The sequence below is a fragment of the Glycine max genome, chromosome 2 (assembly GCF_000004515.6).
Source record: "Glycine max cultivar Williams 82 chromosome 2, Glycine_max_v4.0, whole genome shotgun sequence".
In the NCBI taxonomy this organism is placed as follows: domain Eukaryota; kingdom Viridiplantae; phylum Streptophyta; class Magnoliopsida; order Fabales; family Fabaceae; genus Glycine; species Glycine max.
The window spans coordinates 38948914-39093092 of record NC_016089.4 but is presented as its reverse complement, the minus strand read 5'-3'; the positions used below and the strand labels follow the sequence as shown (position 1 = coordinate 39093092).

Here is a 144179-nt window from a genome sequence, read left to right as displayed (position 1 = left end):
AATGAGATTCAATTACATGTCAATCTGATAATTCTAAATTATATAATAATTTTTCATTTTTTATTATTTGATTAAAATTTATTGAAATTACAAAATTGTTAGTGGGATTCATTAAATAAGTAAAACTCATGAAAATTTTATGTTTTTGAATAAATTTCAACTAATAATAAAAAATATATTCAAAAGAATATATTAGACAATATTGTTAACATTTTTAGTTTCACTAAAGCATGAGGAATGTTAGCAAGTAATTCTCTCATCCTATGTAATACACTCTTAATTCATTATTGTCAGAATTCTATTAAAACTTGTTTGCATTCCTGGTTATAACATGGATCATGCAAACAATGAATATTGGTAATGGAACAGGTTTCAAATTGGTTCATAAATGCTCGAGTTCGGCTTTGGAAGCCAATGGTGGAGGAAATGTACTTGGAGGAGATGAAAGATCATGAACTAAATGGTTCTGAGGAGAAATCAAGCAAGAATGGTGAAGATCCTGCTACAAAAACATCAACTCCACAAGAGAAACGTGCTGCCTCTGAAATTGAATCCAAAAGTTTCAATTCCAAACAAGATGTTTCCAAAAACCAGAACACTCCTATAGTTTCAACTTCTCCACCATCAACATCACCTGTAGGGGGAAGTGTTAAGAACCAATCAGGATTCAGTTTCATGGGGTCATCAGAACTTGATGGAATCACACAAGGAAGTCCTAAAAAGCCAAGGAACCATGAAATTCTACGCTCTCCAAACCGTGTCCCTTCAATCAACATGGATGTGAAAGCCAATGAGGCAAACAATGAGCAACAACTCTCTATGGATCTTGAGAGGCAGAATAGGGATGGCTACACTTTCATGGGGAACCAAACAAACTTCATTAGTGGTTTTGGACAATACCCTATGGAGGAAATTGGTAGGTTTGATGCTGAGCAATTCACACCAAGGTTTTCAGGTAATAATGGAGTTTCCCTCACTCTTGGTCTTCCTCATTGTGACACATTGTCAGGAACACACCAAAGTTTTCTCCCAAACCAAAACATTCAATTAGGAAGAGGGTTGGACATTGGTGAACCAAACCAGTTTGGTGCATTGAATAATTCCACTTCTCACTCTTCAGCAGCATTTGAGAGCATCAACATGCAGAACCCAAAGAGGTTTGCTGCACAATTGCTACCAGACTTTGTGGCCTAAATAAGACATTGAAGAGGGGATAAGATCATAGTTGGTGACATTGGTTATATGGGTCTCTCATATTTTCTTCTAATCCATGTGCTTGTTTCTTGGGGAGTAGTGATAAATCTTAGTGTAAAGAAAGAAGGAATTTTACTCTAGTATAGGTTTATACCTTGCATAGAACCATTTGAGTTCTTAGATAGCTTAGCGATTTGAAAGTATATGGTTATTTGAGGTTGTATATTATTTTTGTAATTTTTTGAAAATGGGATAGATGGGTTGGTGTCATAAAATTTCAATTGGTAAAGATTATAATATATCTTCGATTGAGAGCATATGCCATATGCATGTAATAATTTGCAATCCACCAATCTCCATAGAAGAAAGTGGAACCAATTACCTTTCCTTTTTAGAGTAAGTTACCTGCTTAAGCTTATGCTTAGGTGGCTTTCATAAATAGTCAAACAATGGAATATTGAAATATGAAATTATATGTACCAAAAAGATGCCTTGTTTGTGGGTCTGTGCATTCTCTGCATTAGTGGTTTCTGCCTTCGTGTGGTGAAACTAAATGGTGTTGTCGTGTTGGTTCATAAGGAGTTCTTAGCAAAGGCACAAGTGGAGCAATGTGGTAGGAATGCTTGGCTACCTAAAGAAGATCCTCCTCTTTTTGCAAATGGTAGATTGCGTTAAAAGGGTTAAGATTATAAAATAGTCTTAAGATAAAATTACCACTTAAAGAGATCTCAAATGATCAATTCTAGAACACTTGAGTAGTTGAGTTTATAAAATACTCTTTAACGAAACAACTTGTAAACACATAGAACTGTACTCCAATTAAATTAAAAGATCAATTAGGGAGAGAAGTACTCGAAAAATTTATCTTACCATAAAATAAAAGTCTTGTGTCTAATTCTTGATCGATCATAAAGATTTTACAATAGGGCTTCATTATGAAATATATATTTTATCTGGCTAGTGAAATTTTAGGCTTATTTACAGTTTTTGTCCCTCCAACGTTTTACAATGTCGCAAATTTTGTTTTTCCAAATTATTTTTACGAATTTGGACCTCGATTTACTAACATCGTGAACTTATTCCTCATGTAGAAAAATTATCACAATTAAGATATTTTCTAGGAGTTCTTTTTTCTTTAAACCACCTCAATTAAGATAATATTATGACGGTTTCATTAATTGTCGCCTGTTTTTTTACGTAGGGGCAAAATTTGTGATGTTTTGTAAATTGGGAAGCAAAATTCCCAGGAAAAAATTGGGTACAAAATATTATATATATATATATATATTCATTTCTTTTATCATTTTATTTATGTCTTATGGTAATTTTTATTTTATACGTATCTCTTTTCATTTTATGGGTTACAATTACAATTTTAACTGATTTTAGATTTTAAACCAGTGCGTTATACAGATTTGTTTAAATTATATATTTGATATTTATATTTGGTATATTTTAAAAATATTTATACATAGATAAAATTAATAGTTTTTTAAAATTAACATATTAAACATAATTACAATAAAATTGAGCAAGATGATGAATTGTATTTTAATTAATTAGATATTGTCTTTAAAATATTAAGTATATTTAAATTTATTATTATTTATTCTTTCTCCAACTAATATTAATAATAATGATGTAATATTTATGTAAAATGTTAAATATAATATAAATATATAATATTTATTAATTCAGTTATAAAAATATTTTCTAAAACATATTTAGATGGTCAAATATTAGATTTATATTATAACAGTTGAGCAACATAACATTTTGTCTTCGTACTTTCAGACTTAAATAACTCAAAATTAAGGGGAAAAAATAGAGCCTTATTTATCTTAAGAGAATAAGGACTGTGTTTTCTTTTAAAAAAAAAATAACAATGACCTCGTCTTCAACTTATGTAATTGTAGGACTAAAATAAAATAGTCAAATTATAACATATAAGAAAGTCATTGATGTCAAAAAATAAGTAAAATGAGAACCACTTTTTGGAAAAACATTAAGTCTAAAATAGGACCTTTGCGAACTTTAAGGGAACACAAACTCAAATTATTTACTCTAAAGACTCAAATCATAGCTGCAAACAAGTAGTCATTTTTCTTTTAAAGAAAAATACTATACTCATATTGCAGAAGTAAAGTAAAATACTCAAAATTTAGCACATGTGGAGGTTGTTGACATTGAAAAATTCATTACCAACAAGTCGTTAGTACAAGTGGTATTGAATTTGATTTCCTTAAATAATGTTTAAAATATATAAAAAAATCACACTATACAAAGGGTTGAATAGTGTGTTAATCAAAGATAATATATTTTTCACAAATGAAAACTTTTTATCAAACATATTTGAAAAACACCGAACTGATTATGTCATTCAGTAATTGTAAACGAGTATTAGTGAAAACAAAAAGTTATCATCCAATAATAAATAAGTAAAGTTTTCAAAAAACACTTGATGAGCAAGTGTGTTAAGATGAACTTAAAAGAATACTTAAACAAATAGCTTACAAGAGAAGTAGAAACACTTGATTTATACTTATTTATTCAAACAAAGCTAGATTCAGTTCTATTTTACAAAACTGCAAAGGGTTCCACTAATTAGAATTTGATTACATACAAGTATTCTATCCTATCACTCCTAGCTACATAAGTATTCTCTAAATAACTATTGGGACACCCTTAGACTCCCCCTGAATCTTAGAACACCTAAGTTATTCCTAACTTTTACAAACAAAAGTTTGAATGAATACAACGATTTAATAACACTCAGAGAGTGAATACACAATAAAGCTCAAATACAAATAAACTTCACTTAGCAAAGGATGAACAAATTAAGTGCAAGTGTAATCCATTGATTTTAACAAAGTTTCGCTTCATTGAACTTTTGCTTGTTTTCACTTGATGTTTCTTTGTTATTGATTCTTGAACATGAGACTCCTTTTATAGAATTCATTATTGAAATGACTATTGTCTCAAAGCTGGAGGCAATGCAACGTGGCACACTTTGATTAGAGAGGAAACAAATAAAAGTACAAACAACTAGATGTGCTCCTTTTTTGCGACAAAAAGTGACCTTTGAGGGGATATTTTGCAAAATCCTTCTATTCCCTTCTATTCTGTTATTTCCTTAAATTCAAATGTTAGCAATTAAAAGAGTGAATAGGCAATTTAGTCCCTGAGATTGTAACCACTTTGCATATTAGTCCCTGACTTAAATTTTAATTCATAATAGTCCCTAACTTTACCTCCGTTATGCAAATAAGTCCCTGCTGTTAAAATCTAATTTCCTCCGTTAGTCAAATGTCTATTTGGCAAACGTAAGCATCCCAATGTGGCAGGTTTGAGTCCAAGTCAACAATATTATGTGGCAAGGCAAGGACTGAATTGAAAAATTAGGTTAAAAAGAAATCAAAAATGAAGTAAACCCATTTTCCCTTTCACTGTCTTACTGCTTGTAGGGTTTTTTTAACTGTTTGTGGTTTGCTCTTCCCTCCCCTGCATTCTCGTGATTGAGGGTTCGCGCTTTTTGTCAGGTTGGTGGTTTCATTCATTTCGTTTGCATTGTTTTGGTGGTTTGATTTGGGGTTTTATATGTTCGAGGGGTTTCATTTGCATTGTCTTCGCGCTTCGTAGGGAGGTTTATGATCCTTTATTATTTTCGTTTATGATGCTCTGTTTTTATAGATGACAATGTTTTTGGTTTCTGATTGTGTCTTCGCGCTTTTTGACAATGTCAATGTCTTCGCGCTTTTTGAGGTAGGTTTTTTTATTTCCTAATATATGACAATGTTTGCGGTTTCTGATTGTGTAGAATGAATGACAATATAACTTTAGTATTGCACCATGGAGGAAGATTCACTCCACGTGCCAGTGATGGAAAGGTTGAATATATAGGCGGAGAATTTGACGTTTGGGAGGATATATCTACAGATTGCCAGAATGCATTTATCTTATATGATCTGGTGAAAGCTTGTAAGAAGTATAGCAATATAGGAGAATGTTTTTGGTTGATTGATAAGGACTTAGATTTTAATCATGGGTTAAGGAGTTGTACGACTGATGGAGATATATTACACTTAGTTAGGGATGCTTTTGAAAATGAGAATGAGATAAATGTTTATTTTCATCATGAAGTAGATCCAATTTTAGAAGAAGTCCCACAGATGTTGTACTTGGAATGTGATCCAATTCGAAAAGATGTTGAGAATGAGGATGATTTAGATGATGTACCTGTTGCTGGCCATGAGAAAGATAAGTTTTAATTCATCAGTACTTGGTCCGACATGGTTACCATAATTAATTAATATAATTAATTTTTACTTGATCACCATTGATGCAGATGTTGGTGTTGGAGAGCAGAGAGATGCTGGTGAGCAGATGGATGCTGGTGAGCAGAGGGATGGTGGTGAGCAGAGGGATACTGACGCTGGTGAGCAAAGAGATGGTAGTGAGCAGAGGGATGCTGAAGCTGGTGAGGAGAGAGATGCTGGTGGTGAAGAGAGAGATGTTGCTGATAGTGAGGAGGAAAAGGAAGTCGACAGTGATGAGACAGATGTTGAGTGGTTTATAAATTTCTCTTGTATGTTGAATGAAGTTGAAGCTGAAGTTGAGACAGATGGTTATCATTCAGAGGAGCTTAATATCCCCATTAGTAGTGATGATGAAGATGAGGATGTTGAAGTTTATCCTCAATATAGTCAAAGTAGTGGAGTTGGTGAACAGAAGTTGGAATTAGGGATGGAGTTTGGTACTCTAGATGAATTTAAATCTGCCTTGAGGGAGTATAGCATATTGATGGGCAGGGAGTTCAAGTGGAAAAAGAATGATAAACAAAGGGCTAGAGCAAAATGCAAGAAGGCATTTTGTGATTGGGAAATCTACTGTGCAAAGAATGAAGTTAGAAACTCTTTTCAGATAAAGACATTTAAGCTTAACCATAATTATTGCAGAGAAGTGAACAACAAACAAGCAAATAGACAATGGTGGGTGGTCAGTGCATTTGGAGGAAACTTGCTCTCTGCTGTTGGGCTTGATGGCAATAACCACATCTATGTTATTGCTTATGCTGTTGTGGACATTGAGAACAAAGACAATTGGAAATGATTTTTAACTTTGCTGCATGAAGATCTTGGGGATTACACACAGAATGGGTGGAATTTCATGTCAGACATGCAAAAGGTATGACATGGTGTGATTTGCAATTGTTATCATAAGTTAGGTATTTAATTGAAGTTAATGACATAAGTTAGGGACTAGTCCAGAAGTATTTACTACTTTGCTGCAATTTTTCAGGGACTTATTCCAGCTTTACAGGAAGTCATGCCTGGTGCACCTCATAGATTTTGTGTCTTGCATCTTTGGAAAAATTTTACAAAGCAATGGAAAAGCAAGGAACTTAAAGGAATTGTGTGGCAATGTGCAAAATCCACTACTGTTGCTGAGTTTGAAGGCCATATGGCCCATTTGAAGACAATCAACTGCCAGGCTTGGGAGTATTTGAATAAATGGCCCAAACAAGCATGGACAAAAGCCCACTTCAGTACAATACCCAAGGTGGACAATATATGCAACAACACTTGTGAGGTATTCAATTCCAGAATTCTGCAGTATAGATGCAAGCCTATTATCACAATGCTTGAAGAAATTAGAAGTTATATCATGAGAACCATGGCTACCCGCAAGGTTAACTTTCTGGAAAGCCTGGACCATTATGTCCAGTGCAGTATAAAAGACTAGAAAAAGAATTTCATTTTGCTAATCAATGGACTCCCATTTGGTGTGGTGATAACATGGGCCTGAGATATGAGGTCCACATGTGGGGGAATAAGGTTGAGGTCAATTTAGGTGAATGGACATGCACTTGTGGAGTATGGCAACTAACAAGTTGTGTTCTTTATAGTTTTTTTTTTTCATTCCTAACCTACATGTGTGCTGATTTTACAACTTTGATGTAGGGATGCCATGCCGACATGCCATTGCAACAATAACTCACAAAGGAGGGAAGCCTGAGGACATGTGTCATGAGTGGCTATCAATAGAAACTTATAATAAGACATACCAGCATTTTATTGAACCAGTCCAAGGACCACAATATTGGGCCCAGACACAGTATACACACCCTGTTCCACCACATAAAAGGGTCCAAAGAGGAAGGCCAAAGAAAAATAGAAGGAGATCTGTAGATGAGGACAATGTCACAGGACATAAGCTAAATAGGAAATTGGCTGAGTTTACATGTGGAAGGTGTGGCCAAACCAATCATAACGTTAGAAGCTGTAAAAATATTGGAGTTCCTGTTAGGCCAAAGAAATATGTTGCACCATCAACTTCAAATGAGGATGACCACCTATTATCTCAAGATGAACAAGCTTTGAATGAGGCTGAAGAAGCTGTTGCTCATGTTCAACAAGATCCGGTGGAGATTAATTTATCTCAGCCTCATTTGTCACAAGATAGTGACATGGAGTTGATGGTAAATATTTGTCACAACAAAGTAGTTTTATCTCAACCTAATTTGTTGCAACACTCCATTTTTATATATTACAATTATTTATGTTTGGCATTTGCATGTAGGTCCCTGCAACTATTGTTCCACCAATAGCAAGGAATAAGCTAACCATAACAAGAGCCAAACAAAGGAAGGTTGCTGATAAAGATGATGCAGAAAACTGAAGAAGCATTTTTTGTTGCATTTTGAAGGTTACTGAAGGTTGCTGAAGACCCATTTTTTGTTGCATTTTGAAGGTTGCTAAGTTTGAAGGTTGCTGATGAAGAAAACTGAAGAAGCATTTTTTGTTGCATTTTGATATTAGGATGTGTAGTTGTATATTTTGAAAGCTTCACTGGCATGTGAAATGATGTAAACATTATGGCCTACTGAACAATTGCTTCTAACTACCATGCTTTGGGATGTCAAATATTATGTGAAATTGATTTAATGTCATGTTTCTTCTCTTTCTTTTATAAATTATACACTGTGTTGGATTTGGAGTTGGAGTAGGACCACCTAGTTTAGTGCTACTTCAATAACTTCAAAAAGTTATATAACAACAAATTATATTTAATAAACTTCTCTTTCTTGTGTCATCACCTAATTCTCTTTCTTTTATTTCAAGCTGTCCCTTCGAAATGATATCATGTTTCTTCTCTTTCTTTTATAAATTATACATTGTGTTGGATTTGGAGTTGGAGTAGTACAATCCATCCCAACATACATTATGAGCTGCTTCTTATTACCTAATTCTCTTTCTTTTATTAAATTATATTTAATAAACTGCAAATTTCAACAACATATTTCACCAACAAATTATATTTAATTGAAATGGGTAATTGACAGTAGCAACAAAAGCTGCTATTACACTACAAAAGCTACTTCCTACTACAAATTCTTCAGCAAAACAACAATTGACAGCAGCAACAAAAGCTGTATTACACTACAAAAGCTACTTCCTACTACAAATTCTTCAGCAAAACAACAATTACAATATCAAAAGCTGCTATTACACATTTTACCTAAAATACATTCCCCCTAAAACTAACATTACAATTAAAAATGAAAAACCTAACAACACAATGTTTGTTAAATTTCTCATTTTCTTCTGCAAAGCTTCAATTTGTAGCCTCAAATCAGCCACTACCATTGTTTCTCTTGAGACAGAAGACGAATTAGAAAGTTGGTTTTCTTCTTCAACCCATTGAAAAAATTGACAGTTATCTGGGTCTATTTGGGGGTAATGCACAAGTATAGAATAACCTTCCTGGGTTTCTCCTTGTTCTTGCAGTTCGAATAGCTGCACGTCTTCCATGGTGGCATTGCCGAATGAAACTACCAGAAAATGCACAACAACTGCCACTTGCAGACATGGACAAATCAAGTGAACAAGCAGCAGCGACTGAGCCTCAGAGTAGAAGAAGAAGAAGCAACTTAGCGTGGGAAGAAGAAGAAGAAGCAACCGGCAGCTTCGTAAACCCTAATTTTTTTGGGGAAGAAGAAGCAACCTTGCGTGTGAGAGAGAATTTATAGATGCAGACCTCAGTGCCACGTTGGACAATCTACGTGGCACTGAATTGCCACCTATACACCTCACTAACGCCGTCACCTAAGAATTTAACGACATGAACTATTTTGCAAAACTTATGTAAAGTTAGGGACTATTATGAATTAAAATTTAAGTCAGGGACTAATATGCAAAGTGGTTACAATCTCAGGGACTAAATTGCCTATTCACTTGCAATTAAAATAAAGATAGGAAAATAGGAAATTCTGTTAGCAATTTTAGGTCATATATATATATATATATATATATATATATATATATATATATCACATAATTGAATGAGTTAGGATCATTATTTTATTAGCCAAAATATTAAAGTGGTCTAATCAATATAAAATTATGGCTAAGGGCATATATGTCATGAAAGGCTAATTGTGTAGATACCATTAGTGATATTATAATTTGATGAGGGGCCAAATTATAATTATCAAATTTGGGGTAACTAATGACAGTTACCAATATAAGAGGTTATGGTCCCCATTTGTAGAGAGGAGCGACAGACGCACAGTTTCGTTTTTCTTTTCTCTTTATCCCCATCAAAAGAGAAAAATTCAGAGAAGAAAAAGGGCTCTCTACATTTGGAAGATCATAAAAAACTAATCTTCTCATCAACCCTTTATCATTTCATTATGGCTAATCTAGGTACGCTTCGACATTTAGTTTTTATCATATTTATGAGTGTGGGAACACAACGGGGTTTTATTCATCTTTATGCAGTAATTTCTCTCTACATGGATAAAAAACATGTGGTTAGGATTGATGATTGTCTGTTAGAATCAAATTAGGTTGATTGATTGAATTTCAACATTTGGTATCAAAGCCACCCATACTTGATTCATGTATAATTTTGGAAATTTTATTTAATCAAGCTGCTGCTGGCATATTCTATATTTTAAATGAACTTAGATATTTTACATATTGTTGGTAAGATATACACATAATTCTTACTTTTAGAGGTCGTTGTAGTAAATTAAAATAACAATCACGGGCTTCTAAAATTTAAAATAAATAAATAAAGTTAAAATAATTTACTCTAGAAATGTTTTAATTTTGGATTTGGTGCATCAATGTTCAAAATTTAGCTATGGTATATCATTTTAATTGTTTAGCATTTAAATGAGCTAATTGAATCAAGACATCACCAAAGTGACCTCTCTTGTGTAGATTGTTCATGAGAAATGTTAACGTGTGTGATTATTTATATGAATGGTGATTGCCTCAAAGGAAAGTTACCATTTAACTAATTTACATACACACCTGTGATGTTAAACGTGTGATAATTATGAGGTTTTGCATGTGAATGATAAGTCACACAAAAGATGGGTTTGTTATTTGATATGCTTTTATTATCAATGTTTGAACATTACAACAAGGATATCACTAGCAATTAATACCACTGTCCAAATACTTGATATTAATGGGTCACTTTGGTGATGTCTTATCGTGATCTAGCAGACTCCTCCCAGGCATCTCCTGCCTATCTCACTTTCCTAAGACTAGCTAACAGGTAATTCATATTAATTCTTTAATTCTTCATTTATATAGGGTTCATAAGCTAAGTGACGGTAGATTGTTAATTCAATTCCCTTCCTTTTTTCTTATATTCCCTTCGCGAGTAGGAGTTAGAAGTGGAAGAAGCATCTTTAGCTAATTCATCAATAGGAAGAGTTAGCTGACGTCAGAATTATATCAATGCAATGTCAGAAAGGAAGAACAGATACCAAAGAATGCTAATACCTATAGAAGAATAGGAAAAAAGTCTCCATTCGACTATTTCATTCAACTCTATTTATTATGATTCTTCTTATCGTTCGTGACCAATTCCTTATTAATAAAGCTTGGTGCACTAGATATCTTGAGATGGGATATACATTTGTGGGCCATTTCATACACCTTCATGGAATGGTCAACAATATTTTATATCATTTATAGACGATTACTCCAGATATGCATACTTGTTTGTTATACATGAAAAGTCACAATCTCTGGATGTGTTCAAAACATTTAAAGTTGAAGTTGAAAATCAACTCAACAAAAGAATCAAGAGTGTCAGATTTGACAGTAGTGGTGAATACTATGGCAGATATGACGGTTCAGGTGAACAACTTCCGAGGCCTTTCGCCAGGTACCTAGAGGAATGTGAAATTGTCCCATAGTACACCATGTTGGAGTCACCTAGCATGAGTGATGTAGCTGAAAGATGAAATAGAACTCTTAAGGATATGGTAAGAAGCATGATTTGTCCTTCTAACTTACCAGAGTCACTCTGGGGAGAGGCACTGAAGATTGCAGCTTACATTCTAAATAGAGTGCTAACCAAGGCAACTGCCTAAACACCTTATGAGCTTTGGGTTGGGCAAAATCCTAGTCTGAAACATTTTCATGTATGGGGATGTCCAGCTGAGGCAAGGCCTTATAAGCCAAATGAAAGGAAATTGGACCCTGAACAGTGAGCAACTACTTTATTGGTTATTCTGAAAGATCCAAGGGCTATAAATTTTATGATCCTAAATTAAAGACAATTTTTGAGACAGGAACTGCCACATTCTTTGAGGATATTGAGTTTGGGGGGGAAGAATAAGGTCAGAGACTTTGTCTTAGAGGAAGAATCAGTAACAATTCCAGAACCGATTCATACAGTTGCTTTTGATAAAGCAAATTCAGAACCTGTACAAGATATTGTTATTGAATCTCCCACTCAAGATAATTTGGTCGTTCATGAAGAACAAACTCAAGATCCTCAAGAACCTATGCTTCATGAGCCAGTACCTTTGCGGAGATCTACAAGAGAAAGAAGAAGTGCTATTCCAGATGATTATGTGGTATTTCTTCAGGAACATGAGGAAAATAATGGTATATCAAGCCATGCAAGATTCCAACTCAGAAAAGTGGATTGAAGCAATGAATGAGGAGTATAAGTCCATGCAAGACAACAAGATTTAGGAACTTGTCCTATTACCAGAAGGTGTGAAACCCATTAGTTGCAAATGGATATTTAAGATCAAGCAGGATTCCAAAGGTAATATGGAGAGGTATAAGGCTCGTCTTGTGGTGAAGGGCTATACCCAAAAGGAAGGGATTGACTTTAAAGAGACTTTCTCTCTAGTTTTATCGAAAAACTCTTTTAGGACAATCATGGCTCTTGTTGCACATTATGATTTGGAGCTTCATCAAATGGATGTCAAGACGGAATTTCTCAATGGCAACATTGATGAGACAAGTTATATGGTGCAACCAGAAAACTTTGTGTCAAGAGACCCAAAGAATATGGTTTGCAAACTGACAAAATCCATTTACGGGCTAAAATAGGCATCTTGTCAATGGTACCACAAATTTCATCAAGTAATTCTCTCATTTGGTTTCGAGATGAATCTTGTTGATGATTGTGTGTATCACAAATTCAGTGGGAGCAAGTACATTTTCCTGGTCTTATATGTTGATGACATACTGCTTGCCACTAATGATATAGGCATGTTGCATAAAACCAAGAGATTTCTATCAAGAAACTTCGAAATGAAAGATCTTGGTGACGTCTCTTTTGTATTAGGAATTTAGATACACCGAGATCGATCTTGGGGTATTCTAGGATTATCACAAAGGAGCTATATCGAAAAGGTACCTAAAAGGTTTGGCATGCAGGAATGTAAATCAGGGGATACTCTAGTTGCTAAGGGAGACAAGTTCATTCTCAAACAATGCCCAAAAGGAAATTTGAGAATTCAGGAAATGCAGAAGATTCCCTATGCATCAGTTGTAAGGAGTTTGATGTATGCCCAAGTATGTATACGTCCGGATATAGCATACATAGTTGAGGTATTAGGCAGATATTTAAGCAATCCAAGAATGGATCATTGGAAAACAGCCAAAAAGAGTTATGAGGTAATCGAAGAGAGCAAAGTATTATATTCTCACATACAAGAGGTCAGATCAATTGGAGATCACTGGGTATTCTGACTCGGATTTTGCAAGATGCCTAGATACTTTAAGATCCACTTCGGGTTACATTTTCATGTTAGTTGGCGGTGCGGTTTCTTGGCGCAGTGCCAAGCAAACCCTTACTACTTCATCCACCATGGCGGAAGAATTTGTGGCATGCTATGAGGCATCAAATAATGGAATATGGCTGAGAAATTTTGTCACGAGGCTGAAAATTGTGGAAGGAAGTGAAATCTCACTTAAGTTATATTGTGACAATAAATCACTTGTATTGTATTCTAACAACAATAGGAGCTCGACCAAGTCGAAGCATATTGACATCAAGTTCCTAGTTGTTAAGGAAAGGGTACAAAGTGGACAAATTTCCATAGAACACTTAGGGACAAACTCCATGATAGCAGATCCTCTTACTAAGGGACTTCCACCCAAAGTCTTTCATGAGCATGTTGCTCACATGGGTGTTTTACAGTTCGAGGAATCTTTGGTTTAATGGGAGTTAGTCACTTTTATGTATGCATACATTGACTTTTGGATATATATATATATATATATATATATATATATATATATATATATATATATATATATATATATATATATATATATATATATATATATATATATGTTTTATTATTCAGTTATTACACATTGTACATCAAGGTTATTAAATGATCTCATTGAGGTAAAGTAGGACCAGTTGAAAATAGGCGTGTACAGGCCACCTTCACGTAATTTTCATGCTACACATTTCATGATGAGTCTATGTCATTTGATTCTGTCAGCATTAGTGATCATTGATGGGTTTAGTTGTGAACAAGATTTTTGGAATATGCTCAAGGCAGGTAATGGCAAATTTTGAGCTCATAAAGTCTAACACATTCATAAGGATTGTAAGGATATATATTTGTGACTAGTGCGAGATTGTTTGGGTCATGCATATATATATATATATATATATATATATATATATATATCACATAATTGAATGAGTTAGAGCCATTATTTTATTAACCAAAATATTAAAGTGATCTAATCAATATAAAATTATGACTAAGGGCATATATGTCATGAAAGGCTAATTGTGTATATACCATTAGTGATATTATAATTTGATGAGAGGTCAAATTATAATTATCAAATTCGGGGTAACTGATGGCAATTACCAATATAAGAGGTTATGGTCCCCATTTGTAGAGAGGAGCTTCGCTTTTCTTTTCTCTTTATCCCCATTAGAAGAGAAAAAAATCAGAGAAAAAAAAGGGCTCTCTACATTTGGAAGATCATAAAACCAATCTTTTCATCAACCTTTCATCATTTCATTATGGCTAATCTAGGCACGCTTCCGCATTTAGTTTTTATCATGATTATGAGTATGGGAACACAATGGGGTTTTATTAATCTTTATGCAGTAATTTCTCTCTACATGGATAGAAAGCATGTGGTTAGGATTGATGATTGTCTGTTAGAATCAAATTAGGTTGATTGATTGAATCCCAACAAATTCAAAAAGCAACTTCGTGTACGTACCTTTGTGGCTAACATTGTCCTTTTGTACTTCGTTGGACATCACTTATAAAGATATAAAATGAAGTGTATAAGTGATTTAAGTATAATGGGCATGAATAAAAACAACTCAATACACAAACATTGGTTTTTGCAAAAGTGGATGTGATTATTTTAACAGTGTGTTGGACACTGAATATATCTTAATGAAATTATTTTCCACTTATGGGTGGACACATACTTACTAGAGCTATAAAGAATGATTTAATAGCATGTTAGCTCATTTATGTAGTAGGTCATGTTCACTTAATAATAACTCATTAGTTCATCAATAATTCATACCTTTGTAATCATCAAAATTTATACATGATTATCAGTACATGATAATCATGTACATGATAATTTATACCTAACAATCTCCCCTATTTTTTATGATGACAAATCATATAAATTTTGACTTAGATTAAACATAATCATGATAAGAAAGAATGGGTAATAAATGATTATGGAACCTTTTACTCAAGGAGAACTATACGTAGCTCAAGTTGAGTGAACTAGTATAAATTAAGTGTTTCTACTTCTTTCCATAACGGTTTATTGAGCATTCTTAGAGCACTTTCTATCACCCTTTTAACACCTAGTGTGTATTTGATCAATTGTTTTAAAAACTCTCTCTTTTATTAAGTCAGTGGACGACCACATTGATCTTCATTAAATATTTGTTTTATCGTCAGTGGACGACTTGCCACACACACACACATATCACTATCAATATTCGTATTAATATAGTAAAAGTTTATATCTTTGATATGCACACTATTCAACCCCCCCCCTTGTAGTGTGTTTATTCCTATTTCAGTTGGCATTAGAGCCATCCCTTAAGGGTTGAGTATCTGACAATACTAAGGAAAAGATCTAATATATCAAAGCGCATATGATAGCCCACTTCAAATCGATTCATATAGATCTATGGGACGTAGTGGAAAATGGAGATTATATTCCATATGATGATCAACTAAATGAAATTCCTAGTAGCCAATGGACGGAACAACAAAGACTTAAATTTTTGCTAAACTCCAAGGCTTGGAATGTGATGCTATGTGCTATTTCAGAAGAAGAATACACCAAGGTACACAATTTCAGAAGTCCCAAATAAATGTAGGACACTCTGGCTGTAACATTCGAAGGAACGTCATAGGTAAAGAGGAACAAACTTAGTCTCCTCACCCGTAAGTATGAACTCTTTTCTATGGAAGAAAACAAAGACATATAATTTATGTTCAAATGTTTTCAAACCATTCTTAATGAAATAAGATCCTTAGGTAGAACTTATGATAATTATGTTCATATCGACAAAATTTTGAGATGTATGTCTAAGAAGTGGAGACCGCAAGTAACAGTTTTGAGAGCATTAAAAAATCTTGAGTCTGTGTCCCTTGAGGAACTTGTCAATACCTTCAAGGTTCATGAACAAGAACTTCATCAGGATGAAGGACTCAAATAGAGAAAAGTCTCTGGCTCTCAGTAGTCAGAAGAATAAGAAGGCATCATCGTCTAGAGAACAAGTCTTGAGAAATTCGTCCAAAGCTCTTAAAGTCGATGAGTCATCTGATGATGAATCTGAGGAAGACTCGGATGAAGATGAACTCGCCTTTATTTCTCAAAAGATCCAAAAGATGTGGAGAAAAAAAGGAGCGTACAAGTGGAAAAACTCCTCAAGAAGAATGCCAAGAGAAAAGAATGATAAAGATACAAGCTCCATAATTTTCTATAAGTCCTAAAGGCCTGAACATTTCAAGTCTGAATGTCCAGATCTGAAGAAGAGTCAAGATAAGAAAAAATTCTTGAAGACTAAAGAAAAGAAGGGTCTTACGAACACCTGAGAGGACTTGGACGACACCTCGTCTGATGAAGATGATGAAGAAGCCAACATATGCCTGATGGCAGATACAACCTCTGAGGAGTCTGAATCAGACTAGAAATATGTGGTAAATTTTTATGACTTTGAATCTCTTAGAAAAGCTTATCATGAGCTTTTATCTGAATCGTCTATTTTTCAAAAGCTTACAAAAACCTACAAAAAGATTTCAAGAAACTATCTAAAGATCATTTAAAACTTGAGAAACCCTTCAAGATTAAGTAGATGTTTCACTAGACGAGTCCACTCAGACATGTGAAGCTTCTATAACTCTTAAAGAAAAAAAGTCCAAGCTATGTCTTGAGATTGAGATAAGTGCCAGGGAAATAACTACTCTTCTCTGAAACTTTTAGGAGTTAGAAAACAAACTGAATGATCTTCAAAAGGATCTGAACGAGCTGAATGAACTTCATGATTATAAAAAAGAAGAAAGATATGATCTATGGAGAGAATGTGCACAAGCACACAAAGATTATGAAGACGTCAAAATGAGTAAACATAATCTTTGGGTGGAATGTGAAAAACACAAGAAATCTGTGAAATTCTTGAATGAAAAACATTTGAAGAATCAAGAATTTAAGGGTCAACCTTAAGATATTGTTAAACTTCGTGAGGAAATAAGAACCTTAAAAATTACACTATCCAAATTTGTCAATGGAACATATAATCTCAACAAATTGTTAGGATATTGTAGAAGTTCTTTAGACAAATCTAGAAATGGATATGATTGGGAGGTATATGTTCATGATGAGGACACCGTTTTCTGTTATTTCTATGGAAAAATTGGACACATGACGTCCAGATGCAGGGATCATCCTAAGAAGTGTTCAACCAATCCCTCATGGCTAACATAAAAGGACCCAAAAAGATTTGGGTACCTAAGAAAAATATTATTTCTGTTGCAGATGTCCTTGATAGCACGAAGCAAATGCCTATCATGGTACTTGGACAGTGGTTGCTCATGGCACATGACGGGAGAAAAATGTATGTTCCAATGACTGGCTCCCTATCATGGTGGAATAGTGACTTTCGGAGGGAATCAAAAAGGCAGAATAACTAGCGTAGGTAGGACGGGTATTCACCTTTATCCCTCTATTGATAATGTTTTGTTTGTTGAAGGTCATAAGCATAATCTATTGAGCATAAGCCAAATATGTGACAGTGGATATGGTGTCTCCTTCAACAAGGATGAGTGTGCTGTTCTATGTCATGATGGGTCTCCTTTATTCTATGCTAAGAGAAAAGACAATCTCTACAAAATTAGATTGGGATAACTCTCATATCAAAAGGTGTTATGCTTATTGTTTGTCATGGAAAATCACTTGTTATGGCATAAAAAACTTGGCCATGCAGGTTGGAGGTTAATATCCAAATTGTAGAAAAACAATCTTGTAAGAGGTCTACCAAGTATGTCATATAAGGATGATTTACTTTGTGAGACATGTCAAAAGAGGAAACAGATTAGAAACTCTTTTACTAGCAAAAACATTGTTTCCACCTCTAGACCTCTACAACTACTATACCTTGATCTGTTTGGTCCAACTACAACTACGTTCACTAGTGGAAAGAGATATAGACTTGTCGTTGTGGATGACTACTCTAGATGGACATAGGTTATGTTTTTAAACCACAAAATGAGTCTTTTGATATATTCTTTAAATTCGGTAAACGTGTTCAAAATGAAAAAAAGAGTATGCATTACTTCAATCAGAAGTGATCATGGGGAAGAATTTGAAAATGACAAGTTTCAACTTTTCTGTGAAGAAAATGGAATCCTTCACAATTTTTCAACACTAAGCACACCTCAACAAAATGGGGTAGTTGAAAAAAAGAATAGATCTCTACAAGAAATGGCTAGAACCATGCTTAATGATAATTTAGCCCCTAAGCACTTTTGGGTTGAAACGGTGAATACTGCGTGCCATCTTCAAAATAGAATTTGCATAAGACCTATTCTTAAAAAGAATCCTTATGAATTGTGGAAGGGGAAAAAACCCAACATATCATATTTTCATCCATTTGGATGCAAATATTTTATTCTAAACACATGATAACTTGGGAAAATTTGATTCAAAAGGTGATTATGGGATATTTCTTGGATACCTTGAAACTTCAGCAGAATTCAGAGTGTATAATTCAAGAACCTTAGTTGAAGAAGCTATTCATATAAGATTTGATGAAAACAAGTATGATAAAGATTTATTAGAGCTAGACGAGTCTTTTGTGGATCTAGGACCGGACGACAACTCTATAGCAACTAGCTCGTCCAAATAGAATCCAGAGAAAAAAGCATCCACTCAATAAGAAGTTCAAGAAGATGTAAGAGAACCCACTAAACCCATCATGAGAAGAAATCATGAGAAGAAATCATTCAAACAAGATCATCACTCAGACCACAAGAGCATACAACACTGATTTTTGAAATGGATCCCAAACACATTGGTGATGCAATGCAAGATGACCATTGGGTTAAAGCAATGCAAGAAGAGCTTGATCAGTTTCAGAAGAATGATGTTTGGAAGTTAGTCAAACTACCAAAAGGAAAGAAAGATATAAGAGTGAAATGGGTCTTTCTCAACAAACTAGATGAAAATAGTCAGGTTGTGAGAAACAAAGCCAGGTTAGTTGATAAAGGATACTCATAACAATAAGGTATAGACTACAAAGAAAATTTTGCCATGATTGAACTCAGGGGGAGTTTAACTACATTCTTGTCACTCTCTTAAAACTATGATTATATTTATAAATCAAAATATATATTGTTTGTCATAAAAAAAAAGGGAGATTGCTAGGTCTGGATGACCATTCATCTCATCCACCTAGGATTTTGATGTATAATATTAAGTATAAAGTATAGATGTTCTAATGAGTTTTTGACAAGTGGACAAAATCAATATGTTAAAGGACTTAACAATATTCAGTATCTTTCACAACTCAAGAGAGAATACTCTGTATTATCTAGCGTCTAACACACAAAAACCAAAGAGCATCCACCTTAGTGAAAGTTAGTATTATACATGTCCTTTAGTTAACTTGGGCGTTCAGTCTCAAAGAAACTCATAAATACTTAGAATGATGAAAAAGGGAAATGCACATATTCTATTTAATACGAATTCAATTTGCCTTACTTTATTTTGAATTGCTAACGTTTAAATTTAAGAAAAGAACAATATAGAAGAGTATAAAAGGTTTTCACAAAATTTTCTCCTAAAGGTCACTTTCGCTACGAGTAAGAAGCCAATGGTGATGTTTGTACCATGGTTCATTCCTCTCCTATTAGAGCATGACACGTCGCCTTATCCTTCAGTGCAAGACAACAGTCTTTTCAAGGAATCGATGTTGATCCCATAATGGATCCTTCACTGAAGTCTATAAAAGGCCATCGTCATTTAGAAAGCTTTTGACGAAAAATCTTACAAGAAAGAAAGAAAATATTCAAAGCAAAACTCTATTGAAATCACTAGATGCCGCTGATAATACAGTTTTCATTAGTTTACTCTTTACAAAGCAAAGTTATTTTGTATTTGTGCTTAATTGTTTATTCGATTGTTGAGTGTCAAGAATACTTGTATTCATCCAAAAAATTTTTGTGAAAACCAGGAATGGCTTAGTGTTATACAATACTTGGGTTTCTTAGATTTAGGGGGAGTCTAAGAAGGTACCAGAAGTGGTATTAAGAATACTTATAAAGCCAGGAATGATGAGTTAGAATACTTATTTTGTAATCAAGTTTTTATTAGTGGAACCTTTTACTAGTGAGTAAAGGAGAACTGGGCATAACTCAAGTTGAGTGAACTAGTATAAACCAAGTGTTTCTACTTCTCTCCATAGCGTTTTATTGAGCATTCTTAGAGCACTTTCTATCACCCTTTTAACACTAAGTGTGTATTTGAAAAACTATTTTAAGAACTCTCTTTTATTAAGTCATTGGATAACCATATTGATCTTCGTTAAATATCTACTTTATATATATATATATATATATATATATATATATATCACTATCGATATTCATATTAATATTGCAAACCTTTGTATCTTTGATATACACACTATTGAACCGCCTCTTTTTAGTGTGTTTATTGTTATTTCACAGTTTCTTGGAATGGTCACCACTTTTACCTTCATCTACCTACTAGGCATCTTAGCATAATGATAGAGTTTGAAGTCTTTCTTCTTTGCTACATCCCATGTGGGCAAACGAGGGCAGACTCTATCTACAACAATCTTAATCTCAATGGCCTTAGAGATGTGCAAACCAGGTGAATATGCAATGACCCAGTTGCGAGTATACATCAGAGCATGTAGACCACCTAGCATGGAGTACTTAGAGTTAGTGAGATCTAGATTAGTTGGATTTATTGGTAAAAGCTTTGTAGGGGGCGTCCAGATGTTGATCTTTTTCTGTCACTCAACCTTTGGAGGTTGTACTTCTTGAGAAGGATCCATCTTGTGTTTTACAAACAGGTCCAAAGGAATTCCATTTTGAGTACTTTTATGCTCCTTTGACCTTATTAAGTTTCTCCAAGCCACTTCTGGTCCTCCATTGATGGACAAACACATTGTTATGTTCCAGGAGCCAACTAATGTGGTTGCATCTATAATAAGTTGGAGTGAGCCTGACACGTCCATTTAGGAGTCTTAATATGAACCATGGCATCTGAAGATAGAGCTTCGTAGGCCTCTACAGGTGTATGCACATATTCATATCTCATCCACTCAGGAGATGAAGTAGGAATGGATTCTCTGTGAATAGGATATCATTGCATTACTTTAGAATAATTACTTATGCTTTGAAGGTTTTAAGGATTACCTAAAATGAATGCCAAAGGAAACCTTTGATCATCCGTTAGAGGTACCTTCATCTTCTGGGTGGATTTGAACTTCTTTAGATTGATAATTGATAAAGGTGGATGTTGCTCTATAGATAATAGATGCATTCGTTGTGGTGAGATAGGAGCATCATGTGTGGTTTTACTACTTGATGATGAAGGAGGAAAGGGAGGAGTCCATTCCTTGTCAACTGCCTTTGAAGGAGCCTATTCCTTATCATCAATCTTTGGATTAGCCTTATTTGCTCTATTTTTTATTCTTCTTGGAATCTTAGAAGGTATAATTTGTTTCTTGGCCATAGGTGTTGTTTTGGTTACTTTGACTTTCTTAGGAGCCGGTGATGCTTGCTTCTGAGCATTTGACTTCCTCTTCCTTAGAACAAGTTAAACATTATCATCATCATCATCATCCTCAGTTTCACTAAAGTCTTTCAACTTCAGAGTTATTATTTTCTCCTCGGATTGCTTCTTGGGAGTAGTGGTTACTGGATGAGTAGTAGTGGACGCACCATCTTACTCATGCCTTCTCTTTGTTGTTCTCTCTTTTTCTATAAGTTCTTCCTCCTCTTCTTCATTTTGTGTCTACTTCTTGTCTTTCTTTTTCTTTGGTCGCTTACTCATAATCTTCTAAACCTTTTCGGCAATACCAAAATTGTTCAAACCTTTATCTTCATCAGCAATGGCTTTGGCCAGTCTTTTTCTACTTCTTTCTGTTAATAGCTTCCTTATCCATCTGAGGAACTTCTTTCTTAGCAACATCAATCATAACCTTTATAACCTTCAGATTGGATTTGTTAAACTTCTACTACATTACAACAATAAAACCCTTGATTATAATGGTGTGCTTGGAGTTCTCGTCCATTTTATCAAACACATGATAGACTCCTTGATCCCACAGAATCTTGTTCATTAATGTTGCATAGTACATGTCGTCCAGTCCTCCCAAACCCCTTAGATTACAAAGAGTATTAATATAGATAGTATATGGTAAATCAAAAGGAGGATTTTCCATAAGATGGAAGACTACAAACTTATGCAAGTCTGAGAGAGTAGTTTTCAAACTGGCCTTGTTGAGGACATTTTTGTTAAGAATATTTGCCCAAATCTTGGCCCTTTCACACATCTAGTTGTACACAATCTTCTTCTGGTCATTAATTTTCTGTGTAGACAGCTTTGGTCACATGGGAGTCATAGGCCATTTCCTAACCTTCATGGTATGTGTTGCCCTCACAAAGACACCTAGTAGCCTTGGCAATGGAGTCACTTGAAAAAGTTACCTTCATCCTAAGAACTTTGGACACAATAGCTTTGTTGTTCAAGAACTCAGAGTTTCTCCAGAACATCCTTATGAGCTTTAGGTAGATGAGTTGGGGCTAATTGAAATATAGCCTAACATCACAGAATAACAATGTCTCATTGAGTGTGAGATCAAATTTTTCTAACTTGATGATATCGAAGAAGTGTTTGACATGGATGGTTGGTTCATTGTCAATGTGGATGGTGGTAATCCCCATGGTAGGAATGCTCTCTTTTTCTAGTGTATTTTTAGAGGACATGAAAGAGGTTTTGGGTTAGGGTTTGAGATATAGAGAGTTTAAAGGTAAAGAGTTTTTTAAAAAAGGGAAAATGTTTTTTGAAGGTTTCTATTTAGGGTTTTGTATGGGCTTTTAGAAAGACAATCATTAGGCTCACCATCCAAGAAGTGACTCAACAAAAAGCACTACAACATTCACTAACCAAAATGTTGCATTTTGTGACATCCCAATTTTCCAGATTGGGAAGTTTGGTGTAGAAATAACTTGTGTTTGTTCTTGTATGCAATGTAGTAGCATTATCCCAATGAGATAATTCCTATAAGAGAAGATAGAGTCATCATTAGACAGTCAAGTGACCTAGATTTAAGTGTTGAGTCTTGAAATAATTGGTTTAGAGGTAGAAAACCCTCAGTCAACTAAAGTCAATTACAGTCTAGAAAGTCAAAGTAAGGGAATCTCTCATTAATGGCAGTTTAGTAATTAAGGACTTTTAGGCTAATATGAGAGATTTAGACAAATTAATGAAAGTTTAGAGCATTAGTTTGTCTAAATGTGAGAAATTATTAGTTTAATTAATTAAGGAAGAGGAGAATTAATTTCTCACTCACTTTAATTATTTTTAGCTAAGTCTAATGAAAGGAATTAATAAATGAATCAATTACTCTATAATCAATTTAAAAGTTAGAGTTTAATTAGGCACTAAATAAGATCTTAATTCATTAAGAGTAGTTACGAGAAAAAAGGGGGGGGGGGGACCTAGGGGACCCATATGTGGGCCCCCCTCATGACCTAAGCCCTCTATATGAAGTAGAGGACCTTACCCCCCACCCCCCTTGGAGTGTGCCGCCAGTTTTAAGAGAGACGTGTGTGTCTTATCTTTCTTTTTCTTCCCTCTTTCTCCATTGTTGTGGTTGTGAAGAATTTTGAAGGGATTTTAGGTGAGTTTCCTAGTCATTTTCCATGCTCTTCTTCATTCTTTTCTCATGAACTCACTAGGATTCTCATCTTCCCCTCTTGCTTCATTTTCATGTCTATGCTCTAAGAGGTGCTCAAAGTTTTAACTTACCCCCACACTCTTTTCATTGCTTCTTTGTGTCAACCAAGAGGTAAGGGAAAAGTACTTCATCTCTTAGGACCAATGCTTTGATGTTATGAAGTTAAACTTCATTTATGTTGTGATTTTGTATGTTTTTGTGCGAATTTTGTATTCTATACCTGTGCAACTATGAATGATGCGTGTTGTATTTATGAATTCTGGGCATAAAAAATAGTTGCTTGACCCCTAAAACCTAGGAAAACATATATGATATGTCTCATTTGGAATTAAATTTTTAAGTTAGGGCAAGTTATATATGCATATGGCTCTATTTTGGAAATCTTTAAATTTGGAGCTGGAATATGTGGTTACGGACCTCAAAATTGAACTTACTAGGTCCAAAAACCTTTGGTTAGACATAAAATTCACCCCATTTGAGTTAGTATAGCTTATGCAATCACTATTTCAAGTTTTTCTCTTTTTTGATAAATCTTACTCTGTTTTGCACAAACTGAACCTATGGGCTTGGTTTCTGTAGATTTTGGCCATGGAAACGAGTTCTTTATGTTAGAAGTAAAATCTTGAAAGTTAGAAAACAAGTTTTGTGAACTTTAGGAATTATGTGCAAGGCAGTTTGGTATTAGGGTCAAATGGGAGTGGATTTAGGGAATTTTGAGTCCTAAACTGAGTTTGTTTCATTTGAAAACCTTTAGAAGCAAATATGATTTGTCCTAAATGGATTTCTACATCAATGGGAAAATTGATTTCAAAGTGGACAATTATGCACATTCCAAGTGAGATTGTGTCATGAATATGTAGAAATGCATGGAATAAATGATGTGAATTATGGAATGAGTTGTTTACTTTGATTGAGACTTTATTGTGTAAAATTATGGGAATTTTTATGTCAAATGTTGTAAGACCAAGTGATTGTGACCACTTGGCAAAGCATGCTACATATTATGAATCTGATTTTATTAATGATGTTCATTATAAACTGTCGTGCTTTGGGATTGGATTTGGGGGTGTTCGACTCTCAGCAAAAATTTACTTTGAATGTCTTGCAATGATTTTAGTGATTGGATATGAGGTGAAGTGTGATTTTGTAAAGTGGACTATTCCACTTAAAGAGACATATTGTTGATAATGATCCTAGAGGGGGAAGAAGGTTAATTTCTTTCCTCTCTTGATATGTTTGTGTGTATGGGCACGATGTAAAATATTTGCAATCAGGAGCTTCATTAGGATTGACACACATTACAAGGAAGGAACAAACGAATGAGGTAGCAAGATTGTGTTAGAATTAGAGAGATTGTTGTGTAGGGAGTAAGGGCATGACCCTATACTCAATGAGAATACACTCTCTTATATCTATTCATAAGTACCAATGCAACTGTCATTTATCCTTCTCATCATGAAGGATGACTGAGGATTCCTTAAGTGAAGGTGGATGACATACAATAGGTACACTTGGGGACGGTCCAAATGGTTCAAAGCAACTTGGGGGATTTGGGGGTGTTCGACTCTCAGCAAAAATTTACTTTGAATGTCTTGCAATGATTTTAGTGATTAGATATGAGGTGAAGTGTGATTTTGTAAAATGCACTATTCCACTTAAAGAGGCATGTTGTTGATAATGATCCTAGAGGGGGAAGAAGGTTAATTTTTTTCCTCTCTTGATATGTTTGTGTGTGTGGGCACGATGTTGGATATTTGCAATCAGGAGCTTCATTAGGATTGACACACTTTACAAGGAAGGAACAAACGAATGAGGTAGCAAGATTGTGTTAGAATTAGAGAGATTGTTGTGTAGGGAGTAGGGGCATGACCCTATACTCAATGAGAATACACTCTCTTATATCTATTCATAAGTACCAATGCAACCTTCATTCATCCTTCTCATCATGAAGGATGACTGAGGATTCCTTAAGTGAAGGTGGATGACATACGATAGGTAAACTTGGGGACGGTCCAAATGGTTCAAAGGAACTTAGGGGAATGTTGAGTGGTGTAACCCTACTAAGGACATTTTCGGTTAGTTTAGGGGACCCCCGGGCCTTACTTAACATTCCTGACTAAAGTGGAGTTGTATCTATGGTTGGTAAAATCACTATGTCTTGTACCGACATGTGACATGTCCTCCCAATCGTCATCCATATGTTGCGTAAAACCATGAAGGCTTAAGGGGCTTAGTGGCAGTGTTGGGCCCAAGAATAAGGATTGTGGAAGAGTAGAATTACAGATTAGGATGTCATGAGCAATGTATGTTAGAATACCACATGTGTTTGTCTAGGTTATGTGTAGGACTTGTATGTGTTGATTTCAAAGGGATGGAGTACTCACTCCTTTATTACCATTTTTAGGATATGATGTCAAGCATGCCATCGAATCCCTCATTCTTCATTGATGCCATCAAGACACGATGGGAACATGATGATATGCTCTATGTGGATTATTTTTATGGGTTCCTCTGTTGCCACCATGCGCCAAATCCTGATATAGTTCACTTCTACGTTTGGTGGACCCAACCCACATTGTCTTACCACCGACCGCTTCGTTGTGCCTATGCCAAAGATTGTTATTCCTTCCAAGTCGTATTCACTATCTGCGGATGATGTGATGTCCTCTACTGGATCTTATTCTTCATCTAAAGATACTAAGGCCATTTCCCCTACTCTGACTTCTCCCCGATGGGTGTTGCCTGAGTCTCAGGTCCCACCTAGGGTAGACTTGGTGGATCTCGTGTCAAAGGACGAGGGTGAGGATTTAGAAGAGGACACATCTTTTGAGAAGGATCCATCAATGGATAAGGAGGATCTCGTCATGGATCCAAAGTTCATGGAGGAGGATTCTTTGTAGGGTTCCTCTAAGGAGTTTTGCTAGGAGGCCTCTTATATCTAACTATATTTCATTTTATGGATATGGTTGACTTTGGTCTTAGGTATAGGTGACTGCCCAGAGTCTTAGGTTTTGACCTGGGATGGCAAAAAATTTCCTCTATCTTTAAAGTTAACTTTAAGGGGTTATTTGGAAAGATAACATTTAAGGGTGTTACACATTTTACTTGGTTAATAAAAATACCATATATGTGTCCATATGTTGGACGCTGGTGCATATGTGGCTACTTAGAGTCATTGGACAATAAGTCCTTTGAACCCTAAGTGACAGTGGACAACATATAGATATTAAGTTAATCTTTTATAAAGTCCACACTAAGTTGACTTCTTAACCAAATTAACTATTCTTCAGTAAGGGGTTTTGTGAATATGTCAGTAATTTATCATCAATGGGTACAAACTATAAATTCACTATCCTTTTTTTATCATGGTCTCTTATAAAATAGTGCTTAATTTCTATATGTTTTGCTCTTGAATGCAATGTATGGTTTTTCAAAAGACTAATAGCAGCTTTATGATCACAAAAGATAGAAATTTTACTCTCATAGATGTTATAATCCTCAAGCTAATTCTTTATCCAAAGCAGTTGAGCACAATAACTTGTTGTTGATATGTATTTTGCTTTAGTAGCGGACAACACAGATGAACCTTGCTTCTTACATATCCAAGTTACGAGGTTTCCACCAATGAAGTGAAAACTTTCACTTGTGTTCTTCCTTTCAAGCTTATCTCCAACATAGTCAGCATCATAGTAACTTGTGAGTTTTAAAGTATAGACCAAGGTCAGAAGTTCCAATAAGATATCTAAAAACTGTGTTTGACAACAGATAATGGACTTCCCTTGGTTCTTTTGGTAACCTTACACATAAGCAAACACTGAACATTATATCAGGTCTAGACGTTGTAAGGTATAGAAGTGATCAATCATTGCTTTGTATTGAGTCTCATCCACCTTTTTAGATTTTTCGTCTAGTTCAAGGTATGTGGTTGGATGCATAGGTGTTTTCATCACTTTTGCATCGTCCATGTTGAACTTCTTTAGAAGTTCTTTCATATACAAGGTTTGATGGCTGTAAATTCCATTTCTTGTTTGCTTTATTTGCAGTCCAAGGAAAAATTTCAGCTCTCCCATCATACTCATTTCAAATTCTATTTGCATCAACTTAGAAAAATCTTCACACAGCATTTCATTAGTAGCCCTAAATATAATGTCATCAGCATAAACTAGTACTAATATAAACTATGAGTCTTAGTTCTTATGAAACAAGGTCATGTTCACTTTTCCTCTTTCAAAGCCATTTTCAAAAAGGAAATTACTCATTTTTTCATACCAAGCTCGAGGAGTATTCTTGAGCCCATACAAAGCTTTGTTAAGTTTGAAAACATGTGACAAAAAGTGTCACTCTCAAACCCAAGAGGTTGTTCAACATAAACTTCCTCTAGGATGAGTCCATTGAGGAATGCACTTTGTATGTCCATTTGATATAGCTTCATATTACTATGAGCAACAAATGAAAGTAAAATTAGTATTGCCTTTGACGAGCCATAGAAGCATAGGTTTCTTATAATTTATATCTTCCTATTATGAGTAACCTTTGGCCACTAACCGTGCCTTGTTCCCCATAACCTTACCATTCTCATCCAGCTTGTTATGGAAGATCCACTTGGCTCCAACAACTTTCTTGTCTTTGGGTAGCTCTACTAACTTTCAAACATCATTCTTTTGGAATTAGACGAGCTCATCTTGCATAGCCTTCACCCAGTTCTTGTCTTGCATTGCCTCGTCTATATGTTTGGGTTCCACTTCTAATATCAATGTAGTATGACCTTGTGATCTGAGTGTTGACCTTGTTTGAACACGTTTTGTTGGGTCGCCAATGATTTGGCTTTCTAGATGATTTCTTCTCATTTTGTGTCCAATGGGCTCCTTTAGATCTTCTTAAGGATCGTCCATATGTTGAGTGGACATTGCAGCTTCTGAACTTTGTCTAGATGACACCTTATCTTTAATACCATCGTCCAGTCTCAGATCTGCAAAGGACTCATCCAGCTCTGATAAATCTTTATCAGGCTCAGTGTCATTAAACTTCACATGAATGGTTTCCTCAACTACCAAGGTTCTAGAGTTGTAAACTCTGAATGCCTTAGATGTTTTAGAGTATCCAAGAAATGTTCAACCATCACTTTTTAAATCAAACCTTCCCAAGTTATCTTTAGTGTTAAGAATGAAACATTTACACCCAAATGGATGGAAGTATGATATGTTGGGTTTTCGTCCCTTCCACAACTCATAGGGAGTCTTTTTGAGAATGGGTCTTATGTAAATTTTGTTTTGTGAATAATAGGGAGTATTCATTGCTTTAGCCCAAAAGTGTTTAGGGTTGAGTTATCATTGAGCATGGTCTTCGCCATTTCTTGTAGAGATCTGTTCTTCCTTTCAACTACCACATTCTGCGGAGGTGTTCTTGGTGTTGAAAAGTTATGGAGAATACCATTTTCTTCACAAAATAGTTGAAAATTATCACTTCTTATTGAAGTAATGCATATTTCTTTTTCATTTTGAACTTTTCTACAAAATTTAAAAAAGACACTAAAAGACTCATTCTTTTGGGCTAGGAATATAACTCATGCCCATCTAGAGTAGTCATCCACTATGATGAGTCCATACCTTTTTCCACTAATAGATGTTGTTCTGGTTGAACCAAACAAATCAAGATGTAATAGTTCTAAACGTCTTGAGGATGAAATAATGTTTCTACTTGAAAAATAATTTTTAATTTGTTTTCCCTTTTGGCATGCCTCACAAAGTAAATCATCTTTGTATGACTTACTTGGTAATCCTCTTGCAAGATTGTGTGTCTACAGCTTTGAGATTAACCTCAAGATTGCATCACCAAGTTTATTATGCCACAACCAATGATTTTCTTTAAAAAAAACAACAAGCATGATACATTTTGATTTGATAGTTCACCCAACTTGATCTTATAAAGATTACCTTTCCTCTTAGTAGAAAAAAGTAGAGACTCATCCTTGTTCTCTCTGAAAGTGATGGTTCCACCATGACATGGAGTCAGGCATTGGAACATACACCTTTCTCTTGTCATGTTTCGTGAACAACCACTATCCAAGTACTATGATAGGCATTTGCTTCCTATTGTCAAGGACATCTGCAACATGAATTATCTTTTCCTTAAGTACCTAAATCTTTTTAGGTCCTCTCTTGCTAGTTTTAAATGCATTGGACGCGCCCTTTCTAGGTTGATCCTTGCATTTGGATGTCATATGTCCAACTTTGCCACAAAAGTAGCAAACAATAGTATCCTCTTCATGAACATATATCTCTCCCTCATATCCATTTCCAGATCTATCTGTGGGACATCTTCATTATTTTAACAATTTGTCAAGACTTTATGTTCCACCAACAAATTTGGCCAGTGTAGACTTTAAGGTTCCAATTTCCTCATGAAATTTTACAACATCTTAAGGTTGACCCTTAAATTCTTTATTCTTTAAAAAGCTTTTCATTTAAAACTTTCATAGATCTTTTGTGTTCATGCATCAACAAAAAATGGTCGAGACTTGAGACAGTTGTTTACAAAGGCGTAGGCCATGCATTCCAAGTGTTGTATAATCATCAACTTTCCCATTCCCAAACCTTTTATGCACCTTTCACCTTTTGAAAAAAAAAAAATACCCACTTCGCCAAAAATATATGTGAACCATGCCTTTTGCATTTCAAGAATGCGTCAACAAAGGAGAAAGGACCAAAAATGTAAAAAGGAAGTTGTAATAAGAGAAGGACAATTTGGAGATATTTAAAATTATGGGGCTGCAAGAAGAAATTTCCCAAATTCACATAATATAATACATAATGCAGCTTAGTTTGGAAAATTTTACCTTCATTGCTCATGTTGTAATCATGACTATAATAATAATAATAATAATAAATATAAAGGAATCATCTTTCCTATTCTTTCCCTGGATCTCACTATTAAGAGAGATGTTCATTTCTTATCATATATACGTAGGCAGGAACAGGGGAAGGGGTTAGATTTATCTTGATGAGATCAAGAGCAATAATAATGTGTATAATGCTACATCAGCAGATATGGTAAAAAAAATCATAAGAAAAGAAAAAAGGAGATACGAAATAACTATAGCGAATGCATTGGATGAGTGTGAAGTGATTGATACTATACCTCCAGACCAGAACTTCTTGTTTGAGAAGGTGAATCTATCAAACTTGAACAGCCATTAACAAGTAATCCAAATGTAGGTGGATTTGGTATGGGGGATGCAGAAGTAGTACTTCACAATCCATTACGTGTCCAAGATCTATTATTCTTTTTGGCATCTATTATTTTAGCGCAAATCTTATTATTATTATTATTATTATTTGAGTACACCAAGCTCAACATGTTTCGGCCATGGAAAGAGAGGAAAAGTCCTTAAGAATTGAATACGGGTTAAAAAAATTTGCACCTCCAATTATTGCTTCTTGCACCTCATTGCAGTCTGAAAAGTTCAATTTGGAACTACAGTATGGATTAAATTTTCCAGGGATGCAAGAAACAATATTGAAGGTACAGGAAGTAACAACCATAATATATGGTACTCTAACGTAGTCCAAGAGTGTGTGTGCGTATGATCTTTTGGGCTTTATTATAGTACACCAATCAATGCACAAAATATGAGAAACCCAAACAAAGAAAGTCCCAAGATATCCTCCAATAAAAATATCTAAAAGAACCCAAAGAAAGTCAAGAAAACATGGCACACACCGTATGGCAATTGTTTCCTGCATCTCCCAAGTTGCTTCCTACACCTCCTTTATGGCTTCGGGAAAGGTCAATCCGGAATCTAAAATTACATTACGGAATGCACCCATAGAAATGTTGGTGTCTTGGTGGCTATTGGATGATACCACCTAATGGTGCATGACTTTTGGGCTCAAAGCCAACAGTCTAACAGAGCAAAAGAAATGAGGAAAAATGAAGGTTCCCAAAAAAAAATTGACAACACCTTTCATTAGAGGTGTGCATAGGGTTGAGTAGTCGAGTTTAGGTGCAGAAGTCCAGTCCGCCATAACTCAACGAATTATAGTATTCAGGTTAGGTGATTTATGGGTCAGGCGAGTGTGGGTTAGACGGTTGGGTTGATTTGGTTTCCAACCCTCCAACCTCATATGTCTGCAACGCTTCCTTTGACGCACGTTGGCGACATCTGTTGTGAGACTTGCGATGGCTATTTCATGAACTATGACAACCCTGACATGGCGACCATGCTCAAGAAATGTCGGTCCTCTATCGGGAAAAACCTTGAAGCCATTGGCAGCTCCGACAGCATACGCGGGTGATGCAGAGCACCGACAACATAGGAGCAACAGATCTAATTAATGGTGTGAATTGATGGAAGAAGAGGCGCCATTTCAATCGACGATGACAGAGGTAAGGAGAATAAGCCAATAACGGCGCCATAGAGGCCAAAGCTCTTTAAAAGGTTTCTATTCTCTAACTTTTAAAGGTTCATGCCTGTGTTTTGTGTTTGTGAGTTGATTTTAGAATTATATATGAGTGGCATGTGTTGGGTAGTGGATATGGGCCGTTGTAGTCAGTATTGTGAGGTAAGTGAATGAATGAGTGTGAGTATGTGTTAATTGTTATGACTTGAGATGGACTTCCTGGAATGGACCTAGCCTAAAATAAGCCTAACATATATCGGTTTGGGTTGGGTACCAACGGGTCATAAAAGCATCACCAAAATTGATCTGTCAACCCTTTTTGTTGACCCACTCAAACCAGGGAGTTGCTTGGGCAACCAGCAACTTTTCAAAATATCAAAAATACCCTGAAAATACCTTTACAAATAGCAGCTGCTTTTTCTCATTTTTGTAGTGTCATTTTTTTTCGCAAATTTTCCGTAATTTAGTGTAAGTTGCTTCCATTAAGGGCGGTTTGAAAGCGTATTTGGTCTTCGATGGTGTACGTGAATTTTTTAAGAGTATACGGTGATTTTTGGTCGGTTGGAAAAGGAGAGGTAAGCAAAAAAACAATAGTATGCACATACGGATCAGCAATCCGTATGACCCATACAGATTGGCAATCCGTATGGTCATACAGATCGTTGATCCGTAGGCCCAATACGGATCCGTATGACCATACGAATTGCCAATCCGTATTGGGCCTACGGATTGTCAATCCGTACGTAGCCCATAAGATTTTTATTTTTCAAAAATATACTTGTGTCACCTACATTTTTAATAAAACATTCAAGTCAACTGAACTAATAGACACATTATGTTATAAATAAATAATGTCGTTATATATAACACTAAAATTTCCAATTTATATTTAATGTATATATAAATTTACATAATAAATTTTGTGATGATTATTTTTTATATAATAATTAATTTGTTTACATATATAAATTATAAATAAAAATGATAGGTTTAATAAGTATTTACATATGTAAAAAGAATATCAAATTTATTTAATTATCAATTGCTATAAAAATATCTAAATACATCATTCAATTAAATATCATATTTTTTTAATTATCAAATTTTGTAAATAAATTAAATGAATAAAAAATTTTCTTAAAAAAATAATTTTTAAAAGATTAAAACATATATGGATTCATAAATAAATTTTAAATCTTAAATTTTGGTTTCAATATTTTTTCTAACTACCAAATTTAATATATTTTTAAATTTGATTTCAATCATTATCTTAAACTAACAATCTTATCATATTTCTAATTTTAAATTTTGGTTTCAATATTTTCTATAACTACAAAATCAAATATATTTTTAAATTTGATTTCAATCATTATCTTAAACTAAAAATCTTATCATATTTTAAATTTTAAATTTTGGTTTCAATATTTTTTATAACTACAAAATCAAATATATTTTTAAATTTAATTTTAATTATTACCTTAAACTAATAATCTTATCATATTTTAAATTTTTTTCCATATTTCTTATAACTAAAAAATTTAATATATTTTTAAATTTGATTTCAATCATTATCTTAAACTAAAAATCTTATTATATTTTAAATTTTAAATTTTGGTTTCAATATTTTTTATAACTACTAAATCAAATATATTTTTAAATTTGATTTCAATCATTATCTTAAACTAAAAATATTATCATATTTTAAATTTTAAATTTTAGTTTCATAATTTGTATAACTAACAGATTTATTGTACAATTAAAAATTATGTTTTAATATTTTTATAACAAATTTTAATTATTACAAATTTTCATTTAAATATTTATTGTAACTAAAAAATTTAAATCATTTTTAATATTATTTCAATATTTTCATAAGTAACAAATTCAATATCTTTTAAATATTTGTTTCGATTTTTTTAAAAGTTAGACAAATATAATATAAAAATATTGAAAATTAATTGTTTCATCAATCTAATCTTAATTTTAGCAATTTAATCTAATCTTAGTAATAACTAATATATTTTTTGTAAATAAAATCAATACTTAACATATATATCAGAAAAAATTATAAAATTTAACTAACATTACAAAAAAATTAGAAGAAGAAAAATTGGAAAAAAATTATTCAACAAAAAAAACCATACGGATTGCTGATCCGTATGAACCATACGGATTGATGATCCGTGTGGGGTTTTTCCAGAAAAATTTAATTTTTTTGTTGGAGACGAATAAGAAAAATCACAGCAGCACGAGAAGCGGAGGAAGAAGAAGAACTGCCAGGAATAACCATGAACACGAATGGTGACAAGAAGAAAAAGCACCGTAGGAAGAGAAAGACGAACAAGAAGCGGAAGAAGGCCATAGGAAGAGGAAGAAGAAGATGAATGGGCCAGCGGTGACAGTAGGAACAGGAACAGGAAGAAGAAAGATGCGTGCGCGGTGGTGGTGGCCATAGGTACATGGACAGGAGGAAGAAAAAGGTCGTATGGGCACTGTAGCTTTATTTATATTATTAGGGTGAAGAGCATTTTTACCATTTCACCCTACGTGTTGGGTGCCCCAGCAAAAATGTTGAGTGCACCAAGTAACTCCCCCCAAACAACTCAAAATGTAATTTTTTTCTAGTTAGCACAATTTGGAAACTACTTGGGGCACCCAACAGTTTTCATAAATTCCAAAAATACCCTTGGTTATAAATAGCAACAACAATTTTTCATTTTTGCAGAGTCATTTTTTTCTATGAAATCTCGGTCACTTAGTGTAAGTTGCTTTCGTTAAGGTTGTTTTTGAAGCTATTTAGTCTTCAGTGGTGTACGAGCGTTGTTTAGGAGTATACGGTCAAGTTTGGTCAGTTTTCATCACCGGAGAAGAAGAGGTACGCGAAAAAAATTTAAGAACCTACGGATTGGCAATCCGTAGATTTCTATTTTTTTTTTTTAAAATTATGAATAAAATTATATGAATTATAATTTAAGCAATTTTAAAATATTGATTTTATGATATTATTTTATAGTGGTATAAAAAAATGTATTTAGTAATTAGATTGTTAAAAAAATTCTAACATATATAAACTTTTAAAAAATTACCAAAACTAACATCAGATTGCTTAAAAATTAATTTAGTGATTAATTAAAAATAATTTAATTCATAAACATGGACAAATTAATTACTAAAAGATATTATTTGTCGCAAAATGTTACTTCAATATTGCAAAAAATTTATGATCAACACATAGTAAAACAACTATTATATAAGAAATGAGTAACTAACAAAGGGATAATATTAGACAAATTATTTGTAGCAAAAGCATAGTTAGGGAATTCCTAATAATTAAAAGGAATAATGTTCCAAGTCCTAATAATATTCAAAGTCCTAATAATGTTCTAAGTCCTAATAATGTTGAATTTAATTCATAAACATGACCAGGATAAAACATGGTTAACTGTTGGATCAAGGAATTTGAAGACAATTTTCATGTCAGCTTTGAAGGACTGAGTTTCATAAAAATATTTTCATCCAGCTCCAATTTTAGCTATCTTTTTCTAGTGATTAAACACAATCCGACATTCTGCAATGTCCTCCAAATTCAAATGAGTCCAGCCTTTGTCTTTAAGAAAATAATACATGGTACTTGGAACGTTCTCATATTAAGAATAATGTTATGTCAGCAATTTATGGAATTTAAAACTTGGAAGATAAAGAATTGCTGGTAACTAAATTGGAAAGTTACTTACCAGGCTGCTGCAGGTTATTTTGTGTGGAGTGAGATACACCTTGAAAGTGACAAAATTGGGCACTTGATGGTATAATGAGTGTCATCTTGAGAATGATTTTGGAAGGCTACTGCTCTTGAATATGGTAAGAAAGAATACACTCTTACCATAATGAGTTAACGACACTTGATGATCTCCGGTCAGGTGATAAAAATCTCTTAGTGTTGTCTACCCTGCTACAATGACTGATTTGTCCAAATCTTGGTTGTAGACAATAGTATGAAGTATATTTTGATTTCATTTGGAGCAGAGCTTGGATGTCCTGCTTCTTGCTTCATCAATTTTGAAGTATATTTTAAATTTTGGTCAGCAATTCGTATGATGTCTACACTAAAAATTTTGTACCAATTAACTATTCTTTTTTTACAAAATAACCAACACTAAAAAAATTATAAAAAATAACTAACAAAAATTTTACGAAACATAGTTACACAAAAAATTTTAAAAAATATTTTGGAGTTTATTATTTTCAATTAAAAATAAATTTTAAAAAAATCATTCGGATCAGCAATCTGTATGGTGTCTACACTATTTTTTTTTACCAATTAACTAATTTTTTTTACAAAATAACCAACACTACAAAAATTATAAAAAATAACTAACAAAAATTTTACGAAACATAATTAGACAAAAAAAAATTAAAAAAATAATTTCAAGTTTATTGTTTTCAATTTAATTTTTTTTTAAAAAAAAACATACAGATCAACAATCTGTATGGTATCTACACTAAAAAAATATACAAAATAATTAAAATAGTTTTTTTGAAAATAAAAACAAAAAATTATTAAAAAATAACTAAAATAAAAGTTTTATGAAACATAAAAATGCAAAAAAAATTTAAAAAAATAATTTCAAGTTTATTATTTTCAATTAAAAAAAATACCTTATGGATTAGTGATCTATACGAACCATATCGATCAACAATCTGTATAAATCGTACGGATCATTCATATGGATTGCTAATCTGTATGGTTCATATGGATCACTGATATGTATGAACCTTAATCCGTATGGGTCATACGGATTACCAATCCATATGGGTTTTTTCCTACAAAACTCCATTTTTTCCGGCAACACTTCATATGAACAACAACAACAAACAACACCAAATACAGTCACTCAACAACATCAACAATAACGACTAGAGAGGGAACCAACCACTTACCTCAAAGAAGATGACCACCAAGAAGACGAAACGAAAGGACCACTGGAAAGAGGAAGAAGCGATGCCTGGGCTAAGACAAAGACAAAAGAAGAAGAAGCGGTGTTAGAGAAAAATGAATAGTGACTCATACGGATGAGTCATTTTAGCTTTTTATATCAAAATGGTGAAGGGCATTTTAGCCCTTTCACCAATGTTGCTGGGTGCCCAAAGCAACACTCACACAATTTTGGGTTGGGTTGGGTCCCCTTGCACACCCCTATCTTTTATTATGAAAAAGGATAATCCATAATGTATTTTTACGTGTTTAGATTACTTTTTCTATGATAAAAGGGGATGTCGATAGAATTTTTTTGGGGATAGGAAGAAATTCTCAAAAATGAAATTAATACAAGGCTTGGGTTTCACAACAGAAAAGGTTGCTATTCTTCAAGGCTTGTGTAAAACATTAAAATTTTGGTTTGATTCACCCGTACTAATTGCTATAGAATTTAGATGCAATAAGGTGTACTAACAAATCCCTTTTAGGATACAATGGAATTCCTTGAAATGGTTTACACACTCACATCAAGTGTATCATCAAAATAATAGTTTCAATAATCCTTTGTGCATAAGGGAAAAAAAGAAGTTATTTTAATGAAAAGGATTTGGTGAAGTCTATCGATTTTTGTAATTCTGAATGTAAATTGATTCTATTTATATACCATCCCGTGTCTTTTAGCAAAGAGATTTAACCTTTTCAAAGAGACAGATCCAATGCCCCTTAGTGAAGAGTCATGGTGAAGAGTCACATATTTCATACTTACACCTTTATATGAATAGACACATAATTTTATAAAAGGATACAATCTTTCATTAATTTTGAAAATCTCTCACAACCCCCCACCATTTCCAAAACATATACAAATCTCATTATTTCAAAAATCACATAGTTTCATTTATATGTATCTCACAATTTGAACCTTTATTAAGTCATGGGTTTTAGTCATCCCAAATATTATGGTAGACAAGCTTTGAACTAAATAATCATTAGAACAAGCGTGCATAATTTACACATGCAATCTTGATACCATTGAATGAATTATTAAAATGATACATTTGATAAGGTCTTGTATCATTTGCATGAGAGCTTTAGGAGTCAATCTCTTAACTAAGAGTCCCCACTTCACTCTCTAATAGGTAGATTTTATAAGAAGTGTGTCATAATAAACTCTTTAGTACATGCATGCTATAAGTCCATTAAGAACAAATGTTTAGCCTTCCACTTTTATTTACTTTATGGTCTAAATACTTTTAAACCCTTGGGATGCATATTTATTGTTAAGTGCTTACAATAATTTTGAAAAATTTCTTTCGTATAGATCACATCTACAAAATTTTATAAAATATAAAATCATTTCATATTCCATTCATGTATACCAAAATTAGTTTGATACTCCCTTCGGTCCTTATTATAAAGTCCAAATTAAAAGTACGGTCTAATCCTTATTGTAAGGTCTTAATCTAAAATGTCTACTGCATTAAATATTTTTTCACTAAAATGTCCTTAATTGAAGTCGATTCTAGAATGATGTGGCATTGAAAGAAATATAATCCATTAATGTTTGTTAGTTTTATTCAAAGTGTAGTTTTGAAAAGAAAAAAAAAATACTCCCTCTATTTCAAAATAAGTGTTGTCCTAAGGTTATTTTATATTGATCACGAAAATATAATAAATAAATGAAATGGAGTAGTGATTTTAAAAATACTAACCTTAATATTAATATTACATTGAAAAATTAAAATGACACTTATTAGGGTATTAGTAGGAAAAGCAATTAATATTACATTGAAAAGTCAAATACAATACTAATTTTAGGATGAAATAGAGTACTAATTTAGGATGAATTTAATGTTCTCAAAAGAAATGAACCAATTTCCTTAATCTTGGTAAAATAGTTCATTGGACCTTATAATAAAGACTGAGGGGAGTATATACTTATAAAACATATTAAAATACAAATAATTTATAGTACAATTCAATGTCTCGATTAATATCATTAAATGTTGAGCAATTTGATACAAACAATCAATATAATTTATAGTACAATTCAATGTTTGGATTAATAAAATTCACATTTTACATAAAGTTTTTAATGATGTAATAGTTTATGTATGTTACACTAGTCAATAACTTTTAATTGACTAATTTTATGTCAAAACTCACTTATAGATGAAAGTATTTTTCACATAGATTATATGTAGAAAAGATTATATTAATCTAAAACCATTTTTTTATGGATCACATGTATTTTTCACATGAAGCAATTGTGTTCGAGTTAAATATGATTACCAGCAACAAAATTTTTTATCTCAGTATATACTTCAATTGTATATTTAAGACTCGAACTCATAACTATTGATTAAATTTAAACAATTTCATGTCAGTTAATTCATGTAATTATTGTTTGACCTAACTTTTTTTCTCCTTAAAAGTAAAAGTTAGGCCAACCACTCTTGTAAAAATCCTTAAAACTATTAGTAGCTTTTTCCTTAAGGGTAAAAGATGAAAATAAGGAGCTTATGAAAAGACTCCTTGGAGTAGCTTTTCTACAGCTTGTGCGGGGTTTTCTCTAAAAACACTCCTTCGAATTCCAAATAACCCTTTTTTTTTATTTGATGTATTTCCTTCTCTAAAATGATTTTTGCCCTTTTTTTCTGATGTGAGCTTGCGCATGCAACTTTGCTATGCAATATTAATGCTGCTTTTGTTATTCTTTCCGTGATGTTGGAATCCATAACATTTTTTTATTGTTGAGAAAGTTTTCATAATAACTAGATGTACTTTCATTTGCAAATTATCATTGAAACAAAATTGCATCAATCAAAGTAATTTTTATTTTTATTTTAAAAAATTAAAAATATTTATATTTAATATTTTAGTTTACTTTTATTACATAAAAATAGTTAGCACAAAAAATATAGTTTAATGTGAATTAAATTAATTTAACAATATTTTTTAATTTTAAATAAAATTCAAACTTAAAAAAACATCATACAACTTTTAACTTAAAAGGAGCTTTTAAGTTAAAAGAAATGAAAGCTTCCAAACAACCTTTTTCTTTTTCTTTTTAGTCCTTATTTTTTGCTTTAACTTAAAAGTAACTTTGTAAAAGAAAAAAGTTGGATCAAATATATCTTTAGTCGTAATGGGAAACTATTTAATACCTCATCCACATAACATTATAACTGACATATTTTAAAATAGACAAGAATATTTGTGAACCATTCGACAAATTTCATTTTGATAAATATTAATACAAACAATAAAAGTAATATATAATTATAATTCTACAGATCGATATAAATCGAGTCTTTTGTAAGAACAATGGATTGTTGTTAGAAATGAGCTGAGAGCTATAATTTTTTTTTTTATAAAACTGAGAGATATAAATTTAAACTATACAATTTTATATTGATGGTAATACTTTATTTTAATCTCGATCATTTATATACGATTCTACTATCTATATTTATAATTTTCATTTCTCACAATATCAATTACCAAGTATTCTCTTATGATGAATCACTATTTCTATATAATCAACGGTTAGTATTTAGTTATGTATCTAATTGATTAAGGATATAAAATGTTAACCTGGTGAATTTCATATTTTAATCAGTATATATAGGTGCAGTAAAGGCTAAATATTTGATGTTAATTAATTAATTGCATAGCTAAATTTCATTAGCATTTTCTAAAAAGCTAAAATATCAAATAACTCAAATTAATATTAAAAATAGGGGTAAACTCAGGATTAATAAAATTGTATTAGGGACAAAATTAGAATTGAAAAGTGAAATTGCACTCTCATTAAGCAAAGAAGAAGAAGAATATTTCAGAGTGTTGAAAAGGAGATAAAGTTCAACGGAGTATAACAAGCGAAGGATAGATGCTGTCTGAACTCTGAAGTCGCAACAGTGTCGCAAACAGACAAGAAGGTGGACTTGGATTTGGAATCAACGCGAGGAATATGATTTATTCAAACAGCTAGCCGGCATTTATTCAAACAGCCATCCATCCATTTAGCACGGCATTTCTACTTTATAATTAGTCAAGTATGAAACCTCAGTCTATTGATCATGACGTGCAACTATAACTACACAACAGTTAAGTTTTCTAAATGAATACATAGACAGAGGACTTTGTTAACGTACTCTCGTATCTTTTTTTAATTAGAGTATATCAGTAATTTATGCTAAAATTATTAGACAAAAAAAACCAACATTACACCCGGTATTACTTTTCGTTTTTTATTTATATATTAACCTCTTTAATTGTTTGAAAAACATCATATACTTTTGTATATGCGGTTGTTGTAAACATTAAAAAGTTTTAAAAAATTATTTACAATTTCTTTAAAAAAAGAAAAGATTATGCACAATCTCATAAAAGCTTATGGGATATCAATATAATTTACTATGGTCCTGAAGAGTTATTCTATATTTTAATCATTTATTTTCTTAAAATCTAATGAATATAATAAATAATTAATCTTAATCATTAGATTTTAAGAAAATAAAGGATTAGGATAAGAAATAACTCTTTTAGAATTACTTTTATACTAACTTGATTCCTCTTAATTCATTCTCTCTTTCTATGGAGGCATTTATTTCACCGATTTAATTATATTTTTGGAAATAATATTCCTGAGAATGCTATTACTGGAAATGTTATTTCCATTAAAGATGTTTCATAATTTAAATTTAAAAATAAAAATATTAAATAAATAAATGAGATAGGATAGAAGAAAAGTGATAAATTATTTTAAATATTTTCATGGGAATGTAAGATTCTCACCTCTTACATGAGAATATATAGGAAGATGAAGAAACATGTGTATTATGGATTCCTAAGAATGAATTATGCTTAGATTTTTTTTTATTACCTTCTAACAAACATGAAAATATATATTCACATCTTCACACTGGGAATCCAATACGATTTCGTGAACAAACATCTCCTATATTATTTTGATTTTGCAAAATTAATAAAAAAAAAATGTTCTTTTATTTGACTACATTATTGAAGATTGGATAGTTCAATTCAATGTTGCAAGAAATGTTTGATTTCCAGAAATTGTATGACTATTGGACAGACCCGATCATGAATTAACCTAGAAAAACACGCAAACCTTTTCAAGGCCTGGGAGGCCAACAAATTGTATTATAGCAAGCAGTATGAACTTTCCCTCTTGGGGGCATCTTCGACTAATATGGATACTAAGGAAAGGAAATTTGTTGGAAAATTTTTGGAGCCACTTTTTATTACCAATGTTTTATACCGAGTACTAATGGACATGTATGTATTCAATTATTATATGTCAAATTCATTTCTGCACTAAAATACTATGTGTTAAGTAAGGTTAAAAATGGTTTTTACTAGGCTAATATTTACTAGTATAAAGACTTAGGTTTGTCTAATTTGTTTGCAGTTTAGACCTATTTATTTGATAAAGTCTAATTTAGTCTCTTTAAAAGTCAAAACATGACCTAAAAGCTTGCTATTTCTATATATATATATATATATATATATATATATTTGAATAGGATAATTAATGGCCTAAATAAGAAGACTTAAGCCTTTAAATAGATAAAGTGTATACTAATAATAAAATATTATAGCAAATATAAATTAATACTATCATTATAATAACCCAATTATTATTTGTTAGTATTATTATAGCAAATTGACTGGTTGGGTTTAATTAATTTTTTTTAATTATTTAATCTTTACCTTTTCGACTAGCTTACTTTTTTGAAAGGTATTGACCTAACTTATTTAATAAATAACCTTATTTAACCTAAATCAAATATGAGCTAGTATATACAGACGTATTAGACGACTAAGAAATGTTAGTCACACTCAGTCTATTTTCATTGTAATATGTTAAGTAGGAGTGGTGAGGTTTGACTCAAATTTTTTTATTAAAAAGTCATTAAACCAAACATTAAAATTATATGTGGTTCAGTTGGGTTTGATTGGTTTGAATTTAATATCAAATCCAAATCCAAATGAAATCAAACTAATTTTTTATGATTTGACATAGATCAATTTGCAGTTTTTACTAAAATAATTATTCCATTAAAATTTCTCTACTTTCATCTTTTAAATCAAATTATAATAAAGAAATAAAAAGTTTATCAATATCATGCCTGGTATTTTCAAGTACCCAATCTTAATTAAAGTTAATTAATTAAGATATTTTTTTGTTACAGAGATTTATTTTGGTTTGGATATTAAATATTTTTTGTTTTTGTTTTATTTTTTAAAATAATTATAAAAGCATCACTATAAAAATATGTCATCAAATAGATAAACAAAAAGTTAGATGATTGTCACTTGTGATACAGTCTTTTTTTAAACAAATATTAAATTAATAGTATCAATATTTAGGATGCATATTAATACTATGATGTAAAATTTTAAAATTTAATTATTGATAAATAAAATCTTAGTGGGTATACATCTTTATTCCAGCTTTTATTATTTGAATAAAGAAATGAAAATATAAATATTATATATTATTATATGTAACTAACAAATATTATAATATAAATAAATAATTGTGGTTTTGTTTGGTTCTGTAGACACCAGTACTACTGCAAATCAAATTGAACCGTGTAGTTTAATCATAAAACAATTTAATTGAATCCAAAAAATTTCAGTTTAATTCGATTTTCAGTTTTTTTTAATATTTTTTTTTTATATTTTGGATTGGTTTTGATTTGATAACCTCTAATGTTAAGAGAGAAACATAACTCTTTGACAGCATGAAGTCAGGGAGTATTATTTTTAAAAAAATTTTAATTTTCTTTAATTTTGAATCATTTTAATTGATTACATTATGTTGTAATAGATTAAAATGAGTTACAGGGGTTGATTGTTGGGTTTTGGGCTTGTTGTAATCGATTAATTCGAGTCCAATGATTGTTTTGTTGAATTGAACTGAGTTGTAATCGATTACATTGATTTTTTGTAATTTGTTACATTGACTTGTAATCGATTACATCAATTTTGTAATTTGTTACATCAGCCAAAATTCAATTACTTTTAAAGTGAGAATTTGGAAAAACATTCTAAGGGAAGGTTGTATATAATCTTTTAAGTTTCAAATGATAACTTGAGATGATCATAAATGCTTTGAAAGCAAAATTTTATACTTCTTATGGATATTTTCTAAAATGAATAATAGTATGACTTAATGCTTGATATTTAGCTTTTCAAAAAGAAAGATGAGATTGATATAGTTCTTATTTCAGATATTCAAGTGATCTTTTAAAGATGTGAAATGATTCTTTATTGTTGAGAATATTACATTGACGATGAGATAATTATGTTAATTGATGAAGGCTTTGGGTTGTGTTGATTGATTTCTTGATGATGATATGAAATGTGGCTGAGATTATGTTGTTTTATGATTAGAATTGACTTTATGTTAAGATCATGAGATTCACATTCATATAAGTTTTTGGTGAGTTGTTTGCAAGAATTCAAGGTGTTTGAATGTCTTGCTATGCTTATTGAACTATAGGTGGGTTCATGAGTGTGATGAGTATATGAATAGTAAATCTATGATATTATAACCTCTTATGGTGTTGAGATTGACAAATGGATTTGTAATGACGTATGATTGTTGAGGACAGTAATCTTGTTTTGAGAACCATCCACATGTATAAAAAAAAAAGTTAACTATATATCCTTTGGGAAGATTTTGTTGTTGTTGGAAAATGGTATACTTGGGAGGGTGAGTCCCATGCCAAAACTTTGTCTTAGTAAAGTGACCAAGGGGTTTCACCTAGTGGAGTATCTTCTTGAGTATCACCCCTACATTTTGACTTCAAATGAGATGTTGGGCTGTTGAGAACTAATTTATAAAGGAATTAGTAACCCTTTTAGTGCATATGGATGAATTGTTGTTGATGGTGAAACTTAGGTCCTTGAGATCTCAAAACCTCAAAGAATCTAAGTTTAGTTGTTTGTTGTGAGTAAACATGTAAGTTGGGAATGCTAAGAAGGCCTTCAACCTAGTACTGGAGGTTATCAGTGGTGGCTAATGGTGAAAGGACCTATAGAATGAATGGGTTGGCGAAACCCTAAATAGGTTATGGTCTTTGCAAGCCTTTCCGAGGTAAACCACTACCCACGCTCATCCATTTTCTATAAAACAAACTTCCTCTGCAGGATTAATCTAGATCTCTGTGAAAGTGTGCAACTATGTTAAGGGATTCACTTGGGTTAATGACTCGTGTGTAAATCTCAATGGAGTTGAGTTTGTCTTTGATGTTGATGATTGATGGACTGATGATGATGGTGTTTGATGGTTAAATCATGGTGATGATGATTGATTGGTTGATGATGATGATGATGGTCTATGATGATTGAATCTTTATGTGATGGTTGATGATTTTACGAGATGTCCTGTTTTGAGAATTCTAAGACTTATGACTTATGTATGATTTCTAAATATTATGTTCTATTTATGATGGTGTTATCTTTGTTTGAGAAAATTTCAAGTTACAAGTTAAAGTTAATTAAAATTTCAATGACTAAGATTTCGACAAGATTAAAGTGACATGGTTTCTGTCAAAACATTGCCTTTTAATAAAAGATGGTTTCTCCACAAAATTATTATGCACATGAAAGAACATGAAAAAATGGAGTGCTCGAACGAGGAGTTTGAATTCAAAATAGAAGTTACAATAGTTAGCGAAAAGGGGTTATTTGAAGACATTAGATACCATTAGATCTAAGTAATTAGGAACTTGTTGCACACGTGTCGAAAATCTATTATTCGATCGTTAGTAGTAGAAGTTTATAAATAAAGACCTCCAACAACCATTTTTGTTGGATTGAATCAATACCACTCAAATACTCAAACACCAACAACGCCATACTTAAAAATGGATCTCGGTTTAAGGTCGCAGTGTATGTATTCATCCCACTTTTAATGAATTTCTGTTTCATTTACTTTTTTGCATTTCTATAAACATTTATCTCTTTTGAATCTCCATTTCTTCTCTAAACTCTACTTTTATCCAATTCTTTTTGCTTGTTATTATCAAATTCATTAGAGATTGCATGATTAGAATTATTATCGAAAACTATTACTTTCAAAAAACACTATTAATGAAAACTATGACTATAAGAATTGTTATAAAAAATGTTTATATAAAAACCTTTACTATGGATATCACTATTGAGATTATTATCACTATTTTCATTAATACTTAGACAATCCTATTAAGTTGAAAATATAACTGTTTGTTCGACTAAAAAGAATTTACAATCAAAAATAGATTCTATGTCTCACTCTTAAAGATTTATTTATTAATAGAATCACTAGTGAAAATTGACTTTTTAGAAATATAAAATATTTTCAAAAACCTATTTACAATTTTCATGATTAACATATGGTAATGGGAGTATTTTAATTGTTAAGTTTTATTCCATTTTAGTATGATTGATTTTGGTAAGTTTATTCTTGTGTTGTTGCACATATGGTTTATGCTTGTGATTATTCCGTAATTGATGTACATAGGGAGCAAATGGCTAGGAGGTGGCCTCATGTCTTTGGAGACTTCATGGATAAGCGTACCTGAACGTGAAGACATGATTTTCATCTTTTATTTCCTTTTTAGCGTCATGTATAGTGTTGACCAACTTAGAGTCTAGATAGTTATCTTTGTGTGTTTGTGTGTGTGTGTGTGTGTGTGTGTGTGTGTGTGTGTGTCAATTTGATAATAATCAAATCAGATCATCAAATTTATTATTTAAATAAAAAAATAAAAAAATGGAAAGTGATTCTAATATTATGCAATTTAATACACTTAACTAAAAAAAACTATTTTTTAACTAGTAGTCTAATATAAAACATGTTCCATATTAAGTTAAAAATAAAGCCAATTCTTTCTAAAATAAAATAAAAAAATCCAAATTTTACAATATGAATCAATTCTAATTCACTTGGTTGTCAAATTGATCCAAATCCATGGCCAAAAGATGCTTAAGTAAAACAAGTTGAATAGTGTTTGGTAGTTCAAAACTGCCAATAATTACTGCTTTTTATTTACCACGAAATGTGAACTCCTTTCAAATCAAAACACAACATCCAATCAATTTTGATCAATATCAATATTAAAAGGCTTACATATGTTTTTTCATACATGTAATATATTCTTTTTTTGTTTACTACCTAAAAAATATTTTTATTTTATTTTATTTTATTACTTGACATTTTTAAACTTTTACTATTGGTATTTACTGTTAGTCTAAGTCTGTTAAGTGATGATGTGACACTTTATTAGCTTGTCACATCATCACTTAACGGATCAGACTAATGGCTTGTACTAGAAGTAAAAGTTTGAAAATGATAGGTAGTAAAATAAAAAAATAGGTAGTAAACTAGAAAAGAAATATATTACAAGTATGAAAAATATATTTAAGCCAAATTAAACCTAAAATTTCCATTCAACATACACCTTCCAAAAGCCAAGACTATGTTTACTAAAGAAACACAACATCCTATTGCAGTTGTGTACCAATGCCTAACCCCTGATGTCATGTTCCCCTTAAAGAGGTCATTTCTTTCGTACGCTGCCACAACAAGTCCTAGACCACCTCACTCTCCATGCCTTCAATTCAAGGCCCTTGACCTCTACCTCTTCGTCTCCCTCAATTGTGCCTATCTCTAGCCAGACCTTGCACTAAGTGGCTACATTGAAGTAAATGTGGACCACCTTAAGAGCAATGGTACGTCATTGTTGTGGTTGTTGATGTGGAGATTTTCAATGTCAACTTTACATCTAGATCTAGCAAAATCAATCTTGAGCCCTCCTCTCTAAATTTAGATCTAGATCATGTCAATGGCTTTGTCATGATGACCGACATCTTTGTAGTAACAACGATGGATATGCTCCACCTGAGGACTCATCTTCAAGTTGGAGGTCATAGCTAGCTACACCATGAATCACATGGAAGAGAAAGAGAAAGAGAAAAGGAAAGGGAAAGAGAAAGAGAAAGAGAGAACAAAGATACAAGACACATATTCAATATGTAGTAGGCAGACATCAAATAGTAGATTTGAATATAATTGAACCTTGCTCCAGGCCAAAATTTGATATGTTTGTTAGAAATATTTAATCCTTAGTTCAATATTCTTTATTCTTCACGCGGAAGCCAAAAAACACAAGTCTTGAAATCTACAATATGTTTGATTGTTAAGGATTGGAATAAAATACTTGGGTCTGTTGATGGTTCTTGATCTAAGCGTTTTTGAACAATTGTTGTGGAATTACAAACAACCAACTTTATTATAGTAGTCGATGGTCTTATGGTTCTTCCTCACAAGAGCCTCTTTATTTCTCAATGGACATTCGTAACTTTTTAGATGAGGAGAAGAGAAACTATGTTGGCACAATATATTGGGGATCATAGTCTTCTTATAGTGTGTCAACACTCACATTTGTTCATTTTAACCCATATCATCTTATTTAGTAGTCTACCAGGCTCATTTAATTTGACCACATAAAATAAAGTTCACTAATGATAAATAGCTTATATAATTGTCTTATAATATTGGCCCACATTAATTATTAAAATAGAAAATTCTAACAATCTCCCACTTAGGATACATATTATAACAATTATATCAAAATTTCTTAGGCACGCATCGGTACACTATTTATCTTTAGACTTCTAATTTAACAATTTGGTCCATCTTATGTATCGTCACTATAGCATATGTGACTAGACCCCAATGAATACCACATCAATATACTCAATGATAGTTCAATATGGATTAGTAGCATGAAAATTACATGTAATGTGATCTCAATCATCCTTATTTCTAATCGGTCAAACTTAAGTCTTTGGCGAGATCAATCTGAAGTCCTTAAATGCAATTTAAGTATTACACACAAATAAGCAAGTTTAACTACAAACCTATAAATCGTACTATTTATTTTTGCAAAAAATCAAATATACGAAAACCAAATCCAAATCCAAATCCAGATATAAAACATAAAGACTCCCACTAAACCAAGGCAACAACTAAAATAACATCATACGAGCAACATGCTCATGCTTAAAGTGCCACCCATTAGTTAGTGGGTCAGCTAGCATGCTATCTTTCACTATATGTTCTATAAATATCTTTATTTTTTGAATTCTTTATTTAAAAATCAAATACTTTATGTAAATAACCTTTGACCTGTTTGAAATCTTGTTGTTGGAGTATAACACAATTGAGTTATTGTCATAATAAATACTTAATGGTCCCTTTCTTAATGTTTGTCACAACAGGCAAGCCAATGACAAACTTTAGCAACAATATCATATGGTTCAATGCCTCAAAGCAAGATATTAACTCCACTATCATGACAAAATTTAGTATTTCTCTTTTCTTTAGTGGATCTTCTTTATGACACTTTTTGATGTTGTTGAGTTTGAACTATAAGTGGTGCTTGGGAAGGAATTTCAGTGTTGTCTTATCCTTGAATGATGTCAGGAATAACATCATTATCAATTAATGGGTCTGTTTCTTGAACAATGATAAGTACAAAGAGTTATCTATTGTCAATAATAAGTTATTCTTTAAAGACAACACTCCTTATATTTCCTTCCTCTACAAACTCAACTTTCTTAATAAATCTTGTATTCTTGTCTCAAAGAAGAATCTTATAGTGGGATTGTAAAACTTATACCCACAAGAGCGTTCAATGTAACCAACAAAATAGTAACTAATTGTTTTTAAGTTTAGCTTACCTTCATGCGTCCTATAAGGCTTTGCTTTAGTTGCACATCCCTAAATGTGCATGTGCCTAATGTTGGGCCTTTTCCCAGTTCGTAGCTCGTTATGGATCTTAGTAATTACTTTACTTGGTACCCTATTGAGGATATAAACCAAGATCTTTAATATCTCTCCCTAAAGTGACTATGATAAAGAAGAGTGACTAATCATACTTCTTATTATATCCTTGAGAGTCTAGTTTCGTCATGTTGCAACTCCATTCATGTTGGCTTTTACCAACATTGTATATTGCAAAAAAATTTCACACTTATTGAAGAAAAAAAACTTGAAATGCTCTAGACATTATTCACTTTATCTGTCATATCTACCATAGTATTTACCACCACAATCAGATTTGACAACCTTAATTTTTTTTCCTAATTGAAATTCAACTTCAGCTTCAAAAGACTTGAAGACGTCTAGAGACTAAGACTTCTCATAAATTAAATAAAGAGTAATTAACTATGAACATAATAAAATACCTTTGTCCATTCTATGAATCCATAGGGAAAGTACCACAAATATCCATATGTATTAGTTTTAAGACATCCTTAGCTCTTTCACCACTTAAATTCCTTTTTTTTTTTGTTTATTTTCCCTTAATATACTCAATGTATATTTTAACGTCTAACCAATCTAAGGGATCAAGAATTTCATCCGGCACAAGCTTTTGAATTCTCTGTATAAAGATATGGCCTAAACACTTTATGTCATAAAGTGATGCAATTCCCCTTTAATTTATATTTCATACCACATGAATCTGTTTGCAATAGGAACTCTCAATATTAAGTAAAGACCTCTAACAAAGAACATTTGAATCATAAGAGATACTAACTTTATTATTTCTAAATGAACTAAAATAACTGAATTTGTCCAAAATAGAAATGGAAATTGAATTTCGTGTAATAGATTGTGTAACATATGTCTCAACCAAATCCAAATAATAAGTCTTTAAAGTCAACCTAAAAGTTTCTATAACTTCAACGACAACTTTATTATTATTGTCCCATATAGAGTATTCTTTCAGCATCACTTGACAAAGGACTCCACATGCAGCTTTGTGAAAACATACTTATGTGAGTAATAACACCAAAATCTGCCCACCAAATGTCCTTGGGTATAAAATTTAAATTAACTTTAGAACAAACAAAAAATGAAAAGTTTATCGTTCTTTATACACCAAATAGTATACATGGGACACTTTTACTTCATATGTCCTACCTTCTTACAAAGCAACAAGTAATTCCTTATATTGTTCGTTTGTTTCTACTCTAATTGGGAAAAACTTTGTGTAGTATCCTCAACTCTCTTCCTTATCTTGTTCTAAGAAAACCTAGTTTGATCCAACATCATGATAAATAAAGTCCCATTAGAGTTTTTCGTAGTTAGAGTTTATCAATTTATCCAATTTCATGCAATTGAAAAAAAATTCTCAACTGACTCCTCTTAAACTTTAAAATTTGTATCATGGAATTTGGGATTCTAATAACCTGAGTAGTGAAAAAGGAAGGGGTAGCAATAACAACTAAAGAGAGAACAATAAACTTTCAGTGCACAATTAATATTTATGGTAAATTTAAAGACACAAACAAGATACTTAGTGTACCATTAATCCTCAATCTTTGAATTATAAAGACTAATTACAAGTGATACTCTTAACGTAATAATGAAACATTGACGATAAGTCCTGCCAAACAATGGTTGTTTTTGGAAAATCCATTGTTCACACGAAAAATCAATTTGGTGATAACTTATGTCAAATAATAATTGTCTTTAAACACTTCATTATTCTAAGGAAAAATTAAACCTTATGATCACCACACATTTACCATTGCATATATACAATTATCCAACCAAATTATGTCTTCTAATGGGTCAAAGGTAGAAGCAAGCTTCATGATGTTGATTCAAGATTAATTCAAGTTGTTTTGATGATAACAAAGATGATGACAAAAATCCCAAGAGAATGATTTCAAGATTGAGTCAAGAACAATTCAAGAATCAAGAGAAGTTTGATTTCAAGATTCAAGAAAAGATGAATTCAAGTTTCAAGAGAAGAAATCAAAAGACTTCACAAGGGAAGTATTGAAAAGATTTTTCAAAAAACAAACATAGCACGATTTTGTTTTTCAAAAGAGTTTTTCTAAAAAAAATTCTAAGTTACCATAGTTTTTACTCTCTGGTAATCGACTACCAGTTTCCTGTAATCGATTACCAGTGGCAAAATTTTGTTTTCAAAAGCTTTCAACTGAATTTACAACGTTCTAATTAATTTCAAAATGGTGTAATCGATTACAATATATTGGTAATCGATTACCAGTGTGTTTGAACATTGAAATTCAAATTCAGTTGTGAAGAGTCACATCCTTTCACAAAAATGATTTGTGTAAACGATTACAATGATTTGGTAATCGATTACCAGTAATAAGTTTTGAACAAAAATCAAAAGATGTAACTCTTCCAATGGTTTTCAAGTTTTTTTAAAGGTTATAACTCTTCTAATGGTTTTCTTGACCAGACATGAATAGTTTATAAAAGCAAGTCCTTAACTTGCATTTTTAAGAAGAACAATCATTACAATCCTTTACAATCTTTGAATCTCTTTGACATCTTCTTCTTCTTCTTCCTTTGCCAAAAGATTTCTAAAGTTTTTTGGTTTTCTAAACCTTGAAAACAAAAGTGTGTTATTCATCTTTTTCATTCCCTTCTCCCTTTGCCAAAAAGAATTCGCCAAAGACTAACCTCCTGAATTCTTTTGTGTCTCCCTTCTCCCTTGTCAAAGAATTCAAAACGACACAGTCTGATAATTCTTTTGATTCTTCCCCTTTCCTTATACAAAATATTTCAAAGGACTAACCGCCTGAGATATCTTTTGTATCCCCCTTCACAAAGTTTCAAAGGACCAACCGCCTGAGAATTTTGTCTTAACAAATTGGAGGGTACATCCTTTGTGGTACAAGTAAAGGGTACATCTACTTGGGTTGTTGTGACTGAGAACAAGAGAGGGTACATCTCTTGTGGATCAGTTCTAGTGGAGGGTACATTCACTAGGTTGTTCAAAGAGAACAAGGGAGGGTACATCCCTTGTGGATCTTTGCTTGTAAAGGAATTTACAAGGTTGAAAAGAAATCTCAAGGACCGCAGGTCGCTTGGGGACTAGATGTAGGCACGGGTTGTTGCCGAACCAGTATAAAACTCTTGTGTGTTTGTCTTCTTCTTCCCTACTCTTTTAATTTCCGCTGTGCACTTTAATTATCGCTTTTACTTTTGGTTACGTTTTTATTTCTATTCTTTATTTTCTTAACAACATAGTAAGAGCCTAAGAAGGGTAGTTTTTTTAATTAGAAAAGGTTCAGTAATAATTAATTCAACCCCCCTTCTTAATTATTCTGAGGCCACTTGATCCAACAAGTGGTATCAGAGCATGTATCTTGTAGAAAGTTTAACCACTTTAAGATTCATGGCCTCTTCAAATCTTTTGTTTCCTGAAGGAAATTCCATTCATAGACAACCCATTTTCAATGGTGAGGGTTACCATTATTGGAAAACCCGTATGCAGATTTTCATTGAAGCCATAGATTTAAACATTTTGGAAGCAATAGAAATAGGACCTTACATACCCACAATAGTAGATGCAAATACTAGCACCACAACACAAAAACCTAGAGACAAGTGGATAGAAGAAGATATGAGAAGAATCCAGTATGATCTTAAAGCCAAAAACATTATTACTTCAGCCCTAAGAATAGATGAGTATTTTAGAGTGTCAAACTGCACAAATGCCAAGGAGATGTGGGATACTCTCCAACTAACACATGAAGGAACCACAGATGTAAAAAAATTTGGAGTCAATACCCTTACACATGAATATGAATTATTTAGGATGAACCCTAATGAAAACATCCATAGCATGCAGAAAAGATTTACACATATAGTAAACCATCTTGCCTCTTTAGGAAAAATCTTCCCTAATGAGGATTTAATCAATAAAGTTTTGAGATGTTTAAGTAGGGAATGGCAGCCCAAGGTAACTGCTATTTCTGAAAGTAAAGATCTTTCTTCTATGTCTCTTGCTACTTTATTTGGAAAATTGCAGGAACATGAGATGGAACTCGAACGTCTTAATCAAAATGAAGAAACAGACAAAAAGAAGAGAAGTATAGCCCTTAAAGCCTCATCATCAATGCAAGAAGAAAATGAAGAAGAAGATTCAGATGATGAAGAAGACTTCTCACTCTTTGTGAAGAAGTTTCAAAAATTTGTCAAGAAGAGAAGAATCGAAAGGCTTCAGAACTTCAACAATGGGAGAAGATCACAAGAAGACTCTCAAGTTCTTAGATGCTACAAATGCAACCAACTTGGCCACATCAAAGCAAATTGTCCTTCAAATGAAGAACGACCTGAGAAAAGTGATAAGAAAAGGTATGATGAAAGAAGGATCAAGAAAGCCTACATTGCATGGGATGACAATGACTCATCCGATGGTTCAGAGAAGGAGATCAACCTTCTGACCAAGGACTATGAGAGTGATGAGAATATCTCTCAAGAAGATTAAACAAAAAGTAAAAGTATGACTTCCATCTTTGAAGATTTAGACATTTTTATCATGAAAAAAGGTAACATCAAAACCATTCTCTTTTTAAAATTTATTTTGGTTGAAATTTTTCCTTTCAATTAATTTGATTATGGTGACTAACAAATTTTTATTTGTTTGTCTTGATTGATTGAAATTGTGAGTGGTTAAATGTTCTTGATTGAGTTATTTTCTTTCTCAAAGCATGAAGTCTCCTTTTAAATATTTTGATAATATTTATGATCTTTATTCTTCAATATTTGTGTTGATTATTGTGATAAAATTGAATATATATATATATATATATATATATATATATATGTGTGTGTGTGTGTGTGTGTGTGTGTGTGTGTGTGTGTGTGTGTGTGTGTGTGTGTGTGTGTGTGTGTGTGTGTGTGTGTGTGTGTTCCCTTTAAATAATTATGCATGATTTTGAATATGATATGTGAATTACTTGATTAAGATTCATTCATAAAGTATTTTTTAATGTATATTTTCTCTAAGAAAGTATTTTGACATTCATTCAAATCCTTTTTTCCTTAAAAGTCAATCAGCCTTTATTTTTTTGGCTAAAATGCTTTCTGGTAATCGATTACCATATTAGTGTAATCGATTACAGGCAGTTAAAGTAAGGTGTAATCGATTACCAAATTCTGTAATCGATTACAACACGTCCCTGCTCCTATATATTCAAAATTCAAAACCAGAAATCTACATCTTCTCTCTTTTTCAAAAACCCTCGTTCCCAATTCTCCCTTCTGTCATATCTCACTCATTTCTTGCCCAAATTACTCCCCACAAAGCCCAAACTTCATCTTTTTTCATTCTCTTTCATTTGAATCGATTGAAATTTCAAATAACCTCTTCAAATGGCGAAACCATCAAAGAAGCGAAAGGGTTCTTCAAGTCGAAGCCAACGACATTCTGAGACTCAAGAAACTCATATTCCTTCCTCCATTTCCTCTTCCTCATTATTCTCATCCGAAGAACAACGGATACGGTACACAAATCTTTTCTCTTCTCGTTCCATTATTGATCCAAAATTCATTGATATGGATTTCTTTTCAAATGAGAGTTTTGAATGCATTCAAGCATTTGAAAACTCCAATCTTATTCCCTTCATGTCTTTAAAATTGTTTGTTTACTCTGATTTAGTTAAAGCCTTCTATTCAAACCTAGAAATCCAAGAAGGCACCTTAATTTCTGAAGTTTATGGGATTAAAATGGTTATTGACCAATCTCTATTCTATGATTTAACCCAATTATCCAGTGAAGGTGTACCATTTGAAGGTACACTGATTGATGATTGGAAATTTGACTTCTCTGTGCATGATGCCCGCCGGTTGGTTTGCACCAACCAAGCGGATATGACTAGAAGGCTTCTTGCCGGTTCATTGGCTTTTGAGAGCCGCATCCTTCATTATCTCATTGTTTGTATCTTGCTTCCAAGATCTTCAAACCTTGCACAGGTTTCTGAAGAAGATCTTATTGTTATGTGGGCTTTTCATAAAGGCCTACAAATTGATTGGGCACACTTAGTTCGATATCGCATGCATAAGGCTTTGCGATTAAATGCTCCATTGCCATATCCACACCTAATCACCCTCTTCCTTCAACACTTCAACATCCCTCTTGATTCTGAACCTTATGTTCCAATCAAGAGATCCTTTCTAATAGGCGTTGTTGTGATTGCATCCTTTGGTTATCAAAAAGAGCATGATGGCTCTTGGGTGAAAAAGGGTGCTCGACCCGTTGATGAAGAAGGACATTTACATGGTGGAGAAGATTCCTCTCTTCTTCAAAAGATTTTGGATAGGTTCGATGGTCTTCAATCCTTTGTTGGTGAAAGGTTTGATACTTTGGAGTTACAAGTGGACATGTGATTCAATGAGATGGAGTCAAGAATCACCAAGGTCGAAGAAGATGTTTCTTACATTCGTACAAGCTTTGATCTACCACCACCACCGCCACCATCATCTTAGTTTTCTATTATTTTTAATATTATTAGTACTTTGATTTCTAGCCGTGTATTTGGCTATATTATTATGACATTTGAACAAATTAGTATTTCCTTTATTTGCATGGTATGATTGAACAATTATGAATTATGTTATATGACTATGTATTTTTTATATATTTGATCTATTCATGTTTCTTGCTTCATGATTGGTTTAGATTTCTCAATGAATGTCTTGTGAATAATTAGTAATTTATGTATGTTTTATATTTGTTACGCACTTTGGCTTTTTGTTGATGCCAAAGGGGGAGAGAAATATGGATTAAGTCAAAAACTCACATAAGTAATTAACTTAATTTCAAGTGAAGCTTAAACTCAAAAACAAAGGGGGAGAATATGGAAAATTAAGTGAGTGATTGACTAGGAAAAAATGTGTGTATGTGTTTCTTGATTTCAGGGTTGTCATCATCAAAAAGGGGGAGATTGTAGAAGCAAGCTTCATGATGCTGAATCAAGATTGATTCAAGTTGTTTTGATGATAACAAAGATGATGACAAAATGCCCAAGAGAATGATTTCAAGATTGAGTCAAGAACAATTCAAGAATCAAGAGAAGTTTGATTTCATGATTCAAGAAAAGATGAATTCAAGTTTCAAGAGAAGAAATCAAGAAGACTTCACAAGGGAAGTATTGAAAAGATTTTTCAAAAAACAAACTTAGCACGATTTTGTTTTTCAAAAGAGTTTTTCTAAAAAAATTTCTAAGTTACCATAGTTTTTACTCTCTAGTAATCGATTACCAGTGGCAAAATTTTGTTTTCAAAAGCTTTCAACTGAATTTACAACGTTCTAATTAATTTCAAAATGGTGTAATCGATTACAATATATTGGTAATCGATTACCAGTGTGTTTGAACGTTGAAATTCAAATTCAATTGTGAAGAGTCACATCCTTTCACAAAAATGTTTTGTGTAAACGATTACAATGATTTGGTAATCGATTACCAGTGATAAGTTTTGAACAAAAATCAAAAGATGTAACTCTTCCAATGGTTTTCAAGTTTTTCTAAAGGTTATAACTCTTCTAATGGTTTTCTTGACCAGACATGAAGAGTTTATAAAAGCAAGTCCTTAACTTGCATTTTTAAGAAGAACAATCATTACAATCCTTTACAATCTTTGAATCTCTTTGAACATCTTCTTCTTCTTCCTTTGCCAAAAGCTTTCTAAAGTTTTTTGGTTTTCTAAACCTTGAAAACAAAAGTGTGCTATTCATCTTTTTCATTCCTTTCTCCCTTTGTCAAAAAGAATTCGCCAAGGACTAACCGCCTAAATTCTTTTGTGTCTCCCTTCTCCCATGTCAAAGAATTCAAAACGACACAGTCTGAGAATTCTTTTGATTCTTCCCTTTCCCTTATACAAAAGATTTCAAAGGACTAACTACCTGAGATATCTTTTGTATCCCCCTTCACAAAGTTTCAAAAGACTAACCGCCTGAGAACTTTGTCTTAACACATTGGAGGGTACATCCTTTGTGGTACAAGTAGAGGGTACATCTACTTGGGTTGTTGTGACTGAGAACAAGAGAGGGTACATCTCTTGTGGATCAGTTCTAGTAGAAGGTACATCTACTAGGTTGTTCAAAGAGAACAAGGGAGAGTACATCTCTTGTGGATCTTTGGTTGTAAAATAATTTACAAGGTTGAAAAGAAATCTCAAGGACCGCAATTCGCTTGGGGACTGAATGTAGACACGAGTTGTTGCCGAACCAGTATAAAACTCTTGTGTGTTTGTCTTCTTCTTCCCTACTCTTTTAATTTCCGTTGTGCACTTTAATTATCGCTTTTACTTTTGGTTAAGTTTTTATTTTTATTCTTTACTTTCTTAACAACATAGTACAAGGCTAAGAAGGGTAATTTTTTTTAATTAGTAAAAGTTCAGTAATAATTAATTCAACCCCCCTTCTTAATTATTTCGAGGCCACTTGATCCAACAAAACACAATTTGTATAAATAATTTCATACAACATTTATGTAAATTCAATCAAATTAACCTACCCAACAAAAGTTACTTTAACAATATATTATTTCAATTAGTCCAACTAAAAATACCTAACAATTTAATCAAAATAAAAAGTCTTAAATTTACAAAAGTTTCACGCTACAAAACCAAAAAAACTGTATATCTATATCACTTAGCAATCACGTTCATGACCGCCGAGTCTTCCTTGAGTGAGAAAAAATGATCTTGGAGAGTATCCTTTTAATTTCAACCCTCAAAACTGTATATACTGGTTGATTAAAAATAAATTTAAATCTCAATCATATCAATGCACCGGTAAGCTTTATAAAACATTGGCAGCGATTATAAAAAAAAAAGGCTCAGTGTAATTCGTAAATACGTGATGGGCCCAAAGTAAAATTAATATACTGTTTTGGAAATTATCAACGATTTTCATCAACCATTCTCTGAATCATAAATCCAAAAAAAAAAAAAAAAACTTTAATTTCTCACCTTTCAGCAATTTCTAATTCTTACTTCCAAGAATATAAGGTTATTAGCCACAAGACATTCATGGATTTCTTAATTTCAAACAAAAATTATTTATTTTTTATGTATAAAGCATTCCCTCATTCATGAATAATCATATATTGGATATTATTTCATATATCATTCACGGAAATCAAATTCACAGATTCATAAATATATACACAAAAATATATACTTACCAGTTCTAAATCAATATAAATAAAAATTTGATACCAAATGGTTATGCCAAAAATATATATACTAAAATGAAATCAATATTAAAAAAACTTTAAATATTAATTCCTAATAATCAAACAATCTTCTATGTTTCTTGTTGAAAATCTTTAATCCTTAATTCAATATTTTGTATTCTTTATGCGGAAGTCAAAAAATACAAATCTTAAAATTTACATGTTTGATTATTAAGGATCAGAATAAAATATATGAATTCATTAATGGTTTTTTATCTAAGGTTCTTGAATAATTATTGTGAAATTACAAACAATCAACTTTATTATAGTAGCTAGCGGTTTTATGATTCTTTTTCAATTGAAATTCTTTTATTTCTCAATGGAACCTTCTTATTAGATGAGAAGAAGTATTGATTTCATATATTGAAAACTATAATCTTCTAGTGTGTTAACATGATAGAGTCTTATTATTTCCTAATAGACCAATAATGGTATATCCTCATTTAAACTCATCATCTTATTTAGTAGTCTATTAAACTCATTTAATTTGACCACATAAATTTTTTTTATTAATGATAAATAACTAATATAATTATCTTATAATATTATTTCATATTAATCATTGAAATTTCAACAATGCTTTCATTTTGGAGGATGAAAAAAAATTCATGTGACAAAAATCAAACTTTATCATTTAATTTTATAAAAATGATAAACATATTTTAATCTCTTATAAATTATACACGGATGCATCAACTAGCTATAAAATAATTTCCGTCCCGACCTTCTTGTTAAAACATATAAAGATTATCAGAAGAATCTTTTTTTTTTTTTACTATTTTAAAGGGATATTCATCCATCTTTTTGTTTCTATAACTTTTTTATTTATTTATTAAAAGTAAGATCTAGTGCGAAAAGATAGATCGTGAACTAAAGTGCAAGCAAAGCGATTTAGGTACCTATCTTCAGTGAATAAATTTCTTCGTAGAATTAATGTGCTGTATTTCATTAATTCTCTCTTTCTCTCAATTTTTATTTTTCAGCCAAATTCATCAAAGATGAACTGATCACTAGGTAGCTCCATCTGTTCATTGAGAAAAAAATGTCAACGAAAAATAAATGGAAAACTAATGACTAACGAGATAAATGTGGACATGGCGGTCAGCGCGAAGACATTATAGTATACTGTATACATGAGGCTCATACATAGAGTACTTCGTCGCTATATTTACGTACTATATTAATTAATGCTAACTCTAACGTTTACTTTGAGTCATCCCAATGACTGCAAAAAGTGGAATCCAATCGTATTAACTTAGCTACGGGGCTATGCAAAGAAGAGGAAACCAAAAAGCTTGCGCGGAACTCACGATATGCTTGCCTTGCAAAGTTCGTCCGAAGAAATATCGACACCCTCTTCACGTTGTTGATTACTTGATTATATATAGTTAGATTGTTCTTTTATTAATTTGTTCGATATATTATGTTAAAATATAAGTAACATTGTCACTTTTTGTTAAATTATTTCAAGGATACTTATGGCTTATGCCTTATCTTTTTAATAGTGATAATTTTTTTTATGTACAATAACCACACTGAAATTTAAACATATAATCTCATGTATATTATCACAAACCTCCTACCATTAGCTAGGTCTACCCTAATGATTCTACTCAATAATGAAAGTTACTAAGTAAATAGCTTTCTTACACCGACTTGTTTAGGATTTTAGATTCACCACTGGAGCATCCCCATAACTTGTTTTTCTTTACTCCTTTGATCTATCATGCATGTAAGATTCTTGTGCCTTGATGTGATCAGTTTCTTAATAAAACTTAATTTGCTCATTGAAAAATGATTTTCCCCCCTCATCCTAATGGTTTATTTATTTATTAAATCAAAATACTTATTACAAAATATGTTCATACACAACTTATTTCTTGTATGTTAGTTGGGAAAGCTAGGTGGAGCAACGTGTTCATTTCACTTTTGTTGTTGTTTTGTCTTTTCAAAGAGATGTTTGTAAGAGAATTTAATAGGAAGAAATTGATGACAAATAATTGAACACGAGTACTATTACAAAATACTCAGTAACATTTATATATAGATTTAATGTTATGTGATAATTTTAAAAATCATGTAATTTTTTAATATTAAATTTTAACATTTCATATGTGATTATACAGTTTAAATTTAATCTTTTTATTTTTATATAAAATATTTTCTCTCATATATATATATATATATATATTCATCAAAAAATATTATAATAGCGCTCAATTGGCGCCTATAATTAATATATAGCAGATGTGAAACGTATATATGTAAATTAATTTATTATGTTGGACAAAATAATAATAGGAATCTCCAGCCAAATGAAAAAAGCAAACTATTAACACTTGTTTCAACTTTCAACTTGACCATGTGATCAGATTCAGATGTAGTAAGAATAAGTATCCTATTTTTTTGCGAATAATTGACTCCCATTCCCAACATGGTCATGAAACATTTAATTGCTTCCTTTTCTGGCAGATACGAATGCAGATAACCTCAAAATAAAAACACCCAATATAATAATCTTCACGTTTGAACTAATCTTTTCCCGCTTAGTTTAATTAATTTTGCAATATTTTTCTAAAAAAATTGTTTAACACAATTTTAATTAATTAGAGATTTGATGCAATAAATAAAAATTAATTAGAGATTTGACCTTACGATCCTTGCCCCATCTCTTTAATTTGAACAACAAATTAAAGGATATATCTTAAATTTCAAGACTACACTACACACGTCACAACTAATTCCCCTCGCTTTAATTAATTTTGGCTCCCCATTCTTCATTACTTTTTCTTCCTTTGACCACCGAATAGGTAAGAATGAAGAAATTAAAACCTTGCCATAAATATTTATATGTCACACTTGGACCTTTGACCTCAGACCAAACAATCACCTCTTTATAATTCAAAATATATAAATCTCTAAGCCGCATTCTCTTACCATTCATTTAGCACCCTCTCGTTCTTCTTGCTCCCTCTTAGTTTTCCTTTCACACACACTCTCTTCACAATAAACACGCCAAATTCTTGCATTTTTCTTCTTGCGTACATTTTTCACAAAACTAGTACTCCATTATTGGTTTCCAATTTTTTTCACATGGACGAAATTGAAGTTCCTCAATACTTCATATGCCCAATATCCCTCCAAATCATGAAGGACCCCGTTACGGCCATAACGGGCATAACATATGATCGTGAAAGCATAGAGCAATGGCTATTCACCAACAAGAACACCACATGCCCCGTGTCCAACCAACCCCTCCCTAGAGACTCTGACCTAACCCCTAACCACACCCTTCGCCGATTGATCCAAGCTTGGTGCACCCAAAACGCTTCACTTGGCATCGTTCGGATTCCGACCCCAAAATCCCCTCTCAACAAAATACAAGTCCTTAAACTCCTCAAAGACCTCAATGACCCCAAAAGCCTCTTGCAATTGGAGCTTCTTGCCGCGGAGAGCGAGAGGAACAAAAAGTGCTTGCTAGAGGCTGGTGTGCCAAGGGCCATGATCATGTTCATTGTGAATTGTTATAAAAAGGGTCAAATTCAAAAGGGTCTCGAAGAAGCTCTTAGCATATTGCAATTTGTCAAGATCCCCAGGGAGGAAGTGAGTCTCACTACCAAAAAATCAAAGAATTAGTGACTGAATTTTGTGTTGAAAATTGCTTTTTCTACCTTATCACAAATGATAAACCTTTTTTTTTTTTAAATTACACAAATTATTCCGTGGCCCAATTTATTTAGTTTTTCTTGCAGTGTGCAATTCTCCTAAAGGACAACGATCAAATACTGGATTCTCTAGCATGGCTTCTAAGCCATGACGAAATGGAAAACTCCATAGCCGTGAAATCACACGCGGTTCAAGTGCTAAAAAAAATCATCAGCAAGGACGACATGTGTCGCGTTCTCGAGAGGCTCAAACCCTCGTTCTTCGAAACAATGGTGAAGATTCTAGGACATCATGCGATAACACAACAAGGGGTGAATGCTGCACTTCACGTCTTGCTAAGAGCTTCTTCCATGACACGACACAGAATCACGATGGTGGAAGCTGGTTTGGTTCACGAACTCATTGAGATCGAACTAATGGAACCAGAAAAAAGAATCACGGAACTAACCCTAGCAATATTGTTTCATTTGTGCTCTTGCGCCAACGGAAGAGCCAAGTTTCTGAGCCACGAAGGGTCCATCGCGGTGGTGACGGAGAGAATACTGAAGGTTTCGGCATCGGTGGACGATAGGGCCGTGTTTGTTCTCTCACAGGTTTCGAAGTTTTCGGGCACGACCATGGTCTTGCAGGAGATGTTGAGAGTGGGGACTGTGGCGAAGCTTTGCATGGTGCTTCAGGCTGATCGTGCCAAGTATTTGAAGGACAAAGCGATGGAGATTCTCAAGGGGCACTCTGAGGTTTGGGCGAACTCTCCTTGCATTCCCAATACGTCTTTTGGTGGATACGTGAAATACTGATGATGGCATCTTCGTAACTTGGAGGTTTGTGTGAATTGTGTGATGCTTTTGTTGTCTTCAATACCAAGAAGAAGCACTAAGCATGTACACTTGAAAATATTTTTTGTATTGTGCTTATTTTCTTTGTTTGTGGTAGATATCATGTCACTCAAGTGTGTAATATATTTTAGGTTGTTACTTGAGTATGAATTTAAAATAAGTTATACTAGTATGTATTATATATAGTCTAATCATGAAAAGTCATGTGGATTATATAACCATGTTAGCCAATCAATTTTTTTTTTTTGCTATTTAAAGGTAAGGACCTTATAGCAAATTTTATATTTTAGTTTTTAATGTAATGTTTTATTAAAAGATCACTTTATTCCTAATATTCCTAATTTAATCTTTATTTTTTTTTAATTTTGAATGTTAGCCTTTGTAATGGCCTCCCACTTTCATTGTCTCACTCTGAATGATAGGCCTTCTACTCTACCAACGAGTTGTTGGTTTGAGTGGTGTTAAACTTAATTTTCTTAATTAAGGTTTTAGTATGAAAATCAATCATCAAAGTGATAGATATTTTGTATCAATAACATAATAACAAAAAAAAAACCTTAAACTCTCATTATCTCTCGTCGTGAGGACACATTCACCGTGCCCTCTTTTTACAAGTTCTTCTTAATGGATTTACGTATAGAGTTTTAAGCCAAAAGATAAGGTACGTGCATATTGAGAATTAGATTTTTATCTCTAAGATTTACGTGACTTAAAAACTATGTGAAATATTATATTTTACTAAATGAACCTTAGTTGAATTGATGCATTGAAAATTGTTTTTGTTATAACTTCCAAGAAAATATGACTAAGCATGCTCTTTTTTGGGTATCTAATTTATGGTTAATGGATAACAAGATTTATATATTAACCAAAAACACTAACGGAGGATAGCATTCACAATTAAGAAATTAAGGATTAAATTAGAAATATTATGAATAAAGTGGTCTTTAAATAAAACATTAAATTAAAAACTAAAATAAAAAAATAAAAATATAAAACTTATTATAAGGTCTTTAGGTTTAAATTGCAAAAAAAAAATCAAATTTTATTGACTGACGTAATTATGCAATCCCCATAATATTTCATAATTGAATTATATATATATATATATATATATATATATATATATATATATAATACACATTGGTATGATTTATTTTAAAGTCACACTGAAGTAAAGATCAAATATTAATTTTGTTCTTTCATTATATGGTTTATACAATTTTTTTTTTACCTAAATATACTTTTGATTGATTTTATCATATTTCAATTAAGTAAATTGGTTTTCATGCATCCTATAAGTAAAATCGACCCAAGTGTCACACCAAAGTTAGTTCCTTAAACAAGTTAATATTGATTTAAATAGTTGTTGTATTAGAGAAAATATTGAGACATTAAATTGTCACAACCTAGGTCCCAAGGTTTTAGGGATTAAGAAGATATAATATCCAATTAATCCATATGATTTAATCACTCAAAATGATTTCTTTTAGAGAGACAATTATTATGATAATTGAGACTAATTTAGAAATATTTTTTTTTGCTAACTTAAAAGTTTGTTTGATTGTTTGATAACTGAAAAATTCATTTTATTATTTATTTGATTTAATTAGTTTATTATTGTAAGGAGATATCTCAACATTCATTGATTTTGTATTATTTGAATTCTTGCATACAGAGATGTGAAGATGAGACTTATTTATAATAATCTAGATGTAACTACTCTAGCTATAAATAGGGAGTTTGTTATAACAAAATTAATTCAAAATCCTATAGGAAGTTATTTCCCTCAATCGTTTACATCCCCCAGCAAACTGATTGTGAGTAATTGATGAACATTCAGTTTGGGTCAAGGGCTTAGAAAAGTACTACTTGAGGGATCCTTGGTTAGAAGATCAGCAACTTGGAATTGTGAGGGTATGTGCTTGACAACTATTTCTCCATTCACAGCCTTTTCACGAACAAACCAAAGGTCCAATTCAAAATGTTTGATTTTGAATGCAAAACTGGATTAGTTGTTATCATTACTGCACCTTGATTATCACACCACAGTAAAGGAGGCTTCGTTTGGATGACATGCAATTCAGTAAGAAGGGACTTTATCCATTTAATTTCGGCAACTAGAGCTGCTAAACTTCTGAATTCTGCTTGAGTGCTAGACCGAGAAACTGAATGCTGCTTCTTCGTAGGCCAAGAAACAAGATTATTTCCCAGATAAACACAAAATCCTGAGGTGGACCTCATATTGGAGGAGTCGCAAGCCTAATCAGAATCACTATAGCCAGTGATGAAAAGATTCTGTGAAGGATAAAATACTAAACCATGATCAATAGTACCATTTAGATATCGTAGAACACGTTTTGTGGCTTTCCAATGACTTTCAAGTGGGCTATGCATAAACTGACATAATTTATTGAATGCATAAGCTATGTCTGGACGTGTTATGGTGGCATACTGCAATGCTCCAACCACAGATTTGTATAAAGTTGGATCAGAAAAAGAATCAGTAACATCCATTTGCAGTTTCGAACCAGGGGCTAGAGGAGTCTTTATGGGTTTAGCATTATGCATGTTGACTTTGGATAAGAGATTAGTTATGTATTTGGATTGAGAGAGGAGAAGAGCACCAGTAGTAGTGTGTTTGGCTTCAATGCCTAAGAAAAAACGTAAGGTAGCAAGGTCTTTGAAAGGATACAAAGAGTGGAGTTTGGAAATCACAGATTGGATTGCAGAGTTTGAGCTGCCTGTTATTATGATATCATCAACATATACCAGAATGTATGTGATGAATTTGGGTGTAGCATGCACAAAAAGAGATGTATCACACCTAGCTGGCTTAAAACCAAAGGAAATTAGACTGGATGCAAGCTTGGAAAATCAAGCTCTTGGTGCCTGCTTGAGCCCATAGAGAGATTTCTTCAATTTACAGACAAGATGAGGATTAGCATAAATGAAGCCCTTTGATTGCTACATATATACTTCCTCTTGAATGGAACCATTTAGGAAAGCGTTGTTAATGTCCACCTATCATATATTCCATTTTCTGGTGACAACAATGCTTAAGACTGTTCGAATGGTTGCTGGTTTGATAACGGGACTGAATGTCTCATTATAATCAAGGCCCGATCGTTGAGAATACCCCTGAGCTACCAATCTAGCTTTATGTTTGGCTACAGAGCCATCAAAATTGTAGTTCAGCCGATATATCCATTTAGAACCAATAGCCTTCCTATGAGGAGGCAAAGGGACGAGATCCTATGTTTTATTCCATGTGAGAGCCATGTCTTCTTCCTTCATTGCAGCTAACCATTGAGGATCTTGCATGGCATCCTTGGTACATCGGGGAGTGATCTCTGTCAATAAAGCTTTGAGTTTAAAGACACCAGATTTAGCTCGAGTAGTCATGGGATGAACATTGTTGTAGGAGTAGGATGAGGAGGTTGTTTAGGGGCTGAGTTGACAGGGTCATGAATTGTAGGATTAATATTTGGTGGTAATGGGTCATGAATAGGAGATGAAGTAGGAATAGGATTAGTTAAGGGAGTTGTGAGTTCAGTTGGTGTTTGATTTGGACAAATGGTAGTATTGATGACAGTGTACTCTTTTCCAGAATTAGTTATACATTTATAGCCTTTGTATTTGGTGTTGCAACCAAGGAATATGCAAGGGGTGGATCGAAAATCAAGTTTGGTTTTGGTGTAGGGTCGTAAATAGGGGTCGCAAAGACACCCAAACGGTTTGAAAATGGAGTAGTCAGGGGTTTTGTGAAAAAGAACCTCAAAGGAAGACTTGTACTTAATCATCGAAGAGGGTATGCGATTGATGATGAAGGTGGCAGTGCTAAATGCTTCTACCCAGAATTTTGAAGGAAGGGAGGAAGCAGCTAGCAAGGTGAGACCTGTTTCAGTCAAATGTCGATGTTTCCTTTCCAGGGCACCATTCTGCTCATGTGTATGAGGACAAGAGATGCAGTGTTGTATTCCATGATCTGCAAGGTACTTAGTTAACACAAGGTACTCCTTGGCACCATCAGTTTGCAGAGCCTTGATCTTTGTATTAAGTTGTAACTCTACCATTGTTTTGAATTGAATGAAAATTGATGGAACTTTTGACCTGTTTTGTAAAAAATAAAGCCAAGTGAATTTACTATAAGCATCCATAAACAGAATATAGTATCTGTAGCCTTCTTTTGAAGGTGTGGGAGAGGAACCACATATATCAGTGTAAATCAAAGCAAGGGGATAGTGATAAAAAGAATCAGAAACAGGAAACAGTAATTTGTGTGATTTGCCAAGACAACATGCTTGGCAAATAGATTTATTTTTCTCAGAACATGGAATGCGACAAAGATTCAAGACATGTTTGACAATTTTATTTGAACAATGACCTTGCCTTCTATGCCAGGTATCAAAATTATTAGCATGAACAGTAGAATTATAGGCAGACATAGGAAATTTTGATCTTGGAGAAATAAGCTTCAGATCTTCAAAGACATAAAGTTTATCCTTAAGATGGCCTTTGAGAAGAACCTGCTGAGTTTCCTAATATTTAACCACACACTTGTTAGAATGAAATTCAAAGAAAACACCATTTTCCTTTGCAAATTCGGAAACACTGATAAGATTTTTGGTTATATCAGGGACATATAACAGATTTTGTAGGGTAAAATGATCACCTCCATTGTAAAAGGATGAATGTCCAACATGAGAAATGGTTAGACCAATACCATCTCCCACGTGCACATGATCACCTCCATTGTATTCATTTTTTATCATGAGATTGCCAAGATCATGTGTTAGGTGGTGGGTAGCACCGGTGTCCGGATACCAAGAATCATCCATGTGATTTGTAGAAGCCGCAAGCATAGCCTGAACAAAGTGGTTGTTGGAGTCATCATTCTAGCTTAGGGTCGCAGATAAGGTTGGTTCAGTGAGATTTTCATCAAAATGATACCAGCAGTGAAACGTAGAATGACTAACATAGCCACAAAGTTGACATTGGAGTTTTGGACCACGACCTTGTGTGGAAGAAATAAAATTATGTCAGCCATCGCGTCCTCTACCATGATTGCCTAATCTGTCTGGACCACGGCCACGAGGAGTGTTATGAAACCCTCTTCGTGACTGATTTTGACTATGTACAATATGTGCTTGAATAGGGGTGGTGTCCCTTTGTTTGTGACGCTCCAATCTTTCTTCCTGGTGCATGAGAGAGGCTTCAATTTGAGGAACAGTGAAAGGTTCGGATCTAGTGAGACACAAAGTGATGAGCCCATCGTACTCATCAGGAAGTCCATCAATGATTGCATCAATATGTTCTTCATCTGTCAAGGGAGAATAGATTGCGCCAAGGGTTTCAACAATTTGCTTGATTTGGACCAAATATTCATTGATTGATCCCTGTTTCTTGATGTTCCGAAGTTGAATGCGAAGTTTCTTGATTCACGCTTTCATTTTATGAAGAAAAATAGGTTTTCAGAATGGCCCAAATTTCATGCAACCAGATGCAACCAACAACGCGAATGCAAAATTGATTGTCCATCGATTCCAAAGGCCAAGATTTAAGAAGGTTATCCTACTGTTTGAAATTTTCATATGCAAGATTGACGAAACCTTTCGCCTCATCTTCTTTGGTGAGAAACTTCGAGGGAATCGCGTGACCCCCAGTGATATGTTGTTTCAAGTGATATCCTTTAATTGTTGATTTAGCAAGTTGCATCCAGGCGAGGAAGTTATCTTTCATGAGCTTGCTGGAAATTGCTAAAGAGAAGGTTTGAGGAATAAAGATTGTGAAAGCGGAAGCCATGGATTCAGATCGATTGGCTTAATCCGATACCATGTAAGGAGATATCTCAACATTCATTGATTTTGTATTATTTGAATTCTTGCATATAGAGAGTTTGTTATAACAGAATTAATTCAAAATCTTATAGGGAGTTATTTCCCTCTATTGTTTACAATTATCAAATAGGATTATCAATATTTTTTATTAAAATTGGACACGTATACATTTTTATTAAATTCTACATAAAAAAGGAAACAAAGGAAGAAGCTATAATGCAAAATTGAAAGAGTGAATCAAATGTTATTTTTGTGATCAAGAATCTAAACTTTGATACTGATAAAGATTTAGGCCATGATTTATTTCCGCCAATTATCCGTTACGTGATAAAAATAAAAATAAAACAGAACAACCACAACACAAGCGTACAAAAGAGGAGGCTAGTAATTTATACCATATCAAATCAAACATATATCCAATAACTTATTGCCTGGGAAGCAATGCAAAATAAATTATATTTTAATCACCAAATTAATTACATAGTGAAAAAAAATTATATACCAAAAATCTTGGAACCAATATATCCAAATCAAAGAATAAATATATACAGCACCTCAAAACTTGATGCATACTCAGATCAACATTTTCAAAATATACTGGTCCAAGAGTGAGTCTCATCTCATTTGTAGGAACTACACTGCACAACAATGCCAACCTTTGAATAATATACGCAGAAAAGAAAAATGAAAATGGAAGGCATACATGTATTTGTTATGTTTTTCTATCCTTAGTATGAAGAAGGCCATAACTCCTTAGAGCAACATAAACATGAATTGCTTATCATTCTCACCTTTGAATCCATAGCATTATCGCAAGCAAAGAAGTGCAAGAAAAAATATCCATTGCCTCACCAATTCTTACACACCAGGACACCACATAGTGTTTCAAGAAATTAAGTCCATCACCAATAAACATTTTATGAACAACATCCACACATCTTAATTGTTGGGTGAGCAGTTCAACCCCCACCGTGAATATGCACAAATAACATGAGTGTTTAATTTGGGGGTTTTATTTTTAGGTCTTGGATCGACAATTGATAAGGGAAACAAAAACATTAAGTAGAACAAAATCATTAGGGGTTTGAAAAAAACATAGATGGGATGAAATAAATTTATCAAAGGGATTTGCATGGAAAACATAAGTCCTTGAGATTATTTTTAAAAGATCTGATTCAAACTTTATAAACCTTATTTAATATATATATTCATGGTAATTAATCAGAAATAATGACTAATTAATATAATTAAAAAGGTAAGAATTATAATTAAAACATCACATTGTCCTAATAAACATCCCATTGTTTCTTAATGTTGGCTACAACAGGCAAATTAGTTACGATAATTTAGCTAGTTAATATTTTTTGCTATGAACACCAATATGGTCAAATGAGAATTCTTATGTGGAGTGATTACTATTAAGATATTTCGAAAAAATCGAAGTCAGAATACCCAATGATTTCTAAACTTATAGACTTTCGATATCAAAATATGCAGTTTCTTGTTCTCTTCAATTAGCAATTATGCGCTTTACTACTTTCTAGTGTTGCATACCAAGATTATTCATATATCACCTTAGGACTCTCACTAAAAATCATTTCAGGACAATAAAAATAAACTTAAGAATACATGATAAATTACAATATAACTGTTTTGCAACAATAAATCGTATGATGCTAGTAGGATGTCATCAACATACAATACAAAAATAATAAATTTACTTCCATTGAACTTTTAATATATGCAATCATCAACCAAATTTACCTCAACACCATAAGAATTAATCTTGATGAATTTTGTAATACCATAGATGAGAGACTTATTTAAAAGCATAAATAGATTTCTTTAGTTTGCATACCATAGACTTTAGATCATCTTAAACAAGGTTTTCTGATTGCACTGTATAAATTGTTTTATTAATGTTTCCATTTAGAAACATAATCTTTACATCCATCTATGCAAAAAATTATCAAAATGATCTACAGTGTGATTATAGTCCTAAGAAAGTCTTTCTAAGAAATCAGAGAGAAAGTCTTTTTGTGATCAATGTCTTCCTTCTTGTAAAACTTTTGGCGACAAAACAAACTTTATATATTTCAATATTACCCATTGAATCCCTTTTGACTATAGATATTTATCTATAACTTATAAGTTTCACACTTTCAAGCAATTTAATGATATCCCAAATGTCATTTTCAACCATCGATTTTATTACATCATTTATGACATCAATCCACTTGAGAGTTAGAGCATAACATGACTTGAATAAAGTCAATTAGACCTTCTCAGTCAACCTAATGTCATATTCATGTTCTTAAAGGAATATGATATTATCATATCAAATTACATTTTTTATTTCTTTAGTGGATCTTCTTAATGACATTTCTTGAAGTTATTGAGTTTGAAATTTAGGTGGTGCTTGAGAGGGAATCTTAGTGTTGTCTTGTCTTTTTAATAATATTAGGAGTAACATCATTATTTAATTACCATATCCATTTCTTGAACAATGTTAAGTACAAAGACTTATCTATTGTCAATAACAGGTTATTCTTTAAAGACAACTCTTTATGTTTCATTCCCTTCCAAACTCAATTTCCTTAAGGAGTCTTGCATTCCAGTCTTAAACATGATCTTAAAGTGAGATTGTAAAACTTATACATGTGAAAGCTTTAAATGTAACAAAAAAAAATTGTAACTAATTATCTTTAAGTCCAATTTAACTTCATGCAGCCTATAAGACATTGCTTCGGTTGGACATCCCTAAATGTGCAAATGCTTAATGTTAGGATTTCCTTGGCTCACACCTATAGGGTATTGACTACTTTAATTAGTATTCTTTAATGTCTTTTCCCTAAAGAGACTTTAGTAGAGAAGAATTAAACTTCTTACCATATCTGTACAAGTCTAGTTTCATCATTCTGCAACTTTGTTCATACTAAGTTTGCCTAACATTACATGCTGTAAAACAATTTCACAATTATTGAAGAAAAACACATAGGAGACTTCAAATGTTGTATCTTATGTCATATCTATCATAGTATTTCCCACGGTCATATTTGACAACCTTATTTATTTTTTTCTTTTTCCAAGTTGAAGTTCAACTTCAACTTTGAAAGACTAAATGTTTAGAGGCCAAAACTTCTCATAATTTAAATAAAGAGGAATCATCTATGAACATAATAAAATACATTTGTTCATTCTAGGAATCCATAAGGAATAGAACACAAATATATGTATGTATTAGTTCTAAGACATCTTTAGTTCTTTCAGCACTTTAATTCCTTTTTGTTTGTTTATTTTCCCTTTATATACTCAATATAAACTAAGGTCCAACCAATATAAAGGATCCAAAATTTCCTATAACTCAAGCACCCAAATTCTCTATTAAGAGATATGACTTAAGCGTTTATGTTATAAAGTAATGAAATTCTCATTTAATTTTAAGTTTTGTACCACCCAAAATTATTTGCAATAAGAACACTCAAATATCCATAAAAGAACTTATAACTTGCAACCTTTGAATCACAAAAGAGACTAACTTTATTATTTCTAATTGAACAAGAATAACTTAATTTGTCAAAACTAGAAATAAAATTTGGTTTAATAAACAACTCAATATATGTCTCAACCAAATTCAAATGAAATTGAGTCTTTTAAAGGAACATAAAAGTTCTTATAGCTTCAACTGCAACGTTATGTCATCGCCTACATAAATGAATCTTTCATGATCACTTGGCAGATGACTCCATAGATAGCATCGTATAGACATGCTTATGTAAGTAGTAGAACCAACATCTACTCACTAACATCTTTCGGTACAAAACTAAATTAACTTTAAAACAAACAAAAATGAGAAGTTTACCATTTTTTCACATACTAAATAGTGTAAATGAGACTTCCTTTTTTTTTATATGCCTTATCCTACAAAATCAACAAGGAAATTCATTATCTTGTTCTCTTGTTTCTTCTCTAGACAAAAAATTATGCAATATCCTCAACTCTCAACTAACTCCTTTCAAACTCTAAATTTTAAACATGCAGCTTTGAGATTCAAATAATATGAGTATTTTAAACTGTAGTAGTAGCAACAACAACAATTAAAGAAGAGAAAATAAACATACAATGCAAAAATAATCTTTATGGTAAATTTCAAGACCCAAATAAGATACCTAGTGCACCATGAATCCTCAATCTTTAGATTGAAAAAGACTAACTGCAAGTGGTACTCTTAACGCATTGATCAAACATTAGTGATAAGTCATATCAAACAAATGTTGTCTTTGAACACTCTATTACTCACATGAAAAACTTATATGATGATTACTCTGATCAAATAATGATTGTCTTTAAATATTTCATTATTCACAAGGAAAATCAAACTTTATAATCGCCACATATTTACTATCGCAAGCATGTAATTATTCTGCCAAATTGTGTTTTCCTTTGGGTCAAGCACATTGACGATAGATTAATTATGTCAAATAATAGCCTTTTTTTGGACGACTATTATTCACATGAAAACACCTTATAATTGTCACACATTTATCATCACAGGTACAAAAATTATTTGGCCAAATTGCGTCTTCCTTTGGGCCGAACACAATTCACATAAATAATTTTATATAAAAATCTATATAATTTTAATCAAATCAATTTTCACAATAAGAATTACTTTGACTATATATTGTGTCAATCAATTTAATTAAAAAAATCACTAGATATGCAAATAAATGTGAAGGATTTGCTAAATTAACTTCAAATCAAACAAGAGCAAGCGATTTGTCTTTCTTTACACGCCATGCCGCGAGTAATTTCTTCATCTTTATTTTGTTTCTTTTGCTAAGAGCACCTTAGTTTTCTTTTTCTTTTTTTATTATGAGAGATCAAGCTTAAATGAACACTTTCATATTTGTCTTTCTGTCGTCTCTATTCCTCTTGCACACAATGAGATATAAGTTCATTAATGAATCATTTGTCCTTATGAATGTTAGAGCTCACTTTGAATTGAATTGCCCAAATTGTGAGATCAAAACTAAATGCACGAGCAGGTCTTCACGAAACTCTAGCTTAAGTGCTTTCAGTTTTTCATTATGTACTCCCTTATATAACTCTTGCTTTTTTTAACCAAAAAATAAATAAAAAAACAAAAACTACATGCGCAAAAAACTTCCTCAATTATATATATCAGAAGCGATATGAATCGTAGCCATGAAGACAAGTCGTTCACAAAACCAAATAATGATGCCAAAAAAAACAAAATACACACAATTTAAATCAAATATCAAATATGGCAATATTTGAATTTACCGACAATTAATGTGTTGTTTTGGAAAAAAAAATTGGGTTCATATAACTAAAACAATTCAGGTATAATTAAAATCAAATAACTTTAAATCCTAATAACATAAGAGTGATGGTAGCTTTGAGGGGATTCTTATAAAATACCAATAACCATCGAAAACACATTATATTAGATTATTAAGAAGAGTTTTAGGAATACCTGAATCCATGATGATTAATCAAACAAACGTAATGGTATCTAAATCCATAAATTATTTCTTATTTATGTACTCTTTTTAAGATTTGTTATTGAATGTATAGAGAAACGGATAACCAGTTATCGAACTCGATTAATTTGATCACATAAAATAAAACTCACTAATAATTAATATAATTATATTATAATATTAACGATATTGGAATAGAAAATTCCAACTAGTATTAAGAAATTTCTCTCATTTTTTACCATATTTGTCTTCATGCACGACTTTCAATCCTACGGTAAACTTTCAACAACATGCATATAATCTTGGTGGTGTCTATCGTGTGAAGTAGCTCAAAACGGCTCCACTGGTGAGGCAGTATTTTTTTACCTGCTATATCATGTTGGTTACCGGGAATTAAAAAAAAAAGTTAAAATATAGTTGATTAAAATAATATTTAATTAATGATGAATAAGATAATAATTTGCAGAAGTTGGGTGATTTTTTTCATCAGTTTTTCTTTTAGTGTTTTTTTTCTATTATTAAATTTGATTCAAACAATTGAGTTCTCCTTTGATTTTGAATTAAAGATACGGTTGCAATAAATTCTTCTAGAAAGTAGAAAGGATAGTATTAACTGGGTTATTTGGTTAGTAATTGTTTTTAACAAAAATCTATTTTTACAAGAGGCATAATTTATTTCAAAGTCACAAGAAATAGAATCAACAAAAGTGAGATTGAAACACAATTTGGAAAGTTCTCCAAGAAACACAACACATCAATCATCTTTGATATGCAGCGCCATCAAAGCCCATGGTATGTTCATGTAGTGCAGATCTGGAAACTGAGGGAGGAATCGTAGGTGCAAATCGATCTGGAAGCGAAGGGAGATTGGCGATGCAGACCTGGAAAACCACCCGAAAAGGAGAAAAGAGCGTAACATAAACATCATTTTTTTTTTCAGATCTGAGATTCGCTCCTCCCTGTGTGCCTCCGCTCCTCACCGGCAACCACCACCACGCTCATGACCTCTACAGTGCTCAGTGTTGCCCTCGCACAATCCATTGCTTACTCCTCTCCAATCTTCAACAACCGCAGCATGGACTTTTCTTTTATTTGTTCTGCTTTTGTATTATTTTATTTGTTGGGTTCTGGTTAGGTTGTTGTTTTGTTGATTAATCTTATGGAGTTGTTTGATTTTTTGTTGTTATTATTTCTTGAATCTCAATTGCTTCCAATTTAGAATGAAGAAAAGAAATTACCAGCAGAGTAAGGATTAACTGATGAAATTAGAAGAAAAAAAAGAATTTTTCTATTATCAGAAAAAAAATTCAAATGAGATAAAAAAACGGTTAAATAAGTCTCCCTTTTCAGAGAATAAACCTGATACCTGAAAAACAAATCTCATTTTTAATGAACAAGTCTATATTATAAATAAAAAGATATTGTTTAAAGTTTTTATTATTATTTTCTTTCGGTAAGTAATATGTTTGTTATTACAGGTTGGTCATTTTGACTTTCTCACCGGTAGTGTAACTTTCTAAGATACTTCACTCTATCTGTCACCTAATTTTGGGTGTTGAATAGTTTCATACATGCTTTGAAATTGAATTAGAATAGAAATCACTACCAAAAGAATTAGAAAAGAAATGGACTTCGGGCTCAATATTTCCTTTTATTCATTATAAAAAAAATATTTCCTTTTATTTTTGCAACTACAGCTAGAAAAAAAAAGGAAATGGGGATCAAACCGGCAGTCTAACGGTCTGTCGTCACTGATTTTAATTGGTCAAAGTTCAATAATTTCATTGCCGTCAACGTCCTCTCTCTTATTAATAATCACTTTAAATGGAGTAACTTTTTTATAAAACATATTTAAAATTTTTTTAGAATGACCTAAAATTATGTACTTCTTGCTAACCAACGCGGCTAGCACTGGAGCCCCGAATTCAATTTCAGGGCCGACAAAAGAAAATTAAAATTTAATATAAATAAATAAATTTTTGCATGAATAAAATATAAAATTATTTAAATTTTTATGAATAAAAAATATATACTGTTATCTAATACTTAAATATACTTTTCAACAAATATTTATAAAGAAAAAGAAAAGAAAAGAAAAAAAATAAAGAAAAATTAAAAGTTTTTCCATTTAAATTCTTCATAAATGAAACATAAAAATTAAATTTTGGTAGAAATTTGGTTTAATTTGTCTTGTTTTTTTTTTCTCTTATTAATACTTATTTTAAAAAGTTATCTAACATGACCCTATATATATATATATATATATATATATATATATATATATATATATATATTAGGCTTCAAGAAATTCCATCTATAAACCTGCAACTTTGATATCTAATAATCTTTGACCCCTGGCCTAGTGAATTATGAGGTGTTTGTTTCGTTTCAGTCCCAAAAATGGACTAAATAAAAAATGAGAAATTAGCATACATCTTTGTATATTTTCATTTAATCACAGAGTAGTATGTATGATAAAATTTTTAATATAAATAATAATTGCTTTCTTTTAAAAAAAATGATAATAATTATCTTAAAATCCATATAAAGAATTATATCTAATTAATTGATAGTGTAAAAAAATTTAAACTAACAATACATGCCTATTAACTCTTAAAATATTGCTAAAACTTACTAGAAAACCCAATCAAACTGATTGAAAAAAGATGAAGAACTAATATTGAATAATTGGTTTCAATGATTTGTTTTTTTTTTTTTTTATCTTTTATGATTTTTATTTCAATAAAAATACTTTGTAATTAGATAAAGGTTAAATGTCAAGTTACAAAAAGCCGTGTGTGAGAATTACGTATAAACTATTATCATTTAGCCTATTATCATTAATTATTTATCATAAATAAATATATAATAATTTTTAGTAATTTAAAATTTTATCAAACAAATAATTTATAATTTATGTTAGTTTGTTATTTAATATTTGTTATAATATTAAGATATACATTTAATTATCATCAAGTTGTTTGCCATTTAACTTTGGTTAAATCAATAAATATTTCTGATAAAAAATAAAAAAATCTTAAATATAAATTCTCTCACCAATTCAATAACTAGTCCTGTTTTTAAAACGTTGTTTTTTCTCTACAAAATTTGAGTAATAGATACTTTTCCTTCTTACTAGAGGATCATACCTACGATCATTTTCTTACCTACGCATCAGTTAGCTTGTTAAAACTTTCATATCTCCTTAGAAATGGGATGGCTAACGAATGAGAACGTCTATCTCAATTCCATGGGCCCACCCCTACTCTAGGTTATCTCAATTTCCCATCACATACTTCCTCATATTGTAAGATTTCAGTACATAATATGTTACATCATCGAAGGTGATGGAATGTGGTTGAAAGGAAAAAACCATTCCTCTCCTTTCCATCTGGATGAAGACCTAGCAAAAGTGCTTCCACCATCCTGCTAATTGCTTTGAGATTTCTCTAATTTAACAGGTTGATGTTGTATAATTACTGCCTATCATTTTGTGATATTATTAGTACACATAGTAGGCTCTCTCATTTGGTTACAAAACATTTTTTAAGGTGAAGAAACTCATGGATCAAGTAAGTGTGAGTAAGGATGTGAGCAATATTATCCATCATCGTATATCCAATTAGTGCCCCAACACCTATCCAATACCACTTTGATTGGTTGAAGAACATGCGAGAGATTTCAGAACTTGAACTCCTAGTGTGTAGTTGAGTTAGGTGGAACCTTCAATAAGAAAATATATTAGCATGACTTATTCCTTGCCTTAACCTCGTATCCAACATACTGAACTAAGGTTTTAAGTAAATAACATCGTAATTCTACTTGGTAGTATAGAATTTTCAACCTCAAATGCTTGCTGTAAAATAATTTGTCCTAATTATTTATAGATTTGTTGAATTAAACATCATTTCATGTCAAGATTTTGTGAATATTTAGTTATCTGTCTTCATTTCTTACTGCAGGATAAACACTTACCTTCCCACTCTTTAGTTTTTAATATACAGGTATCATGCAGGGGATATCATTTTGAACTCACAAAGGTAATTAACTTAAGACGATATTGTCCAAATATCATATTATTTCTTTAATCATATAAAATCACAGTAGATTTGTATTTGTATGGTTGTATGTAGAAATATGGAGAACGAAATAAATTAAAGGAATCTGCTGTTCTTGCACGTCTCAAAAGAAAAAATGTGATACGGGGAAAAAAATGTGAATTCATCTAGTAGTTCAAAACAATTGAAACAGTTATCTCTTGAATAAAGATTAAGAAATAACATACCACTTTCAAAAATTCCTTTGAACACTGAATCAGCTCAGACAAATACTCAATTAAATGACTTCTATACTCAACCAAGTTCTCACTAAATTCTGACCTAAAGAAAAAGAAACAAAGCTATCTTGATTTCCATGGTGTAAATCTAATGAACAAGTTTGAAAGCACTACTAAAGAACCGCCTTAGAATGATTAGCGGTAACATTTTTGTAATAAATAGGAACACAACGACGACATTTGTATATAACCATCTTTGAATAGTGCATAAATGTTTAAGCGATGACAAACTTGTAAATTTTTGCTTTTGTACAAAGACGGTTTTTTCCCAAAACCCGTCTTTGTTTTGTTATTGATTTCAGCATACATTCATTCACTCGCAACATCCTTCACTAACCCGAGAACAATGTCTCTGTGCCCTAGCAGTCTCCCGTGAATCTTATCATCGCCCAGTCTGTCAACCCCAGGCTGCTCCGTCGTCTCCTGTGTCGCCCCACCATCGTGACATCCTTAGTGAAGCTCACCCCCAATTTAGGGTTCAGAATTAAAGAAAATTGTAGGTTGGATTAATTATTTTACTAATTCATGCATTGCTCATGCTTTGTGAATTTCCATGTTACATGGCCTTCATAATTCATATAAACGTCGTCAAGTTGTCGAGACTAAAAATAAATGAATCATGTATGTTGACATGCATAAGGAAATTATTTTATTAATTATTTTAGTCACCTAGTGGCCATAGAAGCTTTTAGACTATATTCTAACTGCTTTAGCTTGCAGCAATGTATATCCTATCTTGTAGCAGTTTGTGATTTAAGTTTGTTTTATGTAATGACCGATTGAGGTGGGTAGGAAGTAGGATGATACTGCATTAAGTTGTATTTCACTTTGAGATGTTTGTTCATGCCCGTGATGAGCCAATTAGTTAGAAGATGATAAGTCCATGAGGTTGTGCGGTGTTTTCTTAGGGAAGATTGATTTAATGATCAGTTTAGGTCTCCAGTACAATATTTGTTTTCGAGGATGAGAGTGGGGAGCCAGTGAGATCATAAGTTAAAAATCATTGTATCTGACCATGATTAGCCCAATAAATTTAAATAAAAAAAACAAGAAATCACATTATTAGAATGGAAATCTTTGACTTTATGTCTAAGGATGGATGTTTTTATGAAAGGGAAAAAAAGGGCTACCTTGTGCCTTTATTGCTATGCTGCATGCTTGGTTGTTATTTTGTTAATATATTATGGTTGAGGTTGTTAGATGGATCCTTTCTAAGATCAATATGCTTGTTTCCTATCATTGTAACTTTTAGGTTGCATTTAGAAGTCAAGGTTTGTGGTTTTTACAATTATGATCATTTTCTTTATGATGATAATTGTAAAAAGGTTTGACTTTAGAAAATAATGAGTCCTGATACGTTAATCATTTTTAGGACTGTATATTAGGCTACCACATGCTAGTTTGTTGATAAAAAATAAAAAGAAATTAAATGCTAGTTGACGAGTTCATAGCAATGCATTTGATTGTTACAGAAACCACAATTTAGCAAAAATAAAGATAAGAGTTCAAGTAGATGTTGGATTCATAATTTTTAATTTCAAGTTTAAGTCAAAGAAAAGGTCAAATAGCTAGAATTTCAAATTCAAACACAAGACCACTTCAATCAAACAAGGGTAGGGAGAGAAGAGAGTGCTAACTTCATTGCTACTATAACAAACCAAATTATGAAACTGTTCAAGAAAGACATAAGGGTGTATGTATAATTTGTAATGCAAATACATTAGATGGATTGGCAAAAGAAAATAAAAATCATATGGCATGCGGTTTGAAGAAAATGTTGCACTGCTCATATCAGACAACTTAGCCATAATGGAATGTTTAAAGTACTATCAACTCAGTAATCCAATTTGAAGAAATTGGATGCTAAGTATATGACACTCATGTAAAAGCAAAAATAATAGTATAGTTTAAAAGGAAAAAAAATAAATTAATACTTTCTCTTTACCATGTTTTCATTGTCTACAAGACCTACTAGAGTAAAAGGTTATCAATGAAGAAACAAGAGTTCTTGCTTACTGTTTTCTAAACGCTTATTCATTATTGTGTCAGAAATAAAAATGTTGACAATATTTTGTTTTTTCAAACAAGAGCAAAATTTTAACTAGTTCATTAGAGCTAACACTAGCTTGATTTGATTGTTGTTCTAACATGATCTGAATTCGAAATTGGATATCAGTAAGTAAAGGCTATTTTGATTTGGATACACATCAATGATGCTCCAAAAGCCACACACATGTAGTTTTTGAATGTATTTGTTGATTTTAATATTGCTTTATACTTTTTAAATTTCACCAAAATAATGTGTTCAAACATACCTACAAATTTGTCGTTGATCTTATGGAACATGATTGATTCTCGTGTGTTTGTTTCTAATCTACGCTCAGTGAGAAACATGATGTGCAAGCAATTTATCCTATACATGATTTACTTAATAAGATATAGTGGACAAGGTCTAAATATCTAAGGTGTGCAATAGTGAACATTTATGCTATATTTGTTTTTAATGTATATACTAGTTGCAGTACTATTGCATAATATGGGATTGGAATTTAGTTTTATAAATTTAGTTGAGCTTTTGCTGGTATTGTTTTACACAGCATTTTCCCTCATTAGCCAAAAAAGAGACCAGGTTACATTAATCAATACTCCCTTGCAAAGTGAATCATCCCCCAAAGAGACTAGGTTAGGGTGTCGAAATTGCAAAATTGGGTTACCAATGAAAATCACTAACTCTTTTTTATTATACTCTCAGTTCCTAGATAGTAGCTAGTCCTGTAGCAATTCATGACAAAACAGTTAGAAAACAAACTTAAAATTTATCATAGTACCATTTGGTTAGTTTGAACGAACACAGACATGGAAAAACAATTTGTGGACAAGATCTTAAAATACACTACTACCTCAAATAAATGAAACTAATTATATAACAATAGAAATTACTGAACAATATTTGTCTCACTATGAAAGAAACCTACTCTTTAATACAACCAATGGAAAGGAAGAGAACACATGCTAGCACATTACACTCAAGACTGGATATTTATGAACACAACTAAGAAGTATGAACTTTCAATTGGATTATTTTTTAACCGTGCAACTACTTTTTACATTGTCAAACTATAGGACCCTTTAGAAGAGTAAGAAGGTAAGAAACTGCACTGGGATGGTCGTAGAGTTGTTTGCATAAGCTTGTATTTCAACCAGATTGGTGTTGAAGTAATTAACGGATATTGCAAATCAATGGCTTCCTTTGAAATTCTAGAGTCACTCCCTAAGCCAGTGATTAATGTGATACCAACCTTGAGAATCAACCGCTTTTTCCTATAAGAGATCATAAAAAACCTTAAGCTAAAGAGCAAACGTGACTATAACCAATGGTTATTAGTCAATGCAGAAAGGGATGAATGTGGATTAACTCTGCACTATATCCACTTTTAAAAAATTTCTTATGGAAGTTATAGATCAATACATGAATAGTGTTTTATTGTAATTTTGGTAAAAGTATTTATATGCCTTCTGTGTTAGGAAAATATAGGCCCCCAAGTTGTTTGTAAAAGTTTCAACTAACATTTTTCAAAAGCTACTTGCCTCTTGTGTTGTTTAAATACAATGCAATGGTAAAAAAATTCAAATAGGTTTAAACAAACACGCGTCATGGTTGAAACAAACAATTAATCCCCAATTAGATGTTTAATGTTCTTAGCATTCTTCAGTTACAATCAACACAACACATGGAAGAGCTAAACTTAGGTCTTCGAAATTTGTCATTTATGCAAGCTAGAAAAAAGCATTAACTGTTGACTTCCCTTGATTTCAATTTAACAAAACCCATATTAAAAAACAAGACATAACATTTGTTCAGCATGAGTGCCAAGCATATATAAAAGCTTAAGCAACATATGAAATGGGTTTAAAGATTGCATAGTTTACTTAAAAAAGAAATTACAAAAAAAAAAATCAAACAAAATGCTACGGAAGAATTTATAGCATCTTTCCATTTCTGCAGTGAATACCTGGGAAATGATCAAATTCAATAAACATGTTTCCTTTAGCAACAACTCTTTTAATTCCAAGAGACCATTGTAGGTAGCATAATATTAACGATTTTGTCGATGTTTTCCCTTTACATAGGCAAAACCAAAAGACATGCATTAGAATTACAAGTTAAGTGAGAACTAGCATGACTATGATTTGATAAACAATAAAAAATATTAGACTCCCGCTAACTTAACTTTCCCTCTTTTCTTAATAATAAACTCTTTTTCATCAAAACAATTCATGAACCTGGATTTGTGCATACAGTTGTGAGAGTTGATATTCATACCTTCACACAAATTAAGAAACATCTAACAAATTACGAAACATTCTTATCGAACGAAACATATCATGCATGCATGACATTCTTTTCCTCTCTTCCATGCACCAAATGGTCCAAATGTACAGTAATTTTGGGTTGAAGTTATTCATATTACATATTCTACTTCATCGCATAAGAATGGAATAGAAATTTTCTATCAAATTTGCTATCCAATTTAAGCCTTATCAGTCTCTCCCTGTGCTGTAATCAAACCGTCCCCAACCCCTAACTCCTTTTATAGTCTTATGCCCAAGAAGATATAACAAATACCATATTCAAGGAAACACACCCACACATTTTAAACCACAAATTATAAGAACCTTGGTGGCAGTGGGTGATATAATTGAAGCAAGGAAAAACATGTGAACAAAGTTAGGAGAATGGTTCCTACACCTCAGTGCAACATATTTATTGACGAACCTTATTTCTTGCATGCCCCTCTGTAGCATCCTTCAAAGTGATCAAGATCTTCATCTTCACATCACTACAATTAGATTCCCCAAGGATAGAGATAATAATGTCGGTAAGGTCTCTTATAGAAATCCAATCCTTGTTAATGGAATTGTCTCTTACTAGATCATAAATTTAGTTAAGTGATTCTCACAACAGTAAGTCTGAATTGGATAATAGGCTTTCTTCGATAGACCTTATTTGAAACCGGTAATTTACTTCTCTCCACTCTTGTATGGACTCTCATAATCGAACATTTTATGTCAAGCCAGTATCTTCAACAACCTCTTTTGTTTCTGGGTCAGCCCTGTTTCCATCATCAAACCAAGCTTCAATGGCAGATCTCTCACATGTAGTACTACTGCAAAGTCTGACAGCATCTACCATAATAGCTTCAGTTATGGGACAAATGAAAAAAATTAAGTGGTTGTATATATGTTTCCCTTTAATCGTATATGTGTATCACCCACATATTTGAAATTAGAAAAGAAACATTTGTAACTAATGACATACAAAATATTTAAAAATTACCAACAATAGAAAAAAAATATAAAAATTTGAATTAATACAATTTTTTAATAAATACAAACAATATGGCATACATTCAACATTGTTGGCTTAAGCATACACGGCTAGGGCAATTTTTCTTTGAATGACCTGCGATGCAATAGAAGAAACATCACTTTGGTTGACTTGGTTCTCAGATATCCATTTCAGTGTAGATATGAGTAGAGACTTGACAACCCTTAGTACTTCTTTTCTTGCCTAGGTCGAGGGAGATCATTGGCTCGTGATATGGAGGCCAATAGGCTTTGTTGCGCAATTCTCAAAACAATCCTCTGTATACATTGGAGACACTTTCCAACGTATACACGAGATGTATATAGTTTCTGTACTCATGATGAGCATGCTTACAAGCAGCAACAACATGAGAACAAGGCATGTGAAACTTCTAGAATTTGCCACAGTCATACCACCTTTCATCTAGCCTGACCGTGAAATCTTCCCGCTGGCTGATCCTCTCTCGGGTTTATTGTTTCTTGGGCCAAAAACCGTGTGTCGCGTTGATATAACTCAAGAACATTATGAGTGTTTGCCTTTCTAAGTGCATCTTTGATGGCCTTGTTTAGTACTTTGGTATAAACTTGACCATATGCAAGCATTACTGCGGCTTCTCTCCCTCTTTTGTTGAACAATGCATTACACCTTACATATGTGGATTTTACTAGCACACCTATTGACAGATTTCTTAAGTACAAAATTAACTAACTCAACAAGATTAATGATCATGTGCCCTAATCATTGGCCACCATCTTATGCGAGAGTCCATTTTTCTCGCAGAATCTCGTTGAGCCAATTAGTTGCTCAGTTAGCATTTGCTTCCTCCCTTAGCATGTTGTAGTAATAATTGAATGTAGCCTCCGTCTTTACATATGTTGAGTAGTTATAAACATATAATTTTATTATTGTGAATAATACAAAATAAAGTAATATTTAATATGAAAAGAAAGAAGTTTAGCACTCATCCATATTGATAATTAATTTTATGATGGGGTTGTTCTTGTACCTCCTCATGTAATTATGTGCAATGTGTCGAATACAAAACACATACATAGAATTCTGTGTCGTCCACCTACTATCACGTCTTGAGTAGACACTTTTGATTGACTCTTGTCTGTTTGAAATTAAGCACAGACCATGTGTGGGGTGACATGACTTTTTAGATTTCAGAGGAACAATCATGCTTTTGTTGATTCACTCTCAACAACAACAAAGTCTATCAAAAGGATTTTATTATTGCCATCTTGTGCAACTATCACAAGGAGGGACCCCCTACTTACCATACTACTATGTTCCATCGACCTGAACTATAGTCATGATATATTGAAACCCATCGATACAAGGTCTTAAACTCCAACAAAGATTATGGAACATGATGAAATCCTCTACTAGTTGACCTCCTTGTGGTGTCATTGACAATGTTTCCTTCTCCACCACCATACTGGGAAGAAATTGCTGCATAGGTTGTAACAATCTCGGCAGATCGTGGTATGATCTTTCCCAGTTGTCGTAGATGTCTTCAATAGCCTTTTGCTTTGCCAACCATGCTTTGTGGTGCGTGGTGATGTATCCTTCAGTGCCTTTGATGTGTGCTATCAAGGTTGGCACTGAAGTTGATGGATCATTTTCGATCAGGTTATGGATGCTTTTACTGATCAATAAATACAATAGCTTTGCATGATCTTGTGAGATTGAAGGATTTGAACATGTGTGGAGTTCATAAAGCTTTCTTATTTTCCATTGCTTGGAGGCAAGGATGTATGATACCTTGCACCTCCAAGCACAACTATCGTCATTACAAATGACACATAGTTTTGTTGGGTTTGATAGTTGTGTCTTATAGTTAGCTTCTTTGCTCACATGATACTACTGCAAATCATTTTGTACATCTTGTTTTGTCAGGAAGTGCATTCCTTCAAAGAGAATCCCCACCGGATGTTGGACTTCTTCACGATCCAAGCTATACCCGTATTCAAAATCTTGAAAATAGGATTCTTCGAAATTTTGCATATGGGGTGGTATGAAGCATGGTGATACAATTGTGATAAGTGAAATAGGTCAAACTTCTTCCTCATCATGTTCCTCCTGGGATTGATTGTAAAGAACTTCATCTTTGTCCTCACTAAAGGGATCAAGTTCTTCGTTAGGTAAGCCTAGTTCTGCTGTGAACTCAGGCTCATTTGGTCAAGTTGATGAGGAAGACTTTACTGCAGGGGTACTGAAGTATGTGTGAGGATGATCCCCAATAGAATGAAATGGTTGTGAGTCAAAAAAAATTGGTGGAAAATGGTGCATAAAGAAGTTGGGTGAAATAATATATGTTTGGTTCAAATATATTTTGTCCTTGTTGGGATAAAGGTAAAGTGTCTTGGGTAACATTTGATAATTGTGAATAATGGGATGAAGGATAATATTATGGTTAATAAGGTTTGGGTTTAGGGTGGGAACTGTATTGCGCTAGATGTTTGCATATAATTTGCAACATTGAAGAATCTCAGTTTGGTAAATAACTAAAACCATACCTTTCACGTCTTCGTTGTCAACAAGTTGGGTTGCTGTAAATTTCAGCATTGTAGTGCACTAACCATTTGACAGATGAGAAAGACATATTGTGTAATAGGCAAATAACAGAGAAACAAATATGATACAGGGATTGTGTTTGCAAACTTCAAAGAAAGTAAAAGAGCAAGGAAGTGTAGTGTGGATGTGTTCAACAAAGATGGATTTGAGTTCTATATATAAGGGTCAGAGTAAGGGCTAGGGTTTGGAGCATTGGATTCCCTAGGGTGAATAAACGAGGGTCTGAAACACATTGGATTCCTTGACGTGAGTATATAAGGGTATGAAATTAATTGGATTTGTAACACCCTGATATATATATATATATATATATATATATATATATATATATATATATATATATATATATATATATTATTAGTTATTATAATTGATGTTTGATTTTATTTGTTGTGTTATTTTATCCGTGTTTTATTTTCAAGGAGGTTAGTTTAGTTATTATAGGGGAGTGGGTAGTTAAAACTCTAGCTTCTCATGGAAGCCTCTCAAGGAAACTTCTCAAAGAAACCTTAAGAGGAAGCTTCTCAAAGAAGCCTCTTGAGAAAAGCTTTTCAAGGAAGCTGTCTGAAGATGTCTTGGTAAACGCGTCCTCCTAAATTCGTTAACCGTTGGATCTTGTCGAAATTTGGTCTTCAGATTCATAGGACAGATGTCCACGATCTGACCGTTGTGATCTACGATATGTCTTCTTTTGTGTGAGAAAAGCTTCTTTTCCCGAGAGCAGAAGCACTTGAGTGTTTCAACCTTTATATTTCGTGTAGCCTTGGAAAACAGCCATTCCTTTCTCCTTCTTTCTTCCAAAACCAATTCCAACGTCCTAAGCTTCTTCTCCACCACCCACAACCATCGGTGGCCACCACGGACCACCGTTGTTCTCCGTTGAAACCCCACACCGAGAGGAACCTTCAACCGAAGCGGTTCCAAACTTGCCTCGCAGTTTCGATTGAGAATGAAGCCCCAGTCTGACCTTCGTGATTTTCCTTGAGGTAACCGTGATTCTATGCTTGTTCCTTGTTAGTTTTAGCTTGTCTTTGCATCTTTTCTAACTTTGGAACCACCATTGTATGTTTTGCGCTTCCTTTGAAAAACCCTAGAGAAAGAGACTTTGTAAATGTTATCTTTTCATGAAATGGGTGTTATTTTTGTGATCTTCACTGAACCCCAGTCACATTGGCATGATCGGAATTTCAAAATGATGTTCCTTTTCTAAAATCTGAAACGCCCTTGAGCCCTTTACATTTTGACAAGGGTTTTGACTCAGAATATTGTCACTAGCTTTATTTCTGAAATCCATAGTAATTTCCTTCGTTTTGGCATAATAGAAACTCGCGTTGGACCAACAAGCGTGAACGAAAGAGAGGCCTCTAAGTGACGCAAAGAGGAATCGTCGGGAAGCTCACGATAGGTGAGGGAAGTTTATTATAAGATTTACCATTTTGACACCATAGTTAGGGTTAGGGAACCTAGCTATGAGAATATTTGTCAGTCCCAGTTGCATGCTGATTTTCTTTCAAGAAAACTACGTTTTTAACTAATGGGATGCGATACATTTGATATTGATGTTGCATGCTGATTTTACCTTATAGAAAACAACGTTTTTAACTAATGGGATGTGATATAATTGTTATTGATGTGCATGTTAGTTTTTTAAGAAAAGCTATGTTTTTTACGAATGGGATGCAACATATTTATTGTCGATGCGGCTATTGATGACTTTAATTGATATGTGGTGATGTTAATAATTATGATGATTATGTTAATTATGAAATGAGGTTGTTGTGGTCGTTGATAATGTCATAAAGATGAGACGATGTTTATGTTGAGAATGATATGAAAATGGAATGTTGATGATGTTGGAAATGCATTGACATGTGCATGTTGTGTATGTTCATGGGGTGGTGCATTGACCTTGTCGGATGTCCCTGGTGGGGGAAAATAGAGTGGTTAAAGAATTTAAGCATTTCTAAGGGGATGCTTAGGCGCTTTATCCATGGTCATTGTACTTGATGGTGCCTATGTTTTATACGTTGGATGTTGTGTATGTTCGGGGGGGGGGGGGGGGTTGCATTTTGTTGGATGTCCCTGGTGGGGGAAAATAGAGTGGTTAAAGAATTTAAGCATTTCTAAGGGGATGCTTAGGCGCTTTAACTCATCCATGGTCATTGTACTTGATGGTGTCCATGTTTTATATGTTGGATGCTGTGTATGTTCGTGAGGGGTGCATTGACCTTGTCGGATGTCCCTGGTGGGGGAAAATAAAGTGGTTAAAGAATTTAAGCATTTTTTAGGGGATGCTTAGGCGCTTCAATTCATCCATGGTCATTGTACCTGATGGTGTTCACGTTCATACGTCGTATGTTGTGTATGTTCATAGGGGGGTGCGCTGACCTTGTCGGATGTCCCTGGTGGGGGAAAATAGAGTGGTTAAAGAATTTAAGCATTTTTGAGGGAATGCTTAGGCGCTTTAATTCATCCATGGTCTTTGTACTTGATGGTGCCCATGTTTCATGCCTCATATGACACGGGAAATAGTATAAACTTTGCTAGTAAGTACTTGTAGTTCCTTATGCGGAGGAATATTTGTACTAGGGGGTGTCACCCTATCGTGCAAGGCAACCCTATCGTGCAAGGCTATTTCCTAAGTGCCTTGCACGATAGGGTGACCTCGACACTTACTACCTAGTTTTCCTAAGTGAGAGTGTCATGTAGACACGCTTAGGCTATTTCCTTGGTATTGGTTGATGGTACGTACCACATTGCATCTGAGAGTTGAGGTCAGGTGCATGCATCATTCTATGTAGCATTGATTGAATCTATGGATGGATGATGAGCAATTGTTGAATGTGGAATAACGAATGTTGTGTAAGCTCATAATGTTTGCCTATGTTTCTTGCTAATTGTGGTTATTTGGATTTGATATTGGTTCTTTTTATAGTGAACTCACCCTTACAATTTTGTATCGTGTGGTTGATACCTGTGATGATCGCGAACCTCATTCGTGGGAGCAGAATGACAGCAGCAGGGTGCAGGGAGTAAGATTCTGGTGAGGAGTCCCCGAGCCAATGTGATGACGTTGGTATTATTTTGGGAGAAAGAGTTATATTTTGTAATCAACTCCTCCATAGTTGGTTCAAGTTTCTTTTGTTGAGTTAAAGATGTAAATCTCAGATTTTATATATATGTATGAACATATTTAATTTACATTACGTGTATGACATGTACTGAGTTACTATTCCTATATACACACACACACACACACACACACACACACACATATTCACTTAGGTAATGGCGTGTTATTGGGTGAATGTATGCCAAAGAAAACAAAAATTATTACTTTATTTCCATAAGCAAATTAAGGAAGTTTTCTTTTAAAAATTGAAATTATTGCATATTAGAGTGGTGATATCGTAGCGACGAGGCGGGTCGTTACAGGATTCCCTAACATGAGTAGATAAGGGTATGAAATTAATTGGTTTCCCTTATGTGAGTAGATAAAGGTCTAAAAGCATTGGATTTCCTTACGTGAGTAGATAAGGGTTTGAAATTAATTGGATTCCCTAACTTGAGTAGATAAGGGTCTGAAATTAATTGGTTTCCCTAACATGAGTAGATAAGAGTTTGGAAGCATTAGATTCCTTGACATGAGTAGATAATGGTCTGAAAGCATTGGCTTCCCTAACGTGAGCAGATAAAGGTCTGGAATTAATTGGACTTCATGACGTGAGTATATAAGGGTTTCAAAGCATTGGGTTCCTTGATGTGAGTAAATAAGGGTATGAAATAAATTTGACCTGCAACTAAGACAAAGTGCATGAACCAACTGGCCAAAAATAAGGAAAAAAATAGTAAGAATTGAAGATTTCAATCTAGGAGGACAACTTTTGTCACTTAGATTCTTATTTGAATAAGGTTTTTTGGTCAAAATAATGTTTCATTACCATAGTTTTCATGCTAATAAAGCAATTAAGATAACCACTGGGTCTTGATTCGGCCCTCAAATGCATGAACCAAGTGGCAAAAGATACAAAAAGAAATACTAAGAGTTGATTTCAATCGACGAGGGCAACTTTTGTCACTTAGATTCTTATTTGTATTAGGTGTTTTGGTCAAAATAATGTTTCATTCCCACAGTTTTCATATCAATAAATCCATTCAAACAACTATTAGGTCTCCATTCATCCCTCAAATGCATGAACCAAGTGAAAAAAGATACAAAAAAATTACTAAGAGTTGAAGATTTCAATCCACGAGGACAGCTTTTGTCATTTACATTCCTATTTGTATCAGGTGTTTTGGTCAAAATAATATTTCATTTCCATAGTTTTCATGTCAATAAAGCTATTTAGACAACTCTTGGGTCTCAATTCAGCTCTTAAATGCATTCAACAAATAGGGAAAAATGAAGAAAAAATTACTAACACTTGAAGATTTAAATCGATAGTTACAACTATTGGCATTAAAACACAAATGATGAAAACTCAAAAAACACAACAATGAAAAACACACATATGAGTTCTACATATTATTAAATAATAAAATTAACCCAAATAAATTTGGGGGAGGGGGATTTATTCAAAACTCGATTCAATGTTCATTACTTGAGTAAGGTATTCATCCAAACCCTCAAAATTGAAAGAGTTGGCAAAAATTGGTAGTGGATGTGCACATGTTTATGTAGGTAGGTCTGTAGTGGTAATATACAACTCTAGGCATGTCAGCTTTGAGATGTCTGCATACATGGAAAACATAGTCATTACATCTTCATCGTGCAACATGCATGTTGTGTACTTTCCATAATCACCAACAAATAATACAGGTAAACAAAAATGTATATCCTTCACCACTTGACCATTTGGTAGACCAATGTTGTTTCCAATAGCCTACTTTGAGGCATCAAATGACATTTGTTATCAAGTTGAGCGATCTTTGGGGAACCATGTTTAGTTGTTATGATGGCTCCATCATAATACACAACCACATGACTGAAAATGAACCCATGATTTAGGGTTTAGGGTATACGATTGCAGAAAGATTTCTGATTAAGGTGATGGATCAAACTGTTTCACTAAAGACCATATTTATAATGTTTAATGGATTGTGACATACACCTCAAAATGAACGACCAAGATGCCACTGACAAAATCAACGGCCTAGATATGACTGATTGGAGCAATGAACCGGCCTAGATATGATCGATTGGAGCAATGAACGTTGAACATGCAAGATCCCACTGACAAAAACAACGGCCTAAATATCACCGATTAGAGCAATGAACGTTCAACGACCAAGATGCCACCATTAACATCAACGACCTAGATATCACCGATTGGAGCAATGAACTTTGAATGATCAAGATTCCACTGACAAAATCAACGACCTAGATATCATTCATTGGAGCAATCACATTCAACAACCAAGATCCCACCGACAAAATCAACAGTGTAGATATTATCGATTAGAGTAACGAACGTTGAACGGGCAAGATCCCACCGACAAAATAAATGGCCTAGATATCACCGAATAAGTTGTATTACTGTTACATTTTTCCTATAAATACATTGCATGTATTGTCATCATATACACAAACTCACACACTCATTTCTTTAGGTAACAAACGATGTTGTTACCTGATGATGTTATGTTATGAGTGAGAAATGATGATGTTGTTATTATTTTCATTTCTTCAGGTAACAAACGATGTAATCCAGTCTTATGCTCAGGCAATGCCTTATCTAGATACTAGAATTGAACCTTTGTTGGTTCAAGCTAGATTTTCAAATGTTGCAAAGCTTGGACAAGTTAAAATCAATTACGCTTTAGTGACTGCTTTGGTTGAAAGGTAGAGACCTAAGTCACACACATTTCATCTTCCTGTAGGTGAATGCACAATCACTTTGGAATATGCTGCTCTACAATTGTGTTTACACATTAATGGTAGACTAGTTACTGGCCCAACATTTTAGATTGGGAACAAATGTGTGGATAATATATAGGTCTTGTTCCCCCAGAGAATGCATTAGTAGGATCAACACTTAAACTAAAGTGGTGAAAAGACAACATGCTGGCTCTTCCAACAGAACCCACACCACAACAACTAGCTGGCCATTGGAGGGCATACATTTTAAGGCTGATTGGTGGGGTATTGATGCCAAACAAGTTAGGAAACATAGTTAACCTGATGTATCTACCCCTATTAGCATATTTTGATCGGGCTAGCCGGTACAGTTGAGGTTAAGCACGTTTAGCACATTTGTACAGAGACATGTGTAGGGCTATTTATCCCACATCCAAAAAATGGAAGGATCTATATTGTTGTTCCAGTCTTGGGAATGGTATCACATGTCGTTCATTCCACCAAGGATAGAGCACCAATCCTGATATCCACTTGCAAATTGGTAAACAAAAAATTATAACTAAAACAAAGCTCATTTTTCAATAATGTATTTGACACTAACATATCACATTTGACTAGATGATCTGGCAGAGGCCTACAATTTTCTAGAATTCCATGCAGTGATGTCATTGGCTACAGGTCAAGATTCGACAACATGCATAACGAGGAGGTTGAACCCTTTGTTTTTTTATTTGTTTATTCAAATGTCAATTTCATTGTTTTTAAAATAACTAACGTAAATTAAATTTTCAGTTCCACAGGATGCCTTACAGAGGTTTATAGTCATTTATGTCAGAAAATGCATACAAGGATTCTAAAATATGGAGTGCTTGTGTTGCTTTAATCTATTTTCAAGTGGTAGTATGACATCAAACTGACATGAGAGGACATACTGACACAAATTGGACAGAGGAACATCAATGGTGGATTGCAATTTGGAATAAAAGACCCAAACATGTGTTAATCGGCCAACCAATATTAGGAAATATTGAACAAATGGGTCACTAACATGAACTGGTACTAAGAAAATTCTAAAATTTTCCTTACACAATTTGCAACTTATCCCAATACTGGAGCAACATCTCATTTAGCTCTAGACATAGAAACTGAACAACATCCTCCATAACAAAGTCCACCAATAGCTTCCAGCATGCATGATGAAGGACTACCACCACATTCTCAATCATATGAATTCATGCTACAACCTCATCATCATCAACACGATTATGGGCAATATCACGGGTACAAATCGATAATTCTTCAATGCAATTGGAGAAGACATTATGAGAAATCTCATGGGTACAAATCTTTGCACACCAATGTCAGCTTATGCATACATGCAAAGTATGCTCATACCTTCATTTACATCCTTTCACCAAAGTATTGTTGGCAATTCTTCCACAAATGAAACTGTGTAGGAAGAACCAACTATTGTTCCTGATGAACAAGTTGAACCACAACAAAATGGTTGAGTACGTTGAAATCTGGAAAGAAACAAACAACCACCCAAATGTGAAACTGGTGGACATAGACGACATTAATTTCTTGCGCTTGTAAATTGCCTTTGTTAATTATGTCCTATTATGTTCATTGTCAATTTGTCATTATTGCTTGAATGAACAATAAATAATGCATTAATTCACTAAGGATTGCATTTTTTTCATATGAATTGCCTGAACATTTATTTCTTCGAGATGATTTGACCTCACATTGCTTGTATCGAGATGATGTGACGACACAATGCTTTCTAAAAGAAAATTTGACTAAACTAATTTTTTTCAATAGCTCAGACCAAACGTAATAAATTAAGACTTTATCTAAACCATTTATATTGTTTGTGTCATCTCAATCGTTAATATATGTCACGTGAAAACAGTAGATCACCTAATATATATAGCGGTAAAGGGGTTAGATGCAACTCAACACATTTTCTTAAAACATGAATAATGTATCCGCTCTTGTGTATTGCAATGGTGACATGATTCCAACAATTGAAGGGATAGTGTTTGAATGCCCTATTGATCCAAAATTCATCACAATAACTGAGGATATGGCACTTGCTGCCTTAAGGAAAACAATTTTTTATGCCTACGGAGGCTGCAAAATTTTAATAAATGTTTTTTTACAGTCAATCACAATACATAGGTGATGGTTGTGTTGCATACAACTATATGGAGCTCAAACATTACGATGATGTCGAAAAAAGGTTTTTCATCTATTCAAAATATTGCAACAAAGGTTTGATTGAGTTGAATGTAACTTTTGGGCATTCTTCAGAGGAAATCCTTGCCCAATTGCGCAAACCCAAAACAAATCATGAGATAATTGCTCTGATGCGTGATGAAATGGTGTATTCATTACGCAAAGTACTTGTTGTCACTTTTTTAGAATAAACTTGCAATTCATAAATGGAATTCTATTGTTTTTTTTTAAAAAAAAATCATTATCTACTTTACTCGTGTTGGTCCATGAGGATTATTATGCTTACCTAGGTTTCATCATTGGAATTCTGTTGTTGCAGTTCATCATTTGTCTTCTTCAAACTAGATACATTTTGTTTCATTTAAGGATGATTTCTTAAAATATTATTTAAGTAATAATAGTTTTACATGAATTAATGCATAGTATTCAAATTGAAAATTTTCTATTTATTTAATTTATTTAGGAAAAATAATTAGATCACTTAAATATATGTATTTTTGATAAATTTGTAAGTAAATTATATTTATTTGAGTATTCAAATATATTCATTTATTGTTCACTCGTTAGGAATCTTGCAGAGCTTTATCCTTTGTATCAAAAAAGTAGTGGTCGAGATTGTACCGACGACAATCAACAACCCATAATGCATTCACATAAACGAGGTTACTGTTCACCCATAGGAATCTTGCGGAGCTTTGTCCTCTGTGCTAGAAAAGGAGTGGTCAAGATTGCACCGAAAACAATCAATTGCTCATAATGTATTCACATAAACAAGGTTACTGTTCACCCGTCAGGAATCCTGCGGAGCTTTGTCCTCTATGCCAGAAAAGGAGTGGCCAAGATTGCACCAATGACAATCAACGGCCTGTAACACATTCATGTAAACGATATTACTGTTCACTTGTCAAGAATCCTATAGAACTTTGTCCTCTTAGCCAGAAAAGGAGTGGCCAAGATTGCACCAATGACAATCAACGGCCTGTAACACATTCATGTAAACGATATTACTGTTCACTTGTCAAGAATCCTATAGAACTTTGTCCTCTTAGCCAGAAAAGGAGTGGCTAAGATTGCATTGATGACAATTAAGGGCCCATAGTGCATTCACGCAAATAAGGCTACTGTTTACCTGTCAGGAATCCTATCCTTTGTACTAGTAAAAGGATGTGACCCCACGTTGCTTTTCCTCATACGAATTTTACCTCACATTGTATGTTTCAAGATGATGTGAATGAACAATGGTTTCTACAAGACTATTAGACTAAACATTGATTTTTTTTCAAATTACATAAACCAAATATAATTAATTAAGACTCAATCTAAGCAGTTTATAATGTTGGTGTGATCTTAGCCGTTTGTATCAGTTACGTAAAAACAATAAATCACCTATTATATATATAGCAACGGGGTTAGTTGCAACTCAACACCTTTGTTTGTTACTCACCCCATCTCATCTTTCTCAAACCATTTATTTTTCTCACAAAGTCTAATTCATAATGGACAATAATCCATGTGAGCTTCTTGACATTGATTACTCATACCTCCCATCCTTTGTTCACCCAACTAATCAATTATCCTCCAATTCAACAAGACTTATTCTTGGTCCGACTGAGGCCATACAATTTACCATCGTAAATTGACAATCTAGGGAGCCACTCCCAACTCAAGAATTCATAATGCATGCCCATCAAGTAACCCAAGGTGAATTTAACAAATTCATGGTTATATGCTTTAGATTTTATTCGATCACAAGGTCAGCTACTGTTAAACATTTTTTGTATTTGATACACCTAAACATTCAATTGATTATTGAATTCGTATAATTGTAAGACCGATAAATGTTGATGGTACACCTCACAGGATACCGTTAAGGTTCGTTGATTATACTTTTGATCGTGCACCTTTAACGATCATCATTGTCAAAAGTTTTACCCCTAACGATTTTGGCGACATCAAAGTTACGCTCAAGGTAGTGGACTTTAATTCGCTCTCTAACGATTACATTGTTATTTTTCACATATTTATTCATGAGAGCTTTAATTTCAGGATCCTACGTGGACTATTGATGCCACCATGAAAAGGACAATCATAGAAGGTCAAGATTGTAGCCCATATATGATGGACATTCACGTTGGTTCTGTCTTAGTTCTATAAGATGTAAGTTTCTTGCTCTTCTTGTTAATTTCTTTCTATGTTGTATTGAGTTTATTTTTTATTGAACAAAATGGTATACTCTACAGGCGATTGTGTTTTGTTCTTTTCCTCCTCACTCCAAATATTATTTGAATATTACAATGCACAATGTTGTCAAGGTAATGTATTTTCATTTTAGGTTACCAATAATTTTGGTATTAACAAATTTGCATTGGATACCCATATGTTGTTCATATTTAACGCAGGTGTTTCCAAAGGAGAATTGATCTCTTGTGAAGTAGCTCGTGCGTGCAACATCTCATCAAATTTCTTTCATCAATGGCTTTATCGTTTATGTTTTTTTATGTGTAATATTGTTTTATTTCATGCGTGTAATGTTGTTCAATTTTATGGATTATCATTGATGTATTAAGGATTTGGGTGTAATGTTATTCAATTTTATGGATTATCGTTTAGGTACTAAGGATTTGGGTGTAATGTTGTTTCATTTTATGGATTATCGTTTATGTTATGGATTATTTTGTGTGTGTAATGTTCAATTTTATGGACTATCGTTGATGTATTAAGGATTTGGGTGTAATGTTGTTTCATTTTATGGATTATCGTTTATGTTATGGATTATTTCGTGCGTGTAATGTTGTTTCTTTTTTTTTTTAAAACATTATTGTAGATTAATTTATATTTAACTACTCATAGTTTTACAATGCAAACTATCAAAATTGAACATATTTTATTTATTTAATTTATTTTCGTAAAATAATTAGATCACTTCAATATAAGCATTTTTCATAAATATTTAACTAAATTATATTTATATTAAGTATTTGAATATATATATTTTTCTTAAATGCTGTTCTACATAAATTCTATTTTTTTTATAATTTAATATATATAAACTAGTCAACTAAAAAATAGATAATTTTTAAATAAATAACAAACAAAATAAAAAAAATTAAATCCATAAAACCAAAGATACTCAAATAAAGAAACAAATAAAAGCCAAAAAAAAAAGTTAATTTTAAAATAAAGAAACAAAAAAAAATAAAAAAAATAACATAAAAACAAAAAAGAAACTCAAATAATAAAAAAAAAACAATTAATTTTAAATACAAAAACAAACAAAATAAATAAAAATAAAAAACTCAAATAAAAATTCATGTAGATATTTTTAGGAATGTATTACTTGAGTAAATAATTTATTTGTCATGTGAAAAATTCAATACATTACTATACCAAATATATTTTACATCGTCAATTTTTATCAATTTTGAAAAATTGATGTTAAAAGAGAGCCACAACGTATCAAAACTTGTAAAGTTTCGTATCAAAATTTCATGAACAAAGAAACTGAGAGCTATAAGCTAAGTGGCAAAAGACTGCAAAATAGTGGTACTTGAGAAAATTTACTATTGAAGCATTCACATTTGGAGATCTTACAGATACACGAAGTGGTTGGGGTGTCCTTTTTTAATTGGAAAATGATTCACTAACGGTCCCAAGGTTGCTTGCTTCCTTCAAACTCATTTCTGACTCAACAGAGACAAAAAGCAAGCAAGACCGTAAAGATTTATGATCACAAAACTGGATTGGTAAGTTTCAGGCCAGGGCAGGAACATATATTATCTAATATGATCGACCAAAGTAGTTGTCACACGAGGGGTATAATTTCACATTTTGATGATAAGTAACTTTTGAGATAAAAAAGATATAGAATTAATCTAATTGTGATGAAAAAAAATCATAAATTTGAATCTTTTATTAATAAAAATAGATAAATTAATCATTAATATTTTTCGATAAAAAGAAAAATACATAAATCAAATAATTTCTTAGTGATTAAATTACACGGTTAACTATTTATTGGATGCTATTTCACTAATTTATGCATATGCAAAAGGTATAAATGGATTAATCTATAACGGATCTAAGATTCTCACTATTCGAAATTACACTTTCAACATCGGTTATTTATGGCATTCTACATCGGTTCTATAACCGATGTTGAATGTATTATTGTTAACATCGGTTTTGAAAAACCAATGTTAACATAAATACGATAACATCGGTTTTCTAAATACCCGATGTTATACACAATGAACTATAGCAAAAAAGGTGTATGCATGATGAACGTTAACATCGGTTTTGTAGTAAAACCGATGTTAATGTTATATATTGACATCAGTTCTCTAGCAAAATCGATGTTATTGTAATATATTAACATCGGTTTTTTTTTACCAAAACCGATGTTAATATATTATAGTAACATCAGTTTCAGTAGAAAACCGATGTCAACGTATGATGCATGCACTTATTTTGCTGTAGTTCTTTGTATATAACATCGGTTATTTATAGATAACCGATGTTAATATACAAACGTTATCATCGGTTATTTATAAATAACTGATATTAATATACAAACGTTAGCATCAGTTATCTATAAATAACCGATGTTAATATGTAAACGTTGACATCAGTTTTCTAGTATGTTAAGGTGCATGTTGACATCGATTTTTGTAAATAACCGATGTTGTTTACTATATTAACATCGGTTTTTGTTAATAATCGATGCTGTTTTCAATTTTTTTTTATATAAACTTTCAGTTTTTACAATAAACCCAAAATTGTACCTGTAAAATGCAATTTCAGACCCAATTCACAGCAAATAAACATTTTATTCTGCTTTCAAGCAGTTTTAATCATAATAAACATCGAATAATTGATTTATCATAAACAACAATCAACAAATGAATTCAATGTTCAAATTACATAGGAAATGTCAAAAATGTTAAACCAAAGTAAACTAAGCTAAACTTAATGTCCTTAAATCCTAGGTCTGATCTCTAACTCGGAGATAATAATGTGCCCACTGGATCCGCAACGCCTTTAATCTCTCTGGCTCCAATGTTCTAGGATCTTTAAAATACTGCATGATGAAATAAATCATAATAAGTTAATAATGTAATACAAATTATAAAAAAATCAATTTTGTTTGAAACAAACGTACCGCTTCCCAGTTATTCCTAAAAGTTCCTAAAATGATGGTGGACATCCAGTGCATGACATAGTAGCTGCACTCAGTACTTGCTTTTTGTCTATTACACTAAATACATAATGAAATTTGGATATTAATTAAACAACTAGTGTACAGACACATAAGAAATGTATATAAGTGGAAGTTTTATGTAAATGACGTACCTTGATGACAATCCACCTAGCAGGAGCCTTTGATTTAGGCTGTGGAGCATCATCAAGACCTTTTAAAGCACTGTTCCATGCGAGTAACAATTAAAAAGTGGTGTTTTTGAGGTATTTCAATGCAAATGTATTGAAAAGAACACTAACCTGTTAATAATCCCCTTAAGGTAGTTGTCTGGCCTGTTATGCAATGAACAAAACCAGACAACTAGGTGTTCCTTGGGCAGGATGACCACCATCTGCTAGTGTCCGTTGCAGTGGAGACGAATATGGGTTAGTATATTTGTAAACATTAATTAAATTCAGTTATTTTGTGTGACTTAACCATTTAGGTAGGCTCCAAGATAGACATCGCATTTTGAACTCTACATCCAAGTCTTTATGTAATTTTCAGACTCAAACTGCGATTGCCCAGACCTCTGAATGGACTATGGCTCGAGGAATCCATAGATATCAGAATTCCCCACTCGCATACTTGTTTTAGTGAGATGCCTGCTTATGTTAAGTCAAAGTTAAATATTTATGAATTGAAAGCAATAACTTAGGTAATTAAAAGTAATATAAAATGACTTATAGAATCCACAACTGTAACACTGATATGCTGAGACATTGACCACCGTGTGTGATTTCAAAGAGGTTTTCTTGCTTTATGTAGAGCGGGAAATCTGAATTAAAGACCCCAAACACGGTGGCATCCCATGTAACCTGATAAGGCCTCAAGAAAAGCTCTGGGATGGTCAATGTCATCAGATAAAGCGGATCATCGACTTGCGGATCGGGCTTTGGTGGTGGTTTTGCCGGAGACACAGCTACCTGTTCATGAAACAAAGTTAAATGGCCTAATTTGAGGCATGCAGAATGAATTAATTTAAAAAGAAGAAACATATAGTAAGAGTAAAGTACCTGCTATGATAAAGACTTGACCAGATGTGTCGGCCAAGCAAGGAAGGTGTGAATTGTCTGTCCCACTAAGGAAACCTCATCAGTGGGTACAGGAACTGGAGCATCTACATCTATAACCTCCTCCACACCCACCTTTACTTGGCTAGGCAACAAAGGGGTGTTATGAACAACAGTGGATCCCTCATAAACTCTCCCCAGGGCAGCTAGGCGGGCAGGATCTGCTTCGATGTACAAGTCGCACCTATCTGAGTCACCCGTCTCAGGATTGTTTCCTGAGGGATCAACACAACTCCCCTTTGTGCTTACTCGAGGACCGGAAGGACCAACCAGAGGTTCAGGAGGCAGTGCAAGCCCCTGCGATTGCATCTAGGAATGAATCTGGGATTGCATCTGGCTGAAGGATGCCATGAGCTGCCGCGTCACTTTTTTTGTGATGGACTCTTCTAGCTGGTCCCTGATTTGTTAGGTCAGCTGCTTCAATTCTTCAAGAGGTAGGGAGGAAGCCCTGTGGGATGTCCATGGAGTCGATCCAAAGTATTGCTTGATGGTGACATCGGCTCCAGCAGCACAGACACGTCCAGGGTGCTTTGGACGTCCAATAGCAGCAGTGAGAACATCCTGACGTCCATGGGGGACGAAGGATCCCTGTGTCGCCTGCTCCTCAAAGGAATCCTACACAGAAATCACACAGTTGTACATGGCATTCACAAAATATTGAAATATAACTCTAATGGTTAGTTGAAAATGACTTACGATCTTTGCAGCAATTTCCTTTGCAGCCTCAGTCGTCATCTCCCCTGTTTTCTTCGTGCGAGCCATCTTCCACTTCACGTGGCGTCTGACCGGGGATGGAGGGTCGATGATGCCATCAATGCTTCCTGACTATGCAGCTTCTTCTTCGTCTTCTGAACTAGGAGCTTATGCTCCAAATAGTCATAACCCCCACGAGACAAAACATGGGGGGCAGTGTTCTACTTCTGGATGGCCTGTGCCTTTTTGCGCACATCTTGCAAAAATAAAACAATAATCTTTAAAATTGCTAGAATGAAGTATAACAAGTTAATGTTTTTTGAAAAACAACTTAAATGGCAAGGAACATACCTCCCAAGAAGGGTCTCTGCGAGTCTGGCAAAACTGGGCCCATTTTTCCTTGCTGATGCCGTATTTCTCACAGACAGTGTCCTCCACACCGTCCTAATCAGCTGCAAGGGCCCATTTCCTTGTGAGGTCTGATTTAAACTGCCTCCATCTCTCGCCCACGGTCTGAAGTAACTTCCTTTTCATCCTACTGTCAGAAGCCTCTGGGATTTCAAATTCTGCCTGACAACATCAAATAAGGTTTATTTGTTACAATAATGTATTTTTTGGCTATTAATTAAACAAAATCAAATAAGAAAAGAAAAAATACCTGAATATCCTCTCAAATCAGGTCCTTCTGAGCAGTAGGGACCTCCTTCCAGTTCTCGTAGGTGACGTCCACCTTATCACGCGCCACAATCCCCAAATATGTTCTTAATTTCTTCCTGTGGGGACCGTCGGCCTTGCCGGTAACAGGATCAACATGGACCACTGGTCTCTCAGCACTAGGTGGTCTAGTAGACAACGATCGTAGACGTGAGGCTTTGCGTGTCCGCTTCACGGCAGACGGCGAAGCCGATGCGTCGGGAGGAGGAGGAGGAGGAGGAAGAGGAGGAGGGGAGGCAGGTGGAGATGTCATGATCCTTTATACAATAACATACAACAACATACTAAATGTAAATTTCGATTACAGACAAATATCAACATCAAGAGTTCTTTATGTAATGTGTGTATGTGTGTGTGTGTGTCTATATGTGTCTGTATCTTTCTCTGTGTGTGTGTGTGTGTGTGTCTATATGTGTGTGTCTCTTTCTCTGTATGTGTGTGTGTGTGTGTGTGTGTGTGTGTGTGTGTGTGTGTGTGTGTGTGTGATTCAAAACAGGATAAGATGCAATAGTAGTGAAAAAAGTCTGATAAATCAAAAGTCTGATAAATTGAGGTTGATGATGTCTTGTCATACTTGTGCTTTAAATTTGTTTCAAGACATGAAAGAAAATTACTGTGTACCACAAATAACAATAATCGTAGAGAGGTGAAGATTACATAGTGTGCACTCAAAGCTAGATTTCCATGGGATTTAAAGGATGTCAAAGTGGGATCAATCATTGTTTGCTAGTTTTTTTTGCCTTTCTTTCTAGAAGTACTCCAAAATTATAATGACATAATGAATTATAGTTAGTATTAATTAAAAAAATCTTAATGTAAACATCACCAGATGCACACAATCTCACATCTAAGAAAGTTGAAATTAATAAGCAATTAAGTATGATCGTTAGTTCTGGAAAGTTAATGAAAAATGATAAGTTGTATGCATGAAAACAATTTCACTTTTAACATTAGCAATCACATTAAAAGATGAGAACACAAGAGAAATCAAAGACGAAAACTTGAGTAATTATGCTATTTTGTAGTCTCAAACTCGATATAATAACCATTAAATTAATATCTATGGATGTGTTAGTTTTCATGCTTCATACAAAAAATTTAACATGGATACCATGCAAATCAAGTGCCGCAGAGCAATCACAAAGAACATAACTACAAGAGTGATAAGAAACTATTTTTATTTGAACAATTTCCTTTGTTACAAAAGAAAGCATATTCAGTGATATTAGAATTTAAAAGTGCTCATATTCATCGACTGTCCAAGCAGTCATTCCATAATCAATGACACCATGAGATCAATTAGAATTTCTTTATATATAATTGATTTTATTATTAGAAGCCAAAACTAAGTAGGAGGAGTCAAAGCAGGAAGATGTGAGCTTCATGGGCATGATAACACTTAAAGAGAGCCTCTACAATCAATGTACATTATAGGGAAGGGAGTCAACCTTAATTTTAATCAAATATTATATGTTTAAATTATTTTTAACATTAAGAGAAAATCAATTATGCTGCATAAAAATTATGATACGGTTGAAGCAAGTAGAAATAATTACTATACAGTTGAAGCATATTTTTAATAATAATTGTTTTAGCACCAAAATATTGATCCTAACCTTCGGTGGTGTAGCTAGGACTTTACAAGGTGCTGTCTTTGTATACAACACAATATTTGCAATTACCAAAATCATCTCCAGTTGTCAACTGTATATGTACTACCATATGCATCCCATCTTAGAAGTTTAGAAAACCACTCTTTAAACTTTGGAGAATAGAAGATAAAAGTCATCATGAATTTTTCATTCTGCTGAATCGAGTCTCGACACATAATCACAGATAAATGAATTTTAATTTCTCCATCGAGAATCATACTTTGTAAACCTTTTCAAATCAACAGAGATTGAGCATAATAAATGCATAATGGACAAGATAATTTCTTATGTAGTGACGAATAGATCAAGTTTAAAGAAATGCTCACGTTTAATATTCAACTATAACTCAAGAAACAGTACATGAGAAACAAATTGAAATCTTCTTTGACAAAGTAATTAGGATTACAGTTTATTTTTTACCCTGCAAAATTAATTTTAGAAAAAATTAATTCTATTTGACCTGGCCTTGTTCTATTTTAGCACCTTATTTGTCCTTTTAAAAAACTTTAAGCCCAAAATTTTATTTGAAAAGAAATAAATTTCCTTATTATTTAAACTTGGAGACATGATTCGTACTATGGTTAAAGTATAATAACTAAATAAAATTGGACACTAATGACACACACCTGAATAGAAGAATCATCGTAATGTTGTGAACACGCAAACTACAAGCAATGACTGGTTTTAATTTTAATATTGTAGTATTATTAAAAAGCAAGGGACCGACCAAACAAATGAAGTTTTCTATCCGTAATCCCCCAATAAACAAAAACTCATTTGTTGACAATGACTCCTTCCTCTGTCGCATTTGGGAATATTTTCAGGGACATAAACAACTAATTTACTAAGGACAGTTCATAATAAGACATGAAATAAGCAAGATAATCAACACAAGATGGGTGAAAATCAAACTTACATAATTATTTCTCTGTGTGTGTGTATAACTATATAAAATATGGTGTAGGAAAAGTGCATAAAAGACAGGGTTCAATGTCCTTGTCCAAGCTTAGTTGTTCCCTACCACTCAGTGACCATTTAACACTTTAAAGCAATCCCAACAGGTTTAATTTTTATAATTTGGACTTTTATGGGTTCGTGAGTTCCCAAAAGTGGTTCCTGCAACTACACATAAATAAAATAACTTAAATATGCAGAAAAAATTTGTGTAGGAACTTCAACACCTGAGGAGTGAGCGAGACCGCATTGAGAATGAAGTGCATCATCTGAGCGAGTCTCTCAGGTTAGTCTACAATTTTTTAGATTTTTGGAATTGTAGAGAAATCATTGAGAACAATACTTCAAACTCTTGGGGAAGGAATGAAATGAAGACCTTGAATGATGAAGGAATGAAATTGGGGGTTACCAGGGGAGGGGTTGATTGGGGTTGGTGTCATTTTGTACATAGCAAATTTTACTGACGTGTTGTGCAGCAAACATTGAATGATGATTTGATTTGGCAACATATGTTAAAAAAAGTATATTAGATGTAATCAGCAGTCAATGGATGCGGATGGAATATAAATACTATATCTTGAAAAATACACATCTAGATGGCATCCTTAGGACTTCATACAGCTCATGTTTGTTGTCAGTTTCATCATCCACCACCCTTACCTTCTCTGGCTTCTCACGTTTATTGTTGTTAAACCCATATTTATGTTCTCCTCCCTTCATGTCTTGTTTTATCACAACTTTAGCCGAATCTCCTATCTTCTCTTGGCTTCTTGGCAAAAAAAAAAACACTCCTCGCATTTGTTCCTTTGCCACAACAATGCTCTTCTCCTTCGTGGTCATCAAGAATCATGCAGTCGCCGACATCAACATTATTATTTTTCTCACTCATCTTGACCACAGTTGAATCTCCTGTCTTATTCTCCAATGACACACTTTGATGGCCTCTATCTCTTTTCATCATATGTTCTAGTGCTTCAGCTTCAGAATGCATAGAGAAATTTGAACTTTCCAAGTGATCACCAAAGGCTTCTACATCAGCATTGACACTCTCCACCCTCTTTGATTTATGCTTCTGTGCTGCATTCTCTGCTTCCTCCTTATAAATCTCAGATTTATTAGAGGTTGCAGCAGCACATAAGCATAAAGCAAAGAGGGTGGAAAGTGTCAATGCTGATGCAGAAGCCTTTGGTGATCACTGGGAAAGTTCAGATTGCTATATGCATTCTGAAGCTAAAGCACTAGAACATATGATGAAAAGAGATAGAGGCCATCAAAGTGTGTCATTGGAGAATAAGACAGGAGATTCAACTGTGGTCAAGATGAGGGAGAAAAATAATAATGTTGATGCCGGCAACTGCATGATTCTTGATGACCATGAAGGAGAAGAGCATTGTTGTGGCAAAGGAACAAATGCGAGGAGTGTTTCTTTTTTTCCAAGAAGCCAAGAGAAGATAGGAGATTCGGCTAAAGTTGTGATAAAACAAGACATGAAGGGAGGAGAGCATAAATATGGGTTTAACAACAATAAACTTGAGAAGCCAGAGAAGGTAAGGGTGGTGGATGATGAAACTGGCGACAAACATGAGCTGTATGAAGTCCTAAGGATGCCATCTAGAACAAAAAACTGATGCCTCAAGTTTTTTACTGAGGGCAGGACGGGTATTATAAACATCGTTTTCTACATCTACCAGACACCAAATCCAATGCATGTTAAATACACTCAATACTTTGACTATCCCATCCCATTAGAATATAGATTAAAGGCAACTTGGGAAACTTGCAAGATACAGATATGACTAAATTTTTCATATTTTATTATAAGACTGATGAATTATGCCTGATTTCACTCCCTCTTGATTAAACCATCCATAAATAACAAGACAAAGTTATAAATAAATTTTTCAACATGTTAAGATATAATTTTAAACAATCAGAAAAAGTGTAGCTGTCACTTACTTGTTTTCGTGAGCTTTCTCTCTCTAGAAAACAATTGATGAGATCCACTGAATACAAAAGATGAAATGGCATAAGTTCCATTTTCAAAGCTTTCATCAAATATATGCATGTTTTCATTAATGCAATTAGTAAACCAATCATATAATAACCAATCATATATGATTGGTTTGAGTACACTCAATTTAGTAAACATTACAAAAAAAACAACTGTATGACTTATGTAAATGAATGTAGCAAAATCAAATATATAAATAGAAAATTACATTAGATGATGTTAATCAATTCTCCTTCATCATGATCATTATGATTAGCATGAACATCGTCAGCTTCTTCTTCTCCGACAACGTTAGAAGTGATTTGTGCGGTCAAAGGACTAACATAGGTGTCCATGTATGAATCATCATCTTCTACATTAACACCAATTTTTTTGCCCTGGAGAACCACACACCACCTTTCATCACAAGGATCTTGCACGTAAAATACTTGTCTAGCTTGTTCTGCCATGATGAAAGGGTCATTGTGGTAACCAAGTTTATTTAGGTCTACTAGCGTAAATCCTATATCATCGGTGCGCACACTGGTGTTGTTGTCAACCCATTTACATTTGAAAACACATATAGTAAATTTGACATAGTTAAGCTCCCAAATTTCATCGATGAACCCAAAGTGAGGGATGGAAGCTACACAGGGATTGGCGTCATTCACACTTGCGAAGTGTTAAGATTCATCCCTTAGGGTGACCCCGTTGTTCTGCATTGTACTATTGTCATCTTGTGCTTTTGTGTAAAATGAACACTTGTTTATGTCGTATCCTTGCCAGGTTATAACATTTCTTTTAGGCCCATCTGCTAGCTTTCTTAATGTTTCTGAAGCATTCTCATCTGGAAAGATTGTATCTTTAAACCAATCACAGAAAGTCTTGTTATGCTTTTTCAACAAGCAATTCTTTGACATTTTTGGATTATTCTGTTCGACTAAAGCTTGATGCTTAAGTATGTATGGCAAAACTTCATTACTGTTGTTCAAGACATACAAGTGAGCTTGTAACAAATGTTCTACACTTGGAGTGATCACATGCAGTAGAACCCTTACCACCCACTCTGTCATCATGCCGAGACTCAGGAAGGCCAACAGGTTTAGCCTTCTCAATGTATTCTGAACAAAATTCAATGGCTTCTTCTGCAATGTACCTCTCAACAATAGATACTTCTGGATGATATAGATTCTTTGTATACCCTTTTAAGATCTTCATGTATCGCTCAACTGGGTACATCCACCGTAGATAAATAGGACCACAACATTTGATTTCTCTAACCAGATGCTCAATCAAGTGAATCATGATGTCAAAGAAAGCAAGGGGAAAATACATCTCCAACTGACACAATATAATTGCGGCCTCATTTTCCAGCTCATCAAACTTGACAGGATCAATGACTTTGCTACATATAACATGGAAGAAAAAGCACAGGCGAGTTATGGCTAACCTGACTTTGTTTGGCAAGATGTCTCGTATAGCCACGGCTAACAATTGTTGCTTGAGCACGTGACAATCGCGAGACTTTAACCCTACAAGCTTAAGCTCCTTCAACTGCACAAGGCTCTTAATATTTGAAGGGTATCCTTGTGGAACCTTCACCCGACGAAGACACTAACAAAAACTTATCTTTTCCTTTTTGGACAAAGTATGGCAGGCTGGGGGCAAGTCAATTTTCTTCCCATCAGACCTTGGATGCAACTGTGATCGTATGCCCATATCAACTAGATCTTGACGGGTATTCAAGTCATCCTTCGTCTTGCCTTGAATGTTAAAGAGCGTCCCAGTCACATTGTCACAAACATTTTTCTCCACATGCATAACATCAATACAATGTCTAACGTCAAGATTAGACCAGTACGGAAGATCAAAGAAAATGGACCTCTTCTTCCATATGCAAATCTTACTTTTATCCTTCTTTTGGGTCTTTCCAAATACAGTATTCAGGTGTTGAACCCGCTGATATACCTGTTCACCAGTCAACGGTATCGGCGCAATATCATGCTCTTGACTTCCATCAAAATCTTTTTTCAGTCGTCTGTAAGGATGATTGGGTGTTAGAAAGTGGCGATGCCTACTGTAGACTGTTTTTCTCCCATGTTTTAGTTGTATGTAGCTTGTGTTTTCTTCACAGATGGGGCATGCATGATGACCATTAACACTATAACCACTGAGATTCCCATATGCTAGAAAGTCATTAATGGTACAAAAAAGCATTGCACACATTTCGAACGTCTCTTTGCGAAACGCATCAAACACTACAACCCCCTCGTCCCACAACTTTCTCAAATCTTCAACCAACGGACTTAGATAAACATTAATGTCATTTCCTGGCTGTCTTGGGCCCGATATCATCATAGACAACATCATGTATTTTCGCTTCATGCACAACCAAGGAGGCAAATTGTAAATTACTAGCAGAATTGGCCATGAACTGTGTTGAGTGCTTAAGGTGCCATATGGATTCATTCCATCACTGGCTACTCCAAGTCTAAGATTTCTTGGCTCTTTCCCAAAATCCAGATACAAACCATCAATCTTCTTCCACTGCGAGCAATCAGTCGGATGACGGACCATTCCATCAGAAATCCTTCCATTTGCATGCCATGCAAGGTCTTTTGCGTCGTCCTCATTAGAAAAAAGATGCTTAAAACTTGGAATGATTGGAATATACCACAAAACCTTCACTGGGGGCCCTTATTGGAGTTTTCATCAAAACTTATTTCCTCTTCATCCTTCACTTTGTGCCGTGAAGTCCGACAAATAGGGAATTTCGACATTTCTTGGAATTCATGCCTGTACAGTATGCAATCATTGGGGCAAGCATGAATCTTCTGATACTCCATACCCATCGGACACAATATCTTTTTCGCCTTATAGTAACTTTTAGGCAACGTGTTGTCCCCTGGAAGCAGATTGTGCACTACCTCAGGCAGTGAGGTGAAACTTTTGTCACTCCACCCATACCTGGCCTTCACATTAACCAGACTTAACACCGTAGACAACAGGGTTAAGGAATTCTTGCACCCCGTATACAAAGGCTTCTTTGAATCACTCTGCAATCCTTCATACATAGGGGCGTGTGCTTGTTGGAAAGACTCTTGTCCAAGGTCACGAATCATGTCCTCCAAGCGATTTCCCATTTCTACATCAAACGGTTTAGATTGGGACCCACTCTGCATGTCTGTCACTTCACCATGCCATATCCACGTCGTGTAATTTTTCTTAATCCCATCACACAATAGATGGTCCCATATGTCATCCAGTAGTTGTCGTCTTCCATTCAAACAGTTGATGCAAGGACAATAATATTTTCCTTCTTCATTCGGTCTACCTCTTTCTGAAGCAAATTGCAAGAATTGCTCGATGCCATCCTCATATTTTGGGCTCATGCGACTTTCATTCATCCAACTTCGATCCATCTAAGCAATTCCATGCATGAAAATCTCACTTTTTTATTTATAGGTGTGCCCCTATCCCATTTAGGAAGACTGTCTTTTATGTTAGCTTCAAACGTCAGGGTTAGCATTATTTTGAAACATTTGACTAAATTTCGGCAGCATTTCGCATTGGTCTCCAAGTACATGACATGACATTAGTGAAATTAATTTCCCGATAATCAAGTATGCACTCAGAGAACAACGTCAAATACATTGTACCGAAATTTGATCAAATTAATCAAAATAATAATAACCTTAACGAATGAATCTAACATAAAAATACCAGTCTCCCCAAACTGTCCAAACGGACAATTCAAGACTAAATACAATGACTAATGCAAACTGTCCGCAAAAATCATTGCATGCAGTCTCAAACGGGAATCTAAGGTTCACTCAGCATGAACAACAGTTGTTTATATAGCAAATTACATTGATGACGTACAACAACATACAAATATCGACATCAACAGTTGTGAGACTAGTCATAAAAATACAAGCAAAAGCAAGATGCTAACCAAGATGTTAATATCGTTATAAAGTTATAATAATACAAGCAAAAACAACATGCTAACCAAGATCCAATGTTAGGATCCAACAGGTATGACACTAGTCCTACATTAGAAGTATGGGATTCTAGTGTGGGTAGTAAAAGAGAAATCCTTCCCACTGGTAGTGAGAAGGTGGTCTCCACAAACTCTCTTGGCAACTAATAGATGTATATCTTCTGAGTCCTTTTTTTTTTTGGATTTTTTAGGGTTATAAGTTTCATTTTAATCATGTTGTACAACTTCTGAGGGAAAACGGTGGAAGTCACAAATATCTTTACCTCATATCATAGGCATAATGATAATCTGATTGTATGCACTAAACTAAACTTATGTTTCTCTATATATTTTGTCCATACTTATTTTATTAGTAGTTATCTGGTGGTGTAATTTGAAAATTATACTATTTGAATGTATTAGTGTCATTAAAATCTTTCTATTTGGCCTTCCAAAAAAATATCTTTCTATTTGCTATGATTAAAAGATATGATTTCATGAACTCTTTTTATTTGTTAAGCCTGTACAACTAGTCTTTTTGCCCTCCATTTATATTTGGAAATTTGTATTTCAGGTACATGATTATTTCAAGGCTTAACAGAGCACCATCTATACTTTATATTGTGGTATTGTGCTACTGGTTAATTCTTTCTTGAACTATTGGAGAACATACATAAAATTTCGAAAATCATGAATTTTAAATAGAGGGAAAAGTAATTTGACTTGTTGTAAATTATAATGGTATGGCCAGCTAGAAGATAGTTTCTTCTCCTGAAATTATATTGAACAATAGCAAGTCTTGGCCAAACAAAGATCATGCTAAAAATATGGTTTGTCATTGGAAGGTCTGCATCCTGCCTAATATTCTATCCTTTTTCCCTTGTAGGACTATAATGGCTGAACATGTGCATTATTCTACTACATTAACAAAAACTCTATATTTAGATTTTTTTTATGCTCTGCAAATAATTTCTCCTTGTAGATCACATTAAATACCTAAAGACTGTCTGCAGAGTTATAGACATGAAGGTTGGAGCAGTGTTGCCAAATCTCTAACTGAAGATGTCCCTCGACTTCTAAAGTCAGAGGATCTAAAAGACATTCAGGAAGTACTCTCTCTTGCTTTTAAATCTCCTCCCAGTGAATTGAGAGGGTTAATAACATGGATTGTTGAAGTTCGCAGACAAGAAGATGGGAATCTCACACTAAGTGAGGAGGAGAAAGGAAGGCTAGCTATCAAGGTTTTCACACTACATTTTTTCTTTTGATGTGTGTTATTTGCAAAATTAGGGACTTCATCTCATTGAAGAAAATCCAATAAATGATTAATCATAATGTTTAAGAGCTTTGAAATTTCAGGCTGACATACTGGAACAGATTCGAACAACTAGACTCTTCAAACACGTGACAAGGTGGTTAGATTCTGAAAGTTCATGTTGTAATACTTTAGCAAACCTTGGTGACAAAGATATGTAACCAGCAGTTGCTGCCAATGTTTGTTGCCAAGCAGCATATCTTTTGACTATTTGTGGTAGGCTAGGTTTGTCAGGTGGAAAATGTTGTAGTCAAATAGATGTAAAACATATGAATGCTGATAGTGAAAATCCAGTAACATTAGTTTCAGGAACTGTTACAACTGGTGGTGGTAGTGAACAAGGAGTTGATGTGTTGGTCCCTTTGTGTCAAAGGGAACCAAGTAGGTTGTGTCTTTCTAATGAAGGTCACTGCATTGGCATGCACCCGTCTACTGCAGATGTCTTAACAATGTTTTTATTGGCCTTACCCTTGCATACGTGGTCTGGCATTAAAGAAGAAAAGCTGCGTGTGGAAGCTTTGAACCCTCTAGCAACAGAAGATCTCCCTCCCCTACTTCAGGAAGAGGTAATGTCCATTTCTTTAGAATCTGTTATCCAATTTTTCCTTTAATCTAAACTCTGAAAGATATGGATTTTTCAGTCTAGTTTGACAGGTGTTTACAGATTGAAGTGGCTCGTATTTGTCAATTTTTGTGGACCATCTGGTTTACAAGAAACCAATGGCTGTTTTCAACAAAGGAAAGTCCCCATGTGACTACTGTTAGAAAAATATCATAATTTAGTTGTGCCTGCAATTGAAGTGGTATCAAATGATAATGTCCAAATTCATAAATGGAAGCAGCCAACTGTTTGTCTTATGAAAGCCAATTTGGATGCCTTTGTGAAGAAGAATATAGGGACTTCGATGAAGTCGTTGCTGCAACATCTTTGGTTATTCCTCGCTGCTAGAAACCTCATGTAGCAGAAAACCATTTAAGAAGGCATCATTGTACAGTGAGCAAGTAACAGAGTTGGATTAAGCATAGGTAAATGGATTCCACACTTTAATTTGATGTGCATACGATGACAATTAACTGAGGAAAAATTTCAAAAGGAGACTAATCTAATGACTGAGGAGAATTAGCTTGCACAGAAGTACATCCAGCTTCAAATTATAGAACGAATCACTCCCTCTGGTCACTCATCACATGTGTCCAATCAAGGTCCACTGGCATGTAAAGACTAACTACAAGGACTATTGACAAGTCAAGGTTGCTATAACAAACTTCAATTACAGAATGAATCACTCCCTCTGGTCTCTTGCTGTTCAGCATCCAAATCCCAACAATCCCACCCAAGTTTTCAGTTTCAATTACAAGCCTCTTCTTCCCTATGGATCCATAAGTGAGTGCCACCAAATAAATCTTCTTAAGCTTCCATTATAATTGAACAACTTCTAAGAATAACTATTCAAGTGTGTTGTTATTATGCATGCAATGCAGATGACATTGGCATGTTCTATGGCATGAAGTACTTCAATGATCTTTTAATGGAAGTTGGACCAACTGGGAATGTACAATCAGAGTTGCTTATGTTAGGATATGGGACTTGGTTATGCCTTTTCTCTATGGAAGGATATGATAGAAATGATGGGAGTAGGAAGAGGATGAGTTTTCAGAAAATTGACACATTAACTTGAATTGTGCTTATTAGCTTCTTTTCTTACATTACTTGGCTTGCTACAACTTATGCCTTTATATAGGTTACATAGGTGATTTTTACACACTTCTATACTACTTAGTCCTAGAGTCTTCTAAACGCATCTATCATTTACCATCCATCACTATAATGTTCTAGGTGTTTCTATGACTTTAGATAATAAGATATTTTTCTACATCCATCAAGAAGTTTCTACACACTACAACATCTCCATAAGTGTAGAACTCTCTAGATAATGGACCACCAATTATACATCTACACTTTTCTAGATTAATCTTCAACACTCCCCCTTAATCTAGAAAAGTCTTGAACTCTAAGCATGTCTCTGAATTTGATGAACTTCTTTGTTGCAATTGGCTTGGTGAAGATGTCTGCTAATTGTTCTTCAGTCTTGCGAACTCCATTTTGATTTCTCCACGTTCCACGAGCTCTCTGATAAAGTGGTATCTAATCTCAATCTGCTTTGTACGGCTGTGGAATACTGGATTCTTAGTCATTGCAATAGCTGACATATTATCACAATGAATAACTGTTGGAGTCTTGGAGTCTTGTTGTACGTCTTGCAGAATTTTTCTGAGCCATGTCGCTTCACATGCAGCGCTTGTTGCAGCCATGTATTCTACTTCTGCTGATGATAGTGTTAGACAAGTGGCCTCAGATATCTTAAGAAGGGGGGTTGAATTAAGATATTACAAACTATTTCCCCAATTAAAATTCTATCAAGTTATAAATTCCCTTAATAATGAACTTCTTAAATATTGATTCAAATAGAACAATTTGAATATGAATATAAAACAATAATAAATAAAGGAGTTTAAGGGAAGAGAAAGTGCAAACTCAGATTTATACTGGTTCGGCCACACCCTTGTGCCTACGTCCAATCCCCAAGCAACCCGCTTGAGAGTTCCACTATCTTGTAAATTCCTTTTACAAGTTCTAAACACACAAGGACAATCCTTCCTTTGTGTTTAGAATTCTTTTACAACAAGAGACCCTCGGTCTCTTAATTCCTTAGTGAATTAGAAAGAGAAAAAGAATGAATCTCTCTTGAAAGAGATAGATTTTACAATCTGAGCACTCAAATGATTCCTTAATGAATTGCAATTAAATTGGCCAAGGAATTCTTAAGAGGATAAAATGATTTTGCTTTTTGAGAGAATAAACACTTGTTGTTCTGAAAAACTCTTAGCAAATTCGTGTCTCAAGTCACATATATATAGGCCTTTGATGGCCATTCAAGAACCAAATGAAAAGATGTGACTGTTGAGAATATTTTCTGAAAATCTCCTCTGATAATCGATTACAGTATGTGTGTAATCGATTACAAGCTTTAAAATTTGAATTAAAACATTCAATAACTGTTGGTAATCGATTACCATATATGTGTAATCGATTACACAGTGCAAATTTGGAATTCAAATTTTAATAGCTGTTGTAAATCATTTTTGGCCACTGGTAATCGATTACATCCTCTGGTAATCGATTACCAGAGAGTAAATCTCTTGAAAAAGATTTTTTAACTTAAATTTCTTGGCCAAACCTTTTGCTACTTCAATTAGGAATTTCCTTCCTATTTAATATACCCTTCCTAAGACTCTAGAGACTGTCTTGATCATCCATCTTGAATATCTTTAATTTCTTTGTCTTGAATAAAGCTTTGAGAAACATGTGATCCTTTGGCATCATCAAAATATTCAGCTTGATCTTTTGTCTACAATCTCCCCCTTTTTGATGATGACAATCCCTGAAATCAAGACAAGCTATATACAAGATGATAGCACGTTCACACAACCCTTACTCCCCCTATCTTTTGGCATGTATGCCTAACTTTAAGGATTGATTTTTAATGATAGATTTCTAATTGATTTTAATTGATTTCTAACCCAAGTTCTCTCCCCCTTTGGCAACATAAAAAAGAACTAAGCAAAACAATCAATATCTAAACAGAGCCAAACATTAAACCAAAATAAGTCCATACATTGTCATAACCAACCAAAGCAAAGTCGAGAAATATAATAGAAGTGCAAGATTATGATAACTAGAGCAACAAAAAGCCAAATACACGACGATAAAACAAAGTACTAATAATACTTAATCATAATAAAAAAAAAAGCTAAGATTATGATGGAGGCGGTGGTGGTGGATCAAAGCAAGTACGGATAAATGAGACATCTTCTTCAACCTTGGTGATCCTTGAATCCATGGCATCGAACCGCATGTCGACTTGCAATTCCATGGCATCAAACTTGTCACCAACAAAAGTCTGAAGACCATCAAACTTGTCCAAAAGCCTTCGAAGAAGAGAGGAATTATCTTCAACTGGTAGGTTGCCTTCATCATCAGCGGGTTGAGCACCCTTTTTGACCCAAGAGCCATCATGCTCTTTGCAGTAACCAAAGGAGGCAATCACAACAGCACTAATTAAAAAAGATCTCTTGATTGGAACATAAGGTTCAGAATCAAGAGGAATTTGAAAATGGCGAAGAAAGAGAGTGACAAGGTGTGGATATGGCAATGGAGCATTTAATCGCAATGCCTTATGCATGTGATATCTAACTAAGTGTGCCCAGTCAAGTTGACGCCCGGTATGAAAGGCCCACGTGATAACAAGATCTTCCTCAGAAAACTGGGCAAGGTTGGAAGATCGTGGAAGCAAAATACGCACAATGAGATAATGAAGGATGCGGCTTTCAAAAGCCAATGAACCGGCAATAAGGCGTCCAGTCATATCCGCATGGTTGGTGCAAACCAACTGGCGGGCATCGTATGCAGAGAAATCAAATTTCCAATCGTCATTCAGTGTACCTTCAAATGGTACACCGTCACTGGACAATTGGGTTAAGTTATGGAAAAGGGATTGGTCAATGACCATTTTTGTCCCAAAAACCTCAGAAATCAAAGTGATTTCCTGAATTTTGAGGTTACAATAAAAAGCTTTAACCAATTCAGGATAAACAGGCAATTGTAATGACATGAAAGGTATGAGACCTAAGTTCTGAAATGCTTGAATGCAATCAAAACATTCAGCAGAAAAGAAATCCATATCTATGAACTTAGGATCGATAATGGAACGAGATGAGAAAAGGTTTGAGTACCGTATCTGCTGTTCTTCGGAAGAAAATAGTGTGGAAGATGATAAGGAGGGTGGAATTGGTGCTGTGGATGTGCTGGTGGCTCCGGAACGATGAGCTCTTGAAGCCGAAGCGGAGATGGATGAACCCTTACGTTTCTTTGATGATTCTTTCGTATGATGGAGTTTTTGCAAATTGCAATCGGTGAAATCAAATGATAAATGAAAAAAGAAGAAGATTGCAAGTTACGGGAGTCGATTTGATGAAGAAATGAGTAAGGTAGGAAGGTTTGAAGGTTTGGGAATGGAGGGACGTCGCAAGGAGGAAGAGGCTGCACAGGGGTTTCTGAAAAACGTGGTATTTATAGACCAGGACGCATTGTAATCGATTACAAGTACTGGTAATCGATTACAGGTGGAGGCAGCCTACTGGTAATTGATTACATGAAGACTGTAATCGATTACAGGCCATCTGTTCTAGTGTAATCGATTACAGTATTCATGTAATCGATTACCAGAACAAAACAATAGCCTTTTCCTAAAAGAAAACTTATTTCTATGTCTAAAAACTTATCCTATCTTAAGAGTTAATTATACCAACAAGAAAAGTAAAATAAATTAAACAGAAACAAGCGTCATACTTAATCAAAACACAATCAATCAATCATAAACTTTACCTATCCAAATCACTAAGGTCTAAAAGGCCTAATTCTCTTCTTATTGAAAATAATATATCCTTTGGGAAAGGTTTTGTAAAGATATCAGCAAGCTGATTCTTTGTATCAACAAACTCTAGCAAACAAACTCCCTTTAGAACATGGTCTCTTAGAAAATGGTGCCTAATTTCTATATGTTTCGTTCTAGAATGTTGTACAGGGTTTTTGGATAGATTTATGGCACTAGTATTATCACACCTAATAGGTATGCGATCAAGAAGGATACCATAGTCAGATAATTGTTGCTTCATCCATAAAATCTATGCACAACAACTGTCGGCAGAGATATATTCTGCTTCAGCATAGGATAAATCAACTCTGTTTTGTTTCTTACTATGCCATGAGACAAGAGTAGATCCAATGAATTGACAAGTTCCACTTGTGCTTTTTCTATCAGTTTTAGATCCGGCAAAGTCAGAATCAGAATATCCTATTAAGTTACATGTTGAGTTCTTAGGATACCATAATCCTAAATTGATTGTACCTAATAGATATCTCATGATTCTCTTTATTGCACTCAAATGCGATTGTTTGGGGTTGGATTGAAACCTAGCACACATGCATACACTAAACATAATATCAGGTCTACTAGCAGATAAATAGAGAAGAGATCCGATCATACCTCGATACTATTTCATGTCTATAGACTGACCAGATTCATCTTTATCTAAGTAACAGCTAGTGCTCATCGGTGTAGCCATGTGTTTTGCACTTTCCATCCCAAATCTTTTGATCAATTCCTTGCAGTACTTGGCTTGGTTGATGAATATACCTCCTTGAGTTTGCTTGATTTGTAATCCCAGGAAGTAATTTAGTTCTCCCATCATTGACATTTCAAATTCACTTTGCATATAAAGGGAAAACTCCTTGCACAATGAATCATTAGTGGATCCAAAAATTATATCATCAACATATATTTGAACCAACCAAATATCATTATGCTTTCTCTTCATGAACAATGTGGTATCCACTTTTCCTCTAGAAAATTCTTTTTCTAGGAGAAAATTGCTTAAACGTTCATACCACGCCCTAGGGGCTTGTTTCAAACCATAAAGAGCCTTTTGCAATTTATAAACATGATTTGGTTTATCCGGGATTTCAAAACCTGGGGGTTGTTCAACATATACTTCTTCTTGAATTAAGCCATTTAGAAAAGCACTTTTAACATGCATATGCTAAGAGCATTCTAATGGCTTCTAATCTTGCAACTGGAGCATATGTTTCTTCATAGTCTATTCCCTCTTCTTGATTATACCCTTTTGCTACTAACCTAACCTTATTTCTAATAATTATGCCATGTTCATCTAATTTATTTCTAAAAACCCATTTTGTTCCTATGAAAAGATAATTTTCAGGTTTTTCTACTAGTTTCCACACATTATTTCTTTCAAACTGATTCAGTTCTTATTGCATGGCAATGATCCAGTTATCATCTACTATGGCTTCTTTTATATTTTTAGGTTCAATCATAGATACAAAAGCCATATTATTGCATAAATCTTTAAGAGAGTGTCTAGTTGTTACCCCTTTTGAGATATCACCAATAATGTTGTCAAGGGGATGATCTTTTGAAGCTTTCCATTCTTTTGGAAGTTCATCATTGGATTTGACTTCTTCTGGAGGATCTTCATTGTTTCCTTTACCATTTCCTTTAGAATCTTGTCCATGAATATGCATTTGTTCTAAAGAATCTGCAATATCATCTAACATATTCTTTCTTGACAAGATAGCATTAGATTCATCAAAGGTAACATGAATGGATTCCTCGATATTCATAATTCTTTTATTATATATCCTATATGCTTTGCTTTGTAATGAATATCCAAGAAAGATGCCTTCATCAGATTTTGCATCAAATTTTCCTAGATTATCTTTACCATTATTAAGCACAAAGCATTTGCAACCGAAAACATGTAGATGTGAAATGTTGGGTTTTCTACCATTATATAACTCATATGGGGTTTTCTTTAAAATGGGTCTTATTAAGGCCCTATTCATGATGTAACATGTAGTATTGACCGCTTCAGCCCAAAAATATTTTTGAAGAAAAGTATCATTTAATAAAGTTCTAGCAATTTCTTCCAATGACCTATTTTTCTTCTCAACAACTCCATTTTGTTGAAGGGTTCTAGGTGCAGAAAAATTGTGTTCAATACCATGTTCTTCACAAAATGATTCAAAATCTTTGTTTTCAAACTCACCCCCATGATCACTTCTAATGGATGCAATCTTAAGATTTTTCTTGTTTTGTATAACTTTAGCAAGTTTTCTAAATGCTTGGAATGCATCACTTTTATGAGTAATAAATAATGTCCAAGTATATCTAGAGAAATCATCAACTATAACAAGGGCTTAGTAATTTCCTCCAAAACTCATGGTTCTAGATGGACCAAATAAATCCATGTGCAATAATTGTAAGGGTTGAGTAGTTGAAACAATATTTTTAGGTTTGAATGAGACTCTAGTTTGTTTGCCCTTTTGACATGCATCACATAGTCTATCTTTTTCAAATTTCAATTTAGGCAAACCAACTACTAAATTTTTTGAAATTAATTTATTTAAGTGATCCATGTTTATGTGAGCAATTCTTTTATGCCATAACCATGGATCATCATCTTTGCTAAGAAAACAATGATTGTTTTCTAGTTTTAGGCTTAAGTCTATCATGTAAACATTGTTGACTCTATGTCCTACATGCTTTATATTAATGTCATGCTTATGTTCTATAAGACATTTTTGAGAATCAAATGATACTAGATAGTCTTTGTCACATAATTGACTAACACTAAGCAGGCTGTGCTTAAGACCTTCAACAAGTAGAACATTTTCAATGGAGTTTGAAGAATTTGTACCTATTTTACCAACTCCAAGGATTCTACCTTTGTTGTTGTCACCATATGTTACATGCCCACTTTTCTTTGGAGAGATATGTGTAAACTTTGATGCATCTCCAGTCATATGTTTTGAGCATCCGCTATCTATGTACCACTTCTTCCTCAAAGACACCTACATAATCAAGTTTTTGACTTAGGTACCCAAACTTTATTGGGTCCTTGTGTGTTAGTATAAACTGAGGATCCTTTTGGGACCCATATCATTTTAATGTTGCTGTAATTTTTCTTAAAGTAGCAAGTAGATATGCCATGTCCTTTTCTTCCACAGTAAAAACAAGTGATAGAACTAGAATTATATTTTTGTGTGGAAGTAGAGAAGTTTTTATGAAACTTTTGTTGTTTTTCAGATTTATACCCTAGTCCAGCCTTATTGGAAACATATCTTTGTTTTCCTAATATGACATCTAAATTATTTTTACTAAAAGAAAATTTTGCAAGTGAGTTTTTCAACTCTTTAATTTCTTTTTCATATTTTTCACAACAACTACAAGAATCTGATATTTTCTTGTTAGAAATAGTAGAGATATGAACTTTTTCATTTGTTTTAGAAATTGAGACTTCATTTCTAAGATGAACTAATTCTTTGTTTAATTTTGAAATTTCATTTTCTAAATTTGAAATTGTTTTCTTAGAAGATGAAACTAACTTTGCAAGTTTAATTGACTCTTTATGCAGATCAGCAAATGCATCTTGCAATTCATCAAAAGAAATAGATAAGTTATTTGAAGATGTTACCTCTTCATCACTTTCATAACTTTTAGCCATAAGGCAGAGATTTATCTCTTCATTTTCTGAATCTTCAGAAGATTCCATATCGTTTTCATCTCATGTGATGTATGCTTTCTTCAATTTCTTTTCACTAAGATTTTTCTTTTCAGACTTCTCCATCTTTTTCTTGAAGATGGGACAATCAACCCTCAGATGTCCAGGTTGATTGCACTCAAAGCATTTTAGAGTAGAGGATGAAGTTTATGTCCTTCTCTTAGATTTAAAATTGGGTCGCCTTTGATTTCCTCTTACTTTAAGAAACTTGTTGAATCTTTTTACAAAAAGGCTTAGATCATCATCATCATCTAGATCATTTTCCTTATCACTTTCTTCTTGGATTGAAGATGATGCTTTAAGAGTAATTCCTTTCTTTTTCTTGTCATTTTCTTCATGTTGGCGTAATCTCAATAGTTCCATCTCGTGTTCCTGTAACTTTCCAAATAGAGTGGCAAGAGACATGTTAGATAAATCTCTTGATTCAGTAATGGCTGTTACTTTAGGTTGCCATTCTCTACTTAAACATCTTAACACTTTGTTTATGAGATCCTCATTTTGAAATTCTTTACCTAAGGATGCCAGATGATTTACTATATGTGTAAATCTCTTTTGCATGTCTTGAATGCTTTCATTTGCATTCATCCTAAACAGTTCATACTCATGGGTTAGTGTGTTTATCCTAGATCTTTTAACATCTGTAGTTCCTTCATGTGTTAATTGTAGAGTGTCCCACATTTCCTTAGCACTCTTACAATTTGAAACCCTGAAATATTCATCCATTCCCAGGGCAGATGTTATTATGTTTTTGGCTTTTTGATTGTATTGAACTCGTCTTCTATCCTCTCCAGACCATCTATCTCTAGGTTTTTCTATTGTTATGCTTTCACTTGATGTGCTACCATCTGTTGTAATTCTTTCTACTGTGGTGGGTATATATGGCCCTATTTCTATGGCTTCCCAAATACTTAAGTCTATTGCCTCAATAAAAATTTGCATTCGGGTTTTCCAGTAGTGGTAACCCTCTCCATTAAAGATTGGAGGTTTATTGATAGAATTTCCTTCTGGAAATAAGGAATTTGCTGAGGCCATTTTTCTTGAAGCTTCTAAACTTTATACAAGAATCAAGCTCTGATACCACTTGTTAGACAAGTGGCCTCAGATATCTTAAGAAGGGGGGGGTTGAATTAAGATATTACAAACTATTTCCCCAATTAAAATTCTATCAAGTTATAAATTCCCTTAATAATGAACTTCTTAAATATTTATTCAAATAGAACAATTTGAATATGAATATAAAACAATAATAAATAAAGGAGTTTAAAGGAAGAGAAAGTGCAAACTCAGATTTATACTGGTTCGGCCACACCCTTGTGCCTACGTCCAGTCCCCAAGCAACTCGCTTGAGAGTTCCACTATCTTGTAAATTCCTTTTACAAGTTCTAAACACACAAGGACAATCCTTCCTTTGTGTTTAGAATTCTTTTACAACAAGAGACCCTCGGTCTCTTAATTCCTTATTGAATTAGAAAGAGAAAAAGAATGAATCTCTCTTGAAAGAGATAGATTTTACAATCTGAGCACTCAAATGATTCCTTAATGAATTGCAATTGAATTGGCCAAGGAATTCTTAAGAGGATAAAACGATTTTTCTTTTTGAGAGAATAAACACTTGCTGTTCTGAAAAACTCTTAGCAAATTCGTGTCTCAAGTCACATATATATAGGCCTTTGATGGCCATTCAAGAACCAAATGAAAAGATATGACTGTTGAGAATATTTTCTGAAAACCTCCTCTGATAATCGATTACAGTATGTGTGTAATCAATTACAAGCTTTAAAATTTGAATTAAAACGTTCAATAACTGTTGGTAATCGATTACCATATATGTGTAATCGATTACACAGTGCAAATTTTGAATTCAAATTTTAATAGCTGTTGTAAATCATTTTTGGCCACTGGTAATCGATTACATCCTCTAGTAATCGATTACCAGAGAGTAAATCTCTTGAAAAAGACTTTTTAACTTAAATTTCTTGGCCAAACCTTTTGCTACTTCAATTAGGAATTCCCTTCCTATTTAATATACCCTTCCTAAGACTCTAGAGACTGTCTTGATCATCCATCTTGAATATATTTAATTTCTTTGTCTTGAATAAAGCTTTGAGAAACATGTGATCCTTTGGCATCATCAAAACATTCAGCTTGATCCTTTGTCTACAGATAGAGCAACTGTCGTTTGCTTCTTTGATGCCCATGATATTGCTTTGTTGCCTAGAAGAAACACATATCCACTTGTGCTTTTTCTATCATCTGTGCTTCCTGCCCAGTCGCTATATGTATAACATGTCAAGTTAAAGTCTCTATTTGCCTCGTACAAAATGCCAAAATCCTTTGTGCCTTTGACATATCTTAGGATTCTCTTGACTGCTGCAAAGTGTGCTTTGCTTGGGTTACTCATGAATCTAGAGACGATGCTAACTGCATGTACGATGTCTGGCCTTGAGTTGGTTAAGTAGATTAGCGAACCGACTAGGCTTCTATAAACTGTTGCATCAACTTGTTTTGCCCATCATCTTTTGAAAGCTTCTCGTTCATCGCCATAGGTGTGGCAAGTGGTTTGCAATCTTACATGTTGAACTTCTTTAGTAAGTCATCCTCATATTTTTATTGCGAGATAAATATTTGTCCAGGTCTTTGCTTGACTTGCATGCCGAGAAAATATCTCGTGAGTCCAAGATCGGTCATTTCATACTCTTGCATCATAGCCTTTTTGAATTCTTCCATCATCTGTGAGTTGTTTCCAGTGTAGATTAAATAATCTATGTATAGGCACAAAATCAATAAATGATTACCTTGCATCTTCACATATAGTGACAGCTCACTTGGACTTTTGAGGAATCTATGCTCGACGAGGTATTTGTCTATTTTGCTGTTCCATGCTCGAGGAGCTTGTTTGATACCATAAAGCGCCTTTTTCAAGCGATATACTTTGTCTTCTTCTCCTTGAACTTGGTATCCTTGTGGTTGCTCCACGTAGACTTCTTCTTTAATCTCTCCATTCAAGAAAGTTGATTTTACATCTAGCTAGTAAACTTGTAGCTTCAACTGTGCAACTAAGGCTAGTACAGTTCTGATTGTTTCCATGCGCACAACGGGAGAAAATGTCTCATTAAAATCAACTCCTGGCAATTGTGAATAGCCATTAGCAACAAGTCATGCTTTGTGTTTATGGATTGTTCCATCCTCATTATATTTAATTTTGTAAACCCATTTCAGGCCAATGATCTCCTTGTCTTCTGGTTTTTGCATGAGTTCCCATGTATGATTTTTCTTTATCATTTTGATTTCCTCGTCCACGGCTTTTCTCCAAACTTCTTCTTTTGATGCTTCCTCAAACTTTTGAGGTTCACATGCAAAAAATCTAACATTTGCGTACTTTGGATTCGGTTTGTGTGGCCTTCCTGATCTTCGAAGTTGTTGTTGTGGGACTTCTTCTACTTCTTCTTGCTGGTGTTGTTGGTCATGTTGTGTTAGTGATGGTGGTAGTGTGCACGGGCTTGGATTGGTTATTTCTTGCATCTCATTGACTTCAGTACTCCATTGCTAGCTTGCTCCTTCGTCAAAGATGACATATCTTGAAATGATCAGCTGCTTTGAATCTAGTTTGAATAATCGATAACCTTTAGATTGGTCACTATAGCCGACAAAGATACATTTTTCTCCTTTTTCATTGAGCTTTTCTTGGTTCTCCTTTGGAATGTGTGAATAAGTAACACATCCAAAAACTTTAAAATGATCAACTGTTGGTTTTCTGTTGAACCATGCTTCATATGGCGTCATATTTAAGACTGCTTTAGTTGGAGAACGGTAGAGGATGTATATTGTTGTGCTAACAGCTTCCGACCATAGATTCTTTGGCAGGTTCTTGTGTTGTAGCATCGATCGAGCCATTTCCACAATGGTTTTGTTTTTCCTTTCAGCGACACCATTCTGTTGTGGAGTGTGACGAACAATCAGCTCCTTCTTGATGCCATGATCGTTGCAAAAATTGATGAATATGTGTCCATTGAATTTTCCCCCACGATCTGTTCTCAAGATTTGAAGGAATGCCCACTTTGCTTTTCCACTAGGGCCTTGAGCTCCTTGAAGCAAGAGAATGCATCGGATTTTTGTTGGATGAAGTACACCCACATCATTCGAGTGTAGTCATCAATGAAGAGGAGAAAATATCTTCTTCCACCAAAGCTGGGGGTACTTGATGGTCCCTAGATATCAGCATGCACCAATTGAAGTGGAGCTTTAGCTCTCTAAGATATTTTTGGAAATGGTAACCTGTGCATCTTGCCATAAATGCAGCCTTCACAAACTTTAAGGTTAGATGAAATAAAAGGAAGCCCAAGCACCATATTTTTTTGTTTTAATAATTTGAGGCCATTAAAGTTTAGATGACCATACCTCAAGTGCCACAGTATGGACTCATCCATATTCTCATATTTCAATGCATTGTTTTTCCCAAATAACATAAATAGAGGAAATACTTTATTAGGAGCCATTTTGATAGAAATAATTTGGCCATTTCTTTTATCAATGATATTACATTTATCATGATCAAAGATGACTTTATAATTTTTATGAATAAGTTGACCAACACTTGGAAGATTTTGAGTAAGACCTGGCACATAAAAAACATCATGGATATATTTTTTGCTACCATTTTGAGTTTTGGTGCCTTTTCCTTCAACTATTTGAACATTTCCATCACCAAGTGTAACTTTGGATTTTATTGTCTCATCTAGTTGCACAAAGCAACTTTTATTTTTTGTCATATGGTTTGAACAACCACTATCAACATACCATACATCCCTTGATTCTTGAGAAGATAAAGTGGAGTACAAAGTATGATCAAGGGATTCTTTATTTTCTAGAAAATTTGCTTCTTCTTTTTGTCGATAAAAACAATCTTTTTCGTAGTGTAGGTGCCTTTTGCACTTTTTGTATTTGTACCGACAATCATTTGTATCACGATTATTTTTCTTGCATAATTTGCAATAGGAGCTTAAAGCATTATTACTCTATTTCTTTCTGCTCCTTTTACCACGATTAGTAAATGCTCCTCCTCTTTTTTGAGGAAATTTACCATGGTTATTTTTCTTATCTCCATCATTTTTAGAGATATTAATTTTAGATTGGAATGCTTGCTCTAGTGGCTGCTCAAATCTTTTCATTCTAGATTCATAAGCTTCTAAAGAACCCATTAATTCTACTAGAGTGAGTTTAGATAAATATTTTGATTCTTCTATGGCAGTCACAATATGATCATATTTTACGGGAAGACTTCTTAATATTTTTAGTATTATTTTCTTGTCTTCAATCGTGTCCCCGTAACTTCTAATTTGATTGAAGATATTAGAGATACGAGAGAAGAAAGATTATATAGATTCATCTTCCCGCATTATTAATGTATCAAAATCCTTCCACAAAGATTGAAGTTTAATAGAAATTACCTTGTTTGTGCCTTTAAATTCGTTTTTTAGAGTCTCCCACGTCTCCTTTGCATTTTTTGCTTGCATGATTCTTGGAAAGATCTCTCTACTAACTCCTTGTTGGATAAATAGCATAGCCTTAGCATCATGTTGCTTGTTTTGCTTGTACTCCTTTTGCTTTGCTGCTGTCCACGTAGCCAATTCTTCTTGGCTTTCTGGGACTGGATAGCCATTCTCTATAACATCCCACAAGTCTTGTGAGATGAATAGAGTTTGCATTTGGATGCTCCAATAATCATATGTTTCCCCATTAAATATGGGAACTAAGGTTTGGTTATAGTTGAAGGTTGGTGGGCTAGGTGATGTAGCAAATGTCATAGGATCAACACTGCTTCGATGCCACTGTTAGGATATGAGACGTGGTTATGCCTTTTCTCTATGGAAGGATATGGTAGAAATGTATGATAGAAATGATGGGAGTAGGAAGAGGATGAGTTTTCAGAAAATTGACACCTTAACTTGAATTGTGCTTATTAGCTTCTTTTTTTACATTACTTGACTTGCTACAACTTATGCCTTTATATAGGTTACATAGGTGATTTCTACACACTTCTATACTACTTAGTCCTAGAGTCTTCTAGACTCATCTATCATCTACCATCCATCTCTATAATGTTCTAGGTGCTTCTATGACTTTAGATAATAAGATATTTTTCTACATCCATCAAGAAGTTTCTACACACTACAACATCTCCATAGGTGTAGAACTCTCTAGATAATGGACCACCAATTATACATCTACACTTTTCTAGATTAATCTTCAACAGCTTCTTCAGAAGGACAAGGATACATTCACATTCAAGCAGGGTTGGGCATTTCCTCGCAAGGTCTACTTTAATGGTGATGAATGCGTGCTGCCCCAACCTGACGCCTACCCTTTTCTCCCTAACTCTGCACCTGCAAGCCTACTTAACTTCCCTGCATTCATTTTCTTGTTGCTTTTCTTGTTATCAGTTTGGTGAATTGGTGCATAGTGTGTCAGAATTTTGTGAAAATTTTGAAACCATGTATTTTACCTTCTTAATGGTAACGTGACAATAGGCATGCATACTCAAATTCTTTGGAAACACCAAGCCAAACTCATGGCCGTGTTTTTATGACATGTGGGCACCAAAAGGGATGCTAAAATGTAAATCTCAACACTGATTTTGTCAGAATCATAGATTGATGATGCTGTTATTCCAATGCCATAATGAACAATTCATGTCTTTTATTTTATTTCTTTGGACAACTTTACTGTGTATTTGAATAAGCATTTACACAATTGATATTGAGTGAAATTAATTTTGATTAAAAATGATTTTTTTAAAACAGTGATTTATATTGTTTCAAAAATTTAAAATACCATTTTTATATATTGTTTTATTCCAAAAAAATTAATGATAAAATTCATATAACAATTGATCCAACTCATAAACTAATTTTATGGTATTTTAACTCGATCAATTTCTCAACATGTGACTAAATATATAAATATTTACCTAACGTGTTAGATGATAAACGCTCATAATTTAATTAGGCGGCTGCAAAGAATAAATCAATAAACGATTCTCACGTCAAATACAGACATTCGTTTATGAATTACATCATTGTGTACCTTTATATATTTCTAATACTTACAGCGCCAACTGTAACTATGGATCTAAAACCAATAAATACTTCATTACATTATAACAGTCAGAAATAACAATATAGTAGCAAATTCAAACGCCCCATATGCTGAAACTTGCAAACAGATCATAGGACAACTGAGCTACTCTTGAATTGTCACTGGATGTCATACCCTGGCTTGGTTCAAATTCCAAATTGGTATCCCAAAATTTGAGTCAAAACTTGTCACACTTTAAGATTTTTGATGAGTGTGGCATGAATAGGAACTTTAAGTATCTGCATATAATACCAAGGCTACCAAAGAGGACATCACCAAAGCAAGCAGGGAAACTATTTGCCTGGAACCCGCATTAGGTAACCATGGATAAGCATCAGGTGGCGGCATCACACAAACGTCGCCATTGAAATAGACTCTCCGAGGGAAGGCCCAGCCCTTGTCAAAAGTGAAGGTTGATTTATCCTTTCTGAATAGTAGCTCTGATTGTACATTACCAAGAGGGCCAGCTTGCATGAGAAAATCATTGTAGAACTTAAGTCCCCAAAGCATTGCTGTATCATCTATTAAAAGTAACTTAGATCAATAATCATTTTGGTGTCTCCACAAAATACATGTTCTATTGCGAAAATAAGAATGTGTTGCTCATGCAGTTATTATGACCAGAAAGTTTAGAATCTCACTAACAAGTATTTTGTACATTGCAAAGGTAGGTAAAAATTTTAAAAATATAAATTAAAAGAAAATTGTTTGAAATTACAAGGGATGTATGCATAATTAATTCAGGTAGATTTTTAGAGAAAAATATAAAATTATATATATATATATATATATATATATATATATATATATATATATATATATATATATATATATATATATATATATAATTCAAAAGAGTTTGAAAGTATATACAATAGAAATTTGGGAAGAAAAAAATTGAACATAAAAAGGAAATATGATAGTAATTGATAAATTTAAGCATTTTATAAAAATGCAAATGAAGTGTTAGTCAAGAGTGAAGCCAGAAATCTTAAAGAAGAAGAGATTACAATGGAAGGTAATCCTACTCTCAAGAAGTTGGACTCTTAATTTGTTACGTAGGGACACCAAATAAATTTACTACTCAAGAAATTTGACAACCCCTTGATAATCTTGGAGTGGTTGTCAGATATACTACCAATTAGTACCAACAATGATGCCTGGTCTAAAACTATACACTTTATTCAATTAAGTTAAATAACCATCAGTATTTTATGTCTGTAAGATTGCAAGTCCTTGAAAGATCACACTTACTTATTGACCCGTAGGGAGTTATTGCTTTGTAGTTGAAACTGAAAAGTTGGGTCAGATTGTCAAAGTTTGGATGTTGAACAACCAAGTTCCAATCAGAATAATTCATCCCGTAATTGAAATTAGTAACAGTGACCTTCACACGCCAGTACTCCTTGTAGTTAAGCTTAACATGCCAGTGAACTCGGATTGGGCACATATGACGAGTGCATCGAACCAAAGGTGTGATACTACTCTTTCCAGGTCCAGCGTTGGAAACAACTGATTGCAAATGTGGTGAATCTGGACTGTAGTGACATAAAAAAAGGACAAATGTAAGTATATAACATTTCTTTCTGTTTAGGAAAAAATCACAGTGCCCTGGGTATTTAAAACCTACTCTACACATTCTCCTGATTGAGATGAGTTGCCCTGGCAGCCACATGCACATGTAGTGCAGGGTACAACTGTATTGTCATAGAAAGATGAGAGCGAGACACAGCAACTGGGTGTTCTCTGAGCAAGAAATTGTGAATATGTGCATGTCACATTCCATGTCACTGCAATAAATCAGAGCAATGTTAAGGTCAAACTAAGTTGATGGATTTTGCTAGTAGGAAGTAAAAACTCAGAACAACTGTTTATTTAGATCCCATATGGATAAAATTCTCCATAAATACTTATAGTAAAAGGAAACAAAAAGGAAAAATTAATTGACCCACAAGTTAAAATCAACTTATGCACCTCAACTTTAGGGGAAGATAGATTAGAGAACTTTTATAAAAGTAAGTGCATAAGTTGATTTTAGCTTATAAGAGAAACACAATTCATTTTACTTTTCTTATTTTCTTCTCTTATAAGTACTTATGGAGCAGAATACCAAATTTTACCACTAACAAAAACTACAAGAAGATAATTATACTGACAAGTGTGGAAATGAACATAAAAGTCCATTATAACTTACTAAGTGCTTGGGTCACTCTCCTTTTGTCTGGTTGTAAAAATTGAGTTGGTTTCACAATTGTTGCCGGCCCACACGTGTAACCGGGTCCGGGCGCTTTCAGTGTGAAATCTTTTGGCACTTTGACAGTTTTGTTAGTGGTACTGGCACTACCTACACTGACTTGAAATGCTGCAACCGCCTTGGATTGGTCCTGTGCCCACGAGCTGAGTACACCACCTTTGCAGCAGTTTGAAATTTGTTGGTTGTAAGGTGTTCCGGGAAGTAAATCAACAACTATAGGGTTCTTTTTACAGCAATGTGGGATGTTTGCCTTATATTTTGAACAATCCCCTTGTTCAGTGGTCTGCCCTCCTATCATGCTCCATATTACCTCCTTCTTTGCCCATGTCCATCCTAGTGACCACCCAGGCACTGAGATATGACGATATTGTTGGAAGTTGTACATTGTAACAACAGCCTGTCCATTCAATTGTTTCTTAGACATCTAAATAACTAATGATTGAAAACAAATAAACGCAATTCATTTTAAATGGCTATAGTTACTAATTTAAATAAACTCATCTATAAACTTGAGTTTATTCAATAATTTTACACCTTACATATGAAGTACTAAATGCTAAGCACAGACTTGAATATTGTACAAAAAATGGCTCCAAGTGTAATTTAAAATTCAAAGCCTGTCATATTCCTAATTGGAATATGAAGAATACTAACAAGTAACAACACATTCTCTACTATTGAATTGAATGAAATTCATGTGGCGCTGGCTCCCATTAAATAGTAAGTGGGGCCCACAAAATTTAAAGGGGTCTCACATGAATTTCTCTTAATAGTAAAGAATTAGTCTGAGAACTTATTGCTTTCGTTTGTCTAGGAACAAAATAATTTTGTATTTCAAACCTTCAAGCAAGTTATATTATCCAAGCAAGAACAGACATATAACATATGACATGCAACTGTTGTAAACATGCAGATCCACCACAAAAGTTGTGCCCAACTAGTAGAGAGAAAAAGAGCCAAAAACATTTAGAACCATCATGTTTAATTATAAAATCAGATTATTTGCTTCTGATTTTAATAGGCGACATTGAAAAAAAGAATAGACTTGCAACATAGCCATCAGGTGTCCAGCTTATAATATCCCATTTGATTGTGATATTTCCATTTGGATCAAGTGGATCATAAGCTTCTGAAAGATAAACAGAAAAACTTAAAATTAAAATTAATATATGAAGGGGAGAGGGGGATACATAAGCTTCTGAAAGATAAACAACAAAGACAGTGGTGATACATATGAAAATTGGAAAGTACGATAGAAATTATGAGAAATACACAATTTTCTGGACTTGATAAAGGAATGAACAAAGAAAGCAAACAAGCAGGAGATATAAGGTTGGTTTAGACTTTAGTGCTAAATGGAGAAGGGTGGGAGCCGGGGAGGAATAGGTATTGGTTTTGAATCCCCCGCTAAACAAAAAACTAATTAACTAACGATGAACATTTTCCCATAAAGAAAAAAAAACCAAACATTGCTAAAAGTCAATCACTAGTTTGTGAAATCATACTACTTCACTGTTACATATTCAATCACCAATTCACCATGATAAAAAACTCACTTTACACCATGCAAATTCAATGTCATATCAATCTTTACCTAGCATTTTATAACAAGACAGATAATCAGAATATCAATTTCATTCCTTGGTACCGAAAATTAATAGCAAGCAAGAAAAAAATAATCCAAACGCCCCACTGAAACCATTGGCATCATCAACAACAGGAAAAGCCGCCACAAACCCATCACCATTCATCACGCAACAAGGCGTGCCATCAATCTCAAACACTCGTTCCAATTCAACACGCCGTGAGGTCCACGCCATGCAGAAAGGAACAAAAGCAAAATTCTTGCCCAACTAGGAAAACACGACACCCCCATCAAAGGAAAAACACAGAACAAACGAAAATTTGAAAAATTTAACGAGAAAGAAAAAAAAAATGCACGCATGAATGCAGGAACCTGTGGAATTGAAGCACGTGAAAGAGAAGAGAACGAAAAGAAGAATGCATGGAGGGGGTATGAAGAAGGATCGGATCGTGAAGGGGAAGTTGAAACGGAAAAGCATTTTTGTTTGGAACAAAGGGAATGTTTGGGGGGTTCGTAATTGTTGATGTTGTTGTGTTTGTGTGTGATAGAGAGAGAACAGAGTGAAGAAAAAGAGTCTGTGTGTGACGCGGCGGAAGCTGCTGACTGTTTTGTTGTGTCCAGGCAAGTGTTGTGTGTCAGAGTGAGATAGAGTGGGCTTTGAAATCCCACTGCATGAAAACAAGGGAACTTCTAGAAATTTTTCCCCATCAAAGGTTACTTTTTTACATAATAATTATAAAGAAATGACAAACTCTATAACTATTCTTTTTACAAATGTAACTTGTGTTCTAAACATATTTGTTAAGAAATTCATAATAGAAATTTTTCAATGAAATGCTAACTACATTTTTTATCACTATCACTATTTATATTATTGGAAGAAAAGGGGGAAAATAAATGATAATATATTGCTTTTGTTAATTAATAAATGAAATAAAAAAGAGAAAATTAACTTTTAAAATATAAATTTTAAATTTAAATTAATTTCTATATATTACATGTATAATTTTTTTTATATTATCAACGAATCGTAGTCATGTTAAATATAACTTTTAGCATAATTATTATTACTTCTGTAAAAAATATGTATAATTTAAATTTTAAAATTGATATTAAAATTAGAAAATTAAAATTAACAAAAATATAAAACTACAAAATTAAAGAATTTAATTTTTTATATATTAATGTAAAAAATTTTACACTATTAACTTATAAAAAAATATTAAAATAACTTTCAAAATTATTACAAAAATTAATAATCTTATTATATATAATTAGATACTAATGTAAAAATATTATATAGTATGAGAATATTATAAATAACTTAAAAATCATAAAACGGAGAAATACTTTTGGAATTTCAAAACTTAAATCATGGTAACCATGCCAAACAGGGGTGCAAAGCCTCGTTTTCCAATTCCCATCCTTATATATGATCAAAAAGTTGTCGGAAAAGCTTAGAATTGTGTGGATGTTTTTTGACTCCAACTGGACTACAATTTACAATAAGTGAAATATACTTGTAGTATAGACCATAAAAAAATGTATTAGAGTGTTAAATAATAATTTATTTTCATTGCAAAATCTGTTATATTAAAAAACATTATTTACATAAAAACATAATTTTCTTTATCTTCTAAAATCTTCCTTCTTAAGAGTTAAGATACACGGAAGCAAACCCAGCCACCCAGGCATTAGGCATGCGGTGGAATGGGACGTGGACACACACTGGACAGCCAGCTAAGTTAAAATAAATTGCGAAAAGTGCTTTTGAAAAAAAAAATGACTTTATAAACGCTGATTACTTGCATCAAACTCTTGACTCGAGTCTTGTTCAAATAAGTTAGCAATTGGGTCCAGGCTCTCCGAAGAGGAGGAAGCTGAGGGAGAGCGTACATCCAAGCATGTGAAACCGGTTTGGTCATTCATCCTATCACGACAGTCAGTTACCGGTCTAATCAGTAAGTTAATAATTTACGTTTAATTTGATATATATTAAAAATTTAAAATTATATATATTTATTATATACAATTATATAACTAATATTATTTAAGTAAAAAAAATTATTTATATTTTAAGATTTAAAATAATAATTGATAATAATAAAACATTAAAATATCATCATAGATGTGATTTATTTATTTTTTTATAAAATTGATCAGGTCAAACTGGTATAATTGAAATTCGATATCTAATTGATTAAATTATCTCGAATTAATTACATAATTAATCTAATATTAAAACCAATCTAATTAGACCACAAGTCTCAATTAGATTCATCCAACCTATTGAACCAAACCAAAATTCAAAAAATGCATATTACTTTAACCCTAACGTTTAACTTAAGTTACACGTTTATACATTATAAGGAATGAACATAAAAACTTATTTTTAAAGGAAGAAAATTATCATCATAATATAAAATAATTTTATATTATCATTTAATTATATAATATTATATATCACAAGTCTATTAATTTTTATAAAATTATTTTAAAAATAATCATCCAAATAATAATATAAAATTTAATTTTTTATAAGTTCAATAAAAAAATTACTTTTGTACATCAACGTGTACAGTAATTTTTAATTAAATGTCCGTAAAAGACTTTTATACTGAAAGGACATATAAATCAATTTTTGTGACTTCATTGAATAAAATTTTGTATAAATATTTACATAAGAATAAAATAAAAATAAAATGAATCAAACCTTATTTATGAATTAAAATCAATTTATAAATATAAAAATTAAAAATACAAAATATTTTTTTTATAAAAATTGAAATTAATTAATTAAATTTAACTTAATAAATATTTTAATTTATTTTACTTTTCTCTCTTATAAATATTTAATTTTTTTTATCAAAAGTAACTAACCTTATATATTAAGTATTAACCTTGTATATAACTAACCTTATATTGGTTATTACCTGGCGCACTCTTTCAGGGTCCAATCTCTTTCATGAGTCCCATGTTAGGTCACGTACATGACCATGACTAAGCCACGTACTCCCACGTGTTAACTCACCCATATGCATTGAACTCATGTATATTTGCATTTCATATCTCCCTATTTTATTTTTATACATATATTTCATCTCCCTATATTTTACTATTATAAATTAAATAAACAGTTTTTAAATTTAGTATTGTAGTGCTACAATTACATATGTTCGCGTTAATTAAGAATATTTCAAATGAGTCCTGAAACCTACTACAATCTCTTTATAACGAATTTTTAATTCGGAACGAGTTATTATATCTAGATCAAAAGGTTCACCATAGACTACTTTATTGTTAACGATGAATGTTTTTCAGAGTTGGTTGAACGGATATGTAGTTGATGGAAGTCTAAAGATTTAAAAACTTATTTTCTGGTGTACGTTGCAGTCACTCGCAAACATTCACAATTCATATGCTTTAAGCAAGCTTTCAAAGATTGGACATATTCTCATGATAGAGTTATGGTTATAAAGATACTAAAAAATACTAGTGAGACAACATGATTCGGACATGCGACGATTAAGGGAGGAAAATGCAAACATTACTAGAAAAAGGGTCTTCAACAACGATTTTTTGAGATATTTGACGACCGTTTTGAACTGTCTTTGAAGTTAACGTCATGAAAAGTCAAGATTTTTCATGACGGTTTCTAAAAAATTGTCTTAGAAAAGCCACTATTAGAAAATACATTTTCAACATCGGTTATTTAGAACATTTTACATCGGTTTTAAAACCGATGTTGAAAGTGACGATGTTGAATGTATGAATGTTAACATCGATTTTGGAGAACCGATGTTAACATACATAGGACAACATCGGTTCTCTAAATACCCGATGTTAAACACAATGAACAACAACAAAAAAAGTGTACGCGTGATGAACGTTGACATCGGTTTTCCAGTAAAACCGATGTTAATATGTTAGTTTAACATCGGTTTTCTAAAAAAACTGATGTTAATATATGCCCTTAACATCGATTTTGCTAGAAAACCAATGTCAACGTTGATGATGCATACACTTATTTGCTGTAGTTCTTTGTGTATAACATCGGTTATGTGTACATAACAGATATTAATATTCAAATATTCACATCAGTTATTTATAATTAATCGATGTTAATGTACAATAGTTGACATCGGTTATCTACAGATAACCGATGTTAAAATACAAACGCTGACATCAGTTATACACAAATAACTGATGTTAATATACAAACGTTAACATCGGTTTTTTATTATAACCGATGTTAGGGTTCATATCGACATCGGTTTTTGTAAATGACCAATGTTGGTTATGATATTAACATCGGTTTTTGTTAATAACCGATGTTGTTTTCAAGTATTTTTTTTATATATACTTTTTGTTTTTAAAGTAAACCCAAAATTGTACCTGTCAAATGTAATTTCAGGAGGCCTAATTCACAGCAAATAAACATTTTATTCTGCTTTCAAGCAGTTTTAATGATAATAAACATCAAATAATTGATTTATTATAAAGAACAACCATCAAATGAATTCAGTATTCATGTTACATAGAAAATGTAAAAAATGTTAAAAAAATGTCCCTAAATCCTAGGCCTGATCTCTAACTCGGAGATAAAATTGTGCCCACTAGATCCGCAATGCTTTTAATCTCTCTGGCTCCAATGGTCTAGGATCATTAAAATACTGCATGATGAAATAAATCATAATAAGTTAATAATGTAATACAAATTATAAATAAATCGATTTTCTTTGAAATAAACTTACCGCTTCCCAATTATTTCTAAAAGTTCCTAAAATGATGGTGGACATCCAGTGCATCACACAGTAGCCGCACTCAGTAATTCCTTTTTGTCTATTACACTAAATACATAATGAAATTTGGATATTAATTAAACAACTAGTGTACAGACACATAAAGAAATATATATAAGTGAAAGTTTTATGTAAATGACGTACCTTGACGACAATCCACCTAGCAGAAGCCTTTGATTTAGGCTATGGAGCATCATCAAGATCCTTGATAGCACTGTTCCATATGAGTAACAATCAAAAACTGGTGTTGTACGTTGAGGTATTACAATGCAAATGTATTGAAAAGAACACTAACCTATTAATAATCCCCTTAAGGTAGTTGTCTGGCCTGTTATGCAATGAATAAAACCAGACAACTAAGTGTTCCTTGGGCAGGATGACCACCATCTACCAGTGTCTGTTGCAGTGGAACCTAAAATGGGTTAGTACATTAGTAAACATTAATTAAATTTTGTTATTTTGTGACTTACCCATTTAGGTAGGCTCCAAGATACACATCGCGTTGTGAACTCTGCATCCAACTCTTTATGTAACTTTCAGATTCAAACTGCGATTGCCCAGACCTCTGAATGGACTGTGGCTCGAGGAATCCATAGATATCAGAATTTCCCGCTCGCATACATGTTTCAGTGAGATGCTTGTTTATGTTAAGTCAAAGTTAAATATTTATGAATTGAAAGCCATAACTTAGGTAATTAAAAGCCTTTTATATAAAGACTTACAGAATCCATAACTGTAACATTGATATGCTGAGACATTGACCACCGTGTGCGATTTCGGAGAGGTCTTCGTGCTTTATGTACAGGGGGAAATCTGGACTAACGACCCCGAACACGGTGGCATCCCATCTAACCTGATAAGGCCTCAAGAAAAGCTCTGGAATGGTCAATGTCATCAGATAAAGCGGATCATCGACCTCCGGATAGGGCTTCGGAGGTGGTTTTGGCGGAGACACAGCTACCTGTTCATGAAACAAAGTTAAATAGCCAAATTTGAGGCATGCTTAATGAATTAATTTTAAAAGAAGAAACATATAGTAAGGACAATAAGTATATGCTGTGATAAAGACTTGACCAGATGTGTCGGCCAAGAAAGGAAGGTGTGAAGTGTCTGCCCCACTAAGGAAACCTCATCAGTGGGTACAGGAACTGGAGCATCTGCATCTGTAACCTCCTCCACACTCACCTTTACTTGGCCAGGCAACAAAGGAGTGTTATGAACAAGAGTGGATCCCTCATAAACTCTCCCCATGGCAACCAGGCGGACATGATATGTTTCTATGTACAAACCGCTCCTGTCAGAGTCACCCGTCTCAGGATCGTTTCTTGAGGGATCAACACAACTCCCCTTTGTGCTCACTCGAGGACCGGAGGGACCAGGACCAACCAGAGGCTCAAGAGGCACTGCAAGTCTCTGAGATTGCATTTGCGATTGAAGCTGGCTGAAAGATGTCATGACCTGCCTCGTCACTTTCTCTGTGATGGACTCCTCTAGCTGGTCCCTGATCTGCTGGGTCAACTGTTGTAATTCGTCAGGAGGCAAACAGGAAGCGTTGCGGGACGTTCGTGGAACCGATCTAAAGTATTGTTTGATGGTGACACCGGCTCCAGCAGCACGGACACGTCCAGGGTGCTCTGGACGTCCAATAGCATTGGCCAGAACATCCAGACGTCCGTGGGGGACGAACGATCCCTGTGTGGCCTGCTCCTCAAACGAATCCTGCACAGAAAACACACAATGGTGCATGGCATTCGCAAAATATTCAAACATAATTGTAATGGTTAGTTGAAAATGACTTACAATCTTCTCAGCGATTTCCTTTGCGGCCTCAGTCGTCATCTCCCATGTCTTCTTCGTGCGGGCCATCTTCCACTTCACGTGGTGTTTGACCGGGGATGGAGGGTCGATGACGCCATCAACGATTCCTGACTGTGCAGCTTCCTGCAGCTTTTTCTTTGTCTTCTCAGCCAGGAGCTTCTGCTCCAAATAATCATAACCCGCACGAGACAAAACGTGGGGGGCAGTATTCTACTTCTGGATGGCCTGTGCCTTGATGCGCACATCCTGAAAAAATTAAACATTGTTTGAAATGGGTAGAATGAAGTATAACAACATCATGTTTAATATGAAAAACAACTTAAATGACAAGGAACATACCTCCCAAGAAGGGTTTCTGCGAGTCTGGCAAAACTAAGCCCATTTTTCCTTGCTGATGCCGTATTTGTCACAGACAGTGTCCTCGACACCGTCCTGATCGGCTGCAAGGGCCCATTTCCTTGTGAGGTCTGATTTAAACTGCCTCCATCTCTCCCCCACGGTCTGTAGTAACTTCCTTTTTGTCCTACTGTCAGAAGCCTCTGGGATATCAAATTCCGCCTGACAACATGAAACAAAGTTGATTTGTTACAATAATGTATTTTTTGGCTATTAATTACACAAAATCAAATAAGAAAAGAGAAATACCTGAATATCCTCTCAAATCAGGTCTTTCTGAGCAATAGGGACCTCCTTCCAGTTCTCGTAGGTGATGTCTACCTTATCACGTGCCACAATCCCCAAATATGTTCTTAATTTCTTCCTATGGGGACCATCGACCTTCCCGGTAGCAGGATCAACATGCACCACTGGTCTCTAAACACCAGGTGGTCTAGTGGACAACGATCTTAGACGTGAGGCTTTGCGTGTCCGCTTCACGGCAGACGTCGAAGCCAATGCGTCCGAAGTAGGAGGAGGAAGAGGAGAAGGAGGAGTGGAAGCAGGTGGAGAACCCATGATCTTTTATACAATAACATACAAAATAGGATTAATGAAAAGAGGATCAGTCATAAGTTTATTTTGGAAGGCAAAAGTATAATATTATTAAACAAAACCCCACCACATAAGGAGACAAGACAAATTAACCAAAGGACTCTGAAAGATTGGTAGTTGTGCTTTTGTGATTTGGGGCAACCATGTTATAAAAATTCTATTACATGTAATCAACAGTCAATGTATGTTTGATGGAATATAAATACTATATCTTCAGAAATACACATGTACATGGCATCCTTAGGACTTCATCCATGTTTTCTTTGATATTGATTTTCTTTTTTGCAGAAAAGAAAGAGGGGAACGAGCAACAATTTGAAGGTTGTACATTCAGGAACAAAAGAATTCAAAATAACTAGTAATAAGAGGGATTTGTTTTTGGGATTTTCTGAGCACCAACAGTGGCTACGCAAGAAGCTTGCACTTGAGGAGGGAAGGATATTTGCAGCTAATGAATAACTTTCTTAAATATTTGTCCTTCAGATTTTACTGTTTTCTTTTCTAATATGTAAATATTAATAATATAAGGCTATGGCTTATGGACATGGTCATTTTTACCCCTAACAATCTTAGAAGTAAATGTAGACCATGTTTTTACGTGATACCTGTCGCAACGTGTCTTTCGCGGGCAAGCGAAGGCGAGGCTCACGGGTGCGCTTTCCAAAGGAGGAAAGATGCGCGGAGTCGCCACCAACGTTTATTTGTGGAAAACGTCGGGAAAACCGAAGGAAACCGGTCAAAATGAAAATTCTAAGTTCGGGAGTTGTATTTACACTTAAGAAATGTATTAGCACCTCTTACGTTTGTCTCGAAGGACAACAACCTATTTTTAAGAATTGTGGAAATTGTGTTACCTTAACTTTTATTTCTTTTTATTTTTTGAGGTCGACAAAAGCGGGGCTTTTGCTCCTACGTACCCTCCATCAAAGAGGAAATCAGACCTACGTAGTTCTTTCTTATGCGTGAATCAAGTGATTCTTTTTACTTGAAGGGTGATCATTTTAAGGTGTTGGACTTTAAAAATGATCCATTTTACTTGGTAAGAAAATGAAATGATAAACTTTCAAAACCCTATTTTTTGTGGACGAGCTTGACTAGGCGAGTTGATTTTAGCCTTAGTTTCGCTTTAGTTATTAGTCAATTCAATTAAGAATGAGAAATCCCAAAGAGAAAACGTACGATTGATTTTTCGCTTTATTTTAATAAAAAGGTATTTTTTGATTATTATATTATTATTTTACCTCTTTTTTGATTTCCGACGTGGTTATGGCACGACCGAATGGTCGGAATTCATTTTAACCGAAATTAACGGATGATACAATTCAAATGATCGGCGGAAATTTATTTTATTTTTAGATTAGGCGAGAAACAACTTAAATAAATGACTGAAGCACGTCAAAAGGGGGTATAGAAAGTGAATGAAAATGAAAATAAAAATACATGAAACAAAATGTGGACCACCACGGGTACGTAGAATGAATTGAAAAGCTCGGTTTGAGGTAATTACCCGTTGAAGATTGAAGAAAACGAAGAACGAACGATGAATGTTGAAGAAAGGTCGAGAATCTTCGCGTAATTACTCATGGAAACGTTATGGAAACGTTACGGAAGCGCCTCGGCTAGGATTTTCTTCACGAAAATAATTTTCCTCAACAATTTCGAGAGAATAAGAAGTGCCAAGAAGGCTGAACCCCTTCTCCCTTCACTCCTCCCCCTATTTATAGCAAAATAGGGGAGGAGCTTGCCACCCAGCTCGCCCAGGCGAGCAAGGTTGCTTCCTCCAGAAGCAACAGCCTTCTGGAGGAAGAATCTGGAAGGCCCAAGTGGGCCTGATTGCTATTTGCACCCCTCTTTTTACTAAATGCACCCCCTTTAACCTTTTTTGGTAATTCTTTTTCCGTAACGTTACGAAACTTTACGAATTTCGTAACGATACTTATTTTCCTTCCGCAAGGTTACGAATCCTTACGGATTATGTATTTACTCTTTTTTAGCTTTCGAAGAAGTTACGAAAACTCACGGATTGCGAAAAACACCTCCTTTCGATTTCCGTCACATTACGGAATTTTCACAGATCGCGTAAGCCTGCTTCCTTTTGATTTTTGGCACGTCTCGGGACTTCACATATTGTGCAACAAAGGGTGGCAAGTATCTCGAAGCGGCCAATCAAAGGTTGTATATCATCAAATAATAATCCCCGGACGAAATTAGGGTCCACACTTAGGCAATCATGAAGCATAGCTCCAAACTCGAAGGTGGAGGACACATGAACAGCGCTAGGCAATGACATTCATGGGGCTCCGAAAAAAAGTGGAGAATAGAGGATTGCACTTGAGGGTCCACACTTAGGCAATCATGAAGCATAGCTCCAAACTCGAAGGTAGAGGACACATGAACAGCGCTAGGCAATGACATTCATGGGGCTTCGAAAAAAGTGGTGAATGGAGGATTGCACTTGAGGGTCCACACTTAGGAAATCATGAAGCATAGCTCCAAACTCGAAGGTGGAGGACACATGAACAGCGTTAGGCAATGACATTCATGGGGCTCCGAAAAAAGGTGGAGAATGGAGGATTGCACTTGAGGGTCCACACTTAGGCAATCATGAAGCATATCTCCAAACTCGAAGGTGGAGGGCACATGAACAGTGCTAGGCAATGACATTCATGGGGCTCCGAAAAAAGTGGTTTGTTGGCAGGACCGAACGGTCCACCGGGTTTTTTCACCTGAAAGGCAAACATGCTTTTTGTAAAGAAAAATAAATCATTCGCGAGAGCACCATATCTTAGAGAAACAATATACTTGTGCCAAGGGTAATCTTCCTTGTAACCGAGAATGAAGGGCCGGATGTCAACTTTTAGCTTTTAAATGAACACGCAGGGGAAACATCGGGCTAAGCTGAAAATAAATCACTCATAGTGTATAAAACTCACAAGGCAAGTGTTTTATCCTATTCCCAAACCATAACTGCACCATGACTCTATTTTTCACATGACTTCCTATCGAATCAAAGATCAAACGTACGATCACAGACCAATAGGATTTTCTCGAGGGTAGTGTTTTTTGGAGAGGAAGCTGGGTGTTTCGGTCTTTTCCTCTTTGTTCAG

At 33.6% G+C, this 144179-nt stretch overlaps 3 protein-coding genes and 1 pseudogene across 7 annotated transcripts in view; 3 read left to right on the top strand and 1 right to left on the bottom strand.

The window, feature by feature from the left end:
- LOC100810851 (BEL1-like homeodomain protein 1) overlaps positions 1–1511 on the top strand; it is a 5466-nt gene extending 3955 nt beyond the window's left edge. For all 5 annotated transcript variants that reach the window (XM_003519067.5, XM_006575223.4, XM_006575224.4 and 2 more), the window contains one exon: positions 370–1511. In XM_003519067.5, coding sequence (XP_003519115.1) covers positions 370–1194 — 825 coding nt within the window. In that variant the 3' untranslated portion in view covers positions 1195–1511. The remainder of the gene's footprint in view (positions 1–369) is intronic.
- A 60751-nt stretch (positions 1512–62262) lies between these two features.
- LOC100798446 (E3 ubiquitin-protein ligase PUB24) lies at positions 62263–64380 on the top strand. Its single transcript, XM_014768409.3, has 2 exons — positions 62263–63051; positions 63201–64380. Exons 1-2 carry the CDS (start codon positions 62542–62544, stop codon positions 63909–63911), a joined length of 1221 nt encoding a protein of 406 aa, XP_014623895.2. The 5' UTR covers positions 62263–62541; the 3' UTR covers positions 63912–64380.
- A 22134-nt stretch (positions 64381–86514) lies between these two features.
- On the top strand, positions 86515–113899 carry LOC100797922 (glutathione gamma-glutamylcysteinyltransferase 3-like; annotated as a pseudogene).
- A 15609-nt stretch (positions 113900–129508) lies between these two features.
- On the bottom strand, positions 129509–134077 carry LOC100797383 (protein COBRA). Its single transcript, XM_003518132.4, has 6 exons — positions 133835–134077; positions 132927–133006; positions 131818–132274; positions 131254–131413; positions 130878–131161; positions 129509–130144 (listed from the first exon to the last, which is right to left on the bottom strand). Exons 1-6 carry the CDS (start codon positions 133938–133940, stop codon positions 129855–129857), a joined length of 1377 nt encoding a protein of 458 aa, XP_003518180.1. The 5' UTR covers positions 133941–134077; the 3' UTR covers positions 129509–129854.
- Between the last annotated feature and the right edge of the window lie 10102 nt (positions 134078–144179).

Bases quoted from the DNA above. Each gene is read 5' to 3' on its own strand.
- LOC100798446 (XM_014768409.3), top strand. From the start codon at position 62,542: ATGGACGAAATTGAAGTTCCTCAATACTTCATATGCCCAATATCCCTC. The intron at 63,052-63,200 runs GTGAGTCTCACT...TTTTTCTTGCAG, and splicing joins TCAAGATCCCCAGGGAGGAA to TGTGCAATTCTCCTAAAGGA.
- LOC100797383 (XM_003518132.4), bottom strand. From the start codon at position 133,940: ATGCTTTTCCGTTTCAACTTCCCCTTCACGATCCGATCCTTCTTCATA. The intron at 132,275-132,926 runs GCAAGTCTATTC...TTGAATGGACAG, and splicing joins GGACACCTGATGGCTATGTT to GCTGTTGTTACAATGTACAA. The intron at 130,145-130,877 runs GTAAGTGTGATC...TACTTTTAATAG, and splicing joins AACTCCCTACGGGTCAATAA to ATGATACAGCAATGCTTTGG.